Here is a 144,179-nt window from a genome sequence, read left to right as displayed (position 1 = left end):
GTTTATCATTTATTTTGGATGTCAACCTTACATAATTTCTTTTCCGCTTTAAAAATTAATTGAACAAATTGCTGTATACTATAAACAGTGACACCACTTAAACAGGATAGTAATGCCGATCTACAGGTTCTGACTCCCATTTCTTTAAAGATAGGTTTTAAAATTGTCTTCCTTTCCTGCAACTTTTTTGGGCATAGTGTTACAATGTGTAGTAAAGTTTCCTCATACAGCCCAGAAACCCTACACATTTTTGATGACCATTTATACTCCCATCTTTGGTTGGAGATATGCCGAACCTTAAAAGCATTAATTTCTTTTTAAACAAAGGTTTTAGATGAAAAAGTAAGTACAGTTGGACAGATAGTTTATCAAAGGAATTTGCTATAGACCAGAAGTGGGTTTTTTTCTCAGATCATCTTTATCCATTAGTTCTGACAACAGAGCAACGGTTGAATGAATTATTTTTTTATAAACCAAGTTGCTCCTTACTTCATCAATCAGATTAGGGCATTCAAAATTTAAAAGACACGCAGAAAGGTAATCCTGCCAGCTTCTTGAATATTGGCCTATCGAGATCTCTCGCCAGCACAAATTTGCTAATGTACCCTCATCTGCTCGAGAAAGTGCCAATAATGTTTTAAAAAATGTAGCTTGGTGGACCAAGAGCTGGTTCCTTAAACCATATTCCAGTCTTAAATTAGCGAGAGGAATATGTCTAGTAATCCTAAAAACTGATTTATAAGTCCTTACAACTATCCCCTCCAGCAGTTTTGCATCCCTACCCCTGAAAAATATTGATCCATAGTCCAGGGAGGGAATATGCTTTGCTCTCATGACTTTGAGTAAGTGATCGTAATTAGGATATAATAACTTATCTCTCAGTTTTCAAAACGCAAAGGCAAGAGAAGTCCCTTTAGCCTCTAAGTCATTAAAATGCGGTCTAAATGTCAATCCATCATCAAATGTGATTCCCAAGTACTTATAGGATTTTACACCATCAATAGTCAAACCATTAATATTCAAATCCTTTACCCCTAATTTGCCTTTCCCTATTGACATTATTTTTGTTTTCTTTGTATTAATTGTCAAACCATTTTGAGTAACGTATATACTAAATTAATGTATTAATCTCTTTAAGCCTATAATAGTTTGGCTGAGTAAAATGGTATCATCTGCGTACTAAGTATTTAATTTCTTTACCCATCACAGCAGGGGAATGCGAAATTACATCATTAAAATGGGCTGGGAGATCAGAAATAAATAAATTAAAAAGGCAAGGAGCGAGCACACAACCCTGTTTTAAGCCGACATTTGTATCAAGGCGATGGGTGGTGTGACTACCGTCGCCAATTTTGATCTGAACCCAAGTTTTTGAGTACTATAATGTAATCATTTTTAGAAGTGTTTCTGATATGCCCCAATTAAATAACTTAATACAGAGAGTATTTCTGGGGACAGAATCAAAAGCGGCTTTTAAGTCAATAAAACAGATGTACAATTTTTGTTTCTTATATTTTGCTCTTTCGCCTAGTAATGTCAATAAAATCAAATTAGTGAGAGTTGATTCACCCTTCCTAAAACCCGTTTGGAAAATTGGAATCAATTCTTTTCTTAAGGCCCAAGATTCCAACTCCTCTAACAAACAACTTGCAAATGTTTTCGCCTCTACGTCTCTGAGGGTTATTAGGCGATAATTTGCAGGGTTGTCCTGGGGGCCACTATTATAGATCGGCTGAATAATGCTACCCCGCCATGATTCTGGGATATGACCAGATTTCAGAACGTCATTAAAAGGGAGCGTTAATAACTCTGGCCAATTCGTAAGTTTAGCTGTAAAAGTACCATTCGGCAGTCCATTAGGGCCAGGTGCTCCATTAGATCTGATCTTAAGCAAAACTTTTTTAACTGTATCAACCGACCATGGCTTTATATCATGGGAGCATAGTGAGTCACTAATACTGGAACACACCCTCCTACTGGTTCCAAAATACGGTCATGGTCGAATCGATCAACATCGTTGATCGATTCACTTTGATGAGCTGTTTTCTTTTTATTAAAAACAATTCCAACTTAATTAATCTATATTGGCACTATTACTTCTAAAATTACCATTTTCTAAATGATTAATAATGCCCCAGAACAGTCGCAAGTCATTTTTGCATGTGAAATGAAGTTTGGCCCAAGTTTCTTCATAGTATGATTGGTTAGCCCTCCAGATTTCATTCTTATAACCCCTCTTTAAGTCTCTGATTTTAAGTGACATTAAAAAGTAGGAAGTCCCTTTTGCTTTTCTATACAAGGATCTTATTGTTCTGTTAAGGGTTCTTTTCAAGTACAATAAGCGATTAGAAAACCAACTAGGGTTCTTCGGGTTCAAAATAACACCCCCAGAAGGTTCCTTCTTAGAAAATGTATCCAAAAGGGAATCACATAGGTAGGGCCAAAGAGCAACCATCGAATTCCCTTTGGAGTTGGAAGCCAGGGCTTCAGGAATTAAATGAGAAAGAAATTCAATAATATCCTTCTCAGATTTGTCACTCCATATTAGCCTTTTGAGATTAAAAGCAACGGGGGCAGATCTTAATATTCTGGCTTCTGGTAGATACTCAAAGGGAAAACTAAAGGCGATGACTTGGGGAGTATGGTCACTCTCAATCCTTGGAACAACCTCATAGCTTTGAACTAGATCAGAAAGATTATCTGACAATATAGTGTAGTCAATTATAGATGGACTATCAGTTTTATTAAATGTTGGAGTATGTTCTCTATCATACAAAATCTTTAGGTTATATTTAATAAACTCACAATTAGACCATTGGGCCAAAAGGTCTGAATGAATATTTTGCTTTTTATAATTTACAAGATGAGCATTAAAATCCCCAGAAATGATCAACTGTGAGTCCATATGATCATAATATAGCACTTTCACCGTTTCCCATAACTGGATAAATTGTAATGATCTAACGTGCTAAAATAAACATTTAAAAAAATTAACGAATGTCTAGCAATCAATGTAACGCACTGCATTCATTTGACTTGAAGATTAATCTCATAGTGTTTAACATCAAGACTTAAAGAAACATATATAGAGAGACCACCACTTGGTCAAACAAAAGCGGCATCCCTAAATGCCGCATTCAAGTATTCATAGTAGCCGATCAGTGGTGAGCTACACATATTCCATGTTTCTTTCAAAATTATCATATCAAAAGATTTTAAAAAGCCTACAACATTAACATCCTCTATAAGTGAATTAAAACCATTCGTATTCCAAGAGCAGAGTTTAAAGGAAGAAACATTAACTAGGGTACCCCAACATCAATCTGTCTTTACTGTATTTTTTCTTGATAGTTTTGATGGGAGCCAACTCCAATCATCAACCGCCTCGGGGACCCTCTTTAATTCCTCACAAACATGAGATCCTGGCGGATAACGTTTGATTTTAATGCCGCATAAGGAATTTAAATCTGATGATGGGCCTGAGGAGCCTTTCAACACTCTAAATTGATCAACCTCAATTAATTTTAGAGCATCCTTCTTCACTGTGGCACCACACAGCAATTTAGTCGGGATTAATGGGGTCGGGTATTGCAGACCTTGGAGTCTCCCTACCTTAATCCCCCAACTTTCAAAGTTGTTATCATTGGCTAATTTTTTTCTAACAATGTCATCATTTAGCCAAGTCGTGATGGTTGTCTCCGTATTACCACCATCGGTCTTAAACTCCACAGAATCCAGATCACCCGATACTACATCCTTTAGATCTGGGATTGCTTTTAGTAATTAGTAATAGAATATTGAGGCCAAAAAAACACTTTTCTCTTTTCAACCAATACTTCGGGGGGATCTATATCGCCCCTTACCCTTGAATTAGCTAATACCATCGACCCAGCATTCATTGGCAGAGCCGAGGCCTGCAGGCTTGTACGTTCACTCTGCTCTGAGGGTGACTGGACCAGAATGCGAAACCGATCTTCCTGTTCATTCGTATTACATTGAAGGTGATCGGGATTTACAAATTTCCCATTAAGAGGATTTTGATCTTGGCAGCAGGGCTGTTCTCTCTGACTGATCTGGTTATATTGTAAACAGATGGAATTCACACTTTTCTTGTTAACCATAAGTTGGACTCCCTGTGGGATAATTCCATCGTCTCTAGATCGAACTTGCACTGATTCTGCTGGCTTTTTTTGCGTATTATCTTTGGGCCATACAATTACTTGAATGGTAGCATTCAGATTCTGCTTAGTAAGATTTTGCTTACCATACTGGGAATCTGATTCATAAAGTGTCTGGACTATCCCTCCTGTAGGCCCCGAAATTATTTGGGCCTGGGGTTTGATCCCCACATTAGGTTCGGACTCCTCCCTTGTCCCATTACTCCCGTCTCTACTAGATTGTTTTTCCTTTTTATCGACTTGAGAGTCTTTCGTTGGTCTAAAAATAGGCAAGAGAGCCACAGATTTAGAATTAGTGGTTAAAGAGGGACTATTATTTACTACCCCACTATGGACTTTTTTTGTCCTGGAATACTTTATTATGTGTTTTTCTTAGCCTTTTTCTCGCTCTTTTCGATAAAACCTCGGGCTCTACGCTAACTTCTGTACTTGCTTTGATACAGATCTTATTCGATTCCAATTTTGGGGATTGATCAGGCTCAGGAGATACACAGATGTTACCAGCTGCCATCGGGGGGGCGTTATTTTTGAATCTATTGGTCAACGAGTGGGTACGTTTTAAAACTTGGGGGTTATTGACTCCATTTCCTGGGTTTGCTGATTCGTCACACGCCTCAACTTTTCTACCAGACATCAATTTTACTTCTTGGACCATAGAGCTAACAATTGATGGCAAATCAGCAATTTTATCAATAATTGAGCACATGTGCAAGATATTAACTGATTTTCTTTATCTGCTTGTACCTTAGAGATCAGTTTAGTTAGTTGAAAGAGCTTTGCATCAATTCCTACAACATGTGTTGCTAAAGTATTTAAAATGTCCACCTGCATGTCTTGTTTATCTGAATGAAAGTTAAGGGCGTTCGTTATAGAATCCATAGTGTTTAGCATACAATCCCATACACCACGCTCTGGCTTATTGGAATTATTTTCAAAGGCACCGGGTCTTGCCTGAAAATTTCCATCAAATTTTGTTAACAAAGATAAGTCAGCTACGTTAAAAGATTGACATTGCTCCGTTGTATTGGCCTTAGTGTATTGCGCCTACTTGCCACACCTGGAATCAAAATGGACTTATTGATAGAAAAACTATTCTCCAAAATTATACTGGACTGGCCAAATTAAAGAGACGAGCATCATTAGTTGATAAAGGTTGATTATTAGGGCTTGATACTAAATCTTTATTATTTAAATTATCAGCATTATAATCTAAGACTGCGGCCACATCACTCACATTATGGATCGAGCCAGAGGAGATATCAATTACTGAGCCAACAGCATTTACGCTCTCAGTGTTTTTTTTACAGAGCTCCTCTGGTCCGGTACTGTGTGAATCCTCCACCAGGATTGGCCCTGATCCACCGTATTTTGGCAATGAATTTGAGCTTGCATCTGCAAATCTGGAGTAATGCAACACAGCCTAAATCACTAAGTTGCGTTACTCGCCCCAGGGAAGGCATTCCATGGGCATTGCATGGGTGTTCGGACAAAACCCCCATGATTTTTGACTAATTCCCAGATTTACCAGAACTGGTAAGCCTGGGAATGCGCCAAAAAGTTATGCCTAACCAGGGGAGACAGAAAAAGAAGAAATATCTCTATCTCTCTTTTTTCTTCCTTTTTCTATGTTTGCCGCATTCTGCAGCTCATCTAGAAAGAAGAACATATCCCAGGCTTGTTTTTGTTCAGGAAGGGCACCTACCTGCACAAACACAATCCTGCATGCAACACAGGCAGCATTGTATCATGGTGCAAGAGTGCCTGCGTTGGCACACGGCTATCAAACAGGTACCACTCCAGGGGAAATTACAGGAATGAAGCATATTGACTTAAATATGTGAATTCTTGCCCAATCCCTCACAAAGTTGACTTGCTGGCTGCAATGCATGACTTTCTCATAAATGAGTCCCAGAGCATTCTGATAGCATTGAAAATGATGGTAGCAATGATAATGTGGGTGTACTATATCCTAGATAACGTGTATGATTGTGGTGCCAGGTCGGGGAAGGTGTTGACCCCAAGACCTGTGGGGAAATGTGTCAATAAAGGCAAGATTCAAAACAACATTTCAAAATTCAGTAAATAAATAAGTACTGACTCAAAAAGGGAGTTCAAGTTGAGAAATTAGGAAAACCATGAACTTTTAATAAAGTACAATACAAAGGATGAGAAATGCAAATTTAGCAGCAGTCTCATTGAGTCAGTTAACATACATCAAAACCAATTGCAATGAAGTCTATCAGTTACAATAATTATCCAATCAGAGGCAACATCAGAAAAATACACTAAGGGCCTGAATATAATCTTGGTAGATGTGATAATGTGTCAGTAACTTGACAGATATCCCATCTGCCTTATTACAACTTCCATCCGTTATAATGGAATTGTAATTTGGCGAACAGCATATCATCACATTTGCGACAGAGTAACCCTGACCCCCAAAATCGTAATTATGTCCCTATGTCTAAAATGTGCAGCAAATCAATAGTGCCCCTAGTACTAACCCAAACGTTTCTCACTTAGTCGCAAATTTGATGTTTTATTTTGCAATTTTCACCATAGAAACCGCAAATCAGCATGGAGCTAGCAAAATTGACTACTAACTGACAAATCACCGGACAGTTTTTTAAAATGACATGTCAACCTGTTATGTTAGCGCTAGTACCTGTTTTGAATGGCATTGAAGGTGGCAGAACAAAGAAGAAGTAGCAAAAGGTTTTCTCCAGAGAGTTCTTTGAGAACAACATGTCATGCAAAATGAACAGTGCACATCTTGCTTCGTGCAGTGTCAATGAAAAATAAAAAACACAATGATTATAATGAAATCAGGAGCCATATATGCAAAGATGGAGATTAGTCTAAAACAACACATTAATCCACATCATTTTTTTTCAATGACAATATCTCCATGTTTCTGCGTATAAAATATGAAATAATGTCTGCATTAACAAACTCACAGATTTTGTCTCTGATTAAAGCTTATAGCTATCGGAAGGTTTTTGTGATGTATTATTGTTATTATAGGGAACCAAATACTCTATATATTTGCTCTCCAAACATAATTTCCTGTTAAATTGTTCTAAAAAAACTCTCATCTGAGACAGGCTCCAATTCTCCAGTGACCACTCAGTAGTGTTTCATAGATTTCTTGTAGCATGACCCTAAGAGAAATGGAAATGAAATTGTTATTGACCTTTATTTTGTTGAGGTGAAAGCCATCAATGCTATGTTAGAGTTGAATGTTATCACTCACTTCAGTATTGACTGTGATTGCAGAAGCCAAAGAATGATTGGCCTTGAAAAAGATGACCCTAAACTTTCCTGGACAATTTCATATTAATTTGAGAAGGGTGTCATGGATCCTTTCACTAAAGGATTACATATTAGAATGAATTGAAATTAAAAAGTTTTTGAGCCAGGTCTTCAGCTGACTATGATTCATCAAAAGATTGATTTGAGAATATACTGATCCCATATTAAACACTACACATTAAATGTAAAAGGCAATGCTTCCTCCTGGAATTGTGAACAAGAATTATTTGGCAATGCTGCAAAGTTAGTTGATGGAAAGCAAGGGAAAAAATTAACAATTCACAGGCTGTATTCATTATTGATACATGCAGTATCAATCCTAAATGATCTCTTTCAGCACAGCAAGATGGATTACAATATAAAAAGCTGAATTAAAAAAGGTGCCACCATTGCCAATCACATCTTATCAAGAGACTAAAAAAAAATATCTTTTGAATACTTTCTCAACGATATGACCACCCAAGGTACACTGGAAAAAATCTTTTAAAAATTACCTGATAAAGAAGTTATAATCTGAAATTGTTTAACTTGTTTGACACACATCTTTGGCTTTTTAGTACAGCTCACATACATTTAGTTTTAACTCACACCCTCAAATGCTCCCCCAAAACTCTCTCCATCACAATGACTAATCTTTTCCACTATAATTTGGTTCTTACTCCTTGATGCGTTTGATAGCAATTCATGATACATTCATGTAAAATATTTATTATTAATATAGTGCTAAAATGCTAGTCATAAATAGGTATTTCGCTTTTGCAATGATGTTTTGATTATCCATTCACTAAAACTGCTGATAATATTCCCAGGAGCATCCCAGAATTTGTGAAAGATTAACATCACTGAATTAAGAGTCTTCTTTGTTCAATGGTGGTCAAATCACAAATATTCTGTAATGGGAGCTCTGTATCCAAGATCATAAAACTCTAATGTTACTTAACTAACCATGAATTAAACAAAAGTTACTCTAAATACCCGTTTGGGTTGTCCACCTACTGTTTTCCACAGTAGTTGCTAATACTCAAAGCTTTAAGGTAAATGTAGCAAATCCATGAATGAAGTGTTTGGCATTAGCGAATACCTTTTGATTTTACGAACGCAATATGTATAGTATATATACGTAAAGGGGCTTTCAGACACTTCTCTTTACCCATTGCTCTTTTGCCATGTCATGCCCAGTTTGCTTCTGCCCACTGCAGCATACAGCATGGGGCAATGGGTCAGCCTGGTGAACGTTACTTTAAGTGATTGCATTTTGCTCTATAATAAGGTTGAAATTTGAGCACAATGTAGTTCCCTTTAGAGCCAGTGTTGTCTGATGTGATAGTAGAAAGACTTTTAAAGTTAACACATGAAAAAATTGCAGCTTTATCAGTTCCTGTCTCCTTCCAAAGCGGTTGAAAATTCCTCTTGGACTGCTGAGATTTCACATATACCATATTGTGTTCCTGGACTCGGTTTCACCAATGATTCTTTAATCGACTTTGCCCATCAATAAAAAACAAACTTTATTGTACTTAATTTGCTGCATACTTGCAACAGTTTTTATTTCATCATAGTTGGGGGTGTAATTGTCTTAGTATTCAATATTTTAAACCGTAATCCATCTTTTTTTTCTCCTTTCTTTCATTGCGATTTTCTTTCCTTAATTCGTTCCTTCTTTCTTTCTTTTTGTCTTTATTTTTTGCCTTTTTCTTTCTTTCTTTCTTTTTCTTCTTTTCATCTTTCATTGCTTCTTTCCTTCTTTCACCATTTCTCTTTTCTTTGTCCTTTCTTTCCTTTCTCCTGTTCTTTCATTGTATCTTCTTTCCCTCTTTTGGTCTTTAGATCTTTTCATTTTTTACCTTCTTACCTTTTTTCTTTCCTTCTTTATTTTTTCTTTCTTTCATTCCTTCGTTTTTCTTTCCTTTTTTCTTTTTTCCATTCTTATTTATTTTCTGTTGTTCATTTTACCTTCCCTTCTTTATTTATATTTACCTAATTTTCTTTTTTCTCCCACTCCTTCTTTATTGCCTACTTTCCTTTCTTTCATTTTTTCCTTATTTCCTTTTTCTTTTCTTTTTTCCTTTTTTCTCCTGTCTTTCCTTTTAGCGGATGCGACTGGGGGGTATGAGAACAAATTGTACTGCCTAGAACGCTAGCTGAATGACACTCGAGCAAACTGACTAGCATTTTTTTTAAAACTGTAACTAAAATTTGTTTGAACTGCTGAACTAATAGCATTTTTAAAACAATTTTCCTTTATTTTGCGCCGTCATTGTATTATTGTTTACTGTGATTGCCACGACTTGCTAATACCTGCTGCTTTACACTGAGCCCCGCCCCGGCATTTCCCCGGCCCACCGTGGGTTAATTTTCACGACTGAAGTGGAGGGAAAGGCTGTTCCGGGTAGGCGGTGGCCGAGTGGTGCTGCTGGTTATAAATTTCACACACAAGGCAGAGCGCGCAGCGGATGCGACTGGGGGGTATGAGAACAAATTGTACTGCCTAGAACGCTAGCTGAATGACACTCGAGCAAACTGACTAGCATTTTTTTTTAAACTGTAACTAACATTTGTTTGAACTGCTGAACTAATAGCATTTTTAAAACAATTTTCCTTTATTTTGCGCCGTCATTGTATTATTGTTTACTGTGATTGCCACGACTTGCTAATACCTGCTGCTTTACACTGAGCCCCGCCCCGGCATTTCCCCGGCCCACGGTGGGTTAATTTTCACGACTGAAGTGGAGGGAAAGGCTGTTCCGGGTAGGCGGTGGCCGAGTGGTGCTGCTGGTTATAAATTTCACACACAAGGCAGAGCGCGCAGCAGATGCGCGCAGCGGTGCGCCTGAGTTACGCCAGAGTTAAAGCCCGTCTGCGCCCGTCCGCGCCAGACCAGCGCCAGCCGCCACCTCCCTTGCATCTTGAGGCAACACCGCGCCATGGCCATCATCAGGTATACCCGGTCTGAGCTCCTCTCTCTGAATATTTCCCACTCCCTGCCCCACAGCCCTGCCCAAAAGCCTCTATTTACGCCTTGTCCCAAACATCTCAGCTGTATGTATGGCAATGTACGCTCACTACCGAAAAATGCCCTAGCAGTATGGGCTTTACTTGACCTAGAACAGCCAGATCTGTTCTTCATTACGGAGACATGGCTGAAAGACTCATCCCTCCCTGACCTTGCAACAGCCCTACCCACGGGCTATAGTATCATAAGACTAGATAGGACTGAAAAAAGGGGAGGTGGAACAGCTATAGTATTTAAATCTCACATAAATATTGCCATCATTGACACGCAAATTACAGAGAGAGGTGAATTTCTAGTTTTCTCCTTAAAAGTAAACAATAATGAATCATGGAAAGGAGCACTCGTCTATAGACCACCAGTCGGCAAAACACATTTCACCACCCAGTTATTAGAGATTCTGGCCCCGCATGTCCTTGCCTGCCATAATTTCTTGCTAATAAGTGATTTTAACTATCATACAGAATTAAAACAAGACACGCACACCATGGAACTCATTGATAGCATCAATTCTCTTGGCATGACGCTACTAGAAACTGGTCCTACACACAAGGCTGGCCATACTCTTGACTTCTTATGTACTAACTCCCAGAATATACAAATGGTGGAACTCTTCCCAGTCCTATGGTCAGACCATACGATAATAAAGTTTAACATTTGTATGAAGATGGCTAAACCTGTCCATACAAAGAAGGCGAAATTAAGCAGGCCTTGGAACAAAATCACTCCTGACTCCTTTGCCAGTGCAATTGCACTTTCTCCTGTGACTCCCAAAATGAATCCAGATATAGCTGTAATAAATTTGGACATAGCTATCACTAAGGCATTAGACCACATTGCCCCAAAACAACAAACCAAATGTCCCAATACCAGATCTCCTTGGTTTACTCCTGAGTTGAAACTTGCCAAACAGGCTGCCAGGAGCGCATAGCGCAAATGGCGTAAAACTAATGACTTTACGGATAAACAAAAATACAAGTCCGCACATAAAGAATACATGTGCCAGATAGCTGCAGCAAAAAAAAGTTACCTAGGAAATAGAATTGAAAAAGCAGGCAATTCCCATAAAGAGCTTTATTCCATACTAAAAGAATTCACCAACCCTACTTCCTGCCAACCTCCCACCATTGAGTCCCAGGAGTGGGCTGACAGGCTCTCAAGCTACTTTAAAGACAAAATAGATATCATACACGAAACCTTTCCTAAAGAAACTCAATTTACTGGCGCTAAGGAAAAAAACATCAGCACACCCAAACTGCCTGCCGCCCAATTAACATCTCTGCCTATATCCCTCTCAGAATTTAATACCTTTACAGAGGAAGAAGTTAATGATAAACTTAGGAAAATGAAATCAGGTTCCCCAAGTGATCCAGCATCGGCCCAGATCCTTGCAAAAGTTTCACCTGTCATGACAACTCAAATCACAGAAATTTTTAACCTGTCAATTACCCAAGCCATCTTTCCTGCAACATGGAAAAAAGCAACAGTGAAACCCATCCTTAAAAAGAACAATGCAGATCCTAAACTGTCTATTAACTACCGCCCTATTTCCCTTTTACCATTTTTTGGCAAAGTCATGGAGTCCTTAATAAATAACCAACTGACTAAATATCTAGAAGACAACATGATCTTAGACACCTCTCAATCGGGCTTTAGAGCCTGCCACAGTACTGAGACCGCGCTTCTAGAGGTGGTACACAACATCCGGCTGGCCCTGGATGCCAAACAATCTGCCATCTTGATCCTATTGGATCTGTCGGCAGCCTTCAACACCATTTCCCATAGCGTCTTGTTGAGACGGCTGGCGGAGATTGGTGTCGGAGGCCGCGCACACAGTTGGATCCAGAGCTATCTTGCCGGAAGACAATCTCAGATTAAGATCGGTCCATTCTCGTCTTCCTTTGTGGAAAATGATAAAGGAGTACCGCAGGGCTCCATATTGAGCCCCACTCTATTTAATGTTTATCTATCCCCACTGGCAAAGGTAATCAAAGCACACGGCTTTGATACGATATCCTATGCTGATGACACTCAGATTCTGATAACCTTAGGCCCCAATCCTGCAGATGCCAAAATCAGATTCCAACAGTGCATGATCGACATTCAAAAATGGATGAACAACAATTATTTAATGCTGAATGCTGCAAAAACAGAAATCATGCTATTTGGCATGGCCAATAAAATCTGGTCCGACGAATGGTGGCCTACGGCCTTAGGCCCCTGCCCTGTTCCCAAAAATACAGTCAGAAATCTGGGAGTCATCATTGATGATAAATGATCCCTGACCCCACACATAAACAAAATTGTCCATTCAAGTATTGGATTAATGAGAAGTCTTAGAATTTTTTTTAAGTGGCTCCCACTTGCTTCTCGAAAACCCCTCATTCAAGGCCTCATAATCAGTCGTCTTGATTATGGAAATGCGTTATTGGCCGATGTGAACGACAGTGCCCTCACCAAACTCCAGACTCTGCAGAATTCAGTGGCTAGGCTGACTCTAGACCTCCCACCCCGCACACCTTCAGCCCCCTGTCTGAAGGCGCTCCATTGGCTCCCCATAAGAAAACGTATTTCATTTAAAATCTGCTGCCTGGTGCATAAATCCATCAATGGACACGGACCAAAATACCTGCAGCGGAAACTCCAAGGTTACTGTCCCGGGAGAACCCTGCGCTCTTCTACTAAACATCTTTTAAAGGTCCCCAAGGTCAGGATCATAAGAAACGGAGACAGGAGCTTCTCAAAAATAGGCCCCACCATCTGGAATACACTACCACTAACCATCAGACTGGACCCCAACCTTAAAACTTTCCGCAAAAACCTTAAAACATGGCTCTTTAGTCGGTAATGAATCCCCTTAGGGTTCCCTTCTCTCCAGCTGTCTCGCAAGCGCTCTGAGACCTATTGGTGAATTATGCGCTATATAAAAATAAATACATAGACATAGACACATAGACATTTTATGCATCTTTATCTCTTGCATTTGTAACTTTTCTTTGTTGCCTTATTTTCTTCTTACTTAATTTCTTTTCTTTTTTGCTTTCTTTCTTTCTTTTGTTTTCTTTTCTTAGTTCATTCTTTTTTGCCTTTGTTCCCTTTTTCTTTCCTTCCTTCTTTCTTTCTGTTCTGTCTTCTTTCTTTGATTCTTTCCTTCCTTATTTCCTTTATCCTTCTTTCAATCTTCCTTTTTTGCCTCAAAATCTTTCTTCTTTCCTTTTTCTTTCTTTTTACATTGATACTTCTTTTACTTCATTGCTTCTCCTTTTTGCATTCTTTCCTTTTTCTCCTCCTTTCTTTTTTGCCCTCTTTCCCTGTTTCATGCCTTCATTCTTCCTTTATTTCCTTATTGCTTGCCTTGTTTTCTTTTTTCCTTTTTCTTTCTTTTTGCCCTCTTTCCATCTTACATTCTTTCTTTCTTTTTGCCTTCCTTCCTTTCCTGTTTTGAATCCCTCCCCTCTTTCCTTGGATTTTGCCTTCCATTTTGTCCTTCGTTCCTCTGTTGTCTCCCTTCCTTTAGCCTTACTTCCTTCCTTTCTTGCATTCTTTCTCAAAGTTGAGGCTTGAAGTCAATGATAGATTGATTGTTTTGATTTTACTAAAAGTATGTACAGCACAGTTACTTGTAGGGGATTTCAATCAGAATTGTTATCCCACTTCAGACATTGACTGACTTTACCATGAGTTACCGGATACTGCCCTTTCACAAGGTGCACAACCACACACTCCCTTCAGTAGCTGGTGTACCATGGTAATATATACATTTTTGAGACCAGAAAAACACTTTTGCCTTCATATAATTTGTGTTTTTTCTTTAATGAGGTCCCAGCAGCTTCCCGAACAATAAAGGTTTACAAAAACCATAATAAAGCAAACAGGAATTGCCAAAAGGAAGGCTGGTGGCCAAAGTCAGATCTATTGGCTTTGCTACTGCTTGTTGTTTTTACGGTAAAGTTAAAAATAGAGTTTTTATATTCTGTGCAGATCCACTATTTATTAAAATGTTGTTAAGAAATTAGGGCATGGTTGAAATAAGACACCATCCACGATAGCTGTCACATTACTTATCAAATTGCTTTTGTCATGCAAGTTTGAAATGCAATATTCTTTCAAATAGTAAACCAAATGGCATTAGCTATAATAACCCAATCAAGAAGAAATACTCATTATGGTAACTTCCTACACTTTTTCTGTTTCTGTTTTTGCGACCTAACCTAATGTCATCTTGACATCAATAGTTGACTGTAAAACATCAGTAGTACCCCACATTTTAAGGTCTCCGATTGCACGCCAAAATAGTTTAGCTCTTTATTATATTTTGAATTCTGCAGGCAACTACTATGTATGATCCAGTAGCTGAATTCCCAACTATAGTCCTGATATTATAGCATTAGAAACCAAAGAAAGAGCCAGCTTAAGAATATCTATAATTGGTAATATGTACAGTAGAAATTGTCTATGGTTGTAATGGATCATTTACTTAGGCATGAATGTTAAGTAATTGATTTAATACTTGCATTTACAATTCATCAGCAATGTGGGCAGACACCTTGAGTAAATGGGTCATAACCAAGAGCACAGTTGCAGGGTGTCCTTCTATCATATTTAATGTTAAGGAGTGGGGACATCAGAACTGGTTGTAGAGACAGTTTGGCTCAAGTTTGCAGCTAAGACATGAAAGACAAGAAAGAGAGGTACCTCTAAAGGAGAATTATATTTTATGATGTACATACATAATTGGGACCCATGATGAGTGAATTGATCACATGGAGCATTTGGTGAGACAGAAGGACACTTGAGAGGAAGCTGAATGAAGAGCAGAAATGAAAAATGGTGGGTCTGGAAAGTGGAAAAGGAAATAAGTTGAAGGAATGTGAAAAGCAGGGTCTCAAATGTTCAATCCAGTGAGGCACCCCCATGTAAAGAAAGGTGGTCCTGAATGAATAACAGAGAGCATAGAAGCAGGTAACAGCAGAAACACCTTTAGAGAATAGGCACTGTCAATTTCCAAAGTATGTAGTCATTGCTGTTTGTGTAGTAATAATGACTCAGAAATATCAACAAACGATCTCATGTGAGAAGCACTTAGTAAAATATGTTTTTTAATATTTTTGATTTGAAAGGGAAACACAGAGCCTACTCTGGTGCATCACCATTGTATACTGTTGATAAACACTCAGTTATTTATTTCATCAATTGTAAAAACAGTACTAAAAAGATGTAACAAAGGACTCAACTACTTTCTTTCAAACAGATTTGTAAAAGCACCCAAACATACAATATGTGGATCTATAGAGTGTTTGTAGAAAAGTCTGTGCATACTGCGTTCTCAATTATTCATTTAGAATTTAACACAGCTATCATAGAAAGTTAATTTGTTTTTGTGAAGGGTCAAGAAACCAACAAGCTATATTGATTAATGTAAACAGTGTGAAATCTTTAGGATAATATAACGCAACATGATGGTCTATTGGCTCTGTTGACAGATACAGATATTCAGTCTAATGTAAATACCTAAGAAGATGGAAATATATCAAGTACTAAACCAATTTGCTCACTGATTCAGACCCACAAAAAGATGAAGATGGATGTAGAATCCCTCATTTTAGTTGCGGTTTGAATTGCAGAAATGTGTGCTACCCTCATTACAGCACAATTCTTCACATTAACACAGATTTTGAGTGATGTCGTGATGCTGTGATCATTCTACAGAAAATGTATGAGTGCTTAACATAATCAGGATATTAGTCATAGTAACTTGGAAACAAATGTTCCCACAATTTATACATTTTTCTCCAGCTAAATGTAATATCATAAGTTAACATTAATTTCATATGAAGGTGTAATTCCTACATTTATTTATTTGACCATAATGTGGGATGTGGAAAAATGAATTAAAAAAATACTGCTTATTCTTATACAACTTCAATGGGTTTCAATCGCAACTTGCATAGAACATCTCCTAGATTTATACTGTAAGTTATTTTGGTCAGATTTGCCCTCTTTTGATACTCCATCTTTTGTTAGCTCTTAGTTAATCAATGTTGACTCTTTTATATGGCTTTAACAGGCTGGCAATCGGGCAGCTTGTGAAATGACAATATGCAACTTCATCTGATATTCATGAGTGGGAGACTAGTTGATGCAGAGAATATCTCATTGTCATTGTCAGATCAAATACAAGTCTACTGATGATTTCTTTCATCACTTTTTATGTAAAGTATGCCCTCACAAATTATTCTCATCTAACATACTGGCAAACATAATTTATGGATAACTGTGTGTTCTTGAAAATATTTGCAAACTATTCATGAACCTTTGTGAAGTTACATGCCAAGTATTTACAATTTCATACACAACTAACATTTAAAAATATTTGGTACATATCTGTGAATAGTTGGACATAGTTTGCTAAGGTCATTCGGCTAAGTTCTTTGGTCTCAAGTTTTTTTACCCCCGATATTACCAAGTGAATCTTTCACAGTACCGATATATGCTTTTATTTGTTTGCATAGGATGGTAGAAAAGACTGCTTTTGGTATATTTAGAATCTCCTTGCACTGTTCTTTCACCTACACTGTACTCAAAAGATCTTGCAGTATGCATGATTTCTATTTAATTACTTTTTTTGTAATGTACTTAAAAAATGTTGTGCTAGTATGAGGACAAGTGGTCTATTCTTACATAAGAGTGTCTACTTCACAACTAGGAGTGGAAGTGCATCAATAAATGGTCTACTTCAAACAGATATATCAAACATGATTCACTTGCACTGATTAATATCTCAAGAGACAGGTGTTCTGTGTTTACCTTGTGCATTTTATTCAACAATGTAAAAATTTGTTAAAGACTTTGTGCAGGGATGAATAAATATGAGTTGATTTCAGAGTGTGGAAACAATGAAGATTCAAAGTTGCTAATATGTAAGAGTACTTTGTGAAGTTGTTCATTCGTGGATGAGTATTTAAAAGCCTTATGAAAGAATGTTCTGATGTCTCTTTTGCAAGAAAATACGTTGCAAAATATCTGTATGAAAAACTCAGCATTCTTTAAGATTTAACATATTTGCTTGCATTGTGAAGCCACTTCTAAGAGTTTACAATGGCTGATAGAGCGATTAATTTATCCTGAATTGCTAAAATCTGGATAAATCTAGATCACAAGGTGTAGTTTTTGAATAATCAACAAATGAATTGTGTACATTGCAGGAGGTGTGGTTTACATTTTGAAAAATATCCCTTGTTTAACAATTAATTTACACAAACATCACAAACACTGTATGGAAATGTGTCTACTATGTAAAGTGCACTTAGCCAGCTTGCAAGGAAAAGTTCTATGAACGAAATCATGTTAGATACAGGCAAAAGGCTTCTTGGAATACAACATGTTTCATGGCTGCCTTACGCATCAGTTGTACAATTCATACAAGTGATTTTCTTTGTTAGCCAGTATTCATGAGAGAAAAAAATAATACAAATGAAATACTGGAAACACTATAATCAGGAATTATGCAAAAAACATAACTTTGAAGGGCATTGAAAAAGACATGTTGAGGACGAAATGCGTCTGCCTAGGGCATCTTAATAAAGTTGGATTTGTGTTAACCTGAGAGTGCTCCTTGTTCCCTGGGAACTTTGGTGGTGAATATTATAATGTGCAGTCACTGGCACATATGGATGCACCTGCTCTGAAAAGTGTTTTAGCTGAAACATGGCTATAAACTACTGCTCATGAGTCCGAGGTCAGCATGGCCAACTCAGCTTTTCATGCTTCCAAAGTGTACATTCAAGCACCCTTAAAATTTTGAAACACCCGCCATTTAGAAATAGTAAAAGTGTGATGTGATGCAGAACATGTTCACAAGCTATTGTAGGCAGTGCAGCAACAACAGAACATTAATGACCTAACACAGAAAATGAACAATGGCTACCACGAGCCCCACATGATTTTGAATGTGCTGATAGTGTCTATGGCTTTTTAATTGAGGGCCGCTCAAAGACAGGTCTCAGGCATCTGCTTTGTTTAAAATACTGTAAAAGTCTGTGTCTTAAAGTGTAAAACACACATGTACGTTGCCATCAGCTAGGCTTCAGTTGGAACCCAAATAATTCTCGAAGATGCTTCTGCCAAGATGTTTGCTCCTGGCTGCTTTGCTCACTGTTTTATTTTTTGAAGGCAAGTGGGTAGAGAACAAAGTGCAGACTGTTGATATTTAAAGTAGGGTCTGTGCTCACTTTATTTTTGTAATTGGGATAAAAGGCCCAGTGTGAGCAACGCCAGGACGTTCCAGATGCATTTATCATGATTGGCTTAGATGCAGCCTTGAATGGGCTAAGTTTCTTTCAACAGTGATGTCACAGGCTTCACTCTATGTCTGAACTCTACCATATGTGTGAGGCACCCAGCCCCAGGGCTGTTCATGGCAAAGTCCAGTGTAAATATGTGAACACTCACACCTGTGCATTTTGCCTCCTGATTGTGCTTGGTTGCCTGATCCTTGAAGAGGGGGAGAGAATGAGATTAGACCTTGAATGTCGTGGGATGCACATGTTGAATTATTGTATGTTTTGTATTGTGCCAGAATTAAGTTGACCTTGCCAGGCACCCAGGAAACAGGTTGGGTGCCGCTCCAATACCCTTATCTAGCAGCCAATGTTGAGAGCACCTACGTTAAAAAAAAAAATAATTGATTGGAGGGTTTAAATATACATGTTATCAAAATTGAGTCTTTAAAATATAAGTTAGTAGATCTGTGATTGGCTCTGGTAAAAATACAAAAAAATAAACTAGGATATGATTTTAATTATTAATAGTCAACCACACCTGATGCTGTTAATTTTGAAACAAGTATGTTGTTTCTGGAATGTGTTGTCAACTAGTGACTTACTTGTTCAAGAGAGTGTTCCAAAGGGGGTTGCTATGAACACCCAGCTAAGACAGTAAGGGGGTTGTATTACACAGAGTGTGCTGTATTAGTTAAAGCTAGAGTGGTTTTGACTCATTATTTCTGAAGGAGGGTTTGTTTTCCTAGTCATGATTCTGTTAGGAATTGTAATGTAGATGTAAAGTACGAAGAGAACAAAGCTAACAATGTTTTTGGATTCCCGTACTCATTCACAAGTTCTTCGCAACGTTTCACAGGGTCCATGCTGAGGGTCATGATGAATTCACAAATATGCACGAAAAACACTACCAGATTGGACTTCTTTACTGAAGTGCAAGAAAGGGTGAAGAAATATAACCATTGAGAAGTAGAATAATAAAAGTAAAATATGTAACTGACATTTTTATTTAATAACTATGACAGAATCAAAATCGAATAGGTTGCCATTAATGGCTGCTGTATGAGAGTAGTGTATCATTCCTATGCTTAGTTTTTACATTTTATGTGAGAGTACAGTGCAACTGACAACAGCAAAACAAGTACCTGCCAACCAATTGAATTTGCTGGTATGTGAATTAAAATGCACTTGGCTGAAAAGATACATGTGTGCATCAGGTTGATCAAAGTGTGCATGGTAAATACAGAAGTATTGAGAGTGTATGTGGGGATTTGTGAGTGGGTGTGTGATTGTTTTTGTAGGGTTATGAATGTGTGTGTCATGTCACAGAGATGGGCCTACAACCGCACGGGCTGGCCGCTAAGATCGGAGCATAACACGGTATAAAACAGTGGTCGCCACTCTGGCGGTCAGGCACAATCCGGATACAAAATGTCGCCCACAATATGGAACAGGATAATAACTGAAGGAAGGCAACAGGCGATAGGGCGCACAGCTAATAATTTAGGCAAATTTCAATTGACGAGTAACTCCTTTTGCTACTAGGCAGAAAAGGGAGGTTACCTGTCTCCCTTACTAATACACTGATCCCAGGTATTAAATAATTCAAAAGGTTTTTCTGCCGAGCAAAAATTATTTATGTTAAATAACAACACTCTCAATGTTCTTCGTCACAATATTCTTATATTGACCATTAAGTACATTCACTAGTGAGACACCAGAATCTAGTGTAGTTTAGTCCATATTTATTTCTCTGATTTAGTTCATCAGTTTCTTCATATTTTCTGTGGTCAGATCAGCCTTACAAGCAGGTCAGCCGACACGTGTTTCGTTGTTTAAAACAACTTCATCAGGGCTGCAAACCAAATGAGTATATACCATAAAAAACCTTGTATATTTCAACTTTAGTATTTAGAAATTGGTAACATTTCATAATCTGACACCACCTAAGTGAAAAGCAAACATAGAATTCCCAATACATTGGTGTCTTGAAATTAAAAATTGGTGATTCCCAGTGTCAAGAAGTAATACACATCAAATTCATTCGGATCTTAGCCTTCTAAGCGCAATCTGTACATTAATATATACATTTTCATACAAGTTTTTGAAAGCACACCAGAAACAACAAACAACAAAAACAAGGCGAAGGAGTAATACACAGAGAGTCAGCCCTGGAGGGGGGGGGAACCTCACTAAGCAGGAATACAAAGTCACAATCAGTAGGCTAAGTCAAGGCGGGGGGGACAGCGGGGAGGTCAATCAAACCAAAGGACAGTATACGAAAGTTCAGGAACGCCAACCTAGGGTGACAAGGGAATATCAAATTGATTTTTAATGGTGGAATGGAATAAATATTAATTTATCACTACCAGGCCCTCCTGTGAAGTTTATGCCTTACATTTCTGGTGCTTTGCAGCAGTTTTAGGATCTTCTTATAGTTTTCGCGGCGCAGATGGCTGTAATTTATGATATTTGTACGTTTTCACTCCTCTTCATGGCTGGATTTCAGTCGCAAGAAACTGTCACTCATAGTTGTTGAAATGTCACTCATAATTATATTGAAATTATGAAAATTTCACACATAAGCAATCTGAAACCTTGCCAGCTATGATCACACTCAGGCACAAACTTACGCATACACTGATACAAACTGAGGCACACACATATGCATATACTGACATACCCAGGCATTCAATTACACATACACTGACACACACAGGCACACACATACCCATATGTTGAGACACCCTGGTACACACTGATCCGTATGCTGATACATCCAGTCACACACTGATGCACACAGTGATGCACCACTGAGGGGCATATGCTCACATAGGCAGGCACACACCGATTTAAAAATGAATAGTAACAGACTTGGAGTGGGTGTAACATAGTGATTTAGCTGTTTATAAAGGTACTAAAAAATGCTTTAAATATGCAATTTAAGGGTATAGTATGAAAAGCACAATATCTTAATTAGCTTTTTTCTTGACATCTATTTCTACTTACAAACAGAAAAGTTACAATGCCAAAACAAACAGAGGGAAGTAATGAATAAAAGAAATGGATACCATGGTCATATAACAGAGAAACAAAAGGAAAACATTTATACAATGCAGTGAAAGAGAAAGGAGCTTTGCGGTAAGACATAAACTAGTATGTGGAAAACTGTAAAGTGAGCAAAACCAAGTTAATAAAAAGGGATGTTTCAAATCAGCTAGGAAAGGAGAAAAAATAATAAGAGAAATACACCATATAAGAAAACAGATAGCTTAACAAGAAGAGAGAGGCAATTTAAGGAAATTAGAGTCTGAATGTTTTGTAGTAGGGTAATGCAGAATCTCATACGAACTATGAAACTATATAAATAGTAGAGAAGCAGTCAAACAAAACGAACATGATGAGGGTGTAGTTGATAAGGCATTTGCACTCAAGAGGAAGCTATTTATTTTGATTCTGAGCGAATAACAGCACTGGATAATGCAGTGTTGTCTATGAAGGGATGTAGCCAAACAAAAATTGGCTTGTAAAGTCAAATAATTTCTACACATTTTTCAAAGGTGATTGGATGCATGCATCCAGTACTAAGCCTATGAAGAAAACTACTTTCAAGAGAACACATAGGTTTATACAGTTGAAACAACTGGACGGTATTATGACCTTAAAGATGGTACTCCCATTTCAAAAGGGGAGATGGCTCCAAGGAGTGTTTTAGCTGAAGAGGTACAAGGAAGATGTATACAGGCTATTGCATACAAATGGGACTGTAGTAGTATTTGCAGTGATCATCAGGAGTCAATTGATAAATTGAAAACTTTCCTTGTGAGCTTTATGCAAAAATATAAGGCAGAAAATTACAACTTTGCAAGGATTAGATTTATGTAAAGTAGAGAAATAATTGTAATTTATAGTGACATTCAATAGCATGTCTGTCAAAAAAAGAGTGCCAAAGCACTTTTTAATATTTCAGAATGTTAGCTGTTCATCACTCTTGTGAGAAGTTGGCCTGGTATATGCTGTTCACTAATTAAAGTGGGCACCTTGCACCAGCCCAAACAACCCTTATAGTGATGTAAGAGGTCAAAGATAAACTTCGAAAGCTATCCAAGTGGTAGCTGTGGAGAGCAGCCTTCAGGCTTAGTTTTGAAGGAATGTTAATCAGATTGTTTTACCAGAATTCAAACTTATAGCATTGGTTAAATGAAAGACGAACCACACAGTAGGTATACAAATATGTATTTATTAATATAACATGATTTAGTATGACAAATTATCTCCTACACAGAGATATTCACAAAGTAAACAAGACTTAAGCACAGAAATGACAGTAAAAAGCACTAATACACAGTGGGCCCCAGGGGGGAACCAAAGCATATACTAAGAAAGTGGTATAAGAACCACAACTCAAGTCAAGTAAGTCTTGAGAGGACGTAGAATCACTGGGACCCCAAGGAACCACTCAAGGTCAGTAGATAGGGACCCAACGGAGGACTGTGCAGTGTGGGAACACAACTGAGTGCTCCGTACAACTCTATGGGAAAGACTTGGCTGATGTTTCAGACTTTAATGACCCTTGCCAGTGGACTTTGAAGAAACCCCGTTGATGATAGGAGTTGGAGTGCCACCTCGCCCATGTATACTGTGGTACCCAAGTTACCTATCCCCGGGTGCATAGGTCTGAAGTGGCATCGGAAACCGCCGACGAACCCAATGGAGGACTTCGAAGAAGATCTGCTGCTGGAAGGAAGAAAAGTGTCCGTTGGAATCCAAAGGTGGATTCTTGTTGAAGAGTACCTGAAAGCAGAGGGGTCAGAGTCTGGGTCACTCAGGAGTGACCAAGGGCTCAGTGAACGAATGCCCACCGATGTTGGGTGCTTCAGGTGTGTTGATGGAGTCATTGACTCTGCAGCTACGGAGACCAGGAGATGTTGAGGATGACCAGGAGTTGGATATGACCTGTGCCACAAAGGATGTCGAGTACTGAGGCGTCGGTGTCTGACAGAAGCACACACAAGCCTTGGCAACAGCAACCCTTGCAGAAGGTCAAGGATGTGTACGGTCTGACCAGCAAGGTCCAGGAGACTCACCAAAAAGGGAGATTGAGGGCTAGCATGGAGCAATCAGGGGAGTCCAAGAAAAGCAATGTTGATCCTCAAGTGGACTCACAGGCTGGAGGCACAGGAGTCACAAGAGGACATCAAGCAATTTCACCAAAAACAGTATGAGGACGTCAAAGTTCTTAGTAGAAAATGGTGCCAGACATTGGGGCTACTCGGAGCCGAATGCACTTGATCGGGAAACATCAACACTCATATGCACTTGCAAATGTGAGTGGTGCACAGGGCTTAGTGTATTGCAGCCCCCACAAGGGATTCTCACCTCACACTTTATGAGAGAGCAGCTCTGACCTCGATTGACATAGAAACCTACCTTCTGTGTTGCTGAAGCCTTCATAGTCCATAGGAGCTCAGGGTCAACAGACCAGACAGCAGTGTTGTGGTGCCTGAAAATGCAGGGGCGTGACTCCTTCACTCCAAAGGAGATACCTTCAGTTGTCCTTGATTCTCCACAGGTCCTGCATGGATCCTGATTGGTGCACAGGCACAAACGATGCTTCAAACTGACAGGGAGACACAATCAGTCCCAAACAAAGTCCAGTGAAGTCCAGAGTGTCCAGACGGTTGAAGTTCAGTAGGTTTCTGGTTCGGAATCTTGTCCACGTCAAATCTAAGGCCCTAAAGCCAGGTAAGGCGTTATGTACCCACAGAAGAGAGTTGGCATGATTCAGGGGACTCTCCCAGGGGAGGGTCTTGACAGTGGGGAGATTACTCCCATGTCCTTTGTCCAGTTTCACACCAGAGCGGGAACCAACTGCTCCCAGGACTGGTTTGAACTGGACTATGCACAGGAACCCCAAATGTGCCCCTCATGCAGACTTTCCGTCACTTGCAAGCGCACCCACCCAGCCCTAATACACTAAATCCTGTCTGGGAGGTGCTCACACCTGCCTGTGACAGGATGCTTATTGTTCTGCCTTCCCCCTGCTCAAGCTTGGTACAGCAGCAGGAGGGCAGAAATGTGCCTCTGGTCGACAGCAACCATTTTGTGCTGTCCGGAACTAGAAGGCTGGTATCGGGAAGACCAGGAGCCCCACGAAGCTCGCTTTTGAGGGGTGGAATCATACCTCCCATACCGGTTACTGGTGTGGGGGTATGATTCCAACATGTTTGATACCAAACACAATAGGGTTTGTTTCAGTCGTTTTAGAGTTGGTCATCAGGAGGTCGTGTAATGCCACTCTATGTCAAAAATGGCTGCCTCACTGACAATCCGGGAGAATGGACTCTGTAGGCTACAGGTGTGTTCTGCTCATGCAGTGGCACCCTCTCACATAGAACCAATAACCCTGCCCTCAGGATTGTAAAGGCCTGCTAGTGGGATGACTTTTAGGTTTTAAGTGCCGTGACCCTTAGAGATAGTAAACCTATATCTTAAGTAAGTGGTGCATGCATCAACTTACACAGGCGGCAATGGCAGGCCTGTAGGTTCCATTTTGCATGGCTTCATATGTGCGGCATAATACATGCTTCAGACTAAGGGTGGCATCTGGGGTACCTATGCCCTTGGTACATGGGCACCATATACTAGGGACTGACAGGGGTACCCCAGTATCCAATCTGGAGTGTACCTAAATACATAATATAACAGTTTTAGGAGAATGCAGATAGAATGGGGTCCTGATCTGCAGGATCCCAGTCAAACTAGTCAAACCCAGTATCACATTTAGCAAAAAAAGGTGAGGGTAACCATAAGAAGCAGATCCTACTTTCCTACAACTCTAGAATGTGAAATTTATCTAGAAGACTTTACTTTGTGAAAACTACTGTCCAATATTTAGGATAAATGAATACAGCCATTTTGCATAGTACCAAAGGAGAGGTAGAAAAAGTTATTGAAGATGTTCAGATCAGAATCTAGGGAAAAGGAGGAATTGGTATGTGCAGGTAGGGGAACAGGACACAGGTATTAATATTGACAACTTTTTACAAGTGATTACAAAGTTAAACATGGCTGCATCTGGAAAACTAAACTGTGCTTGCTTTTGTTATAGATGCATTCACCACAAAAGCCAAATTTGCAATGTTGTTTCGTACTCAAAAATGGAACAAAAAAAACTGAGATACGAGGCAAGAATTTGCTGTATATTTATTTGTACAGGAACGCTTTGATTTATCCACACTGCATAGCAGGTAGCAAAATATCAGCTAGAGCAGTACATAATAATTTAGAATTGGTTCAATTCCAGAAGAACTTTTAGTATTAAATGTTTATGAATCAATTCTTAGGCAATGTATACAACCATTTCAGGCTATAGTTGGTAAGGAGCCAAAGACAGGGCAGCTGCCACCAACTGAGCTATAGAAAGGCCTTAAAGGAAGATGTATCTACTTACCTTTGGATTTTAAATGGAATATTGAGACTGTTGAGGTACAGAGAGATATCGACAAACAACTTATCATTCTAGTAAATGGTGTGACTAGCAAGAATAAAAATAATCTAGCAAGAGTTAGGGGATTTTAATAAAGTACAAAATGTGATAATATACCTGGTACAAAATAATATTTATTATAAAAATGTTGTTATGAATGAAGAAATATTACCATCTAGTGGACAGATTGAAAAAGAGGATTGATCCAGATTAGAAGAAATTCATGAACACTGCAGCATCCATCCACTGCATTCTAAAGAAGTAATAGGTGCCACTGTTGATCTCTTTCAAATAAAACAAGCAAAAGGAGAGTCCATGAGTGTGTGGGAGAAAAGTTTAGAGACTTACTGTTTTCCACAACTGTTTCCCACTGGAGCAGGTGGAGTCTATGATGACCGCCAATACAAATACAAACAGCTGAACACTGTTAAACCAGATTATAATCAGAGGATCTTAGATTTCATCAGTGTATTCTATAAACATTCCATCTTCTATTTTAGAGTGCCTCGTCTGGACTATCACATGATGTACACCACATTCTGAAGACAGGTGTTACCCAACAAAATCTCTCTACAAAGGAATTTGTTGACAAAGTTCATGGCAAAGACAAAACCATTGATGCGTCCCAATGCAGGACCAATGAGTATTGGTATTTTCCTCATGGAGTACTGAAAAGTATGTTAAGAAACCTAGGTGGTTTGTGAAACTGAGTTGTGCAGTGCACACACTAGATGACGTGCTTGAATTTTTAAGAGAAATTTCTCGCGAGAAATGCGCATGCGCGGCCGCCCGCGCATGCGCATTGCTTAGCAGACGGCGGCGTGAACGAGCAGAGGGAGCCCCGGGATGCCGCGGACAAGGTAAGTGACTTTTATTTATTTCTATGTGCCCATTTAATAAAATTAGGTATGTAGGGGAGGGGGGCATGCGGCGCGTAGTGGGGCTACGCAAAGTGTGCAGGTAGGTGTAGTTTCTCGCCCACTTTGCGTAGCTTCACGTAGCCCCACTACACACACTACGCCCAGGGTTACCACTGAGTCAAGATCCTCTAGAAAAAACAATTATTTAAAATGAAGCTACAATGGCCATGAATAAGGTGGAAATTGCAATGGAAGAAGCGAGACAGGACATTGTTGAGTTGAAACAGTTAGTTGGACAACTGAATGACAAACTGAAAGAAATTTTTATGGAGGTAACAGAGAAAATAGAGCATGGATTCCTTCAAGAAATAGTGTACATCATTTAAGCCAATAGTATTATATGTAAGTTGTCAAGCTTGCACCTGGAAAGCTTTTTAATTAAAGTTCTCACTACTTACCTACAGAGGACTACAGAATAAAATGTATTGTGTGTAGTAACAGCACCAACTGGATTAACGGCAAACAACTGATTCTTAAAACAGAGCATGAAGTGGTGTTTGAAGGAAAGCATTTCATTTTATTTGGTGACCTACTGCATCATACCCCCATCAAAGGACAGTCTATTCTCAAGACACTTCTCCATGATGAATCTCCGAATTCTGTGTGGGAAGTATTGTCAATGTGAACATTTGACTAAACTTCTAATACAAGCAAGTACTTAATAATATGTGTATAGCATCTGGAATGGAATACATACATCAGAGTAGGGGTTCTGACAAAGGAGGGGGAATGCTCCTTGTCTTATCAAGAAGTTATTTTCCTCTAACAACACAGAAACACAGCTAATGTTTATTTTCACTGAAGAAGGGAAAACCATTGTCTGTTTAATGCCTACATTTCAGCAGTGCTCCAATTTTAACAAAGAATTACTAAAAATGGAGAAATAACACATTTGTGAAAGAACAGTTATTGACAAAGTGGAACACCAGTGGGTGAAAGTAGTCCCAAGTGGAAAACTACAAGCACAGTTGGATGCATTGGAAAAATCTGTATCCAGGATTGCAGGATTCGAAAATTGTTTACACATATGCCCAAACTGTAGAGTAATTTTGAGGCATAATTTAAATGAAGGATAGTGCTATAGGTAAAGTGATTGATGTAATTAACTTTCCAAATGGGGATTATAAAATGTGATCAGGTTGATGGTGTGAAGCGTGTTGGCTGATGAGATGTACACCTGTGCTTGTAAAGGTCTTATATAACCAGCATCAGCAGATCCCAGTGTCTCTAGCACATGCTGTAACTATATATCATCCCAACGTTTAACTGTGGACTCTGTTTCCATTAATGTTGGTAGTACTGTGCTTAAAGGAAACATATCATATGTTGCATTGTCTCAAGTTAACACATTGTCAGGTTTATTTTTGGTTGATTTTGATGACAGGAAAGCTAGTGCTGATACAAGTTGGGTCAGAGAGTACAATTGGTTAAGAAGTGTGCACCCCCCTCCTTTAGGACAGTATCCGATTTATGAAAAAAGGATAATCTGTCCAAGCTTAAGATCACAAAAGAACCTACTGATGTTGCTGAAAAGAAGAGAAAGAAGAAAAACAAGAAAGGTGATAAGAAAAACACTGGAGAATGAGGGAGATATTGTAGGTTACTAATCTTCAAACACTTCAGGTGTTAACTGCTACGCAAATTTTGTTTTCAATGTACTGTTTCAGTTACCACATCTTATAAATGCAATTGAAACAGCAACCACAGAAGAGATTACGTTCAGCACTGTTTGGTTTGCTGTTATGTTTACATAATGATAGGACTGTAATAAATTGTGCTGTGGCACTCAAGATCTAGTAGATATATGTACACCAGGAAGCACAGGAGCTTATAATGGACATCTTTGGGTTTTAGAAGAAGGTGAAATCAGTATCGATGACTTATTTGGACTCAGTTCCAAAGGGAACCATGAGTGGGAAGATTGCTCTTTTACGCCTACCACTTAAATACATTCTGAGTGCTTTCCTATACTTATCACCGCCAGATTCCAAATTTGTGTCTTTTGACAGAATGATCAAACCAGCTAACCAAAATATGACCTGCCCAAATTGTAGATCAGACGTCATGCCTAAATGGCATATACAAAAAAGTGAAAATACCTTATCTTAATGCTACAAAGATGCAGAGCCAATGGATCCAAATTTAAAATAGACATTATGATCTTCAGAGCAGGCCAACTTTCTTGAAGGATTTAATGTAATATCTAGGCACTATACTGTCAATTTAAAGAGTGAAAGAACTTGAAAGCCGGAATGCAATGCCAGCAATCTTAAACTCAAACAGAAAATAACTTTCAAACTTCCAAATTGTTACCTTTTGTTTCTTCAACCAAAGTTCTGAGGCAAATTTTTGATTTTAAAAAGTGGTGTACGGTATTTCTTCTATGTGGATCATCAGTTTATGACAACTTCAAAACAGCCAACACCACCAAACTGCATCAGAAACACAAGGAAGAAATCACTCCATGACAGAATCTTCACCCATGCACACAACAGCAAGGAACTATTCAGCAATATCAATTAGCTCACCCCCAACCCAACAGTGACCCTACAGACATCCCCTCCTCCGAGGACCTCTGCAACAAACCCAGCTGCTTCTTCTACCATAAAATCAGGACCAACTACAACAACTTTTATGACGATAACTGACACACGGACCTACACCTCCCACTCCCAACACCACACAGGCTACACGTGACAGATGGGCCACTCTCACCACAGAAGACACCCTGAAGACCATGAAGTCAATCCACTCCCGGGGCCCATGGACCCCGTGGCCATCACATCTACCACAGAACTGCCGACACCATCGCCCATGCTTTGCTGAATCATCAGCTGCTCCTTTGAGATCGTCTCCTTCCTAGACTACTGGAAGCGTGCTGAGATCAACCCTCTCCTGAACAAACCCTCTACAAACCCCACCAACCTCAAAAACTTCAGACCCATCTCTCTACTCACTTTTCCACCGAAAGTCATCTGAAAAGCTGTCAACAGTCAACTTGCCTCCTTCATCTTCAGCACTTCCCAATCGACTTCAGGAAAAACCACAGTATCAAAATCGCACTCCTCGCCACAATAGACGCCTTCTGCTACCTCCTCGACAGAGGGGAGACTATGGCACTCATCCTCCTGGACCTTCCACAGCCTTCAACACAGTCACTCACCGCATGCTAGCCCGCAGACTCCATGAAGCAGGGATTCAAAACGAGGCCCTCAATTAGATCCGCTCATTTCTCTCCAGCAGAACGCAGCGGGTTCCCCTGAGGAGTTCCCCAAATATCCTTCATCAGCCTCACCCTGTTCAATGACTACATGGCCCCACTTGCCCCCATCGTTAGATCCTACGGACTCAACATTGTAACCTATGCAGATGACACCCAACTCATCCTCTCCGCTTCCAATGTACCCAATGTCTCCAAACACAACTTTCAAGAGGGAATGGAAGAAGTCACCAGGTGGATGAAGAACAGCTGCCTACAACGCAACACAGAAAAAACCCAAGTACTCATCCTGGACCCACAACCTGACACCTGGAACAACACCTGGTGGAACCTGCTCTTGGGAACCTGTCCTCCCCATGTACCATGCACGCAACCTCACAATCATCCTGTACTCTGAACTCAAAACGGACTGCCAAATCAACAGTCTCATCCGCATGTTTCCACACCCTCCAACTCCTATGAAGGATCTTCCAATGGGTCTCCCTCGAACACAGAAAAACCGTCGCCCATGCCCTCTTCAGAAGCAGACTCCACTACGGCAACGCTCTCTATGCCAGAATCAACAAGAACCTCACTCGCAAACTCCCAAACATCCAGAATGCCTCCACCAGACTAGCACTCAACCTACCGCGCCCTTGCCACATCAGCCAACACTGCAGACACTACATTTTCTCTCATCAAGAAGAGAATCACCTTCACGCTTCTCACCCACACCCACAAAGAACTCCACAACACTGGACCGGCATACTTAAACTAATGCATCTCTTTCCAAGTACCCCAAAGATCCCTCAACTCACGAGGGACCTCAAGACTTGGATCTTTGACGGATTGCTGTGAATTTCAGGGACCTGCAGCCCCCCTAGCGCCTTGAGACCCTCTTAGATGAGTAGCTGTGCTCCACAAACCCTTGATGGATTGATTGACGTAATTGCGAACGCTGATGTATTCGTGATTACTGGAAATAGAATAAAACAGTATTGAACTATGAAATTACTTATGACACTCTCACTTTATATGTTATATTAGTAAACTATTGATCACAAACATTATTAACATTATATGATTACATGTTTTTAGACTTTCAAAAAATCACACTGATTTATGTGACAAATTCGCAAATATAAAACAGGAATTCTGAGCACGTCTGTTTCTTGATGCAGAAGAAAATGATGTTACATTCTTTATGCCCAACAAAATGAAGAAATTTTCAACAAACAAATAATCACTTGCTTCCTATAGTTAGCAAAAGGTACCCTTGTTTGGTGGTGATTCATCTCTTTCTAGTCTTTATGTCTTCTCTATAGGAGTATTCATGTTATCACTGATTTCTGGATGAAGACACATGGGGAACAATCACATTGCCAAAATGCATAGAAGGTTGCTGCAGACATTTCCTTGAGATCAATTATTCAGGTACAGTATAGAATACACACCTGGCATTTACCAAACAGTGTAGCACTTACTAATTAACCAGTATAATCTTCTCCAGATGGAAATACATTTTGTGCAAAACTATGGATTCTTTTGGCTGAACGGGCAGGTAATGTTCCTACAGGAAGCGATTACAAATGTTAAAATAGCAGGTGCCCCAGTTGAAACTCCACTTCTGTAAAGGCCAAATGATCCTAACTTTCTTGGCTTGGCAAAGGCAAGGCAAATGTGAAGGCAAAACAAATGGAGATGTCAGTGGTTGCACGGGTGAGCGAGCAGGTATGGAGAGGTTGTTTGGAGTATGAGTGGGTGTGTGAGTTGTTCTCTGAATTATGTAATCAGTGATGTCATTTTGGATTTCATAGTTACCTGATTTTACTTTAACGTATGCCCTGGCAATGCACTACTTATGACCTCACATATTACATCCCTCATGACATGGTCAATGACATCACTCATGACATTACTGATGACATCTCAAATGACATCACTGATGATATCACAAATTACATCACTGATTACATAGTCTAGTGATTGTTTCCTAAAAGTTACTGCATGTTAAACAAAAGTAAGTGGCTATAGGAGTGCCTGTATGGGTGAATGATTTGGTATATAAGTGGTATATAGAAGAGTGAGTTTGTATGTAAGAAACGTGATACAAGTATGAATGGCTCTGTGAGTATATGTATTGATGAGTTAGTGGGTGTGTAAGTGGCTGTAATGGTAAATGAGAGGGTGAATGAGGTGCTGTATTGGTGGGTGTGCGGGTGTGTCAGTAACTGTAAATGGTGATTAAGCGGGTGCATGAGAGGCTGTATGGGTGACTGGGCAGGTACATACATTTATGTATGGGTGAGTGAGAGGATAAATGAGTGGCTGTATGGGTGCATGAATGGGTGAGTAAATGGGTGTATGAGGGAGTTATTGGGTGGGTGAGTGGCAGTATGGGTCAGTGAATGGGTGTTTGAGTGGCTGTATGGGTATGTGAGTGAGGTTATATGGTAGAGTATGTTCTTTTCTCAGTCACTGTATAGGTTAGTGAGTACATGTGTTAACATATGTATAAATATAGGAGTGGTTGAGTGAGCAGTTGTTTGGGTCAAGGAGTGGTTATGTGAGTAAGTATATGGGTGAGTTGGTGTGTGCATAGCTGTATGGGTGTCACATTCAGTGTGTGAGTGGCTGTATGAGTGTGTTTGTAAGCATTTCTATGTCTGCATAACTGGATGTGTGAGTGGCTATATTGGTCAGTGAGTAGGTGAGTGAGTGGCTGTATATGTGAATTACTGGTTGTGTTAGTGATGTATGGTGAGATGATGTATGAGTGGCTCTAAGGATCACTGAGTTGGTATGTGAGTGTTTGCATGGGTCTGTGAATGGTTATGATGTCAGTGGTTGTGGGGGAGTGGGTAGATGTGAACCTGTGTGGGAGTATGCATAGGGGTGAGTGAGAGCATGAGTGTGTGTAAGTGATGCATGAGTGGTGCATGTGTGAGTGAATGAGTGCATGAGCGGTGTATGGGTGATTAATTGAGTGCATGAGTGTTTGTATATGGGAGTGAGTGAGTGCATGAGTGGTATATAGGAGAGTGACTGAGTGCATGATTGTGTGTATGGGTCAGTGAGTCAGTGCATGAGAATATATATATGTGAGTGATTTAGTGAAGGAGTGGTGCATGGGTAATTGACTGGGTGCATGAGTGTTGCGAGTTTCTTTCTAGATCAGCAGCTGTTTAGGGGAATGAATGGGTGTTCTGAGTTGTATGACTGAGTGAGTGGGTGTGTGAGTAGCTAAATGGGTGAGTAAATGGGTTTGTCAGTGACTGTATGTGTGAGTGAGAGAATGTGTGACTTGATATATAGAGGAGTGGGTGGTAGTGGCTGTGTAGGTGAGTGAATGGGTGTGTAAGTGCCTGTGTGGGTATGTGACTGCTGAGCGAATGGCTTTATGCAAGAGTATCTTCTTGACTGGGTGCATGGGTGAGTGAGTACTAATACTAGTAGCTATATGAGTGAGCGAATGGGTGTGCGACTGGGTGATTAAGTGTGTGAGTGTATTTATAAGTGGCTGTATGGCTGATTGTGTGCTAGTATCAGTGGGTCTATGGATCAGTGAGTATTTGTGTTAGTGGCCGTATGTGAGTGTGTGTATACATCAGTGAATGCTAGTGTGGGTGGCTATATGAGTTATGGGTAACTGCATGGTAGTGTTAGTAGTTATATGGATGACATAATGGGTGTGTGACTAGCTGTTTGAGTAAATATGCTGCTGAGTGAATAGTTGTATGTGGGTGTGAGTGGCTGTGTGAGTGACTGCATGCATGAGTGAGTTTTTATGAGACTATGTTTTATTAATAATTAGGTAAAACAAACTAATAGGAAATAGACCCAAAAGCAGTTCGTAGTTAAAAACACTTTCAATGGTTATTGAAAGTGTTTTCAGCGGATAATAGTGGTGTGGCGCCATGAGTCTGGTATATGACTTAGCTGAGCTTCTCTAAGTATTGTTAAAAAATCCACCCGAATCTCTGACCGAAATGCACTATAAAATTCCAAAGGGATGGAGTCAGGGCCAGCCGCTTTACCAGTAGCTAATGAATTGATTGCTGATTCGACCTCCTCCCATTCAATTGGTGCGGCAAGAGCAGCATTCTGCTGATCCGCAACATGTAAGGTATTAAGATCATGTACAAAGGCCCCAAACTCAAGGTCTAAATTGAGATCCCTAACTTCGTCTGTATATAAAGAGAAAAAAAACTGAAAAAAACCAGCTAAGACCCCTTCAGATGTTTCCTGGATATGGCCCTGAGAGTCTTGAATCTTGAGAATACGATTAGCAAGACTTCGCTGATGAAGACACTGGGCGAGGACCCTACCCGATTTTCCGCCGAACTTGAACATCATCGGGCGAAATCGCAAATAGTTTGCAGCAAGGTCCTGGCCTAAATACTCCAGCAGGGAACCCCTAATTCGAGCAGCCTGTAACTGACTTTAAACTATATCCCGGCCTTCCTTTATCGCACATGTCAGTTGTACCTCTGCGAGTCGTAATTCATCAATACGCCCATTAGTTTGGTCTTGTATTTTCCTCTACCGGAAAGGTGAAAAACTCTTCGTTTCGCCACGGATTGCTGCCTTTAGTGTGTACCAAACAATATTACTAGAGGCTGACCCCTATTAATATTTAGAAATTCTAATATCCAGGCCCTCATATGATCTAAATCTGGTTGCTCTAATAGAAGTTTTCGCTCAAAAGTCCAGACCCTTGGGACCCTCGCTATGCAACTTAGGGTACAGCCAATAATCACAGGATTATGATCTGATATAATCCTAGGTGAGATCGAGATCGAGGTAGAATCTGCCAGTTGGTCAGATAAAAAAAAATAATCTAAGCAAAGCATTTTATTGTGGAGAGCAGAGAAATATGTATAGCTGTCAACATTTTTACAAAGATGGAACCAAAGATCAATCAGACAGTGCTCCTGAATCAAGGCTTGCAGAGCTCTAAAAACTAGGTTTCTTACCTACATAATGTTGACCCCCCAATAAGTTAAAATCAGCTGGCAGGTTAATGTTGAAATCCCTGCAAATACAAATGGGTGTGGCCAAAGAGCCAGTTCTACATTCAGATGGTGTAGGACTACAGGATCGTCCAGATTTGAACAATATACAGTGCAAACAGTCAACAATCTACCATTAATCAGTAGCTCTGCCATTGCCCATCTCTCCCTACTATCTTGACTAGTTCTCAAACATGATCCCAGTCCTCGTCTTAATAAAATTGCAACCCCCCCTAATCATTGAGGTCTGCCGGGAGCACCCGATTAAATCAAACCCAGGAATTTTTAGGTAGTCTTGATTGCTCCAGGGTACATGGGTTTCCTGCAAGCATAGTACCTCTAGATGTAAAGCCTGAATAACTCTCGAACACAGGGCCCTCTTCTTCCCGTCATTCAACCCACAGACATCCGAATTCTACCCAGCGCCATTCAGTCTTGAAAAGAAAGAACCTAAATTAGTTAACACATATAGAGCCATATCAACCCACCCTTCATAGTAACAAAGTATCGCAATAGTAACATTATTCAACAAAGAGCCATGATAAGTTTGATTTTTCAAGCTTTTTTTATATGCACCCCCATCCCTCCCACCAAACCACCCCCCCAACCCTTGCACCCACCCACGAACACCCCCTCACCCCACCCCCCCCAAGCAAGGCAACAGGACCGAGGTCCAAGTGATGGAGGAACTGGTATGAGCACAAGCCCCCCCCCGAAGTCATTGCCAACATAGAAGTACCAATACAGGGCATGCCCGAGGGGATATAAAAAGAAATAAAAGAGATGAAAAAGTTCCTAAACAAATATAACATCACCCTCCCATAAAGAGCAATGCCCCCTGTCAAGAGAACTAAGGATTTTCCAAGAAAAGAAGAGCTATACAAGCAATTCCTTCCAGCTTAACAATCTAAATTGAGTCCATAAACTCTTTAGCCTGGATTTCGGAGACAAAAAATCTAGTCTGGCCTTGATAGATGACTTTAAGCTTGGAAGGAAAAAGCAAAAACACCTGCGCACCTTTGGACTGAAAAGGTGTAATTAGCTGACAGAGCTGCCACCTCCGTTCAACCGTAGCTGGACAAAAATCAGGCCTAATAAAAAACTCACAGCCCTTCCCAGCTCTCCTCCTATGAGGCCTGGCTAAATCATAAATCTTTTCTCTAGCTAAAAAACTGCTCAAGAAAATTAAAACAGCGCGAGGCCTATTGTCCGTTTGGCCAGAGCGTTGTTTCGGTTTGAAAGGGTACCGGTGAGCACGCTGAATTTCAAGTTGCCAATCCCATTCCTTAACCTTGGGAAATGCCTCAGCAAATAGTTCAGCCACAATCTGCCTAGTATCTGAACCCTCAATCCCTTCAGGGACCCCCAGGATTCTTAGGTTGTTTCTCCGGGCACTATTTACGATATCAACAAGTTTCCACTGGACGTCGTCCCTCTGGGATTTAATTGAGTCTGTAATGACTTTTTGAGTGGCTAAGTCATCTTCGAGAGTGAAGATCCTTGCTTCTGCTTCACCTATCCTGGAAGCAATATCCGTGCACGTTTTGGCCACTCTGCGAATTGAATTTTGGACCCTACAACATGCTCCGTGTGTGCTGGCACTCTACTGTTGAGTCTCTTCACGGTCTGCCATTATTGTCTGGTATATTATTGCCAGAGTCATCTCACCCGGAGGTGGGCCAGAGCCATTGGAGACTTGGTCTGTAGCATTGCCTTGTACTCCAGGCTGTGTAGAAAATGAATAGTGCCAAGCTAGGGAACCGGTATTTGAGCAGGAATCTTGATGTACCTTCCGAACTGTGCATATGCCCCTAGAAATAACATCGGTATTCAAGGCATCGTTTGTTCACCAGTCCCCTGCCTCACTATCCTCATCATCTGTCCAGTCCTTATCCAAACCACCATCATCCACATAAGAGCCCGTATGTTCTGACGAAGAATAAAAATTGTCGCCATCTGTGTCCCCATCGGGATTTACTAAGACAGTCTGTAGGGGAGCTTGCATCATTTCTCTATGAATATGCTTATTTTGCTGTTGTTGGAGCACTATAGGATGTAAAGGGGAGTGAGCAACTGCTAGCTCTGTAATCAGTGCTGAAACTGGAAGGACTACAGCTCCCAGCAGCCCACTGGGCTGTACCTCCAAATCCAGCAAAGCTTCAGTGTAAGACGTAGTCCCGGGAGTATTATTGCCAACTGCCCCACTACTGGCTGGTCAACTAGACTTTCCAAGGTGCCCCCCGCCATAGCATGAGCCGTCACAGCCAAAGGTGATGAAGAGAGAACGCTGACTGCCTTACCGGTAGAGGACATTGCCGAGGCTTTAGGAGAGACAGTAGGCGAGGGGCGAGAGTTTGCAGCAACCGGGCTCTGTGGCGTTTTGTTATTGCTGCTTGCCTGAGATTTAAACATTGCCGGAAAGGATTTAGCATTCTTCATCCCTTTTGCGGCCATGTTGTCTACCTGGCCTCTTTTAGTACTTTCGCCAGGTACGACTCCCACCTGAGTGCCTGGAGGTTGAGTCATTGCAGCTCCGGACTTCGCAGAACTCTGAGGTGGGTTCTTCGTCTGAACCTTTCGGGGGCATGTCAGCACTAGAGGGATACCGTGAGTCAAAACAGAAGCCGCCGGCTGCCGGCCGCCGGCCACCGAGCGCCGCAGTGTAAGAATCCAGCGAGGAAGACAGCTTCTGTAGAAGCGAGGCCACCGGAGTATTCCCTTCTCAGGTCAGTATACGGTGAAATATCGCTTTGCTTTTAGCTTTCCCACCACGAAAATAATGCTAGTTCTAATCCAACATACGCCCGATCTGTTTACAGGAAAAGTCCATTAGAAATCCTTAGGAAATCAGAGTCAGCAAGTCGTCCAGGGGTGAGAGTGCTGAACCCAGTTCACACAGCCAGGAGACTGTCCGCCATCTTTGCCCTCTCAATACTTCGAGAAGCTCAGCTAGGTCATATGCCAGACTCATGGCGCCACACCACTATTATCCTCTTCACAAAGAAAGATAAGACGGAGCTAGACCTTTCATCATTCCGCCCGATATCGCTGATTAGCAGCAAGGTATATGCTAACATTTTGGCCACTACATTAGCTTTGGTGATCTCTCCACTAGTTTCAATACGCCAACATGGCTTAATTCCCAGTAGGGACATGGCGGACCACGTCCGTCGTGTTATTGCACTTTTAGACTGGGCCCAAGCTACAAAATCTCCCCTCGGTGCGATTCTGTTGGACGCCGAAAAGGCGTTCGACAGGGTTGCCTGGGGGGTTTTAAGGAAAGTCCTTCATTGGAAGGGGTTCTGCCCTGAGTTTATTCAAGCATTACAGTCACTTTACATTGCTCCAGAAGCTACTCTGTCTATATCAGGCTCGGTCTCAAGATCGTTTAATATCAGCAGGTGCACCAGGCAGGGTTGCCTCTGCTCGCCCCTGCCTTTCGCTCTCTCTATTGATCCTTTTATAAGCAAAATTGAGTGCTCCTCGAATATATTTTCATTTAGGGTCAATATGTCTGAGTATAAGGTTCTGGCATACGCTGACGATATCATAGTATTAACTAGTGATGTATCTTCTTCATTCTCAGCTATTAAGAACCTAGCTGAACAGTATGGCCAGTTTTCTGGCTACAAACTTAGGGGTCGATTACGATGGCGGACGGAAGGGCGACCGCCGGCCTGAAGTAGGCGGAAAACCCCTTTTTCCTGTCCGCCTGCCGCGGTCACTCCATCCACCATATTAGGATGGGAAACAATGTCAAAAGTCCGTACGCGGCTGAAGAGCACGCACCGCCGCGGAACTACACCCGACCCCGCGGCGGAAGTAACCAATCCAGAGACACCGCCTTACGGAATGACGTCTCCGACCGTCCTCCAAATCACGATGGCCGAAAACACACATGAAATCGTTGCGGAAAAACAACCTGCCTGAACACGGCGGATACCCCACAGCGGAGATATTACACATTGCAGAGATACCCACCACAAGCAGATCGCCGTCATGGACCCAGCGCTACACGCTTTTCCGATACAATTCGTGCTTCACCACCAGCAAGTCATGGACCATCATCGACGACGACGCAGGTACGCCAACCCACCAACTGCAGTCGGAAGGGGAGTAACTGCCAGGGCTGTTTGACGTTGGAAGGGGGAGTGTCTTGTTTGAGAAACTACATTGACGATCGCACCAATATATCCACAATTGAAGTACACAACCAGGAATGACAACGACAAACCACAAAATATGATTTACTAGCTTTATTTAACATAGTAGGTGTATATTCTCAGAGTATTCAAGAGCATGGGCACTGGGTACAACAGAGCAGGTACATCATTGGCAGCACATGAGAAGGCAGAATGCAGTATCAGAACAGCAACAGGGCAATGTGGCCAACAGAGCAGGGACATCACTGGCAGCACGTGAGAGGGGCTAAGTGCATCAACAGTCCTTTGCACAGAACAGGTACATCATTGGCAGCACATGAGAGGGGCTAAGTGCATCAACAGTCCATTGCACAGAACAGGTACATCATTGGCAGCACATGAGAGGGCAGAATGCAGTATCAGAACAGCAACAGGGCATTGTGGCCAACTGAGCAGGTACATCACTGGCAGCACGTGAGAGGGTAGAATGCAGTATCAGAACAGCAACAGGGCACTATGGCCAACAGAGCAGGTACATCACTGGCAGCACGTGAGAGGGGCTAAGTGCATCAACAGTCCATTGCACAGAACAGGTACATCATTGGCAGCACATGAGAGGGGCTAAGTGCATCAACAGTCCATTGCACAGAACAGGTACATCATTGGCAGCACATGAGAGGGCAGAATGCAGTATCAGAACAGCAACAGGGCATTGTGCCCAACAGAGCAGGTACATCACTGGCAGCACGTGAGAGGGCAGAATGCAGTATCAGAACAGCAACAGGGCATTGTGACCAACAGAGCAGGTACATCAGTGGCAGCACATGAGAGGGGCTAAGTGCATCAACAGTCCATAGCACAGAACAGGTACATCATTGGCAGCACATGAGAGGGGCTAAGTGCATCAACAGTCCATTGCACAGAACAGGTACATCATTCTTTTTCTCTTTTTTTTTAAATTTTGTGTCCTCATACATGCCACCAGTCAATTGATACTCTGATTTAGCGCTCTTCAAGCCACTGACACAACCTTCCGTTACGGCCCTTGTGGTTATGGATAGCCTTTGAAGATTGCCCAGAGGTAGGATTGTTACCCGTCCAACTTCCTCTCGTATTGGTTCTTGCTGCGTAGGAAGGACAGGACCACAGAACCTCTGGCATAATCATTGGACTATTGGGATTATTTTTCGCTCCAGGTTTTTAGCATCGACCATAATTTAGCAGATTTTTCACCGCCGCATAAAGTATCTAATTTACTCACCCCCATGATGTTTTTGAGACAGTCTGCAAACGTCGGAGAGAGTGCCGACTTCCAAGCTTTACAAATCTCTCTTCTAGCGATCACTATTACATAAAAAATAAATTGTGATATGTGATTATTGGCAGCATAATTCAGAATTAAACCAAAAAATACCAATCTGGGGGTACATATAATTGGAAAAGATAATACCTCCTCCAGAAATTTACACACTTGCCCCCAATAATTACTTATATTTGGGCAGTCTAAAAACATATGAATATCGTTTGCGTCCTGTGAATTACATCTGGGGCAAGAATACGAAGTTACTGACAACTTGGAAAGCTTAGCTGGAGTCCAATAAACTCTATACATTGTGTATAAGTGATTTCTTCTTAAATTGGACGGTTTTATTGCTTTCTGAGATATCAAGAAGGAATCCGTCCACAACTTCTCCAAATTCTCCGAGTTATCAGTAATCGAGACCGTACTAAGATCCCATAGCCTGGTAATTTCCAGCTCCAGATTATCTTTATAATCTAATAAAATTTTGTAGCACTTGGCAGTCTCTCCCTTCTTACCACTACAGTTACTAATGAATCTCAAAAACAGATTTTCATCATCAGTACCCCAATATTGGGTTCCCCACCAGGCGGAAAGTTGATAAAATTTAAATCTCGTAAGAGTGCCGCCAGTTATGCCTACCAAAAAGTCCCAATTTAAACCTCTTGATATACTGCTTAAATCGCCCCATCTGAAAAGACCAGTTCTCCTCAGGGGAAGGGCCAATTGGTCAGTTAAACATTCAGGGGTGCCGGGGGAATCCCAAATCGGGGCATATGAATGGTAGTAGGGAATATGGAGTACCTTGCAGCTCTGTGTCCAATAATGTAGAGCGGCTTTCAAAAGCTTTAGTCTAACCTTTTTGAAGAACTTTTTATCCCCAAATTTAAACCAAAAAAAATCTGCATCGTATGGTAGATCTTGCAGCATTGCCCGAAACAGCAAACTGTTGGAAGTTGAGTCCAATTTATTGGCTAATAACCTAAAATTTTTAAGTTGAAAGGCGTAACAATAAAATAATAAGTCTGGAAGAGATAGTCCGCCTACTTTCAATCCTCTCCTCAACTTCTTCCAGGCTATCCTTGGAGTCTTAGTTGCCCAAATAAAAGATCCTATCCTGCTTTGTAGATTCATAATATCTTTTTTATTAAATATTAAAGGAATAGAATTAAACAAAAACGTCACCTTTGGTAATATAATCATTTTAACCAAATTAACTCTACCATAAATATTGAAAGGAAGTGCATTCCACCTAGACAAAAGTCTTTTAATCTCTTTTATTACCTCTTCCCAACTAGTATTAGGAATTTCCTCCAATTTCTGGGTTAAGTAGACACCTAAATATCTCATCTTTGGTTTAGCTTCTAGAATAGGAACTGGGATATTCCAACACATGACCTCAGTTTTATCCCGATTGATAGAATAACCAGAAACAATACCAAAGTCCTCAGCTAGGCTAAATAATCTTGGGATTGCTACTAGTGGATTGGAAGTATACAGGAGAAGATCATCTGCATACAGTGCAGTCCTTATAGATAGTTCTCCAATACTAAAAGAGGAAATTATGGGATCTTGCCTTAAAACACAAACAAAGGGCTCGATATATATGTCAAACAATAATGGAGACAGGGGACATCCCTGTCTTGTCCCTCTGCAGACATTCAACCACTCTGACAGGCCCCCATTCACAAAAATCTTAGCTCTAGGGCCCCTATATAAGGTTTCGATGCCTTTAATGTAAATCTCAGGAAAGCCAAATTTCTTCATCACTCTCCATAAATAAGGCCAGTTCACTTGGTCGAAAGCTTTGGCAGCGTCTATTGCCACAATCGCAAGTGGCTTTCCCTTCTGGATTGCATAATCAATCGCGCCAATCACTTGAAATGTAAGTTCGTTCAATTGTCGACCAGGAATAAATCCTCGCTGATCAGGATGAATAATAGTCTTTATAACCTTAGCCAACCTGCTTGCTAGTATGCCCGAGTAAATCTTTAGGTCAGAGTTCAAAAGTGAAATGGGTCGGTACGACCCTATTATTTCCGGGTCTTTATTCGGTTTTGCAATTAGAGAGATTGTAGCATCTGACCAGGAGGGCGGGATTTGTTTTCCCTGGATAAAAATATTGTTAAATAGTGCCTGTAGTGGGCCCAAAATTTCATCTATGTTGTCCTTATATGTCTCTATTGGCAGACCATCTGGGCCTGCTGCTTTGTTCCTTGCCATCTTTTTCACTTGCAATCTAATTTCCCCTTCCGTTATTTCCTTTACCAGAAAGGCTATATCTTCATTGCATAATTGTGGTAAGTGTCCCAAAATCGCCAATTTTTCTAACTCATCCGTCGAGTTATTAATATTTTCTGAATAAAGTTCTTCGTAAAAAGATCTAGCTTCCTCCCTGATCTCACCATCTTCAGACAAGACTAGACCCGTTCCTCTTTGTTTTAACGTTTTGATGTTATTCCTGGTCCTCTCCGACCTGGCCTTCCAAGCTAGCAATGACCCACATTTTTCCCCATATTCGAAATTTCTTAGTTTGCTTATTTCCCATTTATCTCTAATTATTTTTTCGTTTCTTAACCTGAACTTTGTTTGTAACTCAGAAAGTTCTTTTTCCAATCTTGATATGCCAAGTTGATCATTAGGGATGGCGGAAAGAAGTTGCTGTTCTTTTAATTTAATCTCTCTAAGATCCTTGATATCCATTTCTTTTTTTAACTTTCTAGTCAGAGCCATTTGGGAACCATATATACCTCTTAATACAGATTTAAATGCGTCCCATATTATATTATCTGGGGCGGTATTGTGGTTAAACAGAAAGAACTCTAGTATATTCTCCTTAACTTTTGCCTTATACTCTTCCTTTAACAAAATTGTCCTATCCAAAGTCCACCTATATTCTGAAGAGTTCTTTTGGAAATTAATGTTTAACTCAACTGTTGAGTGGTCAGACAGCCCGGTTGGAGTATAGGAAATGGATTTAATATCTGCAAGCAATGATCTATTAACCAGAAAGAAATCTATCCTAGAAAATTGGTGGTATTTTTTACTAAAAAAGAACAGGTACATCATTGGCAGCACATGAGAGGGCAGAATGCAGTATCAGAACAGCAACAGGGCATTGTGGCCAACAGAGCAGGTACATCTCTGGCAGCACGTGAGAGGGCAGAATGCAGTATTAGAACAGCAACAGGGCAATGTGGCCAACAGAGCAGGTACATCACTGGCAGCACGTGAGAGGGGCTAAGTGCATCAACAGTCCATTGCACAGAACAGGTACATCATTGGCAGCACATGAGAATGGCTAAGTGCATCAACAGTCCATTGCACAGAACAGGTACTTCATTGGCAGCACATGAGAGGGCAGAATGCAGTATCAGAACAGCAACAGGGCATTGTGGCCAACAGAGCAGGTAAATCACTGGCAGCACGTGAGAGGGCAGAATGCAGTATCAGAACAGCAACAGGGCATTGTGGCCAACAGAGCAGGTACATCACTGGCTACCCAAGTACGTGTGTCAAGCGACCCGTCCCAAGGACATTAATAATGTTAGGGTGGTTACATTCGTCAATCTACACACAAAGTAAAATGACATGTGAGTGATGGCAACTAAACCTCACACCACAGAATCTGGTGGAGTGCTTGAACTACTCGCCTCGGACACATTTCCAGCACCAGAAACTGGAGTGTGAGACACAGCCACCGATCTACTGACTGACACATGAGCCATAGACCCAGACACACTGCCAGCACCAGAAACAGGAGTGTGAGACACAGCCACAGATCTACTGACTGACACATGAGCCATAGACCCAGGCACACTGCCAGCACCAGCACCAGGAGTTTTAGACACAGCCACAGCTGTAGTGACTGGCACATGAGCCACAGACCCAGACACACCGCCAGCACCAGAAACAGGAGTGTGAGACACAGCCACATATCTACTGACTGATACATGAGCCATAGACCCAGACACACTGCCAGGACATGTCCCTGTACAGTGACCAACAAATACCATGCCTGCATCTGACACATGAGAGTGGCGGACACACACAGTGCCAGTACCTGCAACAGGAGAGGGCACAACTGACACAGTGCTACTACATGATGCATGACAGCGAACAATAGACACAGTGCACTATCTGACACATGAGAGTGAACTGCAGCTGACCCACTAGGACCACTGAAATGATGAGCCACAGGGCTGTATGGGCCAGGAGGCAGGGTGGCTCTGGGAGCTGGGAAAAGCTGTACTGGAGCGACATTGAGGTGGACTGGTAAGTATAGTGGCATCATCAGACATCAAAGGTGGATCATGTGCTTGTGGTGGTCTGCTCTCTGGGGACGTGCTGGACCCTGCCTGTCGTTTGCTGTGGCCCTGCCTTCTGCCCTCTGCATCATGTGTAATGGGGGATGCAACAAGAGTGTACTCCTTCCTCTGCTTCTGCAGGGCGTGGATGGGAGTAGAGGTATGGGGGGACTCCACCGCTGACACATGTGTTGTACGTTCCTTCAACAACATCAGCCTCAGTGCAGCCAGGGTTGATGTATGCCTGTCCTTGATGGAGCTCGTGTCCATGGGAGAACCCTTGGCCATGGGATGTGACGTAGGAGGTGTCCCTGGGTGCAGACTTGTCCATTGTAGTGTCCCTCTCCTTTAAAGCGACCTTGCCCTTGGGAGTGTCCGTGCTCTTGGGAGGTGCCCTTTCCTTTGTAGTGTCCTTGGGAGTGCCCCTGCTCTTGGGAGGTGCCCTTTCCTTTGTAGTGTCCTTGTCCTTGAGAGTGTCCCTGGACTAGGGAGGTGCCCTTGCCTTTGGAGTTCCTTTTGTGGGGGATGCCTGTGTAGCATGTGAGGCCATTTCCCCCAACACCCCCTGATGATCCTGTGTGTCAACTCCAGTGTAGCTCATGTCGTCTTCGGTGAAAGATATCCCAGTCCTAGGGGATGGTGTCTGTGCCCTCCGTGCCCTGCCTTGCTGCCTGTGGCTGCTCCTAGTGAAATAACCTGAATAAGAGGCCTGGTCTGATACTTCACTCTCCCCTGAAACATCAAGTGGTTTGGATGGTGGTACAGAAGTAGCACCCTGTCTATGCAACTGTACACTGTTTGATGATGAGGAAGATGGTGTTTCCACTTGTGAGTCCTCTGGTACGGTTCTGTCCCCCTCTCCGTGGCTGCCCTCTTCAGTGTCAGTCTGCATGTGTGTGAATTCGGATCCGGATGCATTGCCACCACTCATCTCCGTAGTCTGTGGGTCGGTGCCCTCTGCCAAAGCTGAAAGAGATAGAAAAGAGTTTTACCTAGGTGCCACTCTCACGTATTGAATGTCAAATAATCACAACTTTCCTTACAGTCGAATAACATGTATCACCCATCCTGCACACGAACCACCCCTACCAGACATCCTCATTGCAAAGAACCGGTGTTGGCTGTGAAACATGTACATAATACAAACAGGGCAACTGCATGCAGTACAACACACATGTCATGCCATGGGACCACAGACCTCAAGGGCATGTCCTGGAACCCTCAAATACAAAGCAAGTGGCATGACCACCTGGCGGACATGGAGGATAACGCTCACTCCGCTAATGGCACCTACATGCAATTGCAGCCAAACAAACGCACCACGGATGTCACTACTGTGTATGAGCACCAATACATGCATGCACTCACAAGTCTCACACACATACAGTCTGCTTACCGCTAGTTTGCTGTTGATCCCCTCCCAGCTGGGTGGACAGGTCAGGATGCGTCACAGCAATGATACGGTGTATGAGAGGGGTCATGGTGCGTCGGGCCAGACGGGTTGATCTCGGAATCATCCCCAGTGTCATCTCGGCAACATTCTTGCTCAGCCTGGATATGTTGTCCCAGCGCTTGTGGCAGTGTGTGTGTCGTCTCTTGCACACCCCCACTGCCCGTACATCACATGCTATTGTCCTCCACACTGCCTAGCGAAGGTGCAGCTTGACCTACCATGATGGGAGACAAGAGTGAAACGTCAGTGGACCGTTTGACATTCACAAACATCGCAGGAACACGTATCTTCATGTAGCCATGATCAGTACAACGCATGTGAAGGCCCCTTAGCACACCGCCAAGCTTGCAGAAGCCAGGAGTCAGTGACCACCTCATGCCCACCAATATGTTCAACACTGTACTTACCACCTGTCCGTATAGCCGGTCATAGTGGCTGAGCACACCGTCCACAAGGACTTCCAGCTCCGCTGCGGAGAAGGGACGGGACTGGGTCTCTGGCACTCCCTGCATGGCAACGATCACGAACGTGGCAGTACCGAAGCAGTTGTTGGATATCTCAGCAGCAGCAGGTCGAGGTGATGGTCGTAGGCAGCAGTTGTTGGATATCTCAGCAGCAGCAGGTCGAGGTGATGGTTGCAGGCAGCAGTTGTTGGATATCTCAGCAGCAGCAGGTCGAGGTGATGGTCACAGGCAGCAGTTGTTGGATATCTCAGCAGCAGCAGGTCGAGGTGATGGTCCCAGGTAGCAGTGGCTGAAATCAGTGAATGTGTGCAGCCGAAATTCACACATATATAGGGCCCAGAGCTCATATCAGTGGCACACGTCAGCAGCTATTGGTTTTCCTGGGATGCCTCATTCAAAAAGAGCCAATGAGTGGCCCTGGTGTGGCGGTGCACTGCTTCCGCTATATTTGAATGCGCATACGCGCCCCGCGTTACCTATTTCTATTGGTTACATGTGCACGGACCGTCACGGTCACAGATCTACAACCGCATGTGCGCGCTTTCGCCACAGTGCATCATTTGAACGATAACAAAGCCTGGCGTCGCCATGGCGGTGCACGCATTACGCGTGGGCGGTGCAGGCTAACACATACTATTTTAATATGCAATTCAAAATGTCGGTTGATGCCCCCCTTACAGTCAGATTGCAGCACCCACCACACACCGCCGGTCCAGGCCAGTCACCCACTGCCGGGTGGTGGCCGGTCACACACCGCCAGTCCAGGCCAGTCACCCACCGCTGGGTGGTGGCCGGTCACACACCGCCGGGTGGTGGCCGGTCACACACCGCCGGTCCAAGCCAGTCACCCACTGCCGGGTGGTGGCTGGTCACACACCGCCAGTCCAGGCCTGTCACCCACCGCCGGGTGGTGGCCGGTCACACACCGCCGGTCCATGCCAGTCACCCACCGCCGGGTGGTGGCCGGTCACACACCGCCGGTCCAAGCCAGTCACCCACCGCCGGTCCAGGCCAGTCACCCACCGCCAGGTGGTGGCCGGTCACACACCACCGGTCCAGGCCAGTCACCCACCGCCGGGTGGTGTCCGGTCACACACCGCCGGGTGGTGGCCAGTCACCTACCGCCGGGTGGTGGCAGGTCACACACCGCCGGGTGGTGGCCGGTCACACACCGCCGGTCCAAGCCAGTCACCCACTGCCGGGTGGTGGCTGGTCACACACCGCCAGTCCAGGCCTGTCACCCACCGCCGGGTGGTGGCCGGTCACACACCGCCGGTCCATGCCAGTCACCCACCGCCGGGTGGTGGCCGGTCACACACCGCCGGTCCAAGCCAGTCACACACCGCCGGTCCATGCCAGTCACCCACCGCCAGGTGGTGGCCGGTCACACACCACCGGTCCAGGCCAGTCACCCACCGCCGGGTGGTGTCCGGTCACACACTGCCGGGTGGTGGCCAGTCACCTACCGCCGGGTGGTGGCAGGTCACACACCGCCGGGTGGTGGCCAGTCACCCATCGCCAGGTGGTGGCCGATCACACACCGCCGGTCCAGGCCAGTCACCCACCGCCGGGTGGTGGCCGGTCACACACCACCGGGTGGTGGCCAGTCACCCAACGCCAGGTGGTGGCCGGTCACTCACCGCCGGTCCAGGCCAGTCACCCACTGCCGGGTAGTTGCCGGTCACACACTGCTGGTCCAGGCCAGTCACCCACCACTGGGTGGTGGCCGGTCACACACCGCCGGGTGGTGGCCAGTCACCCACCGCCGGGTGGTGGCCAGTCACACACTGCCGGGTGGTGGCCGGTCACCCACCGCCGGGTGGTGGCTGGTCACACACCGCCAGTCCAGGCCAGTCACCCACCGCTGGGTGGTGGCCGGTCACACACCGCCGGTCCAAGCCAGTCACCCACTGCCGGGTGGTGGCTGGTCACACACCGCCGGTCCAGGCCTGTCACCCACCGCCGGGTGGTGGCGGTCACACACCGCTGGTCCAGGCCAGTCACCCACCGCCGGGTGATGGCCGGTCACACACCGCCGGTCCAAGCCAGTCACCCACCGCCGGTCCAGGCCAGTCACCCACCGCCGGGTGGTGGCCGGTCATACACCGCCGGGTGGTGGCCGGTCACCCACCGCTGGGTGGAGGCCGGTCACACACCACCGGTCCAGGCCAGTCACCCACCGCCGGGTGGTGGCCGGTCACACACCGCCGGCTGGTGGCCAGTCACCCACCACCGGGTGGTAGCCGGTCACACACCGCCGGTCCAGGCCAGTCAACCACCGCCAGGTGGTGGCCGGTCACACACCACCGGGTGGTGGCCAGTCACCCACCACCAGGTGGTGGCCGGTCACACACCGCCGATCCAGGCCAGTCACCCACCGCCGGGTAGTGGCCGGTCACACACCGCTGGTCCAGGCCAGTCACCCACCACTGGGTGGTGGCCGGTCACACACCGCCGGGTGGTGGCCAGTCACCCACCGATGGGTGGTGGCCGGTCACACACCGCCGGTCCAGGCCAGTCACCCACTGCCAGTCCAGGCCAGTCACACACCGCCGGGTGGTAGCCGGTCACACACCGCCGGGTGTTGGCCGGTCACACACTGCCGGTCCAGGCCAGTCACACACCGTCGGGTGGTGGCTGGTCACACACTGCCGGGTGGTGGCCGGTCACCCACCGCCGGGTGGTGGCCGGTCACACACCGCCGGTCCAGGCCAGTCACCCACCGCCAGGTGGTGGCCGGTCACATACCCCCGGGTGGTGGGTAGTCACCCACCGCCGGGTGGTGGCCGGTCACACACCGCCGGTCCAGGCCAGTCACCCACCGCCGGGTGGTGGCTGGTCACACACCACTGGTTCAGGCCAGTCACCCACCGCCGGGTAGTGGCCGGTCACACACCGCCGGTCCAGGCCAGTTACCCACTGCCGGGTGGTGGCTGGTCAAACACCACCAGGTGGTGGCCAGTCACCCACCACCGGGTGGAGGCCGGTCACACACCGCCGGTCCAGGCCAGTCACCCACCGCTGGGTGGTGGCCGGTCACACACCGCTGGGTGGTGGCCAGTCACCCACCGCCGGGTGGTGGCCGGTCACACACCACCGGTCCAGGCAAGTCACCCACCGCCGGGTGGTGGCCGGTCACACGCCGCCGGTTCAGGCCAGTCACACACCGCCGGGTGGTGGCCGGTCACACAGCGCCAGGTGGTGGCCGGTCACACAGCGCCAGGTGGTGGCCAGTCACACACCGCCGGTCCAGGCCAGTCACCCACCGCGGGTGGTGGCTGGTCACACACCACTGGTCCAGGCCAGTCACCCACTGCCGGGTGGTGGCCGGTCACACACCGCTGGGTGGTGGCCAGTCACCCACCGCCGGGTGGTGGCCGGTCACACACCGCCGGTCCAGGCCAGTCACCCTCCGCCAGTCCAGGCCAGTTACACACCACCGGGTAGTGGCCGGTCACACACCGCCGGGTGTTGGCTGGTCACACACCGCCGGTCCAGCCCAGTCACACACCATTGGGTGGTGGCCGGTCACACACCGCCGGGTGGTGGCCGGTCACCCACCGCCAGGTGGTGGCCGGTCACACACCGCCGGTCCAGGCCAGTCACCCACTGCCAGGTGGTGGCTGGTCACACACCACCGGGTGGTGGCCAGTCACCCACCACCGGGTGGAGGCTGGTCACACGCCGCCGGTCCAGGCCAGTCACCCACCGCCGGGTGGTGGCCAGTCACCCACCGCCGGGTGGTGGCCGGTCACACACTGCTTGTCCAGGCCAGTCACCCACTGCCGGGTGGTGGCCGGTCACACGCCGCCGGTCCAGGCCAGTCACACACCGCCAGGTGGTGGCCGGTCACACACCTCCAGCACCCGTTGGTGTGTGACCGGCCACCACCCGGCGGTGTGTGACCGGCCACCACCCGGCGGTGTGTGACTGGCCTGGACCGGCGGTGTGTGACCGGCCACCACCCGGCGGTGGGTGACCAGCCACCACCCGGTGGTGGGTGACCGGGTGCTGCAATGTGACAGTAAGGGGGGTATCAACTGCAATTTCGTATTGCATATTCTAAAGTATGTGGTGGCCTGCACCGCCCAGGCGGAATGAGTGCACCGCCATAGCGATGCCACCGACTGTTCATTCTCAAATGATGCACCGTCGCAGTAGTCCGCACATGCATTATGAGGGGTGTGGCCGTGATGGTACTTGTCCATACAGCATATGTCATGCACAATATCATGAACAATGATCATCTTCTGTGTAGGTGGAAGGCGTCCACACATGGCATATGTACACACACTGCATGTCTCCGCACACATGTAATGTTGACAGTTGTACATGTGTGTTAGGACATGTACAGAATGCTGCAACTATCATGGTGTCAAGACAATGGCCCGTGGCCACGTGTGCATTTCATATCCACTTTATGTCATGTGTAGTCATACTGTTGGCCTTGACAGTGGTTAACTATGGCTATTGATGTGCACCCAAGTTGCAACACATGTGCATGGCGATGTGTTGACGTTTTGGTTTTGCGTACACACGTTTAAATTCATACACATCTACACTGTACTTCAATGGTGTCTAACCACATTCAGAAGCTGTTGTGAGTGTGTGGTTTGTGTGTGCAATTAACAATGATGGAGGTATACATGCATTCTGTGTATGCGTATCTGTGTTGCCTGTTGTGTGCCCATGCATGTCATGTGAGGATGCCCAGCATTGTAGGTGGGGTCATTGGTGCATGAAGACAAGGAGGGTGTGTTCCATGTTCGTATTGTGTGTGCACGTGCATGTGTGTCTGTGGTGACGCTTGTCCACATTAGGCTCCTCAGTCATGTGTTGTTGGCACTTCTTTAGACATGTGTGCACGTTACATTGGACATGTTTGCACACCTGATGTTGTGTTTGGCACAACATTTGTTTTTTATTTATCTGTATTGCATTAAATATTGGTCACATGACACATATGAGCATTGTCGGCAACATGTCTTATTTGTATTGTGTTTGTCAACATGTGATAGTGTGGAACAGCTATGCGTTGTTGGTCAATTGATGTCTGCTCCCATCTACTCCCACACAGGAGGGCTCCAAATGTGCATCGACCATACACTGTGCTGGAGGACATGGTTGACGAGGAGGTGATCTGATTCTGCCAATACGTGTTATATTTATGTATATCATCAGTTCTATACTCCATCAAAATCTGATATAGCGTACCAATCCTTTTCCTAAGGCGAATACCCTCCATTGATTTATTAGGGGCGGATTTGATTTCCTTCTTTAAACAAAAATCGCGAATTTGAAGATATTTAAAAAAGGAGGGTTGGGGCAGCTTATATTTAGCAACTAAATTTCCATAGGTAGCGAATATCGCATCAGTTTCATAGAAGTCCCCAATTTTACCTAAACCTTTCTTTGACCAATCTTTTGCCATCCTATCCCAGAACACAGAAGGAAGCAATTTATCAGCACTAAAGGGGGTATATTATGTGATTCTCCCAAGCTTTATAAGTTTCCGTACCCTTCTCCATACTTTAACCCCTTCGGGGCTAATGACGAGCTGGGCTGATGACAAGGCCAGCTCGTCATCAGCCCCACACACCCTTTTTTGATACCATTTGCAGGGAAAAACCCAGAGGCTTTCATTTGAGCCTTATGTTTGTAACCCATCGCATTAATTGTACAAGTCGTCACTATGTGGAAACTTAACCTTGTTACTATGTGAAAATCTAACATTGTGCCATGAGGTCATATTTGCCTGGCATTCCTTGGGAATTTTTGAAACTTCTCATCCCTTTCACATTATGATCACTTTTCACAAACACTCCAGTCCGTCACCCAGTGACGAACCCATGCAGCCTGCGTGTTACAGTGCAGGAAGCCGTTGCCTAGCAACCCACCGGCGTCCTCGCGGCCACGCCGGGTTCTAGATTTAACCGGGCTCCTACTTCCGGCCCCCACCTAACTCGGTGTAGGTCTAGGATGTGACGTTTGCCCTCCTAGATGTGTCACGGATTCGATCGAACCCCATAAGGTAAGACTCATGAGACGCTTCCACAACCCTTTATGCACGGCAGTAATCTTTGCGGCTCACGGTAGTAATCTTTTCAGCTCAAGCTTCGTTTTTTAAAACGGATTCACCGCAATCACTTTTTAAGCCCATTTCAACCGCCATTCTCTATGCGGCATTGTTGATCACTGTATAGCACCTCGTCAACAACCCTTCTATACCGCCAACACTCTAATACCTTCCCCAGTCACCTAAAGGTCAGGCACGGCTTTCAGCCGAGTTTCTAACTGCACCGGCCGCCACCCATCGCATGTCCTACCTCACCGAGTCACTCGATGGCTCGGACATGAATTTTTTAACTTTTAACTTTCCCTCACGGAACGGTAACCCTGCACACATCATTCAGGGAATTGGCATCTAATATACAGTATGCAAATTCCATAGATTTCACTGAATGGTGATTTCACACTCACTAATCACGCAATGGGCACCCTTAGTCACTTCATGTAATTAATCTGGGACTGCTCCCGTTCCACAGATCTCAGGCCATTGCGCCCCTCTCATCTCGTCCTGGCTAATTAACCGGCCTTCAGTAGAGTGAGTATTGATAATCCTACTGCTTATTTAATTTCAGACTGTCATCCCCTCCGCCTGTCTTGAGAATGACCTGCCGTGACCTCCAACTGGGGCACCACAGGGTCAAAACGACGCTTTATATTAGGTCCAGCATCGACAAGACTCTATACTTTGATAGATAGAACCTCTTGTTTGTGAAACTAGTTTCTGGCCTATTTTTATTTCACCACTTGTACATATGTATATGTTTGCACTGTATATAATGTTCACTACCTGAATTCCCTGCATTTGTGTCACTTTTCTCATTATGTATTGTTATTGACAGTCCGTATTAAGATACTGTATGTACCAATGAATGAAGTAATTCTGGGATAAAATATTTGACTAATGCAATTTTGTTTTACTCATTTCGTATTTATTAAGTACGTTGAAACAACTGATTCCTACATGCTTTATTCATTAAGCTTGTTGTCTTTGTGTCAGAGGCTATAAATCTAAGACCGCATTTATAGCTGTGTTAATAACGTTGTTGTTCTCTAAACCCGACAGAACCACTTTTGTTTAATTTACGTACCTACCCAGGTTCTGAGGGACACAGAGTCACCCCTTTTTATTTTGTCCTTTCAATCTAAAATAAACTTTTTTATGGACGCTGCATGGTATTCAAATAAATAAACACATTTCTCTGCAAAATGTCTGTAACAGACTCCCACACGTTACAAGTATTAAAAATAAATTAAAGGAAAACAGGATTTAAAAGCATCTATGTTTAAGAATCATTCACATTAATCAGGGCAAGACTCTCTGCAGAACAGAGCTGCCCTCTCAGGGAGGCCCCCTGAAAGGCTGGGGTCCTGTGCCACAGCCCACTTTGCCCATTACTTTAAAACGTCTTTGCCGCAAAGTCACACAGAGTGACTCAAAGTGGTGCACTGTAAAAGAGACAATTTTGTATCATAAATAGTGTATTGTGGTGCTTTTTTCTACCTTGTAATAATGGAATGTTCCACAGGTTGCATTTGGGCATTTCAGTACAATCTTCCATGGGTTTTGATGAAAAGCCCTATTTACTAATAAAAGTTACATTAAAAAAATAACACCTCCCTGAGACAGCTGTAAAGTAGGAGAAATGTTTTTATTTCTACTTTCCTTTTCTCACTTTGCAGACGTGCTACACTTTGCAGCACTCATCCAATGCGTGAATTTGTTTTGAATGGGTTTAAGGTGTGTCTAAGCATAGGATTTTGTACTGGAACAGCGTCCCTCGAATGCAAAACCTATGCAACACAACATGCACACAATTTACACTGTGCTGCAAGGAGTGAGTGTGATGAGAGTTAGCCTATATCTACACCCGCACAAAAGAAGAGAGCAGCAGGATACTCAGTAAATATGGCTCTGCGCTGCTCGTTCCGACTAGCGCAACACACCAACTTTGTTTGCTGTGCTGTATTGAGCAAATTGTTTGGAAATATGATTATTAGTAGCAAGTTTTAGCATCCTCTACCCTGTCCTGATTACTCTGCTGTATTGAGCAAATTGTTCGGAAATGTGCTTCTTGGTATCAAGTTTTAGCATCCACTGTGCTGTTCCGTTTACCCACATTTATTGCCACAATAGCGTGTCTAAGAAAAGGCAGGGGATTGTTTGCAAGTCTAAATACACCTAGGTATACTCTAAAATGCAACCTGAGCTGAGTCAATGTGCTCCAAAGTGCTGTATGGCATTCCTCATATTTGCATTCCCATCAGAATGTAAATAGAAATCTCTGTGAAAGTACACATAAGAAGATATATTTGAGGAAACATTCAAGAGCAATTTAGTGGAAAACTTCACTAAATCCACTTTTTCAACAAATGCATCATATTGTACAAAACAACCTTTGACTTACTGAAAACATTTTTGAACAACTGTACTACCATGAAAATTTTACCAGTTCCTACTCATCCACTTGAGTCTCTTGATTGTTTAATGTTCCCAATTTCATTTTGAACAATATTTGTTTTTCTGTGGTATATCTGTACATTGCACAAACATTATTCACATGGGTAGAGCAGCCCTATGTAAAAACTAAAAACTAAATCGAACACAATGATGAGCTACCTTTCCAAATTTAAGATCCCAATTTTGAAAATTTCATTGAGGTTCCTAATATATTAAACCCTCTCTCTAAAAAATGTTTTACCTCCAAAGTTTAAAGCTTGTTACCTCTCACGAAACATCAGAGGCGTATCTGACCTGAAGTTTATTGGAACACCTAGATCTTCTTTTCTTGAAAACAGCTTTATAGAATAAAGCCTCTCTTATGATTATTCCTGACTACTCCGCAATTCATTCGCTCTTAAAGGAAAAATAGGAGATTACCTTTCACAGAAGCACAAACCCAAATACAGGTAAAAAAGTTATCCTTAGCACGCATTTAATTGACTCTCTGTGATTTTAAGATACTGACCCAAAAAAAACTAAATGAGATCTTTTACTCCAGATTTCTGTATGATAACCCATCATTCATTTAACAACTGTTAGAAATTAGCCCTTTCAAACCAATCTCTTCCCTAACACTTTGCGTGCTGTGCTGGTGACGGAGTGGTTCCGTCACGGCCCGGCTGCCACGCATGCATGGCATCAATTTCGCGCCTGCGCGGCGCGTTCTATTGAGCGGGCGGGGCCGTGACGGAACCACTCCGTCACAAGCAAAGCGCGCCCATGGCTCGTAATGGAGTGGTTCCGTCACGAGCATGGCGGCGCCGTGCAGCCCCCCTCGCCCCCAGCGCCGCAGCGGAATTAGCGCCACGGTCAAGGGGTTAAGTAACAATTCTGCAGTGATCTTAATGGCATTTTCTTCACATTAACAACCTCTTTATGTTCTGTTCAGCTCTCCCACATTTGAAAGAAGTGACTCTTTCTATGCCTGGCATCCTTGCTGTTGTTTTCCCCCTAACATTTTGCCTTCAACCCTTTTGTTTTGATGACTTTGTTTTGTTGGCTTTAGGACTCTGCACACTTAACCACTGCAAAGCAGTGCAAAAGTGCTTGTGCTCTCTCCTTAAAACATGCTACAATTGGCTTATACCCAATTTCCTTCCCCTGGGTGGAGTTCGCAGAGATGCACTACGCGAAGTGCAAAAAAAACTACGCCGCACTACGCGGAGCTCCGCGAGCGGCACTGTACAGTAGAAAAATGCCTTTCGCAGTGATTGCACACTGCCGGATGCTTGTCCGCACTGTTTAATCATTGCGAACAGCACCATGCACAGCGCAAGCGTACTTTTTCTGCCACTTGAGTAGATTTTTACTAGAGCGGCAGCTTTCTCAACGTGAATGGGCAGTCTCTCAACGCAAGCGGTCGCGAGCATACGTGACCACATGCAATGTGAGACCTGACCACCCACATTGAGAAATCTCGCCAGAAGGTTTATTTTCCGCGCTTGCGCTCGCCAACTTGATGTTGCAGGGAGGTGGAATTTACTCGCTCGCCCTCGCCAACTTGACATTGGTAAACGCGAGGGAGGAAAAAAAACCTCTGCTCCACCAAGCGGAGTTTTTCAGAATTTCACAAGCTCCACATAGCACAGAGTGCGGGAAGCTCCGCGTTGCGCAGAGTGCGGGAAACTCCGAAAACTCCATGAGCAGAGCGGAGTTCACCACCCAGGGTTAATACTAGCAGTACTTGTGCACAGGGCCTGTAAATAAATGCTACTAGTGGGCTTGCAGCATCGTATAAGCCACACTCTAAACATGTCTCCGGCCTGACAATGCAGCCTGCATGTGCAGCTTTAAACTGCCATTTTGACTTGCAAAATAAATCTTTTTACTAGACCAAACTTTCCTTTTTTAATATATATGTCACCACTAACAACAACAAGTCCCGTGCATATGAGTGGATAAACAATACAGAGAAGTTATCGTGATCAAGGGTGAAGACAATGGTGTCCTCTCTTGGAATGTTGATTTTTAATGGTGTATTGCTTCATGAGACAGCCAACACGTTTTTCATCAATGGGGTGTAAAACCCTTGACTTTTTGGAGCTGTAACAGAGTAGAATGAGTCATGGACCTCACAACTGATGATTATTCCGACCCAGTGGGTCCTAATATTAGTCTGCGACTAAGTGAATTTCTTCTATTTGATGCTCTGCATATCTTTCGTGTAAGGTAATATAATTTATATCTTGGTGATGACTCTTTCTCCTGTCATAGTAAGCCACATTCCAGTCCTTCCTGATTTTCAAAACGCCTCCTGATGGCTAAAACAAGTTAAGACAGCACCATCTGCCGTGAAAAGAGGCTTCGGCGAGTACTCCCTGTATCTCTCATAACTCCAGGACCGCATGTGTTGCGTGTATGAAAGATTACAACAACCGCCTGGTAAATATGCTACTTCCACAGGCTTGCACACATTTACCTTTTGGCAAAGCTGTAAGTTACTGACTTTTAGGTTTTTTCAAAGGTTGGCACCATCTTTCTTTTACTGTTTGTCAACTACCACAGGTTATGCTTGAAGTTCCAGTGAGGTGAAGACTGGTCCCCGAGCCCTGATGAAGTTGCTGCAAGCAGATTGGCAACGATGTCAGCCTTTCCTAATTGTAATGGTTAAATACATGCTGTTATTTTAATCTGAGGGTACTCATAGCATACAATAAAGTATGCATATTTGCAAGTGAGTCACAGCTCATTTTAGCTTGGGGAAGCACATTTACTTTTCTCTTTTCACGACAGGGTCCAGTTGGCATAGAATGACATGAGCACTTATAGTGCATTTTTATACATATCACTTCCTTCTTTTCTTCACTTCTTAAATTAGGACACGTTTTCTATTTCTATATGGTTATGAAAGTGATCAATGATGATAGCGTGGCCAATGATGATAGCATGGGCAAACTGGTGTGTACGAACCAGCAGCTCCCGTGGTGATGCTTAAGTGAGGTTCACACATTTTTTCTTCTTGGCTATATTAACAAGATGAAATGCCGCCTGGTCTATTGACAAACAGTAAAAATTGAACACTTGGTTCTGGTGGTGACTGGCAAAAATATTTATATAAACTTTCTCATGGGCAGAGATATTGTTAAAACTGCTCCGTTAAAATGTTTTTAGTGTTTGTGAATAATCAGGTTTTGTCTATTTGCTATTTAATGAGTGGGGAGCAACCTGATTATTATTTCCCTCTTGTGCTCCTTTTTGTGTATGCCCCTCTTTCAAAGCAGGTCGTTTTGTGATAGGTCATTTTGATGTCTGCACAATACATTTTGGGCCCTTACCTGCACGGGTACTTGGCCCACCCACACAAGTGATGTACCATTTTTATTGTGAGACTTGGGGAGCACTGATTGGTAGGATATTTGTGTCAGCCCAGTAATCCTACAACTTCCGACACAGAAATTTGAGAAAAATGTGATTGTTCACCTGAATTTGAGGTTTGCAGGGGATTCTGGGTAGGAAAACATTGAGTGGTACACACAAACTATACCTCTGTGGACTCTCCCGGGTCTCTAGTTTTCAGAAATATATGAGTTTGATAGGTTTCCCTAGACATCCGCTGAATCTGATGCCAAAAACGTAGGTGACCCCTTGCAAAACCAGGTTGTTTATGTGATAGGTAATTTTGATGTCTCCACAATACATTTTGGGCCCTTCCCTGCTGCGGGCACTTGGCCCACCAAGAGAAGTGAGGTACAATTTTTATTGGGGAGACTTTGGAGAATGGGGTGTGAGTGGAAGTCCCAGGACTTTCAATCATAGAAATGTGAGGGAACTGAGTTTTTTTTTACAAAGTTTGAGATTTGCAAGGGATTCTGGGTAACAGAACCTTGAGTGAGCCACGCAATCTATCCCATACCTTATTCCCCAGGATGTCTAGTTTTCAAAAATGTGTAGGTTTGCTAGGTTTTCCTAGGTGCCGGTAGAATTGGATTTAAAATCTACATCTAGGCACTTTATAAAAAAAGTGCCAGTTTTCACCCTAAAAATGTGGTGTGTCCACATTGCGTTTTTGCCTCATTGCTGTTGCGGGCACTTGGCCTATCTACACAAGTGTAGTAACATTTTCATCGCGAGACGTTGAGGAATGCTGAGTGGGTGGAAGTTTGTAGACCCAGGCAGATTCCAGAACTTTCCATCACAGAAATATGAGGTTAATGTGATTCATTTTTTAACAAAGTTTGAGGTTTGCAAGGGATTCAGGCTAACAGAACCTAGTGAGAGCCACACAAGTCACCCCGTTCTGAATTCCCTTGGGTGTCTATTTTTTGTAATGTATACGTTCGCTAGGTTTCCTTAGGTACCGGCTGAGATAGGGTTGAAAATCCGTAGCTGAGCAAATTGAAAAAAATAAGGTACGTTTTCACTGGAAAGTTTGATGTGTTTACGTTGTGTTGTGGGCTGTTTCCTGTTGTGAGACTAAGCCTACCCACACACGTTAGGTACTATTTATATCAGGAGACTTTGGGGAAAATGGGGTGGGTGGATTTTTATGGATCCACCCAGATTCTAGAACTTTCCATCGCAGAAATCTGAGGAAAATTAGTTTTTTTTGACAAAGTTTGAGATTTGCAAAGGAATCTGGGTAGCAGGAACTAGTAAGAGCCATACAAGTCATCCCATCCTGGCTTCCCATTAGTGTTTAGTTTTTAAAAATATATAGGTTTGTTAAGTTTCCCTATGTGCCGGCTGAATTAGGATCCAAAATCCACAGATAGGCACATTGCAAAAAAAGGGTCAGTTTTCACTGGAAGAATTTGAAATGTCCACCTTGTTGTTTTGGGCCATTTCCTGCCATGTACACTAGGCCTTCCCACACAAGTGAGGAAGCATTTTTATTGGGGATCACAGAATAGTAGAACAAGTATTATCACCAATTGACTTTCCTTGCATTTCTTCCTTCCAAATGTATGACAATTTGTAAAAAAAATAAGTCATGATCTCTAATTCACATGCTTGTATGGGTGACCACAATTTTGGAGATGTGCAAAAAACCACTGCTTATAAACTCTATCTTGTATTCCCATTTTGGAAATATTGGTTTCCTTGGTACCTATTTTTGACTCTTTACATTTTACCAAATGAATTGCTTTATACCCCGTACACAATGAAAAACCATTGCTAGATGCAGCTCATTTATTTCCTCAAGTTCTTGGTGAATCTATTAGACCTACTAGAACTATATATCCCCACAACCTGAAGGGTCCAGCAGATTAACGTTGGCTCAAATTGTTGGTTTTTCTAACTCAATTTCAATATGTTCTATTTCAAAGTGTTAGTTTCTCTTAAAAAAAATCTACACAAATGACCCCTTGCTGAATTCAGAATTGTGTCTAGTTTTCAGAAATAAATAGCTCTCTGGGATCGATATTGTGTTCACAGCTATTTCTACCACTAACTGGAAGCACAAAAAATGGTAAAAATAGGCTATGTCGTAGTAAAATTCCAAAACTATGTAGAAAAATGTAGGTTTTCTGACAAAAGTCTGCCTGTTCCTGAAAGCTGACAAGATGGTGATTTCAGCAACACAAAATAGTCAAAACGGTAGTCCACACGAAAACCCAGTTTCAAGTCAGGCACTGGTAGTGGAAAAAACACAGCAGGGCACAATCTCCGGATTATCCCCTTCGCTGGAGGATCCAGTAGACACCGCTCAGTTGAACACGAGTATGCTAATACAGGGAATTGTAGTTAGCAACGGTTCAGAGGATACACTAGATTTGGGAGACAAGTTTCTTTCTGTGAACTTAGCCCATCTGAAGCAGAGGATAGCAGCTACATCCAGCTTTCAAGCTCCACTTCCAGTCCTGACACGCCACAGAAAAACTAAGTTGTCAGAAGAAAGAAATTTTGAAAAAGCAAAGAGATACTCAATCTTTGGAGAAAAGTGGAGAGGGGCACCGTAGAGGAAGCAGAGGAAATACGGACCCCACTCTAAAATGGGATTATCCGGATCATACTGGACAGGGGGGTGTAGAGGATGAGGAGTCAGCACCCTCCTTAAAAATGATACGTGACTCAATCAAACAACTGCAAGAGAAGACTCGAATGGCCGGAAACAGACTGGCAACTAATAAACTTCAGGGCGCAGTAAGAATAATGGCTAAGGTGTGTACAGATGCAAATGCTAGACTGACTCAGGTGGAAGAACATCCAAGCACACTAGATAACCTGGCAAGAATCCAGGCACAGACGGAAACATATGATAAACAGCTTACAGATCTACAAAGGAAAATGGAGGATTTTGAAAACTGGCAAAGGTGCAACAACATATGGAAAAAGCCCCAAACTTGGGGTGATTAATGATTGTGTCACTTAATTTGACCTTCAACTCGAGCACCTGCTTTACTTTATCTATTAGTGCTTCCTGTTGAAGCTGACTTTGTAGCTATTTTAGAATGGCGCTGGCAGCTTGCCGGCGCCATTCTAAGTGGGGCTGAGGGCAGACGGGCACAAAGTGGGACAGAGGGCAGAAGGGGACAAAAAACGAGTGGGGCAGAAGGGCACAGAAACGAGTGGGGCAGAGGGCAGAAGGGGGCAAAAACAAGTGGGGCAGAGGGCAGAAGAGCACAAAAACGAGTGGGACAGAGGGCAGAAACGAATGGGGCAGAGGGTAGACGACCACAAAAACGAGTTGGGCAGAGGGTAGAAGAGCACAAAAACTAGTTGGGCAGAGGGCAAAAGGGCACAAACACGAGTGGGGCAGAGGGCAGAAAGGCACAAAAACGAGTGGTACAGAGGGCAGAAGGGCATAAAAAAACGAGAGGGTGGCAGTGATGAACCAGAGGGAGTATCGTAGTCTCGCACAAAAAACCCCCCGTGAACACGCAAAGCGCCCCGCGAACAGGCCAAAACGCCACGCGAACACGCAAAGCGCCCCGCGAACACGCAAAAAGAAAAAAAAATCGCACAAATTTGCGAATTTTGCGGATCACGAATTCGCTAATCCGCAAATTCGCGGACAACAAATTCGCAAAATTTGCCCATACTTAGTAAAATTAAAAAGCTCCCAAGAGTGGTTTCTGACCATAACCCTTTGGTGTTAAAGGTTCAAAATTTGGGTGATAAGCCGCAGGAAACGAGTTGGTCGTTTGAACGAGCTTTACTGCAGGATGTAAAATATGTTGCACACATGAACAAATGGCTTAAAGATTTTCTTGAGGTTAATAGGGGGAGTTCTCACTTTGGAGTAGTATGGGATGCCTTGAAGGTGGGTATTAGAGGGGAAACTATGAGCTACTCTTTGAAACGGAAAACGACGGAAAAAGTGGAGATGGAGACTATACAAAGATTAATTGTGGATTTGGAGGAAGAATTGGTTAGAGCAATTGGCTCTTGCCCTAATATAGACAGGATTGCCCAAAAACTTACAGTAGCAAAAGCTGCTGCTTGGGACATCATGGCTGCTAAAGCTGCATGCATATTTTTGGCCTGGAAACAAACCCACCATGAATTTAGTGAGCAAGTTGGACACATTTAACAGTAAGGACAAGATTGAAAGCCACCAGGTGGGGGATATCTCGGACATTACATCGGCAGACGGGGCGTTTGCTACCACCCCTAAAGATATCTTGTATGTATGTCATGGGTATTATCAAAACCTGTATAGTGAGGATATTGTCAGGAATATTAAAGAGGTAGGGTACTATTTAGAGTTGGCTCCAGTTGAGAAATTCTCTCTAGATGATTCTACGGCCATGGAAGCTAGCTTTTTGGATGATAAGATCGAGGGAGCAATTAAAGATTTGCCATCAGGCAAGGCAGTTGGGTCGGATTTAATTCCATTAGAATTTTATAAAAGTTTCTTTTCACTTTTGAGGGAAGATTTGTGTTATGTATTGCGCCAGGTTCAGAGTGGACAAACACCTCCAGAGTCAAGGGGAGAAGCCACTGTGATAATTTTTTTAAAGAAAGGAAAACCCCCTAAAGATCCTGGCTCGTACAGGCCGATCAGCCTTATGAATAGTGATACAAAGATCTATTCCAAAATCTCAGCCAACCGTCTTAGCTCCATTATAGGGAAGGTGATCTTGCCCTGGCAATACGGGTTTATCCCTGGTAGGGATATGGCAGAACATATTAGGAGAGACTGTACCTTGTTTGATAGCACCTCAGTCACACAAGACCCTATGGCGCTTATACTGCTTGATGCGGACAAAGCGTTCGATAAGGTCTTGTGGGGCTTTCTCTAGTCTGTACTGGAGAATGTAAACATTGGTAAGGGGTGCATAAAGGCAATACAGGCGCTTTATAGGAATCTGAAGATTCGACTCTGGGTGATGGGAGGACAGAGCGATCTAATAGATATTGCCTTTTACATCGATCCCTTTATTAGAAGAATTGAGCTGAAGAGAGTAATTTCTCCAATATGGCTTAATGGCTTTGAGACAAAGATCCTGGGCTATGCAGTAATCCGCGAACTTGTGCGAATCTGCAGATTTTTTTGGGTGTGTTCGCGGGGCGCTTTACGTGTTCGCGGGCTGCTGCAGCGCGCCGACCGCAAAGTTACCCATGCGGTCGTACATGGGCGCGGCCATCTTGTTCGCGTTGCGTATTTCCGTTTCCGGGCGCTAGTTGCATGCTCGCGTTATGCGCGGGGCACGATTACATGGTCGCGTGCGTTTTTGCGTGTTCGCGGGGGAAATATCGCGCACACTTACCCACGCGGTCCTCAATGGGCGCGGCCATCTTGTTTTTCATTCACTGCTATGGTTCTAGGCATGCTTTTTCAATCCTCCCCTAATCTTTGCAATCCTTTGTTTCTTTGAACTGTTTTTAAATCTTTTTTACTCATTATCTATCCCTCTCTTTTTGTACATCTATATTTTGTGTTTTTTTCTACTTTTGGTTACTTTAAAATTACTTTTTTAACTCTTTTCTTTTATTTACTTTTTCACTATTCTCTTTCTATTATTTCCATTACTGTCCAGGACCATGGCAAAGGGAGCCGGGAAGAACAAGGGGAAGGGTCGTGCACCCCATACCCGGCTCCCTTGCGGGCGATTAAGGGGGGAGGATGTACTGGCCCGGGAGATTTTCAGCGCGGTGTAGGTGGCTGCACTTATCTTTTATGTTCAGCGCCGCCTCCCAAAGACCGTCGCAGCAGGCGGCAGGCCTGGTGCAGGGTATGGCCTCCGGGAGCGTCGCCAGCTCTGGGATAAGGTGTGCCGGGCCATGTTTAGGGAGTCGGGGGTACGGCGCTCCTACCATCAGGTTAGGCGGACCTCCTTGACCAGGAGCAGGACCTGCTCGACCTGCTAGGCTTGGAGATCCCTGGGCTTGGTGAGTAGCTATTTAATAACTATTTTGTTTTCTTCTGCTCTGTGTTATTATATTGCTAATATATGTTTTTCCCGAAGAGCAAGAATGCTGCTGATTCGATTACATTGCAGGTAAATTAATGTTTATAGCTTCTGTGATTGCAGCCTGGTGCTCGCCTGCTCAGTGGCGTTGGTACTATGCTTACTTGTTTGAAACTTTGTGATCATTTGGCCTGATTATGTATGAGTGTAGTACTTTACAGAACTGCGTAATGCTAGAGAGACTAGAGAATCAAGTTTAGTCCTTCCTTTGTACTCCTGCTGCCACTAAGAAGAAGAGATAGTGGTGGATTGATAGGTTGAGTATATTATGACTTGTTATTAGTAGTAGGACATTTTTTAGTGGCCTGCAATCATGATGACAGACCGTGTCTGTCACGTCGCGTGCTGCTGAGTGCTGGCAGTCGTAGTAGAACCTTTTTGTTGTTGGTTTAGTTAGTGATTTACATAACTTTCCAAGTAGACGGTCTGCAAATCCAGCTATACTGTACTATCGTCCTAGTTTACCAGATCAGATAGGTCAATACATGTAGTGCAATTGGTGGTAATTTGTTTCCCCGAGATAATTTTAGATTGTGGTCAAAGAAATCAAATATTTCAAAAAACAATCATCCATGTTTGTGTTTATTTCATGATCATCAGCAACTCCCTGGGGCAAGAGGACGACAGCGACGCCAGCGGAATAAGGTGGGCAGGACCGGTCCTCCGAGGTCTCTTCTGCTGGCCCCAGTAAGTTGTTCTGTTGTAATGTTAATATTAATAATTATACTTCCCTAACTTTTACAGCACCTATTCATTCTAAACTGTTTCCTAATTCTATTTTTTACAAAATAGTCTTTGATCTTCTTATAGACTGTTTCTACATTCTTATCCTGCCTCTACTATCACTCTCTGTGCTATTACTATTTACTATTATTATGATTCGGTCTGTGTAGGTAGCTAAGCTTGCCCATTCGGCAAACGGTGTTAAACAAAACTCTGATCCAGCAATAGCTCTAGGCACTGAGTGCAGTCCTCTGGGTTGCCCTTGCTGTCTATTCCAGTCTTCTTAATGTAAGTGCTTTGACAATTTCCAAAAACAAAATGTCAATGTTTCCACCAAGAATAAGCTAGTAGTTGGCTTTTTTGATTTGATAGGAGCACATACCATACCGCTAATGTTTCAGGGACTATTCTGCACATACAGAAGTATGGACAAGACAAATTGGACATTGTTGATGATAGGTGCAGTTTGACTTTCTACATACCTCAGGCCGAACAGAAGTTGAACCCCCAATCCCCTGACCGACTATCCAGTGTGTCTGAGCAATGATTATACAAACCAGAAGAACAGAAGAAGACTACCGCCGAGTCCCGACCTATCAGAGTCACGGAAGCATGCCTGCAAAGTGCAGTAGTGCAAACCCTTCCGCTCACTCACTCGTGAACAAAAACCACACAGTGTTTTTTAGTTTTAAGGTTTTATTTTCAAATAAGAAATAAAAAAACAATTTCTTTACTTTTAGTAGCGCAGTATTCCGAGCGAATAGTGGTGATAGATGATGTTAAAGTTTTAAACACCCTTCCCTGGAATCAATATACTTCAACTTAACACATCTAATTATTAGAATAACTGTGCAGGAGCCCTCACCTTGTTTGAACTTCAAGTACTGGTGGTGATGAGGAGTAGGTGGTGAATTGAAAAGCTCTTTTTGGCAGAAGGGCAATGGAATCTTTTGGCTGTAATTAGAAAAATGGTGCACGTTAAAAAGCAAGCATTTATCAGTTGTGCCAAAAAGTGTAGCATGTAATGGCTAAGCATATAAACACCCTCCCCAAAACCGTCACTTTTTTTCATTCCCAATAATTAAAAATTGGTTATTTATTAACATTTTCTTCCATTACGAGACGAAATAGGGGTGGTGTATGGCATCTAAAAATATGACATGTTTTTTCTAGGCGTCATTACAACATCTGATGCGGCACCTCCTACCACCAGTGCCGGGGCCTGCAGCGCGAGGCGTCCACTACTCCAGGGGCTGATGCGGCGGCGCCACAAGTGCTACCAGGAGGAGCTGTGGGGGATGGCTCAGCAGCGGCGGACGGTGGTAAGTTATTATACTCCTTACTTATTGACATTTTAGAGTAGGCTCACAAAGGAGTGTATCATGTACTGTACAGTAGACAGTACACTAGTACAAGTACACTGTACTGTTAAGAAAAGTTACTAATTTAGAACTACATTTTTGCCAATCACGGAGAAGACAGTCACCTTTGACATAGTAATAGCATAAGTGGTGGTAGTTCTCAAGTAAGCAATGGCCCCTTCTATTTGACTTCAACTCAGCTGGGAAACTTTTATCGTGAAGCCAAGTCATATCAGATGAACTTGAGGGATGTGATGAATGAACAGGGAAATAACGTAGGGGTGGGCGTAGTTCGCGAAGTATCGCTACGCGAAGTGCACTTCGCACTACGCGAACTTCACGTAGCACTACGCGAGCTGCGTAGTAGCGTGTTCGCACTGTGCAAGATACATTTTCAATGATTGCACAGTGCGAACAAGCATCCGGCACTGTGCAATCATTGAAAACGGCATCTTGCACAGTGCGAGATCTAGTTTTCTGCCGCTCGAGTAGATTTTTACTCGAGTGGCAGCTTTCTCAACGCGAACTGGTAGTTTCTCATCGCGAGCGATCGCAAGATTGCACGACCACTCGCAATGAGAAACCTGAACTCCCCGCGTTGAGAGTCTCGCCGGGATGTCATATTGCTTGCTCGCGGTCACGAACATGACGTTGAGGCCGCGAACAAGCAAAAAAGGACCGTTGCACTACGCTACTCTGCACTTTGCGTGTTCGCACTGTGCTAGCAGCTCGCGTAGTGCTAAGTTGCGCAAACTTCGCAAACTACGCGAGCGTAGCGTAGTGCTTCGCCCAGGGTTAGAAATAAGGATGAAAGGAAGGACGAGCGAGTCATAACATTAATGACTGTAAAGAATGATACGTGTTTTTGAATGCAGGCAGAGGTGGCTGATAGGAAGGAATCAGGTGCATGGCTGCTTGAAGCAAGGATGGTTGGAGGAGAAAGAAAAGATGACTGCCTGTGTGGGTGAATCAGAAAATGCATGTGTGGTGTGCATTGCAATATATCATTTGGGTGAAACTCAAATGCAAGTCAAGTCAGTGGTTTACCAAATATTATAAAAAGGGTGTTAGTTGATTGTTGAGAAAAAGTAAAGTTGGTACAGTTGAGACATTAAGAAGAATGATAGACGTTTACTTTGGAAGCCTGGATGGTATCTTCTTCCTCATAGATAGCAGAGGTGTATGTAGAGCAGACACTCAGTGGATGAGAGTGCTTCTTTGAACAGCATGTCCGTGCCAGAGTAGCAAACCAGAGGAAATCCAAATACTAGAAGTTGTGATTGTTCAGAAATATTCCCTTGACTAACAGTACAGTAGTTTACTTTGCAAGCACAGCCTATATTGTGTATGTATTGTATAGTTCACATTATATCAAGTCAAGTCCCTTCCTCTGGCAATTATGGTTATCACACTCACTCCCAATGGTTAATAATTTTCTTTCTGCTGTGTCAATCATGGGTGGACTATCGCTGTTGTTCACTCAATCTATCAAAACAAAGCACCTAAAGTCATCCATCATATAAGCAAAGATCATGTGATCTGCTGGATAAATGATCAGAAATGAATAATCTTCATTTTCCTTTTGTAGTAGTGAAGGCCCGGGGGGCAGTGCAAAATATAAATTACATTGAGCAGTAGCCCTTGATGTAACCGAGTATGGCCAGTGCCACCCCTATAGAAAAGTAAGAGCTTCCCTATTCCCACCTGCATGTACTGCTTAAAGTAATGCGAGTCTGCGTCATCATGGTTTTTGTCTGTTTTTCTTGGGTGCAAGCTGACTGAGCTTGCATTATGCCGGCTACCACAAGTTCAAGTACAAGTAATTTCTTTCGCAAAACAAGAGAAAAAAAAGAAGAAGACTGGTGTACTCTCTGACTCTTTGACTATGTAGTGAGTCCATAGTGCTGCTAGCAGAATTCCTGAAACTCCCACTAATGTTACAGGCCTAAAAAGACGGCGGAAAGATACATGCCAAAATGTTATACTGTGCTTGCAAGTTGCTAGTGTTATTGTGAGACAACTTTCTGTTGAATTATTTTGTGTTAATGTTAAAAAGTATTGGTTACAATACTTTTCTTTCTTTCTTCATAGATGCTCCACAAAAGCTCACCAGGAAGGAGATGGCTGTCCGGGCCAGGGCCCGGAAACTGGAGTCCATTTGTGCCGAATATCGGCGGCTGGTGGCGCGGGAGCACGAGGAGGAGACGGCAACAGCTGCATCCTCCTCCAGTGCCCCCGGGTCCACCAGCCGACAGCCTCCAGCGGTACGGCACCGTGGCCCGACAGCCTCCCGCCGCCGCGGAGCAGCTAAGAAGACACCAGCAGCTGCCCCCCCAGAGCCTGGATGGCACGTCAGTGCCGCCTCCACCAGAGAGTGGACTCCCTGGTGTGCGTGGTAGAGAAGCTCCAGCGCCAGCTCCGGGACCTCCGCAAAGAGAGGCGGGACCACCTGTCCACAGGACAGCTACGGAAGAAGTGACTGTCCCTTGCCTCTTTTTTAAAGACTGTTGGAGGGGGGGGGAATTGGGCAATGGGGATTCAAAGGGAGTTTTGAAGGACATTTGGACATTGGTTGGTTTTAGGGAGGGGGGTGAGTTGGGTCTTTTCAATAGTTTATTTTTGTTAGGGAAAATATATTTATTTCTATTTTTTCTATTTCTATTTCTAGATTTGGTGAAGCGCAACAGCTACCCCGGCAAAGGGGTGTCCCGGCGTTAATTTATTTACATACTTAAACATAGTATAAACGTTCATATTATTTTGTGTGTTGGTGGGCGGGGGTTACTGTACGTTTGGTTTCCTCAAACTTACCAGCATGAATTATCTAAACATCCAAAAATGTACATAAGTGCCACTAACAGTGTTAGTGAATTCAATTGCCCTACTAGTACTTTACTAGTACTACTGTCAGTCTCTCCTCTCCTCCAAGTCCTAGCCCATTATTCTACCTCCCCAAAATACTTATCTTACCTGTGATTCGTGTTTGAGAATAGGGCTAGGCACAGGGCTGGCTGCATTGCAAATGGCGATTAAGGTTGGGTATGGAATCCTGGACGGATGAAATGTCATTGTTGTGCTGGTAGTAGTAGTGGTACACACTGGCAGTAGCAGCATATGAAAAAAAGGAAATGAAACATTGAGTGGCCTGAGCGTAGCATTAGAACAGTACAATAGATAGTACGGTAGAGAACAGTGCCATAAATTGTAGCCTAAGCAGTGCTAAAGTATTCAAAATATCAGTACTAGTTGCGTGGAGTATGGCTACTATAAGAAATAGTATTGAAGGTGAAGGACACAGCAGCATAAGCATTAAGCATTCGATTTGTCACGTGTAGGAGGAGGATGTTGTTGAAGATCAGTCCATGGTGGCGCACATGAAATTCTGATTTGAATGATTTTTCTGTTGCTTTTACCTTATCCTCCCCAGCAAGTGTGTGGAATTATTGTTGTCATTTAGTCACACCTCAATGAAAACCACACAGCCCGGGGGAAGAGGGTTATGGTTTGAAAATTGGAGGAGAATGGGGTTTTTTGGGAAAGTTTTATGGAGAGAGGAAAAAAACCGCAGCATGGACAAACAACAAATGAAGATACACAAATCTTTGGATACGAAGATATCCATAAATCTTTTAAGGGGCATAAAGGAAGTGCAGGCACTACTGCATGCATAAAGTTGTTTGCTAAATGGATGGTTAGGTTACTGAAATCTAAGAAGCACTTTCTACAACTTACTAACTATGAAGAAATAATGTGACAGTACAGGGCTGCAGTAATTACGCAATTTCACTTGCCTACCTGCCCTCAGAGAGAACAAACACTTAGTACATTAAATTAATTTTAAAAATAGCAAAGAAAAACATATACAATGGCTGGAGGGATGAATTTGAAGCAGAGAGCAAACAAATGCACAGAGTCACACTCATAGAAGTTCACAACAATAACATTATTTAAAAGATAAGGAGAAGTGAAGAGGATACTGTAACTGTATGTTGTAGTTGTCCTGTTGAATTTGGGAAGTTGGATGCAACCAGCCATTCCTCTTATTCGCGGTACTCCTCCATTTCATCTGACGCGCCGTCGATCAATCTTGGTGACCAGACACACTGTCCAGTGCCAGCTTGGCGGATGCGGAATTGCGGATCGCTAATGGTAAGCCTGAGTTAATCGTTTTTCCCATCGCACAGGGTAAAAGCCGGCCTGTAATTGTGGATGGAAAAACAGGAAGTGTTAATAAAACACCATGGAGAAAAAAATATAAGGTACGCTGTGTAGTGCAAAAATAACACTTTCAGTTTCAGAGGCGACAGTATTACATACAAGCATCATTTCTAAAGTGCGTACTCTGAGTCTCCTTTTCAAGGATAGTAATTAGCACACAGCAGGCCAGGGCCATGCAGACGGTCAAGGCAGACACCACTGAGTGAAGCAACCTGATGTAGCATACCACTTTGACACAGACAGACACAGCATATCTAATTGTATGCAGCAAGCCACATAGCCGCAATTTTACATGAACTGCAGTCTGGACTCTGGCATAACAACACTACACTGGCTCGACCACTCCATACCACGACTAGACAGACATGTAGTTCTGCTGTAGTTGTTGTTGACTGGTTTGCCACTCACGAAATGGCCATAATTCTTCCGTAAACCAACAATGATGATCCATCCATTCCAGTGAGTGACTGTAAAGAAAAAGATATATTATTTAACTTTGATGATCAGCACTCATCATCATCATGGTATATTGGCAAACAGTGAGTGCAAGGAAATTTTGCATATTGGAAAAGGAAAATGCAACGTAGTCGCCCCTGCAGTTGAAGTAAAATTGGTAAAAAAAACAGAGTAGACTTGAGTTACATTTAGTATGTAAAAGATTAAATAATAACAGAAGACATATGATTCATTTCATGCACAACAAACAAACAGCAATTGCTTTAATCAGAGCCAGACAGCCAATGCTGTCCACTGCATGCCCTCTCATTATTCATTACCTGTTCCACTTTTTGTCCGCATCTTGTTCTTAAATTGAAGGGCCACAGGGCAGACTCTTGTGTCAATTTCAGAAGTAACTGTCAGCAATCACCATATAGTCACTAATTCCAGTCCCACTTCTATTGAGGGGACTCGTCTACGAAGCAACAGTTTCTTCATTCTGCGTAATCCAGCCATCTGCCTTGAGGAAAATGGATAGGGGGTGTCTGGAGGAGGAGGATAGAGGAGCATTGTAGTAAACATATCTAGGACCCTATTTAAATATTCCCGATGTATGCCCTTATGTGGTTATATCAAATCATATCCGTATAAAGGCATAAGAATCATATACATATTAAGTCATAGCCAATGCAGTCCAAATAAGGCAAGGCTACTCCCATAGACTCCTAGAAAGCACAACGCGTTCTTAAACAAACCAAGCCTCCAGCAGCCCGGGAATTCCCCCTGCTTCTGTATTGATTTGTCCTAGAACTCCTGGAGTCCTGAAAGAACTGCGAGTTCTTAGTGACGTCTTATGTCTAACCTTACGTCAAACTCTGCACCTTCCAGGTATAAATATACCAGCATCTGCCCTAGCAAAACACACAGTGGTTTGGAGCAGATCGGCTATCTACTTGCCCGACGCCCTGCTGTAGCGAGTGCCGAAGGAAGCTGACCCTCCCATTGACGCACTGAGAGAGACGCTGTCTTTTCTCCTGCCGAGAAATCCAGCCCAGTGTTTCCCTGTCACCCTTGCGGGCTGCTGGGAGATCGAGTCCTGAGAGAGAGATACAAGACCTCCTTCATTCTATAACCAAGGTACGGAGCTGATTAGATCCTTAGAGAATTCTTGATTCAGATTCTTGGCAAAAACTATCTTAACTAAAACTGCAGCTCACTTACTCCTTCCCACGTACTAGGCTTAGGTTAGGTACACCGGGGTAGGCGTATCTTAGAAGCACCAGTTGAGTACGTTTAATTATGATTATATCTATGTATATAATTTATCTATTTTAAATACCGTATGGCTCAAAAACCATACCATGCTTTTACAGTATTATTTCATAATACTCCTTTTACTGTACGCACTTTACTTTATGACAAGTATTTCAATTGTGGCAACTCACTTCTTTTGCATGAGAAAGAAGACTGTTCAATAAATAACCTCTTTTATTAAAAACGCCTGTCACTCTATTTCTCTGCGCTTCTTGTGAAACTAAGCATGGACGATGGACTGAGTAAAATAGTTATCTATTGTTTCTGAGACTCTGGAGGTAGACTCCTTATTCTGAAGGGAGCAAAGTTGTCATGTTTATGCGGTTGTCAGAAACGAATCCCTTCTTGTCTATTCAGGAAAGTTAACACCTTCTTGTTTACTCGAGAAAGTTTCTAGTGACCTCTGAGCTAGCTGGCATTCATAATTAAGTCTAACATATTCAATAGAGACCTAGTTGACCTAAGTCCTACGTCTAAACTATCGTTTATGTTATTCCAATGCGCAGAGCCTATTGGGAATATAGGAACTACACTACAGCATGACTGAGTCGTGAACTTGTGAACTTCAGGATTGCAGACACAGCGGCACCTTCAATAAGGAAATAAGACGAAGACAGTGCTGTTGATGGATTTGTTGTGATTAGAGTTTTGTTGTGGATGGTAAAAGTTGCAAAACAAAAAAAGACACACCGGAGTAAAAGTGAATAAGGAGTCAGGATGAAAAAAAAGGAAGTCGGTTTCAGGGCTTGGTGTCAGGGAAGTAGAGCTCGTCCTCAAACTCTGTGAATTGAGAAGGGAGTAGGTCAGCTAACAGAGAAGAACTTCCGTCACCTAAGTTGGTGTCCTCTTCTTCCTGCGTGGATTCACGTATTTTGTAATCTGGTGGTATGAAGTGCTGATTCATCTTGATCATTGTTAACCTCTCCACATTTTTGAGCGAGAGGCGGGTCCTTTTTGAAGTTACAATGGCACCAGCAGCACTGAAAACACGTTCAGAAGACACGCTTGCGAGTGGGCAAGACAAATAATTTAGAGGCAGGTTGGTGATCAGTGGCCATTGACACCTATTCCCATACCAATACAGCAATGGGTTCTGATTAAAGAAGACCTCTGTTGGGTCATCCAGATAGGCCTGCACTATCCACTCAAGGTTCTCCAGGGGTGCTCCACTTTGCGTACCATCTGTGGCCTTTGCATCAGCACTGGAACAAGCAAACCCTTGATGAGTTATCCAATCCGCTTCCGACAATATTATGGCTGGGCCTTGTGCATGTGAGGATGATGATACGGTTGCTGGTGTAGGTAACGGCTGTGAGGAAAAGTGACTACCTTCGGCCACGGAAGTGGATCTTGATGCCGGATGGCCTGCTGATTCAGTAGTACTTCTGCCTGGTCCTTCAATTTCCTGCCGCTCTTTTTCGAACCGAGTGGCTGACAGAGCTAGCCCATGTTTGTACTTTGAAACATCTGCTTCATTAAAAGGAATGAATGCTTTGCTGGCCACTGCCTTTTTCTACCGTGGATCCAGAATAGTGACACTAATGTAATGTTGTTCTGTATGTATTTTTTTAAGCCTTTCATTGTCCCTTGCTCACTTGGCCACTGGATTCAAGATAGCCTGGCTGATTAGGATTATGAATCCGAAACCGGTCCCAGGATGCTTGTTTCCGGTCCAGGGAAGCCATGGCTTGGCAATTCGGGCTGGACTGTTCCCATGAGGCACAGGGTCAGACTGATTTGCATATGGCCATGTCTGAACTGGGGTGGCTGAGTGGGCTAAATAATGGTGATGGATTAAACCCAGATCAATTGACTGGGGGTGAGTGTTTGATTTGCTCAAATGCTCCGTCCATCATCCCCTTTTGTATCGCTTTGTTCGTCCTAAGTGTGGCAGGGTATGCTCAGACGTGAGTCCCTTGCTCACTTGGCCACTGGATTCAAGATAGCCTCGCTGATGAGGATTATGAATCCGAAACCGGTCCCAGGATGCTTGTTTCCGGTCCAGGGAAGACAAGGCTTGGCAGTTCGGGCTGGACTGTTCCCATGAGGCACAGGGTCAGACTGATTTGCATATGGCCATGTCTGAACTGGGGTGGCTGAGTGGGCTAAAGAATGGTGATGGATTAAACCCAGATCAGTTGACTGGGGGTGAGTGTTTGATTTGCTCAAATGCTCCGTCCATCATCTCCTTTTGTATCGCTTTGTTCGCCCTAAGTGTGGCAGGTATGCTCAGACGTGAGTCCCTTGCACACTTGGTCACTGGATTCAAGATAGCATGGCTGATGAGGATTATGAATCCGAAACCGGTCCCAGGATGCTTGTTTCCGGTCCAGGGAAGACATGGCTTGGCAGTTCGGGCTGGACTGTTCCCATGAGGCACAGGGTCAGACTGATTTGCATATGGACAGGTCTGAACTGGGGTGGCTGAGTGGGCTAAAGAATGGTGATGGATTAAACCCAGATCAGTTGACTGGGGGTGAGTGTTTGATTTGCTCAAATGCTCCGTCCATCATCCCCTTTGTATCGCTTTGTTCGCCCTAAGTGTGGCAGGGTATGCTCAGACGTGAGTCCCTTGCTCACTTTGCCACTGGATTCAAGATAGCCTGGCTGATGAGGATTATGAATCCGAAACCGGTCCCAAGATGCTTGTTTCGGTCCAGGGAAGACATGGCTTGGCAGTTCGGGCTGGACTGTTCCCATGAGGCACAGGGTCAGACTGATTTGCATATGGCCATGTCTGAACTGGGGTGGCTGAGTGGGCTAAAGAATGGTGATGGATTAAACCCAGATCAGTTGACTGGGGGTGAGTGTTTGATTTGCTCAAATGCTCCGTCCATCATCCCCTTTTGTATCGCTTTGTTCGCCCTAAGTGTGGCAGGGTATGCTCAGACGTGAGTCCCTTGCCCACTTGGCCACTGGATTCAAGATAGCATGGCTGATGAGGATTATTAATCCGAAACCAGTCCCAGGATGCTTGTTTCCGGTCCAGGGAAGACATGGCTTGGCAGTTCGGGCTGGACTGTTCCCATGAGGCACAGGGTCAGACTGATTTGCATATGGCCATGTCTGAACTGGGGTGGCTGAGTGGGCTAAAGAATGGTGATGGATTAAACCCAGATCAGTTGACTGGGGGTGAGTGTTTAATTTGCTCAAATGCTCCGTCCATCATCCCCTTTTGTATTGCTTTGTTCGCCCTAAGTGTGGCAGGGTATGCTCACACGTGAGTCCCTTGCTCACTTGGCCACTGGATTCAAGATAGCCTGGCTGATGAGGATTATGAATCCGAAACCGGTCCCAGGATGCTTGTTTCCGGTCCAGGGAAGACATGGCTTGGCAGTTCGGGCTGGACTGTTCCCATGAGGCACAGGGTCAGACTGATTTGCATATGGCCATGTCTGAACTGGGGTGGCTGAGTGGGCTAAAGAATGGTGATGGATTAAACCCAGATCAGTTGGCGGGGGTGAGTATTTGATTTGCTCAAATGCTCCGTCCATCATCCCCTTTTGTATTGCTTTGTTCGCCCTAAGTGTGGCAGGGTATGCTCAGACGTGAGTCCCTTGCTCACTTGGCCACTGGATTCAAGATAGCCTGGCTGATGAGGATTATGAATCCGAAACCAGTCCCAGGATGCTTGTTTCCGGTCCAGGGAAGACATGGCTTGGCAGTTCGGGCTGGACTGTTCCCATGAGGCACAGGGTCAGACTGATTTGCATATGGCCAGGTCTGAACTGGGGTGGCTGAGTGGGCTAAAGAATGGTGATGGATTAAACCCAGATCAGTTGACTGGGGGTGAGTGTTTGATTTGCTCAAATGCTCCGTCCATCATCCCCTTTTGTATCGCTTTGTTCGCCCTAAGTGTGGCAGGGTATGCTCAGACGTGAGTCCCTTGCTCACTTGGCCACTGGATTCAAGATAGCCTGGCTGATGAGGATTATGAATCCGAAACCGGTCCCAGGATGCTTGTTTCCGGTCCAGGGAAGACATGGCTTGGCAGTTCGGGCTGGACTGTTCCCATGAGGCACAGGGTCAGACTGATTTGCATATGGCCAGGTCTGAACTGGGGTGGCTGAGTGGGCTAAAGAATGGTGATGGATTAAACCCAGATCAGTTGACTGGGGGTGAGTGTTTGATTTGCTCAAATGCTCCGTCCATCATCCCCTTTTGTATCGCTTTGTTCGCCCTAAGTGTGGCAGGGTATGCTCAGACGTGAGTCCCTTGCTCACTTGGCCACTGGATTTAAGATAGCCTGGCTGATGAGGATTATGAATCCGAAACCGGTCCCAGGATGCTTGTTTCCGGTCCAGGGAAGACATGGCTTGGCAGTTCCGGCTGGACTGTTCCCATGAGGCACAGGATCAGACTGATTTGCATATGGCCATGTCTGAACTGGGGTGGCTGAGTGGGCTAAAGAATGGTGATGGATTAAACCCAGATCAGTTGACGGGGGTGAGTGTTTGATTTGCTCAAATGCTCCGTCCATCATCCCCTTTTGTATGGCTTTCATTGTCAAGTAGGCGGGTTAATAAGCTCACAGCCAACTGATATGCGTCTTGCATGTCAGTATCACCTTTGAATGTTGAAGACACCGCCTTCACTTGGTGCTCTAGCATGCGCAACAATGGGATAGCTTTGCCCAAAGTACAGTCCTTCCTGCTGACTTCACGCTTGTAGACCTCAAAAGGACGAAGCATGTCTGTCAGGCTTTTAACTAGCTTCCATTCCTCCAACTCTAGCCTCATGTCTTTCATAGTAGAACCCAGTGCAAAGACATACTCATTGATTACCAAGCACTGCTCAGACAGACGCTCAAGCATGTAGAAGGTTGAGTTCCAACGTGTTAAAACCTCCTGGATGAGTCCACTGACTGGCAGTCTACGGTCACGTTGCATGTTCCTTAGCTTTTTCCGGGCCTTAAAAGAATGGCTGAAATGTGTGCAGATTCTTCGGCAGGTGGTCAGTAACTTGCTGACTGTGTTTTCTTTTTTCAAGAAATCTTGAACAACAATGCTAATACTGTGCGCCAAACACGGCACTCTGAAATAGCCACCATCATTCATGGCCCTAAAAATATTACTGCCATTATCCGTGGAAACATAACTAATCATGCGCTTTCTTGGATGCAGCCATTCATAGACCTTACTGTTAAACTCCTCCAAAATGTTTACTGCAGTATGAGATTTCTCCATGGCAAACATGTGTCCGTGTCAACAACTGCATATAACTTGTCTCTAACCCCTGTAAAAGAGACCCAGTGTGCAGTGATGCACATGTAATCAAGGGCTTGGCAACTGGTCCACATGTTTGTTGTCAGATGGATAGTGTGAACAGCACTCTTCTGCAAAGCTTCCCCATTCACCTCCAGCACATCTTGATGTTGTGCTGGAACCGCAACTCTGGCAAAATAGGACTGGATAGGAACCTTCCATTTAGGGCAGACTGTTGCCACACATTCTAGAAAACCCACCCCTTCCATGAAAGAAAAAGGGAGTAGGTCCAGCACGAACATTTTAGCCAGCATTGCATTATAAAGACGTGCCGTTTGGTGGCTACGTTCAAATGGCGCATCCAACCAAAACGTGCTTTTAATGGTGGTCTGGACCGTTTTCATACGTGATGATGATGATGCAGACTTCAACCCAGTTAGGCTCATTGATGTACTTTTTAGCATTGGTGTCTCTCTCAGACTCTTACTGTGCCTCATACATGTTGCTGGGGTAGAGGGTGTGGGCGCTACCACTGCAGTGCTGCTGCCAGGTGTACTGGGTGTACCAGAAAAAATGCCTGTCGCTTCTTCACTTCCCTCCTGCACGATCACCCCTCGTCATCATCAAATGCAATATAAATGGATACATTTGGATTTGTTGTACTTTTGGCTTCCCGGATCTTCCTTAGGTGCGCCTCCCAAATGATAGGTGTTTTTGGAGATGACCTCTCTGGCCTCCGGTACCATAGTTGGTACCAAGCTTACCCCGACTAACTACAGTTTTACAAATTGAACAAACAACCATGTTTTCCGCCTTTTTGCTAACACTAAAGAAGTCCCAAACTGGGGACTGGAGATGTCTGCTGGTGGTGGAGGTGCTACTTTCAATGCCAGATGAAGTGGAGGATGGGCGTGGCTGAATTTGACTCTGTTGTGCACTTACAGCACCACTACTTGAGGTAATGGAGGTCGAGCTGGATGGAGGTCCCTTCTGATGAGAAAAAATGGAAGCTCTAGGTCTTGTTGGTGTAGTAGTTAACTGCGTTGGTGGTGGTACCAGTGCGACGCCGCCCACATCCCCCTCAGCAGCAATTCGGGATAGGGTCAAAATGTCTGTCTGCTGCATGCCCGCTGGGGCTGGAGTGATGACTGTGATGACTGGGTCGTCGTGAGACTGTTCATCAGCAGTAGAATACACCACTTCTTGTTCGTCGTCATCACCCATAAGTGGAAGCCTTGCGGGAACCTTCCTTTTAGGCTTAGCTACCTTTGTCGGCTCATAGTGTGCCTCACTCGCAGACTGCATTGGTGGGTTCCAATCAACATCAAGATCATCAGAAGGAAGGGGGCTTGAAGAAGAAATTGTAGTAGCCCTCCTTGACCTTTTTCTTGTTGGGGATCTGGAAGACAATGGATCATCATCAGGAGGAGTGGCTTCGTCGGATGATATGCTTGAATCTCGATTTCCTGATGTGCCCCTACTTCTGGAGGAACAAGCATTGTGGGCAGTTGTGCCGCTCCATGCGCCTCTAGTTGCACCTCTCCATGCGCCTCTAAATGCGCCTCTCCTCGCGCCTCTCCATGCGCCTCTCCTTGCGCCTCTCCATGCGCCTCTACTTGCTCCTCTCCTTGCGCCTCTCATTGCGCATGTACTTGCGCTTGTACTAGTTGCACCTGTGGTTGTCGTTGCGGCTGTGGTTGTGGAACACTTGTCCGATGAGTTACACCCTGCGTTGATTGGATGCTACTTTCTTGCGATGAGCCATCATCACTGGTCGATGGGGTTTGAACAATTAAAGTGGCTGCCTCTGCAGCACTCATGGCCTTGGACCTAACTTGGTGTGGTGGCATTGAGCCCAATGAAGCGGAGGTGCTGCTGCAGGCAGTTTTTTTCCCCAAAAAAGTGTCTGTGGGCACACCAGTCTCCTTGGTAAGTGGCGCCAATTGTTTCTTCTGCTCCTTCTTACTGGCAGTGGCACTGGCAACTTTCTTGGTAGAGGAGCTACGTCCACCTCTCTTCGGGCCCATCTTCTTCAGATGTCAGAACAGCAGGCCGCAGTTGCATGAGTTGCAGAGTTGTCTGTGGCCACACGTGACGTCACGTGACGTTGTGCTGCACACACCGCAGCAGTACTTCTTCCTAGCACTGATTATGAACTATGACTGATTTGTGGTTCTCTTGTGCACCTAAAAGCAAAGGAAGCCAGAGGAACATCAGTTAAATAAATGTTGCATATGTCGTGCTTCAATTAATATTTGCAACTAGGCATTTATTTTTACAACACACCCAAAAACGGAAAGACCCAAAATAAGAATTGCAATACTAATCAAAAATGGATGTTTACATTTATAGGAGAAAGACCACACAGAGAGAGTTGTTTCATGCACCAGTGAGTACCCCTGGGCATAATGAATGAAAGCCAGGCAAACTGGGTGCAGGCCTGAGCACACTGCCTGGCTTCAAAATGGCCCCTTGACCCCCACCAACATGGCCAGGCCCTGCCTGTACCAGGCCTCAAAATGGCCCCCACCCGCATGGCTAGGCCCAAACAACACCCCAAAAAGTAAAAGAACACACAAACATCATCACAATCCAATGCCATCCATGCCCTCAATGATGTTCAAATTCAAGACACCCCACAGAAAGGCTTGGTCCATGCACCACTCACTACCCCTGGGCATAATGAATGAAAGCAAGGCAAACTGGGTGCAAGCCTGAGCACACTGCCTGGCTTCAAAATGGCCCCTTGACCCCCACACACATGGCCAGGCCCTGCCTGTACCAGGCCTCAAAATTGCCCTCACCCCCAAGGCCAGGCCCCAACACCACCCCAAAAAGTCGAAAAACACACAAAAATCACCACAATCCAATGCCATCCATGCCCTCAATGATGTTTAAATTCAAGACACCCCACAGAAAGACTTGGTCCATGCACCACTCACTACCCCTGGGCCTACTGGCTAGTGTGGCTTTACAGGCACCCCACAATCTTAAAAAAAATCCACATATAATAGTGAGCAACAATTCCATGACATAAATGAGATTTAAGTTCAACAAAACTCTCAGAAACAGTTGTATCTTGCACCTATGACTAACCCTGGGCCTACTGGATACTGTGGCTACCCACAATATATATTTTTTTAAGTTGTGAAAAAGTTTTACCATTGTAGTTGCAGCAACTGCAATGCCCAAAACAAACAACACCAACTTACTTGTGAAATTTCAAATCTAAAAGTGATCCAAAGTCCAAAAAGTCCTCAAATACAATTATCCAGCAGCAGCCACAAAAAGTAATCCTTCCAGCTCCAGATCCAAATGAAAAGTCACCAGGACATGGACAAAGCACTGGGAGGAGCCTGCTAGAAAAGAACAGGAAGTGGGAGACTTTGGGACACTTCCTTCCTCCCCCCCAAAAAAATAGACTCCTTTCCCAAAAAGTACAGCCAAATGTCAATCTGAGGAGTTATTCTGCTCAAAACCATCATTTTAAGAAGGTTTATGCTGCCTGCGGTGGATTTCTTGTGCAGAATTGCATTTTTTGCAAGTTCGGGAAAGCGAGCTTTTCAAATCGCCCGCTGGAAGTCAGCTGTGCGCTGCATCTACGTGTTCGCAATTGTTTACTCCCGCGATGCGTGATCGCGGGCCCTTATGACGTACTCGCGTTGTCAAACTCTCGCTGTGCAAGATGGCGGGCCGCGATGACGTACTCGCGATCGAAAAACTCTCGCGCGAGCACGCAGCAAGATCCAAAATGGCGCAGCGCACGCAAACCGGGAGGAAAAAAAACTCAGCGAACACAGAATCACGGTAAGTCAACGCCGCACGTGCGAGATTGTATTTTTGAAGCGCAACCAAGCGAAAAAATCCGCCAGCTTGCGAATTGCGGATTTTTGGACAAATTTGCGCGATTCGCGGACCGCGAAATTGCCAAAAATCCTCCAATTCCGCGAACGGAACGGATTTTCATCCCATAGTTACTATGCAGATGACTTGGCAATTACGTCCGCAAACCCCTCCGCAGCTCTAGATGAAATAGAACATGAGGCGGAATGCTTTGGGGCAGTTTCTGGCTATAGACTTAACCGTGGGAAGACACAAATTGTGGTTAACGATAAGATTAGCCTGATAGATTCAAGAGCAACTGAATCAGCTACGTATCTAGGGGTTATTATTACATCGGATTTAGCCAAAGTAGTTGAAAAGAATCTAGCTCCAGTGATCCAGAAATCAAAGAGAGATCTTGATAGGATGAATAATTTACACCTTACGATTGTGGGACGTTTCAACATTATTAAAATGTTATTCGTCCCAAAAATTCTATATTTGTTTCGAAGGATTCCCTTGAAGTTTGACAATATTTGGTTTAAAGAAATGGAGAGAATGATGAATCGGTTCATTTGGGCTCCAGGGAAGATGAGAAGGGCACTCAAATTCATGTCCCTCCCCAGGGAGAGAGGGGGCTGGGCGGTACCTGACTTAAGAGCATATTATTGGGGCCACAATTTTGCAATATATCCGTGGGTTATTAGGTGGCAGGATTACTGACTGATGGAGGGGCGATGATGTTATACTGGATGTATATAAGTTACTTTTAAATGGCGAATCCCGTAGCTGGCTTCTATGGTTTAATGAGGCCAGCTATTATAAAAAAGTCAAATGTAAGACTTTGGGAGCTGCAATAATAGTCTGGACTACTATCAGGAGGAAGGTGGGACTGGGCAGAATGAATTATTACACTCCTTTATTTAGGAATCCATCTTTTCCCGAGGTCTTTCATGATGATGTAATGAGGCGATGAGATGCGCTGGGTGTTAAAACAATTGGGGATATCACTGGCCCCGATGGTATAATTACTTTTGAAAGAGCGCAAAGATTGTTCAATTTGGAGCGCAGGGAATTTTTTAAGTTCTTACAGATCCTGTCAGCCCTGGCAAGGAAAAGAGGGGGGCTCAGGGCATTTGGTAGAGATATAGTAATGGAAATGGTGCAAGATCCGGAGGGGTGTATATTGTAAATATCATTTTACCTTAATTGTATTGTGTAGTCTGTTCTTCATTTTTATTAGTCTCTTGTCATTGTTAGAATATTACTAATGTTCTTTTATGCATTCTGGCTTGACTGAGATTCTAATTTAGTCAGTTAAAGCCTGGCCAGATGAGGTGATGCACGTTTGTATCTGTGCTGCAATAAATCTCTATTCTATTACTTGAGAAGCATCTGACAGAGTGATTTATCTATCTACAAAATTTTGGCGAGAGGTAAAGTGTCTGACCAGGCAGTGGAGCAATTTATTCAGCAGTGGAAGAAACGGATAACAGATTACAAACAGTGCTCGACCTGAAATCGGAGTCACTGCGTGCTGATCATTTATTTCGTGACTTTCCCAAAATTAGAATTGACTACATTGTTTCTCAAAGCAACTAAGAAGAAAAAGCCACCGGTAAGCGCTTTTTCAACTTTTGCGCGAGATTAGTAATTCAAAATTGGCGAATGCGTTCCTTAACAACAGGGTTGTCAAAGCAGCTACGAGATTTTCTGACGCATGAATGATGTGCGAGCGTCTGCGTGCGTCCCTAACAACAACGTGAGAGCGTACCTAACAACAATTGCGTGAGTCATTTACGTGGTTCTGTACAGCATCACCAAGGTTACCGTAGTGTTCTTATCAACGGAACGTGAATCACTGAGACGTATGCTGTCATTCCACGTACGGGATAGGACGCTGGCGGCCATCTTAATTATAAAGAGAGAGTGTTTCTGAAGCATACCCGGGAGAAAATAATCAAAAATCATACGGAGAGTCAATTTCAAAACCATAAAGCATCGGTAACATCCAAGCATTTGAGTGTGGTCATATCCGGTGTTACGCTCACCCTTGAACACCTTGATTCAAGCCTCAGAATATTACCAGCGACGGTGATACACTCACCTTTTGTGTATTATCATTAACAGTAAGACTTCCTCTCGTGTGTTGTTGTTTTTCATTATTTATTCATTGTGAAGTGTGTTCAAAAGAACATTTTAAAAGTATTATATTAATTTTACAGTGGATGTGTGTTAGTCTTAGGTTTACATCCACATTATAGACACTCTGATTTGTAAAGTATTAAATAAGTACTTTACCAAGTGTTTTAAGGGTGTTAATAATAACAATGTCGCAACAAGTTAAGGTAGCTTTGCCAACTCAGTTCTTAAGTGAACCTGGTAACCCTACAATCTCTTGGGAAGATTGCATAGCAATGTTCTACAATTACATTGAGGCTTTGGATGGAGAAGGATTCTCACCTAAAAGGAAGAAAATCTTGTTAATGACTACTTTAGGTAAAGAAGGTCAAAGGATTTTCAAATATTTGCCTCAAGTTTTACCATCTGGTGGTCAGTCTGTTCTAGATGAATTTAAAGAAGCTGTTGCTAGGCTGGAAGTACGATTTGCTAAAGAAGAAAACTTGGTGATGAACCGGTACAAGTTTTATAAGAATAAACAACGAGAAGAAGAGTCCATTGATGACTTTGTTGCCCGTTTGCGTGAATTATCAGTGAAATGCAACTTTGGACAGATGACAGACGAACTAATACGTGATCAATTGATTGTTCAGTGTAACAATCGCAAAATACAAGAGAGATTGTGGGCGGCAAAAAGTCCAACGTTAAAGGTTGCAATTGATTTAGCTAAAATCGTAGAGGAATCAGAAAAGTATATGAGAGAGTTACAGAAATGTGGTTCTGAACAGAAGATTGCTCAGTTATCTGAAAATAATTTAGTGGACTGTGATAATAGTGATAACGAGACTGCAGCGGTAGCTATACTAAGAAAAAAAGGGTACATTTTGCAAAAGAAACATTTGGATAACAGGGGCCAGAGCAAAATGTGCTCGAGGTGTGGAAGCTATTCCCATAACTCAGATGCTAAACATTGTTTTGCGAACAACAAAGAATGTTTGAAGTGTGGGAAAATGGGGCATTTTGCTAAAATGTGTAAAATTAAGCAAAAAAGTAGAGTAGCTCTAGTTGATGAACAAGTGAATTTAAAAAGAGACCTGAATAAAACTTTAGTATTAGAGGACTCTGAGATTAGTGTGTGCCAGGATAAAAGAGAAATAAGACCAAAAGCTAATTTTGTCATTGATAATGAGATTATTAGCTTAATGGTTGATTCCGGATCAAAGTGGACTATTATTCCAAAGTCTTTGTTAAATCAGGTTTGGGGTGATAGATCACTTGTATGCAGCGATATTTCTCCAACTTGTTACCAAGGAGAGAGAATTGACGTACTAGGATATTTTGAGGGTGATATTTGTTTTAAGAACAGGTCTACAATGGGAAAGGTTTATGTATCAAGTGATGGTCCGGCCATTTTAGGATGGAGGCATCAATATGATCTACATATTGTTGTCAATCCCCGAGCAGAAGAACAGGTAATGGTGGTAGATGAGTTTAGTCTGAATGATATCCTTATTAATTTCAAGAATGTTTTTAGAGAAGAATTAGGGGAGGTGAAAGGATATGTACATAGGATTTTGTTGAAAGAGAATGCTATTCCTTCTCAACAGAAAGCTAGAAGGGTGCCCATAGCTGTGAGGGAAGAAGTGAAAGGTGTCATTGATGAAATGCTTCAAGGAGGAATAATCGAGCCTGTGGAAGCTTCCACATGGATTTCTCCAGTAGTTATCACTCAAAAACCTGATTAAAAAATTAGGTTCTGTGTGGATCTTAGGTCCTTAAATAAAAATGTTGTGGCCGATGTATTTCTGCTACCAAATATAGGTGAACTAGTCACTACATTGCAGGGAGCAACATTTTTTAGCAAACTTGACCTCAAACATGCATATCACCAGATTTGTTTACATGAAGAGTCGAAACATCTTTATAACTAGTGAAGGTACATTTCAATTTACCAGAACCATTTGGTCTAATATCTGCAGCTAGTGTTTTTCAGAGGATGGTGTCGGAAATTTTTAAAGGTATAACAAAAGTTTTATTCTTTCAGGATGATATACTTATTTTTGGGGATTCTGAAGCAGAACACAATGATATACTTAATCGTGTTTTAACTAGGATAGATGAAGCTGGTCTCACACTCCGAAAAGAGAAATGCTACTTTTTTGTAAAAGAAATTGAGTATTTGGGTTACGTACTTACAGCAGATGGTGTTAGGCCAAAAATGTATTAACAGCCATTGAGTCAGCTCGCTGTCCTGTCAACAAAGATCAATTGAGATCCTTCATGGGAGGGATTTCTCAAGTAAGACAGCAATTCTGAGGAGTTTATTGAAAAAAGGTGTAAGGTTTGTGTGGAGTATAGAACACACAAAATGTGTTAATAGTATTAAAAGTGAATTGTGCAATGCCAAGGTTTTGACGCCATTTGATATCCAGCGTACTTCAATTCTCATGGTTGATGCTAGTGGCATCGGATTGGGTGCAATTCTTTTACAAAGACATGGGAATGAGGAGAAGACCATAGCCTTTGCGTCTATACCTTTATCTTCATCTGAACGCAACTATTCATTCATTGAAAGGGAGGCTCTCGCTGCTGTTTGGGGAACAACATACTTTTGAACGTATCTGTGGGGTACCAAATTCATATTACGTTCAGATCACAAACCTTTGGTGAATGTATTAGCTCCCGGTGGTGCTGGGAAGGGTTCACCTAGATTGGCAATGCTTGCCTCAAGGTTGCAAGATTTCCGTTTTGAATTACATTTTATTCAAGGTTGGAAGAACATCCAAGCAGACTGCTTATCCAGACTTCCGGTTGCTGATAAAAGCGTTGATGATGTTATGTTAGAGTCTCAGGTAGAAGAAGCAGTTGCTTTCTTCAATGATGTAATTACATTGGGTGATGGTTCTTTCACTAAAGAAGAGTGGTGTTCAAGTATGGAGAATGATTTAGTTTTGCAGAAAGTCATAGATCTCATCAAAATTGGAACTAGACGGGAGAGTACTGTTGAACTTGCTGTTAGACCATTCATTAAAGTATTGGATGAGTTATTGGTTTGCAAAGGTATGATGATTATGAGGGGAGATAGGTTTGTTCCTCTTCATTCGTTAAGGCACAAGCCTCTCAATTTAGCTCATGAGGGACATTTGGGCCAAACCCTCACACAGCGTAGGATAAAGATGAATTTTTGGTGGCCTTCTATTGATGCTGATGCAGTTTCTTGTGTTGAACGTTGCAGTTATTGCAAGGAAGGGGAGAAGAGGTTGAAATTGCTGGAAGCCAAGCATGTGGGAAAATATTCTCACCTGATAAACCATGGCATAGCATCAGCCTAGATTTTATAGGACCTATGGTTGAACTACCTTTTAACCAACGTTTTGCAATTGTTGTTGTAGATAGTTATTCAAAATGGCTCACTGTAAGCTTCGTTAGAGAAATCACCACTGATTCAACAATTAACTTTCTCAAAAATATATTTATTGATGAATGTTTCCGTCTGTTCTTATAACTGACAATGGAACACAACTTACATCAAGCAAAATGAAATTGTTTTTAGAGAGTTGTGGTATATCTCATCATCGGACCAGTCTGTATAACCCACAGGGGAATGGCATTTGTGAAAGGGTGAACAGATTAGTGAAGGGAAAAATCCAAATGTCATGTTCATCAGGTTCTTTTTCTAATGATAAAGTTCAAGAAATGGTTTTTGCATATCGCTCTACTCCCCACAAACAAGACATTAAAACACCATTTGAATTGATGCGAGGGAGACCTCCCATTACGAGACTAACACCTAATTGGCTAAAGAACTGTAATGAGAATATTTCTATACCATTGGTGTCTGGAAAAGATTCAGTATCAATTTCTGCAGGTGATCTTGTCAAGGTTAAACCTGGACGAACTTTAAAAGGACTTTCAAAATGTAGAGGTCCTTTTGTTGTTAAACGTGTGTATCCACACTTTATTCTTCTTGAGAATGGTGAGAAGTGGAACTACCGCAGAGTTGCATTATATCAAAAGTGTTGCAAGGTCAAGTTCAATATTATAGTTCATGATGAGTCTTTAGATGGTAATGGGTATATGTTATCTACTCAAAGTAATGGTATTACTCAAAATCTTTCTGATTTTAGAAGGGAAGAAGGTGATGATGATGACTCACATAGTCTTGGTGTTCAAAGTCAAAGTATTAGAATTGAAAATGATTTCCCTTCATTGTCGAATGATTGTGTCAGGAGTTCACGTACCCGTCGTCCACCTGTTTATCTGGATGACTATATACGTTGATCCTATGCTACAATCACCTTTATCTTTGTTTTCTCTTCAATGTTCCAAGGGAGGGAGATGTGTTGTAAATATTATTTTACCTTAATTGTATTGTGTAGTCTGTTCTTCATTTTTATTAGTCTCTTGGCATTGTTAGAATATTACTAATGTTCTTTTATGCATTCTGCCTTGACTGAGATTCTAGTTTAATCAGTTAAAGCCTGTCCAGATCAGGTGATGCACGTTTGTATCTGTGCTGCAATAAATCTCTATTCTATTACTTGAGACAGTGTACTATCACACAGATCTATAGTGAACTTAATCAATCTCAGAATGATGATTTGGAAAAGATTTCTGAAAAATGGCGAGGGTAGCAGAACATTGAAGGGAGCGAGTTCAAAGCCTCACTTAAGCTAGGGTGCACGGTGCTAAAGGTAGCTAATCTTCAAGCCCAACATTTTAAAACTATTTTTGAACTTTATTTTACCCCAGCAAGAATAGCTCAATTCGGTTGGACTACAGGCACCTGTTCCACGCGCTGTCACAGTGCGGAGGCTGACACGATTCATATGGTCGCCTCTTGCCCTATGTTGGACCCTTTGAAAAGGGCGATAGATCTTTTCTTGTGACAGACTTTGAGGATCCAAATAAGTTTAACCAATGAATTAGTGGTCTTAGGTGTGGCCAGGGATGAAGTTCAAGTAGCTCATCGGGAGTTTATATTTCTTGCCATGGCTGTGGCTAGGATCTGTGTGCGTCCGCATGGAAAGACCCTAACCCTCCTACATTTCAACATTGGGTGACACAGCTTTTAGCCATATATAGTTTGGAAAAGGGCTTATATGTTAAGAAAGGGTGGAAAGCTAGGAAATTAGGGAAACTCATCTGGGCTCCAGTAATAGATTGGAAGACCAGATTGGAGGGACCCCAGCCATAATCATAGGTTTCAAATTCAGTAGTTTTTTCAGCTCTGACAGCATGCATGTTATTTTTTGGGATGGCGGAATAGGGAGAAATATAGATTCAGCGAACCGCTGTTTGTTTTCATTTTAATGGTTTAGGCTAAGGAGGGCTTTGTAAATTTTCTTTCTTCTCCCATTATTGTCTAACGTAATATGTACTCCTGTAAGTTATATACTATTAAGAAAATGTGTATGGTATTGTATTACTTTTTCCCCTTTTGTAATGATGAATTAATAATTGATGGTGATTAATAAAAAATATTTATAACAAAAAACAAAAAAACAAACCCTTTGTTGATACCTTTTGCTGGAACAAAAACAGACGCTTTCAAAATACCCACAATTATGCTGTATATTGGCTAATTTCTGGGTCCCCTCCAGGGGAATCCACAAATCCTGGGTACTTTTAGAATCCTCAGGGTGTAGTAAAAAAAAGTATGCACATTTTACTTGGATACCTTATGTGGAGAAAAAGTAACAGGGCCCTGAGCGTGAACTACACCAAACAGCAAAAACCACAGGGGGTAGAGGGGTAGGGGGGATCTCACAGCGACGGGGTTAAAACTTTATAAAACATGATTATAGTAATAACTATTATTAAACATTGCATTGTGTAAATAACTAAAATATACATTTGATTATAAATATTGGTGATTTTTGGAGAAAGATGATAGATCTACTTTAGGAGTATTGATATGCTCACCCTTTAGGAAACCCAATAGTTCCACTTTTCATACTTTGGTGTTGTGACTCTTTGGCAAGGTCAGTTAGTGTGTATGATAGCCGGCAGGACCTGAGGCCAACTCCCCACCTTCCGCCACATGTACCTGCCGACTGGTGATTGGAAGCAGGGCTGGCCACCAGCCAAGACTGAAGCCAACCCACCCCTGCGCAGGGCCCAAAGGCATGCACAGCAGGGGATTTGTTTTAAATATGGTAATAAAATATTACTTACAATATTTTTTTAAACTAGGAAATTCAGAAAAAAAATACAAAGGTTAAGGAGACATTATAGTTAGGAATTTAAATGTTATCTTACTTGACAGTAAAATAATAAACCTTAGAAATTCACTGAAAAATCCAAAGGTTAATGTAACATTATCATTAGGTGAAAATGTCAGAAAAAGCATGCAATTTTAAATGAATAAAAACCAATGAACTTGTCCAATTATATTATAACTCATGCCCTAAAGTAAGTATACCTTGTGGCCTTTTTATTCACACTGCTAATCACCCCATAAATTACATCACTCATGATATGATCTATAGCAGCGTTAATATCATGACTGCAACATCAGAAATTACATAATTGATGGCAAGACTGTGCGTGGCAGTGGCTTGAGTTATAGTTGCTTTAGGGTACAAGTTATAATACCTGGAACAATTGTACTAGAACCAATGTGCTAGAACCAACTAAGATCTAAAATATTTACTTCAATTTATAGTCTAGTATCAACAATTCTTATACCTGACACTAACCATCCCCCTTTACCCCTGCTTTTACCCTAAAAGTTCTACCCTACATTGATCCTAATGTGTATAGCTATATCCATGTACCTCTAGCCCCAGCAACGCCCAGTGACCCTCTGTACTCCATAGTATGACATATCTATCTATAATCCTTCTACTTTCCTGTTTTAGTGCGTAGTTTTCTTATCTTCCAAGCCTCCTTTTCTGTTTTGTGTCATCGAAATTCTTCAAATTTTTCTAGTAACAAGAATTTCTTAAATATGGAACATCAAAAATACCTTTATCTATCTGGAGAAGTCAGGATGCCATTCACCATTTTATTTTTTCACCGAAAAGAATTTGAGACATGAATTCCAGTTGACTGTCACAGATATGCAATTTTGAAGTCTTTTATTTTACATTGAACTATCTCTGTTAGGCATACTGTTGGCCAAATTTACATTTTGAACTGTGTTTGCGCTCACAAACGTAACGCAAGCCAGCACCAAATGTATTTATTATTAACTTTCCAGCGTACTGCTTGATTTGCACTGGAAATTTCCTAAAAGTCAAGCAAAGTAGCATGAAACAGTGCTTTACATTCCTGTGGGGCCGATTACGATGCGTCCTGTTAAGGCTCCGACCAACCCTTACAATGCTGGCAGTCAGAAACTAAACCAGCCAGTCATTCCGGCTGGCTTCTGATGGGCTCAAGGTGCGTGTCGGCCAGCCGGAAAAGACTTGTAATCGCAAAGGGCTGGCCTTTTCGCCCTTGGGATTACGATGCACGATTGCCAGCATGGTTTCCATACCGACCAAACCAAGTTGGAAAGCGTGTTTGGGGGCGCCCAGCAGGGTCCCCTTAGGTGCGCACACTCAAGTTAATGGCAGAGGGCTCTGTTGATCCCTGCGAACTATGTACCTCCCATTTCCCTATGAGAGCATGTATTATGCCTAGTTTATGGCCATAATGCATGCTCCCATATGGAAATGTAGGAATGCGACCGAACAGTGTTCGTGGCATCCTAATTAGGAGGTTGGGACCACCGACCAGAGGTCGGTCAGTCCCAGGACTGAGACAGTGTTGGGATTACTCAAGTCTGCCGGGAATCGTAATTAGCCCCTTAGTGTAAAGGAAGCATTACATTGCAGATCCCACACAGCCACCCATGCTTTTTGGCAGACAAAACTATCTGCCAAAATTTGAGACCGCGTTTTGCGTAAAAAAATTAATCCCATTTGAAAGCAGTAGTTAAAAGGATAAATGTTTTTATTTCACCTTTCTTTTCCAACTTTCAGTGTGTGCTGCACTGAACAGAACACAGACAAAGTAGGAAAAGTTTTTAAAGTTGTTTAGGCATAGTATTTTGTACTAGAAAGGTACTTTTCTAGTACAAATCCTATGGTAGAATCGCACAAACACCCTTGAAATTTGGTGGAAAGATGTGTGCGTGGCCCTAGGCAGCAAACGTTTGCGCCAGTACTAGGGAGAGGGGAAGAGATAACTATATTTCTTTCGATATGGTTCTCTCCTTCTCATGCAAGGCAGCACAACATTGTTGACTGCTGCACTGCGTTGTGTGATAATTTAGCAAACCTAGTACTGAATGTCTTAAATTATATTAGCAGCTTCCGCTGGCGCCAAGTAGTGAACAAAGTGCTGAAAATTGTTTTTGGAACTGAGCGCAGTGAGTCAAGTTTGTTATCCAAATGGCCCCACTGTTCTAAGCCAATGTCCCTTTTCGTGACCTGTGATGAACACGTAGCTATCTGCATCTCTTTAGCTTTGTCTGTTAATGATGTTTAGCTCGCCTAATGTGCCTGTTTGTGACTGTGAATCAAAATCAATTAGGCATTTAATTGAGACATCTAAAGTGATTTACAACCTACAGAAATTGAGTACGAACCCTGTCCCTCGTGTGATCACGTTCAGTATTACAACTCACTGTGTCTCTGGAAGACGTCTCCAGGTACATCACACCATTTATATTTATAAAACCGTGTTCGACTGGTCAGCTTTAAATGCTCCACTCCAATTAACATATCGTCATGCGTAACATGCGCTGAAATAATGTACCACGTACTGAAGTATTATAATCTGTGCCACTGCTCCAAATATCTTATACTCAGATAACCAGGCATAACCATTTGAATATACACTTATTAGCAAATAATGCGGATTGATACAGCTGAATCAGTGGTAGCGGTCCTACATTTTCCTAAAAGCTTTACGTTTTCATTTGGCCACCTTCATTTGTCCCGATTTTTATTTCGTAACTGCAATCAGCAATGGTATTTACAGTACAGGAAAGTGAAAATAAAACTAGCACGCTTATTTACAATGCAATTTGCTTTCGTATTCGCATGCTGAAATTATATTTATAGGATTGACCAATACACAGGAGAGGAGTATATAAGTACCAGATAACTGCTGCATCTCGTGTCTGGGGTAGGGCACACTGTTATGTTATGTTATGTTAAGGTAAATGAAACTTGTAGAGCGCACTGACACAGGAGGTTTCTTGGCGCTGAGTGACAGAGTGAGTGAGTTGTGAGACTGTTGAAAACTGTCCTGTGAATATTCCTTAAATTTTGAAAGCAAAAGTCTAAACGTTTGGCACTATAGTTGGGAGAGCACACGAAAAGCAGCCATGCTAAATACCACGCATCACGGGTTAAACTTACACATTTTAGTGTGGTGTCTGTATCAACTTATTAAAATGCATTGTCACGCATTATTAATACCTTTACACCACCTGCTGCAACTTGATCAGAGTCACAAGCTGGCTGGGAGAAAGTGACCATGACAGATGAGAGGACTCAGGACATGGTTTAAAGTAGCAAATCAGCGAGTGCTACAGTGTTGCAGTGATGAGACCCAACTCTGCTTACTATTCTCTCTATAAATTTAGTTTGGTAGATTATCAATACATGATTAAACATCCTGCAAATGCAGCCTGGTCAGCAACTGAATGCACTGCATCATTCAGACCCGACGCAGCCTCTGCGCACCATCATGTCAAGTGGCTTGCCTGCCACACCATGATCATCCTATCTAGAGTCTGTCAGTGTTATTACCCCAGCAGTGATTGGCCCTAGTGAATCCGGGGTCAGACTGATTTGCATATGGCCGTGTCTGAACTGGGGTGGCAGAGTGGGCTAAAGAACGGTGATGGATTTAACCCAGATCTGTTGACTGGGTCTGAGTGTTTGATTGGTTCAGATGCTCCGTCCATCACCACCCCCTTTTGTACAACATTTCCAGATGCAGCAAATCCTTTGACAAGCTGCCATTTACCACTTTCTAAGACAGTCAACTCATAAAGTAGGAATGGAATAGTTAACGAAATAGTTTATTAACACATTTTTAAAAAGAAGTATACTTGCCTTATACACTAAGAAATACAGTTTAATTACAAAATATGGTTTAGATGTTTAAACACGTACAAAATGCAACATTATTTCATAAACACAGCTAATATATATTGGACAAGTTAAAAAAAAGGATGACTTCCATTAATTTGGTTAATGTATCTCACCTGTGAAATATCGAAGCCAACAGCAAGGTATGGCTCTGTGCCCAAATAGAAAGCATGCCTTTACCAGGTTAAAGACAACAATGAGAACATGCCTTAAATTTTGATTGGCTTGCTCCTCCTCAACCATAGTTTTGGGCCATATTTTGGCCTTTTATAGTGTTCATTTAAGCCATCGCAGATGTGAAGACGTAACTGCCACTATCGCATCAATGAAAAGTGATGTCGAAATATATTGGATGGGAGTTATGGCTCATGTACTATGTCTGCCATGTTAGCTTGATTACTCCATGAACAAAGGGGAAGAAACGTTGAAGTCAGTTGAGGTTTGAGGTAGTTTCATCCATTAATTCTAAATTGGGCGAATCAACTGCCATGAAGGAGGACGATTTACAGAGGATTTCTGGTGGAACTACCATATGTGACACATTCTAAATCAAGTCCTAAGTTTACCCTAATGGCTGGGCAAATAAGCTGGCCCACAGGCATAACTACTGGCCTCAGTCCTCAGTATTGGTAAAAAACAAAGAGATATTTGGGATTTATATCATGCAAATTCCAGAATGACTCTTCAATTAAGCAATGAGATTTACATTCAGTGAAAGTGTAAACATTTGGCATCTATATTAATTTAAGATTTTCCCAGAGATAGATAACCATTCTTTTGGTAATCTGACATTTCCAGCACATTGATTTAAATATTCTTTTTACTTAATGTTTAATAAGAAGTACAGTAGGCTATTTCCACTCTAACCACTAGTATACTTAGTAGACCTTTGTACTTACTACCATTCCTATGTGATTTTAGAGTTTATCTGTTTGTATCTCTTCCTTGAGTGACTTTACAACTTGTATGAATGAATGAATGAATGAACATGCAACTTTTAAAGCGCGAACTTAGCCCAAGGCATCAAGGCGCTAAAAACAGACATCATGCAGGCAAAACCGAATCCCAATCAAACCGACCCTCAGGGGAACAACCATATCTTGAGGGCTTTACGGAAAGTGAGTGTTCCTGTTGCCCCGAGAGAGAGTCTGGGAGAGAGTTCCAAGCACCTGCAGATGCAAATGAAAAGGCCTTCCACCCCATCTCATCTTTTTAACTCTAGGAACAACAAGAAGATTCTTTGTTGCAGTCCTCAGGTTTCTAGAAGGCACATACTGTTGAAAATGGCCTTTAAGCCCAAAGGCAGAGAGTTTTAAACATAATTCTGCTGTCCACCGGGAGCCAGTGCAGCAACCTAAGGGAGGACGAGACCAAATGATGTTTAGGAATGTCCATCACCAACCTGGCAGCAGCATTTTGCACCAGTTGTAGACATCGCAGCTGGCCTTTATTGATGCCTAAATAAAGGGCGATGCAATAATCCAGTCTAGACAGTATTAAAGCAACCACCACTTTTTTTACGAGCTTCCAGTGAAAGGAACAGAGATATTTTTCTTATGATCCGAATAAGCCTGAAACAGGTGGCAACTGTCCTGGAGACCTGCAATTTAATGGAAAGGGAGACATCCACCACAACTCCCAGATTCTTCCTATGGGATACAGGGATAGGACAGGTGCCCAGGACATCTGGCCACCACTCCCGGGACCAGATGTTAGGGCTGTCTCCGAAGACCAAGACTTCTGTCTTCTCACCATTCAATTTAAGATAGTTTTGCACCATCCAGGACGAGACAGCTAACATGCAGTTCTTAAAGTTCTGCGCGGAATCCCTGACATTATGCGTAATAGACACCATCATTTGGGTGTCATCCGCATAGGACAGAACTTCCAACCCAAAGGACCTCACCACCCCTGCCAGTGGGGCCACGTAGATATTAAATAAGGTGGGGCTCAGGGAGGAGCCATGAGGAACCCCACAGACTAGGGGGGAGGACTCTGAGTGGAAGCTTCCCAATTTGACTGTTTGGGACTGCTCCTCCAGAAAAGAGGTAAGGAGATCCAAAGCCAAGCCCCTGACCCCTATCTTCCTAAGACGCTCCACCAGTCTTTGGGGAAACAGGGTGTTGAATGCTACAGTGAGGTCAAGTAGGATAAGGAGCGTGGTATAACCTGCATCCACCTGCACTCAAATCTTATCCACCACCGCAGTGAGGGCCGTCTCCGTGCTATGGAACCTCCTAAAGCCATGTTGTGAGCTATCCAAAATCTGGTGTTCCCTCAGATAGGCACTCAAATGGGAGTTCAGATGAACTTCGAGGATTTTGCTCGGACCGGCAAAAGGGAGATGGGGCGGAAATTTCTCATGTTTGAGGGGTCTAACAAAGGCTTTTTCAAGAGAGGTCTAACCACTGCCGCCTTCCAACTCAATGGGTACTGGCCCTATGAGATGGCTGAGTTCAGGACCACAGTAAGGTGGGGATAAGTGCCACCTTAGCTGCTTTCAGGACCTTAAGAGGACAGGGGTCCAGGGGCGACCCTGACTTCACTCCCTCAAGTAAATTCTCAACTAATTCTGGAGTGAGAATTGGAAAGGCAGAGAGATTTGCTGAAATCACCTTTCTTGGGCTGTCACCAGCAAAGGTTTCTGAAAAACCACCGTGTATCTTGTTCGCGATTAGGGTCTCCAACTGAACATAAATGTCTGATATCTTGGAGCAGAAGAAGGAGGCTAACCTGTCACAAAGCACCTGGGATGGCTCCACCGCCTCAGAGACCGTAGGTGCAACAAGGGAGTTAAAGATGTTAAAGAGCTCCTTAGGAGATGACAGGCTCTTAGATAACTTAGAATAATAGCTTCCCTTTTCTTCAATGATGGCTGCCCTATAAGCTTTCAAAGAATGCTTATGCGAAACTCTACCCCCGGGTGTCAAATCCCTTCACCAAAGCCCTTCCTTTCTTCTGCACTCTTGTCTCATCCTACGTAAGCGGTCAGAGAACCAAGATGGAGAAGGCTTCTTTCTTGCCGAGTAATACGATTTTAAAGGGGCCAGGGTGTCCAGCACAGCTGAGATCTTCTTAGAGAAGATATCAGCCGCCACATTAGCACTTAAATGTTCCAAAAGCGGAAAGTCAGCAAAAGCAGTGGCAACCTCTTCATTAGTAACCAAATTACACCTTCCCCTATCGCCCACCTCCCTATTAGCAAAGCTGGAGGATCCTGATCTAGAACCCCTTAGTTGAAAGGGGATAGCATAATGATCAGACCATGCTAACGGGAGGGGCACACCCACCATTAACCGATGATCATTGGAGAAGATTCCATCCAGGGTGTGGTCCGCCAAGTGGGTAAGGAATTCAACCAATTGTGTAAAACCGCAACCATTCATACATTCCGTGAGCGTTTGCATATCTGGGTTCACTTTATTTTCTAAATGAAAGTTAAAATCTCCAAGAAGAGTAAAATTAGGTCTCTCCATATAGGGCTCTAGTTTATTGCACAGGTCTTGGCTAAACAGGGCCCTAGAGCCCGGGGGCCTATAGCATAGGACCCCTGAGAAGCTCTCCGTAGGGGTGAAGTTTATTGAAAAATATAAGGCCTGGTAAGGATCAAGTGTCGAGGTGAGAGGTTCTGATCTAAAAGTAAAAGTGTCCCTAAGCAGGATCCCTAAGTCCCCCCCCGGTGACCCTCCCTATCCAGTCTAAAAAATCGGAAGCCGGCCGGAATACTTCTACAAGCTCCGGACCGGAGGACTGATTAGCCCAGGTCTCAGTTAAGAATACCCAGTCAAAGGAATGTTGGAGAACAAAGTCTTGAAACGCAACATTATTTTTAATCAGGGACCTGGTGTTAATGAGAAAACCCTGTAGTGGCTTACTACTTCTAACAGGGTTTTCTCTAGTTACTCTAACAAAATGACTGCTCAATTCTCCTCCTATGCAGCATAGGCCACAACTCCTACAGGCAGAGGGCCCCTTTCTATTCTGCCTTTCAGTGTTAAAAATCCCATCACAGCATGGCAGGTTCCTCCTCCCCAGCTCCAAAAGTACCCCCCTCCAATACCTTAGCCTAGGGCAGGAGACTGATGGCATAGAGGCAGCATCCCTGGCGCCTGGCGCGTTCTTGGCGTGGATGGGCGCAGACGGGCTTGCCAGCAGCGTGCCCGCTGCGCGGGGGACAGGGCATACTGAAAATATAGGGAGATTAGTTTAGCGCACTAGAGCGCGAACCCCCCTGTCTACGCCCCTTCACCAGCCGGCCGATGGAGCAATGGACCCGCTTTCACCCTCCACTCAAATGGTATAGACCGCAGTGGAACGGGGTGCGCGGCAGGCGAGAGGCACTCAAATCAGGAGCGCTGTGTGCTCAATAAAATGTCAGCCACATTATCACCAAAACAATCATTTTCAAAAGAATAAGCATAAAAACGTCCCATAAGACTCGGTAGCGCAGGATCAGTGTACCTGTATGGATAAAAGCGCGACCGGAAGACAGACTGAGATTTGAAGGTTTAGCGCACTAGAGCACCAACCACCCTGTCTCCGCCCCTTCACCAGCCGGCCGAAGGAGCAATGGAGCCGCTTTAACCCTCCACTCAAACGGTATAGACCGCGGTGGAACGGGGTGCGCGGCAGGCGAGAGGCACTCAAATCAGGTTAGCAGTGTGCTCAACAAACTGTCAGCCAGATTATCACCGAAACAATAATTTTTCAAAGAATAAGCATAAAAACGTCCCGTAAGACCCGGTAGGGCAGGATCAGTGTACCTGCATTTGCAATATTTTCTGTCTGTATCTCTTGTGTAACTCATGTAATCCAAAGTCCTTATGTAACGCAACTGGTTCTTTTGTAAAGTGCTCTGACATGTTCGGGTAATGTTCATGCGATATAAAATCACATTAAATAAATAAATAAAAATTAATAAAAGATAGTAATATGGGTGTTAAGTATTTGTGGGCCAAAAGTGACAGTGCCCCAGGTCAACATACTCCCCTAATAGCGTGTTCAACATGTTCACACAACTCGCTGTTTTCCCAATAGATGTTGCTAGCATTATTTTGTTTTCGATCACTTTCAATGATTAACAGTATAAAACCATATCTTTTGTCGTTCAAAGTTATATGGGTCAGTTGGCAATTTTATTAATTTAAAGATTAATTTCTGTTCCTGAACTAGTCAGTCACCTCACTACGCGAGGCTATGTCAATCCGCAAAAAAGCTCTCTGCAACGCTACGCGGAGTTATGCGAGCACGTGGAGTTGCTTGTTCCGCCTGCTCGCGCATGCTTGCAAGATGTTTTTGCTGTTTAGCAACACAGTTTGCATGTTCGGGGGAAAATATCACACAAACTTCACCACGCAGTCGCCAATGGGTGCGGCAATCTTGTTTTCCTAGTCTTTGCATGGTTCTGGGGCTGCTTTCATCGTTCTCTAATCTTTTTTATTTATTTTCTCTCTCCCTAAGTGTATATTTTGCATTCTATTTCTACTTTACTGCGTTTTGGGACTTTTTTCTATCGTTTTATATTACTTGCTTTTTTACTTTCCTACTACTTGTCCTCACTTTAATTTTTGTCTCCTACATTTTCTTTTTGGCCCCCCGGCCACCCAGAGCCATGGCTAACTGCAAGGCTACCTCTACTGGTTCTAGTAAGGGGAAGGGGAAGGCGTCTGCACCAACGAGCTGCGTTCCTTGCGGCAGATGATGTCGGGAAAGTGTGCAGCTCCAGGCCCTTTCCACAAAGGCGAAGGCCGCCCTTGTCTTTTTTGTACAGCGCCACCTCCTCTTAACCTTAGCAGCAGGCAGCAGGCAGCAGGAAGCAGGCAGCAGGCAGCAGGCAGCATGCCCGGCTCCGGCTACGCTACCCAGGAGTGTCACCGCCGGTGGGCGAGGGTGTGTTGAGCAGTGTTACGCTGCTCTGGGGTCCAGTGCACCCATAACCAGCTGACTCACCGGTGGTCAGACATCTTGGACTGGGGCAGGACCTGTTGGACCTGCTAGGTGCTGAGGTCATGGGGCTTGCTGAGTATCTCATTTAGTACTATTTTTTTTTTATTTATTTTTTTTTCTTGTCCTCATTTGCCAAAACCCTAGTGCAAGAAGAAACACCTCCGACCACCCCTGTGTGCCTCCATATCCAGCCCTTAGATCTAAGGACGAGGCTCGAACATAGGCACAAGAGATTTTATTGGCGGAAGAAAGCGATCAAAGCACTACAGGAGACCTGCATCACTCCATCTAGGCTTATTATCACCACCTTTTGGACCAAGACGAAAACTAGAAGGCCCTTATTATAGGTCCATGGAGCAGGAAAAAGGCATAATCATGGGACTCGGGGGAAAAAAAAAAAACCCGAAAGTCTTACCTCCAATTTACTAGATAGTCCCAAAAGGCAAGCCTTTTCCTACTACAGGTTCTAGCCAGGTCAACTCTACAAACTTCATATAGTGATGACAACCATCCCTCATAGGTTGGTGGCGCTACATCCACCCAGTACCTGCAAATCTGTCTCCTGGCCAAGAGAATTGCATAAAACAAGAAGGATCTGGCATGTCCGGAAATATAGTCCACTACTCCAAAAATGATCAAGGGAAGAGAAATATGTAATGTGATATTTAGAATGGAAGACAGAGCATCTATCACCTTCTCCCAGAAATCACTGATGGCGGGGCAGTCTTTAAACATATGGGTATCCGAGGCCTCAGGCAGATCACATTTGTTGCATTTTTTCCCAGGCTGATACTTGGCTAGCTTCTGGGGAGAGAGATATGCTCGATGTACCGTGAACAGATGGTTACGTCTCAGCCATGTTGGTTTCACAATGTTATATAGAAGACTAAATGAGTTCAGCCTCATCTCTTCGCACTGATCTCCCACCTCTCCTCCCCATAGTAACTCCGCGAGTTTAAAGTCACCATCTATCTCTTCTAACATCGCCCAGTACCAACAGGAGACCTCCTTTCCCCCCCCTGGCCTAGTAACAAGTAGATTTTCCAAGTTGCTATGTTTACCCAGGGGAACCCCCTTCCTTAACAGTGCCTGAGCCCAGCTGGTCAGTTGTAAATATTTAAATCTAGAAAGACTCGGCCCAACTCTCTCCCGCAACTCCTCACAGGATATCAATGAGCCACCGGTCAGCAAATCTTCCCAGGTAAGAAATCCAGCATCCCTTATCGGACACGCCAGTCTGTCTAAAAGACATGATGGAGTACCTGGCGAGTCCCACAGGAGTGCTTTATTGGAGAAGTAACTAAGCCCCAGTCTTTTCCTGAAAACCAGTAAGAGGAAAACCAGCCCACTCCAGCATAGCTCGAAACATCCTTCCCCTAGCATTATCAAAAGGTGTTTTTAATAGCATTCTGGAGTAGGAAAGTCCAAACGCCCAGGCATAATATTGCAAATCTGGTAACGTTAGCCCTCCTTTTTGCCTCCTCCTCCTCAGCTTTTTCCAAGCCAGGCGTGTAGCTCCATACCTCCAAATGAAGGAGTTGATATCTTGTTGACATTTGGCTATCTGCTTACTATCAAAGGCCATCGGGATGGAGTTGAACAGGAAAGTATATTTGGGCAGAATAGACATTTTGACCAAATTTGTCCTTCCAAATATAGATAAAGGGAGGTGATCCCATGCCTTAAGCTGTTTCCGGCATTCATTATGTACTTGCTCCAAGTTTTGAGCGGCGATCTTACTAACATCTTGGGTGATTTTAATACCTAAATACCTCATGGAAGAGACAGTCTCCACAGGCGAACTAATGATATTCCAGGCCATGATTTCCGTTTTATCCGAGTTTATCTCGTATCCGGAAAGCTTGCCGAACTCCTCTGCTCTCTTAATCACTGTTGGAAGCGCTAGATCTAAGTTAGATGTCATGATATGGATATCATCTGCATATAATGCTACCCGCTTATCCCATCCACCGAAACTGAATGATGGTATATTGGCCTCCTCTCTGAGAATCTGGGCAAAAGGCTCGATATAAAGATTGAAGAGGAGGGGGGAAAGCGGGCAGCCCTGCCTTGTACCTCTTGAGATGTTAAAGGGTTCTGTCAAAAAGTTATTTATAGAAAGCCTGGCCGTCGGTGCTTTATATTTAAGTGATATCATGCGGCAAAAGTTTAGAGGTAGATTACATTTCCTCATAACTGCAGCCAAGAAGGCCCAATTGACCCTATCAAAGGCCTTAGTCGCATCCAGCGTAAAGGCGGCCAAAGGAAGAGAAAAGGTGGTAGCAATGTCAATTACCCCAACTAGATCTTGCGTGAGGTCTGCTAACTGTCTACCTTTGACAAAGCCCTTTTGGTCTTGATGTAGTATTGAGCCTGCCACCGCACCCAACCTAGCCGCCATGATGGCAGTAAAGATGTTATAGTCGCTGGTGAGAAGCGAGATGGGACAATATGACCCCCATTCTCTCAGATCCTTCCCTGGTTCAGGAATTAAAACCACTGTTGCTTCATTCCAGGACTTTGGAGGGTCCAAGCCCCCCAGGAGAATACTATTAAAAACAGAGGCCAGAACCGGGGCAATCTCTCCGCTAAGGGCCCTGTAAAGCTCCCCTGGTAGCCCATCCGGGCCTGCTGCCTTGCCACGTTTTACTTGCCCCAATACTCTGACAATCTCTTCAACAGAGATCTCTCTATCCAAAGTCGAGCTTTGCTCCATTGACAGCTTTGGGGTAGGAATAGAGTGCAGCCAGGCCTCCCTTGCTTCTATGTCTTCACAAATGTCCTCTTTGTATATGGCCCGAAAGAAGTCCTGGAAGGCACCCCCAATTTCTAGTTTAGTAAGCCGAGGGACTACTTCCCCCTCCACTATGATCTCCCTGATGTAGTTTCGTGCCTGGTTGGCCTTAGTTTTCCAGGCGAGAATTTTTCCAGCCGCCTCTCCGAATTCAAAATGGGAGTTCTTGTTAGCTTCCCACCGTCTAGCCACCCTAATCTGTAAAAGGCTTTCTAATTGAGATTTCAATGAGCCCAATCTTTCACGATCCGTCTCTGTGCCCATACGGGCACCCAAATTGTTTTCAATGCCCTTCATTTCTGCTTCCAAGTTCTCAATACATTCTTTATATTTTCTTCTTCTATATGAAGATCTACTCGTGATGCACCCCCTACAAAAGGCTTTCAGTGCATCCCACACAGTGGGGATAGCAGCTGTACCTAGATTAACTTCCTAAAAGTGTTGAGTTTCTATCCTAAGATAGGTGACCTCCTCATCTTCTAGTAGGATGGTTCGGTCAAATGACCAGGAGGCGTTGAATTTCTGGTGGCCTAATGTCAAGGTAAATAGAATAGCTGAGTGGTCAGAAATATGAGAGGGAAGGTAGGAAATATCTGTCAAAAAATCTTTAAGGCTGAAGCTGAACAGGGCGTAGTCTATTCTTGAAAGATGTTTATATTTGAGGTTTCGAAAAGAAACCCCCAACTTTAACCCTGCCCTTTCCCTCCAAATATCTGGCAAACCAACTGCGACATAATTATTAGGAGCTCTTGCCTAGACTTGGAAAAAGCACAAGCCTTGGAGTTTGCAGATTTGTCTAGTTTTGGATCCAGTACAATATTAAAATCCCCTACCCATATTATCGGGTCATTTAAGGTAACTAAGCGTTCGCGTATACTGTTTAAAAAAGAAGGGTCGTCCCGATTAGGGCCATAATAGCCGACCAGGGTATATGGGTGGCCATCCAGCGTTATTCTTAACACAAGCCACCTACCACTTTTATCTTCCCAATGCTCCACTATCTGAGCTTTGGCCTGCTTCTTAAAGATAAAGAGAACTCCCCTGTTATTGGCTGATTGGTCGGTACTCAGAAAGGTATCAATCCATTTTTCTTTTTTTAAGAGCTCAACTGTTTCAACTTTGAGGAGATGTGACTCCTGGATGACAATGACCTGTGCCGGGGAGTCTCTCAGGTACTGAAAAATGTTATCTCTCCTGCCCCTCGTACGCAGGCCATTGACATTCCAGGATAAACATTTTATTTTTGTCATTATATCAGGCTGTCACATCCTCTCATTACCTTCTCTGGATGCCCTATCTGACTTCTCTTGTAATCCCCAACTTTATAATCAGAGCTGAAAATTATGGGTATCAAATGGTGATCATAGTTAAATTGATTAAAACAGTACGCGGGCTCGGCCACATGAGGATTTTTTGTAATTTTATTCCTACCACCCCGTGCAACACCCACCCTCCCTCCCCTGGAAAACCCCACCCTACCTACACTGGACTGATGTATCTCCAGTTTTACACCCTCTAGCACCCTCGCCCTCCTCCACACCCCCCTGCTACTATAAGATGCGAGATATGTGATACATGGGTGAATCTATTCTTTCCAATTCCAATTTCCCCTTTTTTACCCACTGTGCCCCTTTACGAGAAACCCCAACAACTTTGCAGGGCTCCCCCCTTTTTTTATTTATCTATTTATTTATTTAATTATTAGTCTGTTTTTTCCTTTTTTTTTTTTCTTTTTTAATTTAGATTCATTCCCCCTTTTTTTTTTTTTCAAAATCCTTTTTTTTAAATATAAGCCGTTTACATTTTGGTTACATTCTGTCCCAACTAAATTCCTGCTACTCATTCAGGGTACTATGGAGTACTAGGGGCCATCTAAATTAGTTATGAAAACTATTCTAAATGTCCAGTTGAACGGCTCCTACCCCCTAAAGGTTGCCAGTCTCCCCTCGTGCAAAATCTTTTAGTGACTCCAGCATCTCATCGGCCTCTTGAGGGGATCTAAGGTTATGCATCTTATTATTAAACATAACTCTCAAGAAGGCAGGGAACCTCATCTGTACAGTCGCACCCAAGGCCCGGAATTTTTCCATCCTCTGTCCCAACTCCCACTGTCGGTCCAAAGTAGTTTTCGATAGGTCTGAACGAATTTCAAATGAAAAGTCCGAGCCTTTAAGGGTCTTATCTTTTAGGGCCAGATTTAAAATCTTCTCCTTAAGTGAGTAGGTTAAAAAGTTCACCAACATTTTTCTAGGCTTTGTCCTACCGGGCTTTAGGCGGAAGGGGTCTCTATGTATCCTTTGGATATCTCTTTCCAGGGTATCCGGCATCTCCTCCAGCTTTAGTGTGTCCTTAAGTAGTTTTATTACAAAAGATTTGATGTCATTCCCCTCTTTACCCTCGGGGATTTTCAGGAGTCAGAGATTATTTCTTCTGGAGTAATTCTCCAAGGATTCAACCCTCTCCCGAATCATGTCTCCCTCTTTTTGAAGGCTTTGAATTTTTGCTTGGGCAGAGCCCAGATTCGCCTTTAACACCTCCACAGAACCTTCAAGGGACTCAGTTCTTTCACTCAGCCGGTCTACCTTCTGTTCCAAAACCTCACAGGCGGCCCGGATCTCCGCTTGATTGTCTGCTGAGACCTTAAACCCCTCTTTTATATCAGTTTTAAGGGAGCTCAACAATGACTCAATTGATGGCCGCCCGGACCTGCCCGAGTTGATTGTTAGAGGCAATAGGTTTTCATCTGACTCTTGTGGGGTGACCTGAACCAAAGGCTGAGTTCCAACCATATCCAATGGCACAGTAGTAATGGGGAGCTCAGTGAGTAAGTTGGCTTGCCTATCTTGTCCCTGGTCAGCTGTCTCCACCATCGTGGCTGCCTCTGCCATCTGTGATATGCTCTCTACACTCTCTGCTCTTTTCACCTCGCCTGCCTCAAGGGCTGAGCTGCTATTAGTTTGTGCTAAATGGCCACTGTGCTGTATTTGGTGGACTAGTTGGAGTTGCTGAGGTCTGGATGTTTAAAACCTGAGGCACCGCCTTAAAATATGAGCGCAGAGAGGGGGTATTACAAGAGGGTTTAGTGTCACCCAGCCCTTTCTTAACGGAGGCTCTTGTAAGTCTATTTAATCTTGCTGAGCCCTCTTTATGTTGAAATGGCAGTGACTCTTCGCTTGCTGTTGCTGTACCTACAGTTTCACAGTCTCTTTCTCGATCAGTCTGCTGAGCCTGAAAGCACTGACCGCCCTTAGGCCCCCCACCCCTGCCTTTTTTCGATTTAGTTTTGGCAGCTCTATTGTTTTTTTTTTAGTAGAGTTAGAGCCCTTAGATTTGTTAACAGAGAACTCAGCCCACTCAAAACCGAACTTACTCACCACACCGCTGACCTCTCCTCCCCTTCCAGCTAGCTCCTTACTGCAGCACACACCGCTATCGAGATCAATCTCTCCTGCAGCTGGAACCACCGGGGGAGCCAGCGAGGTTACAAACACTGCAGCAGCCGGAGAAGCCGGTGAGGCTAATGGAGTTGTTAACACCGAGGCTGCTCGTATGGAGAAGAAAGTATTCACTTCCGCCATCTTGCCGTGTTTATTTCCACGGACCTTGCCGCTTGTGTCACTGCCGCCGACCCCCCCTCGCAAAAGGCCGCGAGCAGCTGCCCTGCGGCCGCGAGCAGCTGCCCTGCGGCCGCGCCCTAACTCCACGGCTGCAGCTTCCCACCGCCGAGGCAATGAGAGACCATAGGAGAAGGCGGAAACGGGAGACCTGTCCTCTTCTCCTGTATGCATCCGAGGCCGCGTTTCTTCAAAGAAAAGGCCGTATGTATCCGTGAGTAGCCGGGTTTTTCTCATTCATCACCCATGCCCCACGTTAGACGAGGAGGGAGGGAGGGAGGTAGAGAGTACTAACGAAGGTGCGCGCTACCGCTCAACATGCGGGCGCCATGTTTTCCCCCTATCAGGCATTCCTCATTTAGCACTATTGAATGTTCTGCTCTTTGTCATTGCGAATATTATTTTTTTTCCCAAATAGCAGGAATGCTGCTGCTTACATGCTGATAAGTTTCGTTTAAAAATCTTATGTGATTGTTAGACAGGTGCTCGACACTACTAATCTTACGTGTCTGCAACTTTGTGCTCGCTTGGGCTAATCACTATGTAAGAGAGTTTAGAGAACTTAAATTAGGTAATGCTAGAGAGACTCTAGTCCTTTCCTTTATCCTCCTGTCACTAAGATAGTGGTGGATTGATAGGTAGTTTAGTTACTTAGAATTAGTTAGTTATTTTTTAGCGGTCACATGTTGCTGAGTGCTGACTCCAGTCCTTAGTAGAACCTTTTGTTGTTTGTTAGTGAGGGAGTAATATAGCAACTAAGTCATCAGCACACCAGTAGCAATCATCCAAAAATTTGGTGGATGCAAATTTATGCATGTGCCCATCCATGAATTTTTGCGACTAAAATAAATGGAAATGCAGACTTAGTGAACAACTAACCTGTCAAAGGTGGTTGATTCATTTATGATTTTGAATGAGATTGAAACTTAGAAGGAAATATATTTTTGGCAATTTATTTCCAATGTTTTTGGAATAGGTGGGCCAGGTCAGGTAGTAATTAAGTTTAGGAACAATAACTAGATGGTCCGCGAATCCCGCGATACTGCTAGTGGATCAGATTAGATAGGTCAATGTTATTGCAACTGTTGTTTCTAAAAATGTTTCTAGAACGTTTTTTAAAATATTTTATTTGTTTCACACCAATCATCAATGTTTGTCTCTTTCTTTATCATATCTTTCATGATCAGCACCCACGGGCAAGAAGACAACAGGTTCTAGGGCGAGTGCTGAAGATGCCTCGCAGGGCCAGTAATGCTCCTCTACCGAGTGCTCTGCTCCTGGCCCTAGTAAGTCCTCCTGTTGTTAATATTGATAATTATATTTCCCTAACTTTTAATGCACCTTATTTTTTCGCAACTATTATTTCCCTTTCCTAATTAATATTTCTTACCAAATCTTGTTTGATCTATCTGTTATCCCTGCCTCTAACTGCCTCTGTACTGCTACTATTAGTCTGACTATAGCTTACCCAGTTGGCCACTCCTTATTTAAAAGAAATTAAAACTCAGATTCACCAATAGCTCTAGCCACTGGGTCCAGTCCTTTGGGTTGTCCTCTCCTTAATCTTGAGAGACTTTTCGACAATTGCCACCAACACAATGCCCAACCAGATATTTTAATATTTTTTGATAGGATAGGACATACTACTACTGTCTACTCTACTGTATCTCTTACCCGTTTTGTACTAGTGATATATGTGGTGTATGTATGTATTGTATTAACTATTTTCAATCTTGCTAGTGAAAAAGAATGAATAGGGGGAGGTCTATATGGCATCTATACCGGGGCTAGTGCCGGGGCAGGCCAGGAGGGAGCAGCAGATGCCGCAACTGATGCAGGGGTGGGTGATTCAGCAGCAGTGGCAGGCTGTAGCAAGTTATAATTATATTCCTTACTTATTGACAATAGTTACATAGCCACTGTAAGGGTGTACACTGTATGTTCAGAGATACTAAGTTGTGTGAACAATGTTTGAAGAAGAAGACACCCTTTACGTAGCATTGCATAACTAATGGCCTTTTCTATCTGACTTCAACTCAGCTGGGAAAGTTTTATGGAGAAGACCAAGAGTCAGATGACCTTGATGGATGGGTTAAATGAAAAGGAAAAGAAAGATGGAAGGAGGAGGGATGGGTGAGATGTAATATATAGCTGGCAGAGACGGATGCATGGGTGGTTGAAGGATGGGTACAAGGTGAAAGAAAAAATGCCTGCCTGGGTTGGTGAAATGATATGGGTGATAGGAAGAATCCCCCGGGGATTTTCATGTGTCAAACTCAAAGGCAAGCAAGGAAGGACGCATGGGTGGTGGTGTAAAAAATATCACAAATGTATGTTTTTGGTGAAACTAAGGTTTGTTGACAGATTAAGAAGAATGTTAGGCATATTTACTTTGGATGCCTGGATGGTATTCAATCATCATAGCATAGGTGGAGACTGCCACTGGATGAAGAGTCTTTGAAGAGAAAAATAAACCATGCCAGAGTAGCAAAGCCAAGGAGAATAAAAGTTTAGAATTTAAAAATATAAGGCTGGAAGATCAATGCAATGATTGATAAATGGAAAAATTACTAGGGAGAGAAACAACAGGGCTGTTTTTTTGCAAGATTTTTGATTCAAGGGTGTATTTTCAGAATACTACCTTGACTCACAGTACTTTGCAATTGCAAGGGGACAGTGGTCCAAAGCAGTTCAAAGATAAAAAACCTAGATAATAAGACAAGCCTTGATGAGCTGCTTATGTATTTGTCCAAGTCCAGCCGGACATGGAATTTATTTAACAATGAGAAAATATTTATAGATCACATTACAAAAGTTGTAAAGAGCACAATCCTGTGCCTTACAGCAGAACAGAAAAATTAAAGAGATGAGAGTGAGTATGAGAGAGGAAAGGTTTACAGGCAAGAGAAAAGAAGAGCAAAACTGGACACTTTCAAATCGATAGTACAAGTGTTTTGCCAGAGTAGTATACACAGCAAAAGATACACATTGGTTTATACTGTATAACTACTGTAAAAGTTCGACGTTTCGATCCTGCGCTCTAAAATACAATGGGATCATCATCAGGACTTTGTACAGTTATATTGCCTGTTTGGAATAATCATACGCCTCTTAGAAAGAAGACTGTGCGCATGGCGGAACTCGGTTCCGAATCCGCGAGTGGGCTCTGTAGGTTCTACAGGGTATCAGCGCACGAGGTTGCTAAGCAGGGGTTGGAAGATAATTAAGTCGGCAGGCAGAGTTCCTTGCCGAGTGAGGGTTTTCCGCGTTGAGATACGCCGGAAAAGACGGTCGTCTTCCAGTGTGGTAGACTGTAAGACAGAAATTCGGCCGAATCACAGTACTTTGCAAGCACAGCATATACATTATGGATGTATGTTACCAAGCACCTCCCTTTGACTACAAGGCCCACTCTCTACTTATGTCATTTATTTTTTACTATTATCACACAAAAGAAGGGGGGACAGGGAGCAGATTATGAAAAACGAGGTCCAGTACCAAAGCTCCCACAGATATATGTTTCTACACTGAAGTGGCAAAAGTTTCTCTGAGGTAAAGAAAGATAAACCAAAACTTTTGGTACAAGAGGGAAGATAAATAGTTAAGAAAGAGATCTGGCTTATTAGTCACACTCTTCGAAAGGTTGGGATGCGGTGTAGAGGGGGAATTTCTCCTTATTTTTCTAGTGCCCTCAGACACCCTTGCGAGTGTCAAATATCATCATAGGGCGCTGCTTCTCTTGTAGATGGCGCTGCAGTCCCTCACGGGCCTTGCAAGAAGGCTCTTTGGTGGAGATCTTTTTTAGTAGATGACGCAGTTGTGCTTGTGGGTGTGGTGGCCTGAGGAAATGAAGTGAGTTAAAATGATCATGCGGGTCCCGGAACCTATTATTTTAGGGTCCGGATGATCTATTAAAAAGGGAGTGCGTCCTGGAGATACCTCTGGAAACAAATGAGAGGGGCGGATGTGTAACTTACCGCTACTCAGAGGACAAGTGCTCTAGTGAAAAAAAAGTGTGTAAATAGTACTAGGTCAACATGTTTTGCGCTCTCTAGTGGTCCCTACCGGATCCAAAGGCGCTGCGTCAGGACCAGAAATAAACGTGAGTATCACCGAAGTAGTGATAAATTAAACAGAGTGACAGGTACCGGGCCTAGAGCTCGTGGACCTGTAGTACCTTATTCTTCAAGGTGTGGAGCATCTGAGCGCTGATGGGTACCCTTAGTCTTGGTACTCATCCCCAACCACTTGATTGTAAAGGTAGGGCTCCTTCGACAGCTGCTCAGTGGAGGCTGTAAAAAGTTCCCGCTTCTCTGCTGCCGTATGACCTACCCTTCCGTGTCAGTGTCTCAGTCTGCCATGGGTTTGTCTGTATTGGCTACATGGCACAATCAATCAAAGTACCTCATGTCGTCCCATATATAATCAATAATCCTTTGGAACAGATATTATTATCATCTGCCTTGTTGTAGTAGTCGGGGTGAAAGTGAAATTGAGCAGTTGCCATTGATGTAACAGAGTATGGCCACCCATAATGGAAAAATTAGATAATTGTGCAGTTGTAGACTACAGCTTCCCTACTCGCAGACAGTAGTGAAACAAAATAACGTGAGTCTGCAACACGAGTATGTTTGTCTAGGGCACAAGCTGACTAAGCTGGCTGGGAGGATACCACAAATGTTATGTATTGTGCTTGCTAGTACTACTGTGTCACTATGTGCAGAATTTATTTTGTGTTACTGTTTTGCTAAGAGTATTGCTTACAATTGTCTTTTTTCCTTTCTTGATATATCCACTACTTCCCAACCAAAAGGACTACCAAATAGTAAGGAGTGGACAGGCATGGCCCGGAACCGGAAGCTGAAGCCCATCTGTGAAGAATATCAGCGTCTGGTGGTTCTGGCAGAGGAGCTGGAATAGGCAGCAGGAGCTGCAGCCTTCTCCAATGCCCCGGGTCCCAGCAAGCCCCCCCCAGTGATACGGCGCTGCGGTCTGACAGATTCCTGCTGCGCTTCATTCAACACTGCTGCCCCCTGTGGATGCAATTGTAAAGCATTCAAGTGCTGCATGCTCCTCCGGGTGGTGCACCTAGAGGCGTGGATAATGAAATGAAATGAAATGAAAAGAATCTTATAATGCGCAACTTAGCCCGAAGGCATCAAAGCTCCTAACAGAAAAACTAAAAACAGTAAAAAGGGACTACAAGTACGCCCATGCAAACAACCATGTTTTTAGTGCTTTACGAAAACGCAGAACCGAAGGCATGACTTTAATTTCACATGGAAGGGTATTCCATAACTTAGGGGCGATTGAAGAAAAGGCCCTACCGCCCCATCTGCTCTTACGGAAGCGAGGTACCACAAGCAGGTTCTTTGAGGAGGAGCGTAGGAGTCTGCCCGAGACATAGGGGGCCAGCAGTTTCTTTATCCCTCCTGCACCATTGCCAGAAAGTGCACTATGGGTCAGACAGAGCACTTTAAAAGTGATCCTCGCTTCAATAGGAAGCCAATGTAAGGCCTTCCTAGCTGCTGTCGATGACGCTAGTCTGGGGGCGTCCAAAACGAATTTGCCAGCCGCATTTTGGGCGGTCTGAAGACGCTGTGTTAGGCTCTTATTAATACCGAAGTATAGGGCGTTACAGTAGTCGAGTCGCGAAGCGACAAGTGCTACCACCACTTGCTTCCGCGCCTGGGGGGGACAGGTAATGTTTTATTTTCCTGAGTATTTTGATGATCCCCCAGCAGGTAGCAACAGTTCTATTTACCTGCAAAGTCATGGAAAGGGCAGGTTCAATCAATACTCCCAGATTCCGCACTGACTCCGTGGGGGTGGGACAAGACCCCAGCGAGGACGGCCACCATTCAGGTGACCAGATGTTATTGTTAGGGCCGAACACCAGGATCTCCGTCTTCTCCCCGTTCAACTTTAATGAATTGTAGATCATCCATTGTGACACTGCTTCCATGCAGTTCCTAAAGTTGAGCGGGGACGAGCCATCAGGGTGAGAGAGGGACACCACAGGATAAAGGTCCTGGAGGGTAACAAGCGAGCCCGCCGCTAGAACTCAGTCGCATTGCCCATTTAAAAAAATGTTTTGGGTTGGATGGGAATTGGGCATTGGGGGAAAGTTTGGGTTTATATTTCTATTTATAATGGACAATGGACTCTTTCTTTATCTTTGTACAGTGGTTGGGGTTAGGGAGAGGGGTAGGCAGGTGTTGTGGGATTTTTACAGTAGTTTATTTTGTGTGCGGAAAACAATTATTTATACTTAAAGTTTACATACAATGTAAATGTATTGTGGGGGTTACGCTTTTATTTCACACAGTTTCCTTTGCTGCTGCAGGGCCGCACCCAGTTTTTGATTTAAATAATCCGTGGATGGTGTAACACACAAACAAATAGATACGGTACCCTCACTTTTGTGTGACTTGACCTACTTGTACTGTCAGTCTCTCCTCCTAGTCTATGCAGTCTGCAACTGAACTCAGCACAGAAGGGTGAGGTTGTGTGAATTAATTTCCAAATTATGAATTATGCCTCACCAAAAATTCTTCACTTACCTGTGATTGGTGTTTATTTAAACTTAGGCATTCTTGGTGATGATGGTCTGGTTTCCCAAGAAGCCATGGTGGGGGTAGTAGTAGAAGAGACTGACAGTAGCATTTGCAAAAAAAGAAAATGAGACAGTCAGTCGTCCGAGGGAAACTCAGGAAGGAGTAGTACAACAAAGTACAGTACACAAGAAGACTGCCAAACAAGAAACCATGATGAAAAGCTTGCTAAAGTAAAATAAAACATAATGGTGATGGGGATAACCCAGTACAAGTTACAAACTGTAGTTGACTCGCCCTATGAAGTGGACAAGCATAATTTTTAGTGCTGTAAGGATGATGAATCGATGCTGGCAATTAATTACGATGGATTATGTTCCACTGGAAAAAAAGTGACTTGCAAATACGAAGCATGGGTGGGCAAGCAGAAGAATATCCTCACCCTGCCTTGAGTTGGTTTTGCATTCACCAGATCCACCCAAGCAAGTGTGCGATCAATTATTGGTGTAAATTAATTTCCTTTAGTCACATCTCAATAAAAATCACACAGCCCGGAGGAAAAGGGATAGGGTTTGATGAATGGTTGGGAAGGGGTATTTGAGGGAAAGGTTTGATAAAGACAAACACTACACATAGACAACACACAATCTTGGCAGACTGCCATCATAAATCTGTTAAGGGAGAAAAATGAAATGCATGCATGATGATGACTTGATGGTTAATGATGAGTAGTACTAGACTAGTAGTACAGGCCAGGGCAGCAGTATTATATTAATTATTATTATAATGCAATTGCCTGTATGCCCCCAGAGAAACCCAAATTACATACATGTTATGTTTTGGTGCACTGGGCTTCCTTTTAAAACTAGAAGAGAAAATGTAAAAATTGCTGTGTGGGGTCAAATTTATAAGCGTACATAATGAACAACAACACACAAATTCGTAAAATGATTGAAGATAAAAAATTATCAAATGAAATAAAAGAATACAATACCATAAGTAACTATGTTATTGTTCAATTGGGAGTTGCATCTCAGTATTCCTCTTGGTCCTTCCTTCCATGGATGCTCCGTCTGTCAGTCTTGGGTGCCGCTTCCTGCCTGGCAGGTGAGGATTGGTGCGGTAAGTGTGAGTTGTTTTTACCAGTATAGCACAGGGTAAAGGCCGGCCTGTAGGTGTAGATGGAAAAACAAAAGGGATATTGAAAAATCAAGGAGAAAAGTAAAGTTAACCCCTTCGTCGCGGCGCAAATTTTGCCCTGGTGCGCGGGGTTGCGGGTTGGGCATGGTGCTCAGGTACTTATGATGGCTCCCGACCATCATAAATCACGGTGGGCGTGGGCTCATGACGGCCCGGAGCCGCCAGAACTTTGCCCACTGACTAATTCTCCCGCAAAGGCGGGGAACTAATCGTGCGTGGGCAGAGCGGTAATGTTCTGATGGCTCCCGGCCGTCATGAGCACACGTCTACTGTGACTCATGACGGCCGGGAGCCGTCTTGAGCACTGAATGTGTTAAAATGCATAAATTATGGAGGAGTGCAACAAGATCACCATCAGAGGCGGCATGGCCCACCCAACCTCCACTTAGCTTAGATTTTGAGCCAGACAGAGCACACATATACAGCGACATAGCATTTTCCAAATTAAGTAACTAAATCAATAAACCGCTGTCAGTCATACAACTACACTCGCCTCCACCACTATACAGACATGTAGGTCTGCTTTGGTTGTTGTTGACTTGTTTATCTTTTAGGCCATTTCATGAACTGTACCGAATTATTCCATCAATCATCTCTGATCCTACAGACTGACTGTATACTATGGTCATCATGGTGTCCAACGCTGCAGTGTACCAAGTGAGTCCAGATTTCATTTACAAAAAATGCAATATATCAGCCGGCAGTAGAAGTACAATTTTATTACCAAACAACAAGAAGGGAAACATTTACTTGAGTCACTTTTTGTGTGTAGAATAGATTAAATACTAGTACACTTCATGCGCAACACCAACAACACAAATGCCAATCGCTCGGAGTCAACTTCCAATGCATGCCATCATCATTACCTATTCTTAAGGGGCAGTCCCTCTCTGCTCTGAAAGGAGGATAGCTTTAGTCAGTCAGTCAGTCAGTCAAACCATTTTATTCGGTTAAGTTCTTTCATAGATCCCAATACGCATGCGCGGGCGGCCGCGCATGCGCATTGGTATCCATGACGACGCGATTCCAAGAGGGAGCCCCGGACGAGCCCCGGACACGGTAAATGCTTTAAAATTGCTTTATTAAGGGTATTTTGCTTAAATAATGTATGTAGAGGAGAGCGGGAGGGAGGTGCGTAGTGGGGCTACGCGGAGTGCGGGAGTGGGCGTAGCTTCTCGCCCACTCCGCGTAGCTCCGCGGAGCCCCACTACGCCCACTACGCCCGGGCTTAAGTATAATACAATCCGTCAATAGGCAGTCTATGTGCAAAGAACGCGATACAGTACTGGTCAGGTAAAGTGCATTTACAGGGCAGAAGTGACAATACATGCTAGATATTTGATATAAAACTCATTAAAAATACCAGTTATAAAACCAAGTTTAAAAAGATAAAATCAGAAATAAAACCTCATTAATTATGGGCTCTCCTCACGGCTATTTCTCAACCGGACAGCTGCCATAAGGAAACTGGCTATATAAAACATTTCATTGGGATTATTTAATAGCTGTAAATACAATAAGGCTGGCTTAACTTGGATAAAACCCTTTCTTTTTAGTAAGGGAAAAAGAAACCTCTACCTGATGTCACTATACACATCACAAAACATATTAAATGCATTGTATCCTGGACTGAAAAGTTATCACAGGGGCATGGCCCTAAGTCTTCCAGCCTGCACCACCCATTGGAGTTCCCTAGCGAAAGGTGAATTAAATTAAAACGAAAGCGTGTAAGGAGTATACGATGGAAAGGCCTAGTCACAGTTTTCAGATAAGGTTCCATCGACAGTGTAGTTTTTAAAAGGTAATGTGCTTTTACCGTTACTTTTTTCAGCTCCAATTCCTCCCGTTGTACTGCCCACAGACTTAAAAGCTGTTTCTTCCCCCCGCTGGGATCCATTTTCGTGATCAACCCAGGTTCATCATAGAGGTCCTGTCGACCAACAGTTACCAATGTTTCCCTTACATAAACAAGCCACCTAATCTTGTGTACACAATCCAGAGTGAGACAATCCCTAATCATAGCTTTAGTCAATTAGTCATGTTCTTTGGAGGGACTCGACGACACAGGCTCGCATTTCTTTCACTATTCTCCATCCAATGTCTGGCTTGAGGGAAATTGATTTAGGGCGAGTCAGGACTGGAGGAATGAACTGGAGCAGGACTCGGAGGAGTGGGCTTACTTCTTTAATGTCTGCACACAGTTGCATCTCCAATCCGGCAATAAAAAAAGTAAGATGGTGGTGATGGATTTGGTGTGATTCATACTAGAAGGACAGAGATACACACAAATAATCAAAGCAAATAAGGAAGAAAGAAAGTAACAAGTTGAAAGCCTAGTTGTCCGGGAAGTAGAGCTTGTCCTCAAACTCTGGTGGTTCACCCAGAAGTAGGTCATCTAACAAACAACTTCCAGGACCTAAGTCGCTGTCATCATCTTCCTGCTGTGCTACATCAGGTATGGTGTAATACAGTAGTATAAAGTGCTGAATCATTTTGATCATGGTTAACCTCTCTACATTTTGGGGTGAGAGACTGGTCCTTTTCACTGTTACAATGGCACCAGCAGCACAGAAAACATGCTCAGAAGAGACACTTGCAACAGGGCAAGCTAGATAGTTTATCCCCAGCACCTGCTGAGCACTGTGCACAGGCCCCTTTTCCCAAACCAATACACCAATGGGTTTTGATCAATGTAGACCCCTGTTGGGACTTCCAGATAGGCCTGGACCATTTGCTCAATGCTCAGGGGCGCTCTTCTTTGCTCTGCCTCTTTTGCCTTTGCCTCAGCACTGGACTTAACAAGCCCTTGCCATACATACCATTCCTGTGCCGATTTTACTGGGGTTGATGGTCCTGTTGTTGCTTTTATTGATGTTGTTCTTAGTGTTGTTGGTGGTTTTGACTGCTGGGAGCCAACTGCACTGATGCCGGCTGCCCTGCAGTACTTGTTGTGGGCTGCAGTAGCGGGTCTCTAATTCTCAGCCGTTCTTTTTCGACTGGCTTCCGCAGCTGTCCAAGTTTTGTACTTGGCAACATCCACTTCTGAAAAAGGAATTAATGTGTTAGTGTTCAGTACTGCTTTGTACCGTGGATCGAGAATTGTGGCAGAAATGTAATGGTTGGATGACACAATGCCTCATTGAACCCTTGTATTTTCAGATACGCGAATGGTTAAGCTCTCCACCAACTCATTTGCTTCTTTTTTCCTCCACACATGCATACATTGCAAACACCCCCTTCAGCTGTTCCTGTAGCATGTGGCCCATAGTACCGTCCTCCTTGCTGACTTCCCGTATAAAGAGCTCAAAATGAAGAAGCATCTCTGTAATGCATTTAACTAGGACCCATTGGTCCATCTGTAGAGTCATGCCTTTCACAGTTGCATCCCTTATTCTTTGCATGACATACTCATTGATTGGACTGTACTGATCAAACAGATGATCAAGCATGTAAAAGTTGAGTTTCAACGTGATGGCACCTCCTGGATGAGTGCTTTGACTGGCATTCTATGCTCACATTGAATAATCCTCAGCTGCTTCCGGGCTTTAAAAGAATGCCTAAAATGTGTGCAGGTGGTCAGTAAGTTGCTGACTCAGGCTTCATTTTTAATGTTACGCAAGCTCGCTCCTGTTGGGGGCCAATCAGGCAGAAGTTATCCGGATGCAGCGCGTGCAGAATGCGGTGGCCAGAGCCTTGGTGGGTCTACCCAGGTTCAGTTCCGCGAAAGAAACCATCCGGAAACTCCATTGGCTGCCCATGGCCCAAAGGATAGAGTTCAAGACGCTATGTCTTTCTTTCAAGATTCTTAAACTGTCCTGTCCCCAGATCCTAGAGCATCTGCTCACCCCCTATGTCCCCTCTCGTTCTCTGAGGTCATTGGGTCAAAATCTGGCTATAATTCCACGGTTCAAACGCTGCAGCGCGGGAGGACGTTCCTTCCACTATCTAGCGGCTAGGCTTTGGAACTCATTACCAGCTCACATTCGCGCCTTAGATGATCTGCTCACATTCAGGAGGGCGATCAAAACCTACCTTTTCCCCCCTGGACCCTATCTTACTGCCCGCTGTTACTACTCTCTGGTTTTTCTTTTTCTTTTGTTCTGTATATCCCTTCTGCCAGTCAAAGCGCCAGGACGCCCCTTTGCTGGGGCAGCTGTGCGCTATAGAAGTTGTGATAACATAACATAACATAACGTATGAGATTTTTCCATGGCGAACATGGCTACAGTTGCATATTTCCAACTAGCATTAAAAATCTCAGCATTGTCAACAACTGCAGATATCTTTTCTCTGACCCCTACAAAAGTGATCCAGTGTGCAGTGATGCACATGTAATAAGTGGCTTGGCAACTGGTCCACATGCTGTTGTCAGGTGGGTAGTGTGAACAGCACTCTGCTGTAAAGCTTGTTCAAGCAATTCCAGCACATAGTGATGTAGTACTGGAACAGCAACTCTGGCAAAATGGGACCGGCTGGGAACCTTCCATTTTGGGCAGATGGTTGTCACAAATTCAAGAAAACCCACCCCTTCCACAAAGGAAAAAGGGAGAAGGTCCAGAGCCAATATTGAAGCCAGCTTTGCATTGTACAAATGTTCCATTGGGTGGTTGCATTTGTGCTCTGACCTAAACATGCTGACAATGGTAGTCTGGATTTCTTTCTTTTCTGATGCCGCTGATGCAGGTGACATCTTCTTGATGCCAGATGTTGTTAGGCTCAACACATGTTTCATTGCAGTACTCTCTTGCCTGGGACCCCTTGGTGTCTCAGCCTGACTCTTACTCTTGTGCTACTGTGATGTTGCTGATGCAGATCTGACCAGTTCTACTGCATTGCTAGGGACAGGGCTACTTTGTGTACCAGAGAAAATATCTCCTTCATGTTCACCTTCCACAGTGATTGGATCTTCTACTCCTTCATCCCCACCAACAAAAATTGGTGCCGTTTTTTAGCCGCTAAGGTGCACCTCCCACTGGATCAAGTGGTGTTTTTTTCAAATGGGTTGTTTGGCCTCCAATACCATAGTTTGTACCAAGCCTACTCCGAATAACACCTTGTCCACTAGTGGCACATATCGCAATGTTCACCTCCTTCATGCTAACTGAAAAGAAGTCCCAAACTGGGGAGTTGAATTTTCTGGGGCTGATGGTGCCACATTCAATGCTGGATGAACTGGTAGGTGGGCATGGAGTTTGACTCTCTGCAAAACTTACCTCTACTGCGGTGGTTGTGCTGGATGTAGGTCACTGCTGGGCCTTTTCAAATAAAAATATGGAAGCTGGAGGTGGAGTTGATGTTACCTGTGTTGGTGGTATCCATGCCACATCCCTCACAGCAATTTGAGTTGGGGTAATGTCGGTCTCTACTGGGGCAGACTAATGTCCATGATGACTGTCTCGTCATCATCATCCTCCTCCTCTTCTACATCTACCTCCATAAATCTAAGGATTTCTCTAACCTTCCGTTTCCCTGACCTTGTCGTGTGGCATGTCTCACTCTCAGACTGAGGTGATGGCTTCCAAGGGTCATCTAGATCATCACATTGGGGGACTTGCAGAAGAACTCGATGGACTAACCCTCCTTTTCCTTGCTGGGGATTTGGAAGTCAATGGATCTTCTGAAAGAATGGCTTGCTCTTCTTCTTCCTCTGCAGGAAGCTCAATTTCCTAAACTGCCCCTACTTTGGGAGGAACAACTTTTATTGTGGGTGGTGGTTGCAGCTGTTGTTGTCCACTTATATGAGTTTCATGCATTGATTGGTTACTACTTTGTGATAACGATAAGTCAATTTTAACATCACTGTTCGTTGTCGTGATTAGACTGGCTGCCTCTGCAACAGACATGGGCTTGGGCCTAGGTTGGTGGGGTGGGTCCACTGATGCAGAGGTGCTGCTCCCAGCGTACTCCCTGGACACCGATGCTGCCATCGCAATTTTTTGTTTGCCAAATAAGATCTTGGGTGGCAACCCAGTAGCAGTTCCTTATTCTCACTGGCAACTTTCTTGGTACTGGAGGACCTGGTACCTTTCTTTGGGGTCATCTTCTCAGATGTCAGCAGCACGCAGTTGAAGAGATGTCTGTGGTCACACGTCACATAACGTTGGGTGCAGCAGAACTTCTGTCTGGCAGTATCTTGGGTGATGAAGCCTCCTCCTCTTTTGTGCACCTAAAAGCAAAGAAGCAAGAAGAACATCAGTGAAACTTGGCATTTATTGTGGTTCAATTACTACTAGTACAAATAAACAAATATAATATATAACTTAGTGTCTGGTCACACTTGTTAGTGTTATTATTAATATTATTACATTATAACAGTGTAGCCATTTGTGAGACTTTGACAACAAGGGGTTTCATGGTGTACTGTGTACACTCAGGAAGGATAGGAAAGAAGAAGAATAAAAAAATGCAAATGTAATAAATGGAACCTGTTTGGCATGGTGCATCATGTGGGATGCAGCATTCAGAGAGCTGCAACTGGCAGTGGGGATGGAAGCAGTAAGCCAAGAGGAACAAAGAAAAGACATGCAGGTGTATGGGCTGGCAAACACATCATACTAACTACCACTATAAAATGGCCACCAGCCACATGGCAACAAGCAGGAGTCCTGGAAAACAATGAATTCAAGCATGCCTATATCGCCAGAAAAAGGAGGCATGCTAAACAACAATGCAAAAACGAAAATCCACTGGGCTAAAAAACATTTGCAAATGACACAACAAGTACACCACACACATCCAACAAAGGCATTTATTTAACACACACGGAAAAAGTAAAATACCCTTAAAAAACACTTTGCAATTCAATCCAATGCCATCCATGCCCTAAATGATGTTTAAATTTAACAGGCACCACAGAAACAGTTGTTTTTACGTACACATGAGTAGTTCTAGGCCTACTGGCTGAAAGGCCTATAGTGTTGGCAGACTACTGGGCTAGTGAATACATATTGCAAATTAATTAATTTCAAAAGTTGGAGAAAATGCAGTGAATTGGGCAGTATGTTTCCTTTATAAAAGATGTAAAATGACTTACAAAGAAACAACTAGGCTCCTACTGAACTTCAGGCCACCCACCACAATACATTTTTAAAAAATGATGAAAAGTACAAGAAAAATGTAGGTACAATGCCCCAATCAAACCAACAACACCAATATTCCAACTTTCTTGTGAAATCTCAGATTTAAATGTCTTCAAATTCAATGATATATGATACAGTAGCCACAAAGAGTGATCCTTCCTGCACCAAATCCAAATGAAAAGTAAACAGGAGATGTACAAAGCACTGGGAGGAGACCGCTGGACAGGAACAGGAAGTTGGAGACTCTGGGGCACTTTATTCCTCTTCAAAACGAAAGTAAAAAAAGAAAAAGAAATCCTTGCACAAAAAAGTACAGCCATATGTCAATCTGAGGAGTTTTTTAATCCAAATCACCATTTTGAGAAGGTTTTGAAGCTGCTTGAGAGAAATTCTTCTCCAGATTGCAAATTCTGTGTGTTCGGAATCGCGAGCTTTGCAAAAATTCTGACGGAAGTCCGATGGTGCGCCCGAATGATATGTTCACGATTGCACATACTTTGCGGGAACATGCGGCCGGCTACAAATTCTCGTGGCGCTTGCAAATAGATGGGAAATCTCGTCGGCAATCGCAGGCATCCCGGTAAGCAACTCTGGCGCACACGAAAATGCACTTTGAGAGTGCAAACACACAAAAACTCTGCTCCGCTGCAGAGCCCAGCGTTTTTGGTAACTCTGTGTTCTACGCAGATTTGCCAAAAATCTGCAAACTCCACCAGCGGAGCTGATTTTACACCCAGGGTTACTCACCAATAGTCTCAATGGATGAAACAATAAAATTCCAATTTGTAAAGAACTGATGTGTGTTGTTGGAGGAACGATCAGGATCTATTTCAACATAGTTTTATTCATGTATTTGCATTGTATTTGACATTATTTTCTTTTATTATTGAAATCTAAATTAACATAAATTTTTGCGTAAGAAGAATATCTGTTTTGCTTTGCTAATTAGTACATCCATGGAATTTTTCAAGTTCTATCCCAACACTGATTTAGATAAAATTTGCATATTTTGGTTTTATTGGTTTAATCACCAAGGCCATATCAGTTTTGACCTTATTCATATATAAGCACACACACAAACATACACAGACAGAAACACTCACCCTTATGTACTGAGCCAGGTTAAACATCATTCTTCCTTGATCACTGACACAATATCGAACACAATATTGAGATAAAAAAATATTGTATCAAAAATATCAATACAAAAATATAATTTCCCTATACTTATAATGGTAAGTATAAGAAATATTGAAAAACATGTCTTTTCACACTAATCTTGTTGAATTTTTTAAAAAAAATCCTGTTTAATAGATAAATAATTTACATAATATTTAATACTATACATAAATATACACTTATATAAACACACATATATATGTGTGTGTATGTTTATATATACATACATATACTGAAACACTTACAAAAAATATGTGTTTTTCATTATATTAAATTTTTGGGATTATTTTTTTATTTACTACTATAAAAAGCATGCAAATATTCACAATCAAAAATGGTGGCAAGAGTGCAGGGGATTTTTTAAATATCCGGGGTATGACCATCGGACTAACCTCGATGGGTAGCTTTATGCTGATGAAGGCTATCTTGCGGTCAGGAGAGGAATAAACCAGAAATTTTAAATCACAAAAGGCAAACAAGCACAAACATTGAAATGAAATTCTGATTTTGAGAGACAATGAAAGGAAAAAGCAAATATGGACAATTCAAGGTACCGGGACATTTCATCAGGTACTTCCATTTAAGGTTTGAAACAGTGCATTTTTGAATATCTATATTGGGCATTGAAAATATACCGGTATCGAATAAAAACATTAGTCAGCCACTAACAACATGGCGGCTGAATTTACAGTGATGTGGACTGGAATAAGGAAGTCCTTGTTCATCATCCATGGTCTCCCGGACAAAGCCTTGCCATTACTGATTTCACCTTGCAGAGTCTGGTGATTAGAGAAGAAATACTTTTAGTAGATAATAGCGACATTTCAAGTGGCCAAATTGAAAAAGTGGACATGTCTAAAATTGAAGAAATGGATGAACATTATAGTGTACATTCTTTACATTCCACAGAAGTGATGGGAAATACTATTGAATTATTCCAAATGAAGAAAGCGAAGGGGACTCCCATGAGTGTTTGGGAAAAAAGTTTGGAAGCTCGTTGTTTTCCACAGCCAGTGGAAAACGTGGACGATATGGCGAACGACCAATACAGATACCCGCATCAGAATACTGGACAACACGATTGTATGCAGAGGACCCAAGATTTCGACAATGTATCCCATATATCTTTCATCTTTTGTTTGAAAGTGACTTGTCTGGACTTTCATATGCAGTGAACTACATATTAAAGACAGGAGTACATCCTCAAAATGTTTCTGCAAAGGAACTCTTGGACAAAGTACTTCAGAGATATGATCATTTAGAATCTCAATTGATTTGATGGCGTGTCAACGTGGTACTAATGAGTATTGGTATCCTCGTCATGAAAAACTTAAATGTATGTTAAGGATCTTAGGAACTCCTACGTGGTTTGTGATGCTAAGCTGTGCTGAATACGTATGGGATGATTTACTTTAATTTCTTCGAGAAGCAAATTAAAATATTAAAAATATTGAATTCAAGAGACCTGGAGAACTGTGTTCCTTGTTGGCCTGGGCGGTAAATTCCGTTCCGCTTGCAGAATTTGCGGAATTTGGGTAATTTCGCGTTCTGCGGAGAACGCAAAATTGGCCAAAATTCTGTGTTTTTTGCTTGTTCGTGTTCTCAAAATGCGTGTTCATGAGATATTTACCCCCGAGCACGTAAACAGCAATTGCGAACAGGTAAAAAGCATTGCGAACAAGCAATTACTCGTGTTCGCGGAATTTCTGCGTGTTCGCTGAGATTTTGACCGTTTGCGGAGATTTGCATAACGCAATTACGCAAATTCCACCCACCCTAGTTCCTTGGATCCTGTAAATGTGTGCACATATTTTAATCATAGTTTTCAAGCCATGATGTCTTTTACCTGCAATAAAAAAATCCTCCTCTTGGAGAAGTTATTGATTTCTTTTGGGGAAAGGAGTATCAAGCTAGAGGTGCTCCACATATACATATGAGAATGTTTTGTCTTTTATTGAAGACTATGGGCCAGATGTATCAAGATACCCTTTTGCGATTCTCAAATAGCGATTTTTTGAGAATCGCAATTTGAGAATTGCAAAATGGTATGTATGTAGAAATTCGCTACTTTTTAGCGATTTCTTAAAATTCCTTAATTGTGATTAGCAAATTGCTAATCGCAATTAAGGAATAATTTCCCATTCATTTCTATGGGCCAGGAGGCCCTTAGTAATGAATGTGAAATTATTCCCAATTTGCGATTCGCAATTTGCTAATCGCAAATTGAGAATAATTTCAAGGGTGCAAGGGTGTCTTAAGGACACCCTGCTGCACCCCCTGAAATTGACATGTGTGCGCATATGGCGCACATACATGCCCTAAGGGCATGTATGAGCGCCACATGGTACCTTTACAAATGCCAAAAAGTGCATTTTTAAAAGAATTCGCAAATTGCCACCAACTACAAGTTGGTGGTAATTTGCGATTTCTTAGCCTAAATTCGCAAAACTTAAATGCTTCGTACATAGCAAATAAGGAATCGCAATTTGCGATTCCTTAACTGCTTACGCAATATTAAGGAATCGCAAAAAAAAACATCTTAAGGCAACAAGTTTTAAGGCTTCAAAGTCAACCGTGTGGCAAATACTGTTAACGGAAATACAAGTCAAAGGAAAAGTTTTATGCCAAATGTCGTTTTGTATTTCCACGTCCAGTAATATCCAAAGGAAGAGTCAACAGTTTCATGTCAGGAGTGAGACATACCATCACTAGAAAATCCTCCAAAAATACATACAATAAAAAAAGAAGTGAACAATCAAAGTATATTAATGATTATAATCCAGTTATTTTGTCGCTGTGGAATTCTAATATGGATATCCAGTATGTTGCGAATAATTCCATTGCTGTTGCTCGGTATGTAACGTCATACATAACAAAATCAGAAAAGACGGAGTTGAAAGAAATGTGGGAAGAAATTTCCCACAAGAAGAGTCTTAGTAAGAAATTGTACAGCTTTAGTTTGAAAATGCTGTCCCATTGAGAGATTGGATCCTACAAATGTTCGGATCAGTTGTCCTCTGCAAGTTTATATTCAAAGTCAGGAGGAATAATTTGGGTTAGTCTAGGTCTTGCTGCAACATGAAATCGAGTACTTAAATCTATGCCAGAAATCGAATATTTAGCATTAAATGAAATAGAAAGCACATATATTGTGAAAACAAACATGTTGGATACGTACTATCCAAATAGAAGTCCTCATCTTGAAAACATATGTCTTTATGAAGTGCTGCAACATTATAGTTTTAAGAGAAATATTACAGCGAACATAAATGAAGAACAATATGCAGTGATTGGTTCAGAAGGATATTTGGTGAAGCATAGTAAAGGAAATCTGATCAATCATAGGAAACTGTGTTGCGTTGCGATACTCCTGATAAAAAATAATTTTACTATTTAGCACTTCTGCAACTCTTCAAGCCTTAGTGTACAGAGCTGGAATTACTTGGATATTTTCAGTGTTAAGAAGATTCTTTTAATGCATGTAAAGATAGCATTGAATGCTCATTTTTTCCAAATTATCCCCCAAATGTCGAATGAAGATATTGAACAGGAAACTAGTATTGCATCAGAGATTGCTAGAGACAGTTCTCAAGATAGTCAAAGTTCTGCTTCACTGAGTCAATATTCACTTGAAAGTGAAGCAGCAATCGCGATGAGTCAAGTGGAAACAGCAATGCATCAAGCACAACACAATATTATGGACTTAGGAAATTTGGAAGAGCAACTAAATATAGAACAGAAAGAAATATATCAGCAGGTGCCACACCAGATTGACCATGGTTTACTTCATGAAAAAAAAGAATGCAACTGCACATCTTTTAAATCTATTCAAATGTATATTGCTGGTCAAGCTGGTACAGGAAAAGTTTCTTAATTAAAGTTTTGACCAGTTATTTACAGAAAACCACTGAATCACATGTATTTGGTGTTGTAACTGCTCCAGCTGGGTTAGCAGCACACAACATTCAAGGGATTACTTTACATTGTTTACTAATGTTACGTGTTGTACATGAAAACAAGTTGGAATATCACAAGCTTTTAGGAGAAGCTTGTTGGAAGTTTCAAGAGTACTAAAGAAAATGAAACTTTTGATTATTGATGAGGTAAGCATGGTCTCAAACTTAATGCTTGCCTTTGTGAATTTAAGAATGCAGCACATTTTAAAAACAGAATATCATCTGTTATTTGGAGGAAAACACGTGAAAGTTTTTGGTGATCTACTGCAACTTATTCCTGAAAAAGGGCAATCCGTTTTTAAAACACTTGTGCATGAAGACACCAGAAAATCTTTGGGAAGTATTGGAAATGTCAACATTTGGTCATATTTTGAATACAAAGAACTGATTAAAAATATGCAACCGGCAAGTGATGAAGATTATGGAAGCGTTCTTCAAGATATAAGAATTGGTGTATTGACAGTACATAGAAAAGAATGCTTTGGAAAGTCAGCTACTTACAAACTTGTTTCCAAAGAAAAATGTTGCTCCAGTAGGAATATACAAAAAAATTATCGAAAAGAAATCTATAATCTGCCTAATGCTAAAACAGCGAGAGTGTTCTACATTCAATGAAGAACTTTTAAATGCCTCCACCCTAATTAAAATTTGCCCCCAAAAATCCCTGGCATCTAGTGGGCTTTTTGCCCCCTTTTGCCGTTCCAGGGGGGCAAAAAGCCCACTAGACACCAGGGATTTTTTGGGGGCAAATTTGAATTAGGGTGGGGGCTTCCCAAAATGGTCATGCCCTTGCCCCTACCCCCTGCACCACAAAAGTTACAGCCTTCCTGCCCCCCCTGGGGGGCAGATGGGGCAGTAGCCCCCAATCAGCCCCCCAGGGGGGCAAAAAGCCCACTAGATGCCAGGGACTTTTTTGGCCAAATTTCGATTAGGATGGGGGCATTGGCATGCCCATTTTGGGCAGCCCCCACCCTAATTTAATTGGGCAAATTTTAAACAAAATGCTGGCATTGGCATGTCCGTTTTGGGCAGCCCCCACCCTAATTAAAATATGCCCAAAAATTCCCTGGCATGTAGTAGGCTTTCTGCCCCCCCCCCCTGAGGGGCAGATGGGGGCATTAGCCCCAATCTGCATGGATCCACAAATTTCCACCCACCCAGCTAAGGTCGTCCGAGAAAAATGGGACCTCACTTGTGTTGGTAGGCCTAGTGCCCACAACAGGAAACGGCGCAAAACTCAACGTGAACACACCACAATTTCACAGTGAAAAATGACCCTTTTTTGGCAAAGTGTCTAGCTGTAGTTTTTGAACACTAGCACTGCTGGCACCTAGGGAAACCTAGCAAACGTATACATTTTTAAAAACTAGATACCAAGGGGAATCCAGGATAGGGTGACTTGACTGGCTCGCATCAGGTTCTGTTACCCAGAATCCCTTGTAAACCTAAACAATTGTCCAAAAAAATACATTTTCCTCACATTTCTGTGGTGGAAAGTTCTGTAATCTGTGTGGATCCACACATTTCCACCCACCCCACGTTCCCGTAGGCCTAGTTCCCACGACAAGAAAAAGCGCTAAGCGCAACATGGACACCCCACAATTTCACATTGAAAAAGTCTGACCCTTTTTTGACACAGTGCCTAGCTGTAGTTTTTTAAGCCTAGCTCTTCCAGCACCTAGGGAAACCTAGCAAACCTATACATTTTTTAAAACTAGACACCCAGGAGAATCCAGGATGGGGTGACTTGACTGACTCTCACAAGGTTAAGTCACCCGGAATCCCTTGCAATCCTAAAATATTGTCCAAAAAACACATTTTCTTCACATTTCTGTGGTGGAAAGTACTGGAATCTGTGTGAATCCACAAATTTCCACAAACCCGAGTTTCCCAAAGTCTGCCAATACAAATTGTACCTCACTTATGTGGGTAGGCCTAGTTCCCATGACAAGAAACAGCGCTACACACAACATGGACACCCCACAATTTCACAGTGAAAAAGTCTGACCCTTTTTTGGCAAAGTGCCTAGCTGTAGTTTTTTAACCCTAGCTCTTCCGGCACCAAGGGAAACCTAGCAAACCTACACGTTTTTGAAAACTAAACACCAAGGGAAATCCAGGATGGGGTGACTTGACTGACTCTCACCAGGTTATGTTACCCAGAATCCCTTGCAAACCTAAAATTGTTTCCAAAAAAATACTTTTCCTCACATTTCTGTGATGGAAAGTTCTGAAATCTGTGTGGATCCACAAATGTCCATCCATCCCAATTTCCTCAAAGTCTTCAAAGAAAAATGGTACCTCACTTGTGTGGGTAGGCATAGTGCCCACAACAGGAAACGGCTAAAACGCTACGTCAACACACCCCAATTTCACAATGAAAAATGACCCTTTTTTGGCAAAATGCCTAGCTGTAGTTTTTTAACCCTAGCTCCTAGGGAAACCTAGCAAACCTATCCATTTTTTGAAAACTAAACACCAAGGGGAATCAAGGATGGGGTGACTTGACTGGCTTTCACCAGGTTCTGTTACCCAGAATCCCTTGCAAACCTAAAAAATTGTCCAAAAAAAACACTTTTTCTTACATTTCTGTGGTGGAAAGTTCTGGAATCGGCGTCGATCAACAAATTTCTACCCACCCCGCGTTCCCAAAAGTCTTCCAAGAAAAATGGTACCTCACCTGTGTGGGTAGGCCTAGTGCCTGCGACAGGAAACGGAGCAAGATGCAACATGGACACTCCACAATTTCACAGTGAAAATATCTGACCCTTTTTTGGCAAAGTGCCTAGCTGTAGTTTTTTAACCCTACCTCTTCCGGCACCTAGGGAAACCTAGCAAACATACATTGTTAAAAACTAGACACCCAGGGGACTCCAGGATTGGGTGACTTGACTGATTATCACCAGGTTATGTTACCCAGAATCCCTTGCAATCCTAAAACATTGTTCAAAAAACACATTTTCCTCACATTTCTGTGGTGGAAAGTTCTGGAATCTGCGTAGATCCACAAATTTCTACGCACTTGAGTTCCCCAAAGTCTTTCGAGAAAAATGGTACCTTACTTGCATGGGTGGGTCAAGCACCCACGACAGACAAGGGCCCAAACCCTATTGAGGCGACATCAAAATTACCTATGGAGCCCTGGGCCAAAAAGTCATGGGACCACCCTTGCAAAATCAGGTCATTTTGTGATAGGCAATTTTGATGTTGCCTCAATATGTTTTGGGCCCTTGCCTGTCGCGGGTACTTGGGCCTCCCACACGAGTGAGGCACCATTTTTATCAAGAGACCTGGGGGAACGCTGGGTGGTATGAAATTTGTGCCAGCCCAGTGATGCCCCAACTTTCCCACACAAAAATGTGTGGAAAAAGTGATTTTTTTCAGCTAGGTTTGCAGGGGATTCTTGGTAAGACAACTTTGGGGGATCCATGCAAGCCATACCTCCCTGGAATCCCCCCGGTATCTTGTTTTCAGAAATGTGTGGGTTTGATAGGTTCCCCTAGATGTCCGCCCAGCCCAGGGCCAAAAACCCAAGTGCCCCCATGCAAAACCAGTTTGGTTTGTGATAGGTAATTTTGATGTTGCCGCACTAGGTTTTTGGCCCTTGTCTGTCACGGGTACTTGACCCACCCAAACAAGTGAGGAACCATTTTTCTCCGAAAACTTTGGGGAATGCGGGGTGCATGAAATTTTGTGGATCCACACAGATTCCAGAACTTTCCACCACAGAAATGTGAGAAAAATGTGTTTTTTATACACATTTTCTAGGTTTGCAAGGGATTCTGGGTAAAAGAACCTGGTAAGAGCTAGAGAAGCCCCCCATTCTGGATTCATCCGGGGGTCTAGCTTTCAAAAATATATAGGTGTTCTGGGTTTCCCTAGGTGCCGGCAGAGCTAGGGTTCAAAATCTACAGCTAGGCACTCTGCAAAAAAGGGTCAGTGTTCACTGAGAAAATGTGGTGTGTCCAAGTTGCGTTTTGGGCCATTTCCTGTTGCGGGCACTAGGCCTACACACACAAGTGAAGTACCATTTTTCCCAAAAGACTCTGGGGGATGCGGAGTGGGTGGAATTTTGTGGATTCACACATATTCCAGAACTTCCCACCACAACTCTATATTTTGTTCTCATTTCAGAAATACATAGGTGTCTTGCATACCGATTTTTCCATGTATACATTTTCCCAGAATGATTGCTATATACCCAGTACATAATAATAAACCATTGCAAGTCGCTGTTCAGTTTTTGGCTCTGGGTTCGTCGGGTTCTTGGTTTAACCTACACGTCCTATATGTCCCCACAACCAGTGAGGTCCAGCGGATGTAACGTTCTATTGCTTTCAATGAGCTGTCATAATTAGAAGAAGTTACAGGTGAAAAGGTTGACACAAAAGGCTGTTTTTTTCAACTAAGTTTAAAGTGTTCCTATATTTAACTATTAGTTTCTATAGAGAAACCTACACAAATGACCCCTTGCTAAATTTAGAATTTTGTCTACTTTTCAAAAGTGTATAGCTTTTCAGGACCTATTATTGCTTTCACACCCATTTCTACCAATAACTGGAAGGAGGTTGAAAGCACAAACATTAGCAAAAATAGACTGTGTCCCAGAAAAATGCCAAAACTGTGTAAAAAATGTTGGTTTTCTGACAAAAGTTTGTAATTCCCTAAAAGCCGGGAAAATTGTGATTTCAGCCCCACAAACCCTTTTTGATACCATTTGCAGGGGAAAAAACAGCCGCTTTCATTTGCAGCAGTTTTTTCTCATTTTTCCCCCAAAAAACAAAATTTAGCTGTTTTTTTTCTAATTTCTGGGTCCCCTCCAAAGGAATCCACAAACCCTGGGTACCTTTTGAATCCCTATGATGTTGGAAGAAAAGGACAAAAATTTGGCATGGATACCTTATATGTTCAAGAAGTTACAGGGGCCTAAGGGGTGCTCCTTCTTTCGAAAAACAGCCGCTGAGGGGGGAGACCACAACCCCCAGCGCTCCCCGCGGCAGACCCGCTCACGCAAGGATTTCGCGCGAGGTGGCGCTTTAAAAGGAGCTTAGAGGTGCAGCTGAGCGGGTGCTCCTTCTTTCAAAAAACGGACTCTGAATCGCCTTACCGGCACTTTGCTTATTGATATTTTGGCCGCAGCAGGGTCGCGAAGGACGCTCTTGTTTACATGGCGGTCTCCTGCTGGTCTCTCCCGCCGCCGGTGCACTCTGCCACCTGTGCACGGCCGCTGAGGGGGGAGACCACAACCCCCAGCGCTCCCCGGGGCAGACCCGCCCATGCAAGGATTTCGCGCCAGGCGGCGCTTTAAAAGGAGCTTAGAGGTACCGCCTCGCGGTACGCGCGCGGGCTAAGCCCGGGCAAAGGGCCATCTGGGGCTGGCCAAGGCTGGGCTGGGCTATATCTCTAAGCCCTGGACTAAGAAAGTAATAATTAAGGTTACTATACATATGGACCTATTGTGTATTGTATAGACTAATATACAGGGACATTTACTTTACAGGTGGTGTATGTCTGTACCCATTGGTAATTTGCCAAACGTTTTCATATTGTATATAAGATGGCCGTAAAAGGGGTCCCAAAAACGATAATTCTGCCAGAGGGAACACTCAAGGGGACTTTGGATCATTTTATAATGCGGGCAACTACAGCCATAGAACATGAAATTGTCCGGGCTGAACGACGTTTATCTTTAGAAACGATATGTAATAAACGCTCTTCCCTGGGATTAATTGAACTAGCCCTAACACAACCAACATTGGGGATTGTAAATGACCCAAGTAACATTACTGGCACTCCGGCGGAGTTGGACTGCAGATCTAATAGGATCGCAAGCAGTGAATCTATCATGGAAAATCTAAGTATTGAGCCCTGTATGCAAATTATATTGGAGGAGAGCCTTTTAGGCTCATCACCCATTCCAATAGCTAAAGAGAATCTGCAATCCATTGCGCTGGGACAGGGCCCATCTTCTAAAAGGAAGCCTGGGGGAGTTCAGCATAGGGGGAGATTAGCGAAAACAGCAAAAATTCTGTCAGTCCCCCTAAGGCCAGCATCTGTGCCCCCAGAAATATGAAGGATTATTTAGGACCACAAAGGCCTGTACAAACCCTACCCTTAGATCTACTGGCTCAAATCAAACTATTATTGAAATCTTTGATTTTACCCTTAGTCGAAAGAGTTAAGAGAATAGGGGAGAAGGTGGGGACCATAGAGGAGGTAATAAAGTCAAACGCTGTACTCATTAAGAAATTGGCGAATAACCCGCAAACCCAGAACTCTATTCAAACTAAGCTGGGTAAAACAAACGAGGCGGTGAAAATTACTATCCCAACTGAACCGGCCCAGCTGACAGTACCATTATCTAACGTGCAGGCTTCAACATTAACCTCTAGATCTATCATATCAAATACTGCCATAATTCAAGAAGGGCAGATTAATAAACAAATAAGTTCAGATAGGCAAGACACGAGCATGGGTGGACGAAAAAGACCTAACTCTCTTATTGATTTACCACCAGAGGCGGCACCCTATGTGAGCGTCCTGTCAGGGGTGCCTGAACTTGCAAATGGGAAATCTGAAGGGTATCATGAATTAAAAAACAAAGTAGTCTTTTGGCTAGGTAAAAATAGACCACTTCCTCCTAACATTGACGGGGAAATTCTACACGTCAGAAGGGTGGGTGGTTAGGGCATAAGACAAAGGATTTAGAGGGGGATCTGGTTATAGTTAATTTTAGGGACAAACGTGTGATTCCCTATCTCCAAAGCTGGCAGCCTCAAATGGGAGATGGAGGTATAGTCACGTGGGACCTAGGCCATTTTTATCCCAGACCCCCACTCATGACCTTTGAAAGACGGCAAGCAGGAAATACTTATTTTGGTAGAACAGTAGGTCCTGGTTTGAATGGTTATAACATTCCAACATTTAACCGGTTTGATCTACTTTCAAGCCTAGAAGCGGTCGACTGACTTATTGGTGATATCCCCAACTGTAATAGAAAACCCATTTTGCAAGAAAGTGTGAAAGATAGAGGGCATATGGCAGTACTTATGCCTTGCGAGGGGATGGCTGACTTAAACTATGTAAAATATGCCCCATCAGAGAGAGGTACCTCGCAAGAGGGGGAACTAATCAACCATATTACTGACACCGTAACATTTGAGGCTGGAGATTGTGGTACATCTAGAGTTATAGTTGCAGTAGGTCATACGGTGAGGGCTGGTTTACCCGCTGTAGGTATTGAGTCCGGAAATTCTAATAGTACCACTGATAAAAAAGATAGATGTCCCCTCATTTTCTGGAATGTGGCAGGCTTAAAATCCAAAATAAATAATATTATATGGGAAAATATTGTAAATAGGTATGATATTTTGGGACTACAGGAAACATGGGTAACAGAGCCCGTACAAATTTATGGATATAAAACCTTGTTCACACCTGCAGTGGGAGGTGCACCTGGCAGGGCTAAGGGAGGTTTGTCTATATACCTGTCCAACCAGCTCAAATATGAGAAAGTACAATTACTATCCCATAATAGCTACTACCAGCTGGTGAAGATAGGTATTAATAAGGCCGCTTGTGTTATTATTATTAATTTTTACAATAACATCCGAATTATTGACATTGTTGCGACTATAAAAATGTTGGGTGTTGATTTAAAGCATTAAATGGACACAAATATAAAAGAAGTATCGGTTATTTGGGGGGGGGGGTTTAATTGTGCACTTTGTAAATGGGGCCGACAAGGTACTTGTGGTCTTATGCTGGACCAGGATACTACCCTTACACATTTTGAGCATACAACATGTGGAGACTTGCTAAATGAAATATTGTTCTCCTGTGATTTGGGGTATGCGAATGAAATTAGCCAAACAGAATCTCCCTTTGTCCCGACTTTTATTGGTAGGGGAGCGTCCACTACCATTGATTTGATTTTCTTTCCAACCAGGTATGGACGCCAGATTAAAATATGTAAGACCCTTGATATTGTGTTGAGCGATCACCGACCGTTAACTATGGAGATCGAAAACCCATTTCGGGACCTAGATAGGGAGCAGTCAATCAGGCAACTGGTTCCAGATGTGATACTTGGAAGACAAAACGGTTACTCACTTAAATGGAGTAAACTGGCCCCGGACAAATTCTTACATAAATTGGTGATTAAATGCTTAGAAAGTTTTCTGAACTGTCTGGATGGCCACGCAGACAGTCATTGCATAATTAAACATTTTAACTTTATTGCATCCTCTATCAAGGATAGCTTGTGGGTTGAATTAAAGAATTGGGGGAAAACAAATAGGAGATGGTTCGATTCAACATGCACAAAGGCACTTTCGGACCATAGGAATGCCCTACACGGGAATCCCCGCGACCTCTTATTGGTTAGAGGGTTGAGGAAAACTTATAACGAGGCACTGAAAAAACTGAAAGCTGCAATAAAAAGGGAAGCCTGGGAATCTCTGTGTGAGGCCTCGCTTTCTACAGACCCATCCGCTTTCTGGAAAGCGGTAAATGCCCCCTTTCTCTATGATGATACAAAAGCACGCATAGAAATAGCGATCACTGAGGACGAATGGGTAAACCATTTTCCCCAGTTGTATAGTTCCATACAAGGGGCACAGCAATTGCTACCTGACACACCTGGGGAAGAAAGGGTTAAGGAGAGGAAACTGAATGTAACCCTGAAAGAAGTAATGGCGAGCCTTAGAATAACCCAGGGTGGAAAAGCTGCAGGCCCTGATGGTATCCCAGCGGATTTGTTTAAATATAATATTGAACTTTGGGGGCCTATTTTAGTACAAGTTTTTAATGCTACCTTCGAGAGGGGTCTAAATGCTCCATGGTTCACTTCCGTAATTGTGCCGATATTTAAGAAGGGAGATAGGCAAAATTGTGCATGCTACCGACCCATTTCCCTTCTAGATTCATCTGTAAAAATCCTTGGGAGAGTCATTCTAGGGAGACTTCAAAGCTGGGCAGAAGAAAATGGGATAATTAGCGACCTGCAATATGGCTTTCAGAAGGGGGTAGGAACAATAGAGCAGGGCCTAAATTTATTTATTTTGCAGCAAAAATATACCAGGGCAAAGGGGGAACGTATATATTTTGCATTTGTTGACTTAACGTCTGCATTCGATTGCGTTTCTCACAGTAAACTTTGGGCAATTTTAGAAAGTTTGGGGGTGGAAGAAACTATCATTTGTTTTCTGAAGGAACTATACTCAGGTGCCACAGCATCTGTTCGTTATGGGAAGGATGGAGAATGCACTAAATCCTTTGGGATAGGTCATGGGGTACGTCAGGGGTGCGTTTTGGCCCCCTTTTTATTTTTAGTTTATATTAATGGCCTTGAAAGAATATTGCTCCAAGAGTGCAGGGATATGTCCATGGTAGATAAAAGATCAATCCCTGCACTCTTGTATGCAGACGATGCGGACATAATGGCACGGACCCCCCTTGCCCTACAGGGCTTGATAACATCTTTTAACACTTTTATGTTAAATTTGGATCTAAAAATCAATTGCACAAAAACGTTCTCAATGAACTGTGGCACAGATAGTAATAGATGGAGAAAAACTATGTATATAAATGATAGTCCCTTGGATTCCACCCCTACCTTCCCTTATTTAGGCATCTTGTTCCACGAGTCTGTTACATGGGCAAGTGCAGTAAAAGTAAGAAGCCTTATGTTTTCTAAATCAATATTGGCTTTAAAAAACTTTATTTAAAAAATGGGAAAAAAGCCGATCAGGGAAATTTTAAAGATTTTTAATGCAACCTGTATATCAGTTGCTCTTTATGGCTCGGGACTCTGGGGTTACGCCAACACAAAATCCATTCAAATGGTGGAAAATATGTTCCTGAGACACATCTTAGCCGTACCTGAGAGTGCCTCGACTTATATTTGTCACACGGAACTCGGCCAGCCACACATTGAAGATACAATTAAAGTCCAGCCTATACTTCTCTGGCACAGGGTTTGGACAACAAATGAGTGTGTATTGAATCGCACTATTTTGTTGGATGTTTTAAACCTAGAACATGCGAGTAGGATCAAATGGCTTGCCTATGTAAAACATTTCTTCGTTGAAATGGATTGCCTAAATTATTATGATGATCCTCTCACAATGGCTAATATCCCGAGGAAGATATTGAAAAGACAATGTATGGAGTATCTTGAAGACAAAAGAGCTAGTGAGGAAGTAAAGAAAAAGACTGTATGCTCACACCAATTGATATTAACTCAGGACATACAGCCATATTTAACTTTATATATGACCAACCACGAGAGGTTTGTCCTGACACGTTTCAGGTTAAATATCCTTTTTAGAGTTCTTAGTTTCCCTGTCGTGAATACCTGGTCACATGATTTAATTAAGTGTCCATGTAATGACTTTTCAGCCCAATCTGATATCCACATTTTATTTCTCTGTAAATTTTATATATTACCACGTAGGAAATTCATTATCCCAATTTTAAAGGAAATGAATGTGAATCGATGTCGCCCAGCCTTTTTAAAAATTCAGAGATTGGACACGGTATTAACTGTTGTATCTATTTCTGAATTTTTTTTAAATGATTTTAGATTACGAAAATTAATTTGCATGTATGAATTTTAAAAGTTTTATGAGTTTAAAATCGCAATTTAAGGTGTATTTTATGTATGATACTTCTCTGTAAATGAATTTTCTTGCTGTGTACTTTTATGGTTATTGCTGATTAACCGAATAAAGTAATACATTGAAATTGATTGATTTACAGGGGCCTACGTGCAAACTATCCCAAATACCCAAAAAAAGGATTAACACAGGGTAAGAAAAGGCCGCGAAGGGGTTAAAGAGAGAATGGCATATGTTGCATTGTCCCAATAGGAACTTTATCTGGATTGTGTTTGATTGATGTTGATGAGAGAAAGATTAGTGCAGATGCAAACTGTGTAAGAGAGTATAATCGGTTAAGAAGACGTTATGCTCCCAATGTAGGTGAGTATCCTGTATATGAAAAGCGTGTAGTAGGTCAAAAACGAAGATATGAGAATCTCTGTAATGAAGTTGGAAAGAAGAAAAAATCAAGACAATGTTGAGATTCCAAACAAAAAGAAAAAGTTAATGTAGTGGTGAACGTTGTATTTTTTCTAGAAAATCTCCAACAGCAAATTATGGAGAATCAAGAAAAAAGATTAATTTTATTTTTTTAAAACTGAGTACTGATAAAACAAAAATCCAAAGGGTATCTAGCATTCAGAATCTTCTGGGTTAATGTTCTGGCTCTTCACAATTTACACAGAATGTTCAACAAGATTCTCAGGAATTTCTCATGTTTATGCTTGCAGTATTGGAAGTTGAAGGAATAGAAACTGAAAATCTGTTTGGACTTCGTTAAAGCAGTGTTTTTTAAAAAATTTGTAAAATCAGCAAATCAAAATATGAAATATGGAATGTTGTATGTGCAAATCTGAAATGTTATCGACATGATTTCTTGACAAATATGGACAATATGTCATTTTAATGATACAACGTTGTAGACCAGTTGGAAGAAAATTGGAAACTAATATTAAAGATTTTGGGCAAGTCAACTATCAATTTCAGGAAGAACTTTCAAAGCAGTAGCAATTATTTTCCACGACGGAGCTTCTACAACATCTGTACACTACACTGTGTATTTAAAATGCAATAAAGATGGGCACATTGTAATGATGCCCATTTGCAATTCAAATATCGGTTGGCCTATAAATTACCAAATTCATATCTAATACTTTTGATTCCAAAGTTATGAGAACAGCATTTGGCCTATTGTGAAGATAGCAACAGAAATGAATGACGTTATTTTGGAAATTTTCAATATAAATGAATACAGAAACATCATTCGGTCTGTGAATATGAATTAAGAACTATGGGCTAGATGTAGGTAATTTCAAAATACCAATTCTAAAATACCGAATTTTACCGATTCGGTATTTTAGAATCGGTATTTGTGATGTAGGTAAAAATTCGTAATTTTTACCGATTCGGTAAAAATCGGTATCTGCCTTTCGGAATTTACCGAATCGGTATTTACCGAATCAGTATTTCCTATTCATTTCTTTGGGCCAAAAGGCCCATAGGATTGAATGGGAAGTACCGATTTGGAAAGGTTCCTGCTGCCGAGAATTACATCGGCGCCTCGCTGTAGATCGCGCTGGCCGCGCGCTCGTTTTGCCTGCATTGAATTTTAAAATTGTCGTTTTTTGAGGATATAATTTAATTTTTAAAACTGCCTTCTCTCCTGCTCTGAAGCACGCGCTGGCCCTTACCTGCACATAATTCGTGGAAAGATCACCGCTGTTTGGCGGGTCCGGGTTACCGGGAGGTTGTGAGCGCCATCTTAGTTTGGGGAAGAAGCGCGAGCGCCATCTTGGAGCGTCCAGGTCACCTGGGACGCCGAGACGACGCTATTTAGGGCGAGCTTGGACACGAGGTGAGCCTACATTGGTTCCTGCTGCCGAGAATTACATCGGCGCCTCGCTGTAGATCGCGCTGGCCGCGCGCTCGTTTTGCCTGCATTGAATTTTAAAATTGTCGTTTTTTGAGGATATAATTAAATTTTTAAAACTGCCTTCTCTCCTGCTCTGAAGCACGCGCTGGCCCTTACCTGCACATAGATCGTGGAAAGATCACCGCTGTTTGGCGGGTCTGGGTTACCGGGAGGTTGTGGGTGTGAGCGCCATCTTAGTTTGGGGAAGAAGCGCGAGCGCCATCTTGGAGCGTCCAGGTCACCTGGGACGCCGAGACGACGCTATTTAAAGCTCGCTTGAGGAGCGCAGCGGTAACGCACAGCGGTCGCGCCTTCCCTGCGCCTGACGAGCGCAGAGTCTGCGCTCGTCAGCGTCTCGGAGGCGTGTAAGGCGGGGCTCTGGTTGCCGGCTCATTTATAGACCAGGCGCTTCCTGGGTTTGGTGGCGTGTGTTACTTGCCACCTTCGGAATGCTCACCTATAGCGGGGAGTGTTTGTTAGCTTTGCGGTCTCATCCTCAGGGCTGTAAATATCCATTCCCTGGAGGTCGTCTTTTGGGGAAAGGCTGCCCCGCGTGTGGGTGGCGCCCAACGTCCTCGTCATCTCCTGCCTCCCCATCTCCTATTCGGAATTATCATTGTGCCCTACTGAACACCAGGTCCCTGGCCCGCCACGCTACGGACATTTGGAATCTTTTAGTAGACTCCAACATATCATGTCTTTTTTTAACAGAGACGTGGCTCGGGGTAGGTTCTGAACCGGATGTTGCCTGTGCCCTTCCCTCTAACTACACCATCTTAAGGAGGGATAGAGTTGGGGGTAGAGGCGGTGGGGTGGCCTTAATAGTGGATAAAGCCTTGGAATGCTCCTCTTTTCCTGTGGAGAATATCGCAGGTTGCGAAGCTTTAGGCTTTTCACTGAGTCTTTCTGCCTCTCAGACATGCACAGGGATTCTCGTCTATAGACCGCCTGGGCCTATCGGCTCTTTTTTCGAAGATCTGCAGGCGGCTCTCTCGGTACCCTGTTTGCGATCAGCACACTGTATGTTGTTGGGCGACTTAAATCTACATATGGACTCGTTACTGGATGCTGATGCATCCAAGCTGCGGGATATTACTGCGCTGCTGGGGCTAGCCCCTTTTATTGACAGTCCTACCCACATCAAAGGCCACACACTAGATTTAGTCTTTTCCACGGTCCCGATTGAGGTGTCCCCACCGCTCCCAGTTCTTTGGTCTGACCACTTTTTAATACATTTCGTCATTTTGTGCGGATTTAGAGCCAGCCATAGAACGCAGAAGGAGGGGTTCCGTCAGTCCAGAGCGTTTCACCTGGTGACAGCAGATATGCTATCGGATGCTCTCTGTCAACACCCGTGTATACTTACAGGGAACTTAGATGCTGACCTGAATTTGGTTCAGGAATGGCTGCAAATGAGATTTGTAGAGCTGGCTCCAGTGAAGCCAACTAGAACAGTCCCCTGCCATGATTCCGCGCCTTGGTTCACTTCCGCCTTACGGAATATGCGCCAAGACTGTAAAAAAGCGGAAAGACTCTGGCGGCGCAAATATGACCCTGTGGAGAAACTTAAATACCGAGACGTTATAAAACAGTACCACAAACGTATCTCGGAAGCCAAAAAAGAACATCTGGAGCATAGAATAGATCGGGCGGACAACACGAGCAGAGAACTTTTCAGAATTGTGAAAGAGTTTGTTGATCCTGCTGCTGGCGCCCTCACACACTCTCATACAGAAGAGTGGATTAGGAAGTTGGCTGACTTCTTTGTCACAAAAATCAAAATCATTCAAGATTCCTTCCCCCCTGTGGCTCTCCCCGCGGCTGCTGACGACTTATGTCTTACTTGGAGTCCAGTACCATCCTTGGAGGAAGAGGCCAGACCCACACTATCGGTCTTTCCACAGTTGTCCTATGAAACATCGCTGGAGCTACTGTCGCGGCTTCAATCTGGCTCACCCCTGGATGCATGCCCAGCAAAGTGTTTGGGCAGGGTGGCATCGGCAGTAAACAGCTTGTTGAACCCCCTGCTCAATCTGTCTTTGAGTTCTGGAGTGGTGCCCAGGGAATGGAAACACGCGCTTATTCTGCCGCTGATCAAAAAACCTCTGTTAGATCCTTTGCTGCCGGCCAACTACAGACCAATCTCCCTCCTCCCTGCTCTGGCGAAGGTGGTTGAGAAGCATGTTCAACATACACTTACCACCTTTATTGAGAATAACAATCTTCTCCATGATTCTCAATCGGGTTTCCGTGCCAATTATAGCACGGAGACAGCCCTAGTGGAGGTAACCGACGCCATCAGGGAGACGCTCGATCGAGGGGGAAGGGCGATGCTGGTCATGTTGGACTTATCGGCGGCTTTCGACACCGTCCCTCATGCCGGTCTCCTTTTAAGACTCAGGGAGATCGGACTGCGGGGGACGGTGTTGGATTGGTTTCAATCCTTTCTATCGGGCCGCCGGCAGGTGATCTGGGCTCCACCGTTCTCAGCTGAAATGCCATCGCTGGAGGTTGGGGTTCCTCAAGGTTCCATTCTGAGCCCCACCATATTTAACATCTATATGGCTCCTTGGCGGTGGTAGCGGAGGCTTTTGGGGCCCGGATCATCTCATATGCTGACGATACCCAGCTCCTGTTTACGTGCAGCAAAGGAGAGGTTTTTGACGGCGGCAGGATTAAAGACTGTCTGAGTGCAGTCTTCGCGTGGTTTCAGCGGCACAGTCTGAAATGCAACTCGGATAAGTCCGAGTTGCTTTTCTTCGGCTGTGCCCCCGATCCGAGCTGGAGGTCGTGGTGGCCCCAGGACATGTTCCCTCCTGAGAAGTCATCCTCCCAAGTGAAAAATCTGGGAGTGGTTTTTGACGATGATCTATCAATTCGTCCCCACATTGTGGGGTTAGCAGGGAAATGCTTCGGCATTCTTAAAATGCTGAGGAAATTTCTGCCACTGCTTTCCCTGCAATACCGTAAGACTATAGTCCAGGCATTAGTGGGATCACGATTAGACTACGCAAATGCGCTCTTTGCAGGTCTGCCCAAGTATTTACTGGCCAGACTGCAAATTGTTCAAAATTCGGCGGCCCGAGCTATATTTGGTCTGCCTAGAAGAGCCGGTGCGTCTCTGCTTTTAAATAGGCTGCATTGGTTGCCTATTTCGAAAAGAATTAGGTTCAAAATTCTCACGCTGGCGTTTAAAGCCCTTCATGATGTAGGTCCCAGCTACATAAGGAAGCGTACTGCTTTCTATGTGCCACGGAGGTTGCTGCGGTCAGCAGACTTGGCTAAAATGGAGGTGCCTATCATCAAACGAGTCCGGATGGGAGGGCGGTCCTTTCAATATGTGGCAGCATGCCTTTGGAATGAGCTCCCTTTTTCCCTCCGTAAAGCTAACTGTCTTTTAGCTTTTAGGAAAGAGCTGAAGACCATGCTCTTCGCTGTGTAACCACTGTGACTACAGCGTCCGCTTTTCGTTGTGTTCTTGGATATCAGGTCTCTTTGCTAAAGCGCCGGGACACCTCCTGGGGTAGCCGTGCGCTCTAAAAGTATGGCCGTAACATAACATAACATAACATAACAAAGTGAAACTTAGGAGTCAGCCAATCAGGTGCTACCACCCACCCCCTCCCAATCAGGAAGTGGCTACACCCAGGCAGCTGGAAATAATTAGAAGCTTCCGGAGAGGCAGAGAAAGTAGAGCTGAGTCACTGAGCCACAGGAAAACTTGTTTGTGCTTTTAAAGTTTGAAAATGACAAGCAGCAGTGAAAAAGAACTTCCAGAGAGGAAGAGAAAAATAAAATTTAGCACATGGAGCTGCAGGTCCTCGTGGAGGAGGTAGTTAAAGAACACCAGAAATTGTTTGGAAAGCAGTCCCTGACTGTGGCTGAATCTGCCAAAAGAAAGATTTGGCTGGAAATACAGTCAAAGGTGACATAGATGACCTGAAAAAGAGGTGGTATGACCTCAGGAGCATTACCAAGAAGAACATTGCAGAGCTCCACAAAAAGGCAAACAAAACTGGAGGCGGGAAGAACCGTGCACCTCCCCTGACTGAGCTGGAGGAGTTGGTGGGGTCCACCATTGAACCAGAGAGTGTCTGTGGACTGGGAGATGCAGACAGCTCAGCCAGAGCTGCCACTAGGAAAGGTAAGACGCATGCACAGCAATCACCCCCACCCCATCACCTTCCCTTTTCCCTATGTGGCAAAGTTAACCCCACTCCAGTAGAGGTAGTATTATACAGGAGCAATGCATTATGGGACATGTAGTAATTGAAAGACCTACCATGTCATACAGCACAGTAATCAACAAGTTAGATAAAACATATCATTCATAATGAGGCTCAGGCAATATGTACAGTGTTTCAGTGAAAACAATTTAATTGTAGAAGCCGTGAGGCAGGAGCACAGAGCTAATGTATGCTTTTATGTCCACAGGCGAGACATCTTGCAGGCGTACCAGGGAGAAGGAAGACACAGCACCACAGACAGCCAGGAGGCAGGCACAAGTGGAGAGAATTTCACAGAGGACACTGGTGCATCAACACCACAGCCACCATCCCAAGATCTTGAAATGTCTCCACATCTGCAGGCATCCCCAGAACGTTCAGGATCCCCTCTGCTACCTTCCTCACCTGAACGGCCTGCATCACTGCCGCAAACAACACCTGCAACTCAAAAGAGCAGGAGGCATGCAGTTGCTCCACTGCTTGAAATGGAAACTTCAGCAGTTGAAATGGAGGGGGATGACACCCAAACCTTGCCTGGGGAAGGAAGCATTGCCACACAGCAGTCCAGTGCAGAGGTTGCCCGTACAAGTACCAGACGCGCAGGGCCAGAGATAGCAGTGCTGCACAACATGTGGAGGGCCCCAGTGTCTTCCGTGGGCTGGAGGGTACCATGGTGAAGATTCAAAGAATGCAGGGAAAGGCCATCCAGTCTGTGCAACGCCAGATGAAGCACCTGAATACACATATGGAAAACATAGGGAAGGACATCAGTGCACTGGTCGATGAAAATAAAGAGATGGCATCAGGTATGAGGGATATGGCTGCAGGGATGC

This window comes from Lissotriton helveticus, chromosome 5_1 (genome assembly GCF_964261635.1).
Source record: "Lissotriton helveticus chromosome 5_1, aLisHel1.1, whole genome shotgun sequence".
Lineage (NCBI taxonomy): Eukaryota > Metazoa > Chordata > Amphibia > Caudata > Salamandridae > Lissotriton > Lissotriton helveticus.
This window is presented reverse-complemented; position numbering follows the sequence as displayed.